Raw genomic sequence first — 129,992 nt, 5'->3', positions numbered from 1 at the left:
GACCCCCTGGTGAGGTGCCGGAGTCCTGCTTCATAAGCAAAGCTGACCCACGCAAGGCTATGGGAGTTGGCTCAGGGTCATTTGCAGCTGGCTGGATCCTGGGGAACTGGCATCTTGCTTGCTTGGACAGCAGGAAAGGAGTTACCCAGGGTTGCTACCTGGAGCACTTGTGGCTTCTGGGCAGGACCAGGTAGGCAGGGGACAAAAGTATTCCTCAGGTTTCCAGGAAAGACCCTCATAGTATCTCCCCAGTGGCTGACAATCTTCAGGGCCTGGTAACTTCTCTCCTCTGCATACCCGCTGGTACTCACCCCAACTCATTCTTTCATCAATTAGCCTTCTTCTCTTGGACTTAACATTACCTGATACTTCTGACTTGAACAACTGGGCACCATAGTGGTGTCCTTCGCTGGGTCAGAAAATACCCTCAAAAACTTTGAAGTTGTGTAGACCCTTTGACAAAGCAGCTCCACTTCTGAGAATTCATCCTGAGAACATAATACAGTCATTGACATGTGCCAAGATTTACCTATAAGAATGTGCATCACATGGGCCAGGCGCGGTGGCTCATGCCTGTAATCTCAGCACTTTGGGAGTTCAAGACCAGCCTGTCCAACATGGTAAAACCCCGTCTCTACTAAAAATACAAAAATTAGCCAGGTGTGGTGGCACATACCTGTAATCCCAGCTACTTGGGAGGCTGAGGCAGGAGAATTGCTTGAACCCAGGAGGCAGAGGTTGCAGTGAGCCAAGATGGCATCACTGCACTCCAGCCTGGGCAACAAAGCAAGGCTCTGTCTCAAAAAAAAAAACAGAGAGCCGGGCGCGGTGGCTCACACCTGTAATCCCAGCACTTTGGGAGGCCGAGGTGGGCAGATCACGAGGTCAGGAGATCAAGACCATCCTGGCTAACACGGTGAAACCCTGTCTCTACTAAAAATACAAAAAATTAGCTGGGTGTGGTGGCAGGCGCCTGTAGTCCCAGCTACTCGGGAGGCTGAGGCAGGAGAATGGCGTGGACCCGGGAGGCGGAGCTTGCAGTGAGCTGAGATCCGGCCACTGCGTTCCAGCCTGGGCGACAGAGTGAGACTCCGTCTCAAAACAACAACAACAACAACAACAATAAAACCAATAATAATAATGTCCACCCTGAGGAGTTTTTGGGAGGATTACATCTGCTTGTGTGTCTACTGGGCAGAAGTGTGTCATCATGGATGTGGCAGAAATTCAGCTGCTGGAGGATGATGGAATGTGCCTTCCATACACCATCAATTCAGGACTTCCCGCCAGAGTGTTCTGGGTCCTCAGGCTGTCTATGCCTGTTTGGGGGAGACCTCGTGGCTACGCACCCAGAGAGTCTGGGTCCTGCCTTGGCCCTGTCACTCACTGACTGCTTAAGCTCCCTGAGCCTCCGTGTCCTTATCCGTACAATGGAGTACATAATATCTACCTCGCAGAGTTGTTATGACAGTGATAATATATGTGACAGTCTTTCGAAAGGAAGTCGTTCAATAAATGATTACAATAAAAGATGTACAAAATGTGTGTTAACCCAAAACTGCAGGCTGGAGGGAAGGCATGTGGGTGAGTTTTAGGGTGCCAGTAGTCCATACCTCTCCACATAGCCTGTAAGCTCACTGTGTATTGTTCACTATCATTTCATAACCTTATGGCTCAGAAGGTCTTCCAGAATCACAGGGTCCACCCTCTCTAAGTTTTTTTTTTTCCCTCTCTAAGGGAAACTGAGGCTCAGAGAGGGCAAGTGATTTGCCTGAACTTCCAGGCCCCTTCTCTCCCACTCTGCTCCACCCTGCTTCATGTGGCCATGTTGCTTCCATAGGATGGGAAGCTCCCCGAGGGCAGGTACATGGGCTCCCATTGTCCCCTCCCAACATTCTCTGGGCACACCTTGCCCAGAGAGGACACTCTGGAATGACCTGCAGACATGCGGGATGTGATCGACCACCACTGTCACTTGCAATGTTGTGGCCATGTGGCCTTGACTCTTGAGCAGGCAGGCATGAACTCTGTAAAGTCCAGGAAACCCTGGGCCTCAGCTCCTCATCCCAGCAGGGAGGTAGGGGAGAGGGCAGGCTTCCTTCTCAGCCATCCCCTTGGACTTCTGCTATTTTTGCTGCTGGGAGGGGTAAGAAGGCTTTTGGGGCACTCCAGGAACCTGGAGGGAGCTGGGCTGAGAAGCCTGTCCTGGAGTCCCAATTATGTGCCAGGCCTCCTGGTCATCTGCTGTCCTCTAGCTGGTGACTGGCTACTGATGGCGGCTCTTGGTGGATATGGGATCTACAGACCAGCAGACTAACAGCTTTGCTCTGCTCTCTTTCTACATATATTAGAAATCTTTTATTTTTTTTAGGCGCCATGACAAACGGTGGCAGCTGCACCCAGAATAGTCTTTATTTTTAAACAAATTCACAGCTTGTTCTAGGAGCCATGTTTATTCTGGCTTTCCTCAGGGTTGGCCATTGCTGAGTATAGAGACAGTGGCCTGTTCCTGATCTCTAGACCAGGAAGGCAGGAGGTGGGAGGCCTGAAAATGGACAGAAGGTATCAAGGGTTAGGTAGGGCTCTCCGGTGAGGAATGACTGAGGCACTTGCCTCTAGCCAGGTCCTCCTTGTTTGTTTGTTTGTTTTGAGATCCAATTCTAGAGTTAGCTGGCAGAGCTGGAAAAATCCTCAGATGTCATCTATCCAACCATGCACTTTTACAAACAGGGAAACTGAGGCTCAGATGGGTGGTGACTTGCCCAAGGACCCTGCCTGTTGCTCTCCCCCTAAACATCTCAAACAGTCAGGCAAGACTACATGGTGGATGCTGGGCTGAAACTGGTTTCTTCTCCTCAAGCCCAGAGGAGTCAGGGGAAGGAAGGAAAGGAGGAAGAAGTTGTTGTTCCACCCTTCCTTCTCAACTTCACCTTGTTGAACCACCCAGAAAAGTCTCCAGCTGGAAGGAAGGAAATTCAGTCCAACCCTCTAATCATAAAGAAACAGGGGCCCAGAAGCCGGGCATGGTGGCTCATGCCTGTAATCCCAGCACTTTGGGAGGCTGAGGTGGGTGGATCACCTGATGTCAGGAGTTCAAGATCAACCTGGCCAACATCGTGAAACCCCATAGTTGGGCGTGGTGGCAGGTGCCTGTAATCCCAGCTACTTGGGGGGGCTGAGGCAGGAGAATTGCTTGAACCCAGGAGGCAGAGGTTGCCGAGATCGCACCATTGCACTCCAGCCTGGGCAACGAGAGTGAGACTCCATCTCAAAAAAGAAAAAGAAACAGGGGCTCAGAGAGACGGACTTGCCCAGGGTCACACAGGAAAACCTGGGCCAAACTCAGGCATCCTAGGGGTAGTTTTCAGTTTTCATTGTACTCTGCATAAGTCATCCTCAATGACAATGCCTTTGCTTTGTGCCTGGGGCACATGGATTGTTTGCCGGGAAATTAACTCTCTTCTGTCTCCAGAGCTCATTGTAAACAGCCCAAGGGCAGGACTGGACTTTGAATATCCTGGAGGAATGAAGGTCCAGCTTAAACTTTGCCACCCAGCTCCATGCTGGACATTGTCATATCTGCCATCATATCTAATTTAGGACTCATGAAGTGTCAGAACTGAAAGGGACCTCAAAGAACAGAAGTTCAAGTCCTATTTTCCACATAAGACCAAGGAAATGGGCAAACGACTCCTCCAACAGCAGGCCAGCACGGAGTTGTCTCCATCCCTAAGACCCAGATTTTCTTACCTCCTGTCCTGTTGTTTTTGTTTGTTTTTATTTTTTGCCTTCCCCGCAGTACCTAACATCGTGCTGGTTTCATAACTTTTCTTTCTTTCTTTTTTTTACTGAGACAATGTCTCACTCTGTTGCCCAAGTTGGAGTGCAGTGTACTGATCTTGGCCCACTGCAACCTCCGCTTCTCAGGCTCAAGCAATCCTCCTACCTCACCTTCCCAAGTAGCTGAGACCACAGGCCTGAACCATCACTCCCAGCTAATTTTTGTATTTTATTTATTTATTTATCCATTTTTTTGAGACTGAGTCTGGCTCTGTTGCCCAGGCTGGAGTGCAATGGCAGGATCTCGGCTCACCGCAACCTCTGCCTCCCGGGTTCAAGCAATTCTCCTGCCTCAGCCTCCCAAGTAGCTGGGATTACAGGCACCCGTCACCACACCTGGCTATTTTTTGTATTTTTAGTAGAGATAGGGTTTCACCCTGTTGGCCAGGCTGGTCTTGAACTCCTGACCTCAAGTGATCCACCCACCTCGGCCTCCCAAAGTGCTGGGATTACAGGCATGAGCCATCGCGCCCGGCATAATTTTCGTTTTGTGTGTTGTTTTTGAGACAGAATTTTGCTCTTGTCGCCCAGGCTGGAGTGGAATGGTGCAATCTTGGCTCACAGCAACCTCTGCCTCCCAGGTTCAAGCAACTCTCCTGCCTCAGCCTCCCGAGTAGCTGGGATTACAGGTGTGCACTGCCATGCCCAGCCATTTTTGTAATTTTATTAGAGACGGGGTTTCATCACGTTGGACAGGCTGGTCTTGAACTCCCGACCTCAGGTGATCTGCCCACCTCAGCCTCCCAAAGTGCTGGGATTATAGGTGTGAGCCACCGCGCCCAGTCAATTTGTGTGTTTTTTAGTACAGATGAGGTTTCACCATGTTGGCCAGGCTGGTCTCAAACTCCTGGCCTCTAGTGATCACTCCCCTTGGACTCCCAAAGTGTTGGGGTTACAGGTGTGAGCCTATGACTTTTTTTGTGATTCTAGATAGGAGTAGCAACTCCCAGACAGCCTAGCAGCATTGTTCAACACACCCATTCCTCTCCTTGCCCCCTTCCAAAGTCCAATCATGCTGCCATCTGGCAGGCTATCGGTTAAATACCTGGCTCTTCTCTGAGATTTATTTCCTTCTACCCAGAGGCCAAATTCACCACTGGTTCCCAGGGTCAGAAGTTCTCCAGCCAGCTTCTAGATCCCATCTGCAGGCTCACTCTACATCAAGAAACTGAGGCAGGGGTGAAGGAGACAGTCCCGTGACCCCTGTTTCCATGGTGAATGGTGCTGGCAAGGATATCTGCTTACCCTAGGGACTCACAACAAAGGACAGTTATGTTTTCTGTAGGAACTTGAGACTGCGTGAAGGCAGAATCGTCTCTATATCCCCAGCATCTCTCACAGGTACTCAAGAAACATGACAAATGCATGCTGAATTACTTAGCCCCCACTTACCTGAGAAGAGGAAATCTGAAGACTTATCAGGGCCCCATAAGGTACATTTTTGTAACTTCTGGGACATTCGGCCACTGGGATATGGACATGATAATCCCAGAGACCTCCGGAGAAGAAGGCTAAAGCTCTGGGGTTGGGAGTCCAGCTCCATCAGCCCCTGTTCCTTGTGTTAGGGAACAGAGAAACCTGGGTTTGAACCTCAGTTCTTGCTTGTAGAAACTCTGTAACTTTGGACAATTATTTATTTATTTATTTATTTATTTATTTATTATTATTTTTGAGATGAAGTCTCCCTCTGTTGCCCAGGCTGGATGCAGTGGTGCCATCTCAGCTCACTGCAACCTCTGCCTCCCAGGTTCAAGTGATTCTCCTGCCTCAGCCTCCCCAAATAGCTGGGACTACAGGTGTGTGCCACCACGCCTGGCTAATTTTTTTTTTTTTTTTAGTAGAGATGGGTTTTTGCTATGTTGGCCAGGCTGGTCTCTAACTCCTGACCTCAGGTGATCTGGACTTTAGGCAAGCAATTATTAAACTTATCTGAGCTTCTGTTTCCTCATCTGTAAAGTGGGAAGTGCCAAGCCAATGTGCTCCATGAGGCAGTTATTGACCATCGTTTGTCATATTACAGGGGAGATTCTTTTCCCATGTTCTGAGATCCCCAGAGAGAAGATTCTGGAATCTCCCAGTGTTCCCAAATCTTTACTGAGCACCTACTATGTGCGAGGTGATGTGCTAGGTGCTAGAAAGGCAAAAAGATATATGATTTTGTCTCTTTTCTCAATGGCTCATAATCCGTTTGGGGAGACAAAGCACAAGCCTTGAGAAAGCAAAATCCCAACCCAACTCATCCTAACTGCCTGAAGACGGCGAAAGGCTGTGCAAATGCAATAACAAATAGGTGATGTGTGGTAGCTCATGCCTGTAATCCCAGCACTTTGGGAGGCTGAAGTGGGCAGATCATGAGGTCAGGAGTTCAAGACCAGCCTGGCCAAGATGGTGAAAGCCTGTCTTTACTTAAAAAATACAAAAAAATTAACCGGACATGGTGGTGCATACCTGTAATCCCAGCTACTCAGGAGACTGAGGCCAGAGAATTGCTTGAACTTAGGAGGCAGAGGTTGCAGTGATCCGAGATTGCACCACAGCACTCTAGTCTGGACGACAGAGCAAGACTCTGTTTCAAACAAAACAAAACAAAACAAAACAAATAGATGATGCCATCATTACAGGAAGGAGGCAGGAGGACCCCTATCTTGGAGTGATGTGGGTGACTCCATGGGGTGCCATTTCTGCACAGAGTCCATTGTCCAGGTGGAAGGTGCTCAGCTAGATATTTTAATCTTTTCCTGAAATTGCAGCACTTTGGGAGGCCGAGGCGGGTGGATCACGAGGTCAGGACATCGAGAACATCCTGGCTAACATGATGAAACCCTGTTTCTACTAAAAATACAAAAAATTAGCCAGGTGTGATGGTGGGTGCCTGTAGTCCCAGCTACTCGGGAGGCTGAGGCAGAAGAATGGCCTGAACCCGGGAGGCGGAGCTTTCTGTGAGCCGAGATTGCGCCACTGCACTCCAGCCTGGGTGACAGAGTGAGACGCTGTCTCAAAAAAAAAAAAATATATATATATATATATGTATATATTTTAATCTTTTAACATTCACTCATTCATCTCATTCCACACATGCTCATTCTTTTTTTGTTCCAGGCACTGTACTGCCCGAAGATGTATAGTTTCTGTGTTCAAGAAGCTTATAGTTGTCTGGGTGTGGTGGCTCATGCCTGTAATCCCAGTTCTTTGAGAGGCTGAGGCCAATTTCATTATAGTTTAAAGCGGGGCGTGGTGGCTCACCCCTGTAATCCCAGCACTTTGGGAGGCTGGGGTGGGTGGATCACCTGAGGTCAGGAGTTCAAGACCAGCCTGGCCAACATGGTGAAACCCAGTCTCTACTAAAAATACAAAAATTAGCTGGGCATGGTGGCACACACCTGTAATCCCAGCTATTTTGGTGGCTGAGGCACAAGAATCACTTAAACCTGGGAGTGAGCCCCGATTGTGCCACTGCACTCCAGCCTGGGTGACAGTTCAAGACTGTCTCAAAAAATAATAATAATAATAAAGAAATTTGTAATTTAGAGGACAAGATGGACAATGAAGCATAATGCCATAAATAGATATGTATTTACACATTGTTAGCAGGGTTGATGAAAGCATATATAACAAGGGGATCTATTCTAATTAAAGAACCAAGAAAGACCTCTTTCAGTGTTATTTAAATGAGCTCTGATGGCCTGGTGCGGTGGCTCAGGCCTGTAATCCCAGCACTTTGGGAGGCTGAGGCAGGTGGATCACCTGAGGTCAGGAGTTTGAGACCAGCCTGACCAACATGGAAAAACCCCATCTCTACTAAAAATACAAAATTAGCCGGGCATGGTGGCAGGTGCCTGTAATCCCAGCTACTTGGGAGGCTGAGGGAGGAGACTCACTAAACCCAGGAGACGGATGTTGCAGTGAGCTGAGATCGTGCCATTGCACTCCAGCCTCAGCAACAAGAGTGAAACCCTGGCTCAAAAAAAAAAAAAAAAAGAAAAAAGAAAAAAAAAGCACTCTGATGAATGAGTAGGAGTTAGCCAGGTAAAGAGAAGAAGGGAGGGAGGCATTCTAGAAAGATAAAAAACAGCCTGTGCAAAGGCCCTGAAGAGCAGAGAGCACATTGTTTGAGAGAAAGTCACATGGCAGGAGTACAGAAAGCTAGCAAAGAGAGGTGACGTGGGCAGGGATCAGATCATGCAGAAATTTTGGATGTTTCTCTTTTTTTCCCCCCCCAAATATGAGGAAAGGACCAGCTGCAGTAAAAATCCCCTGGAGTGGCCAGGTGTGGTGGCTCACTCCTGTAATCCCAGCATTTTGAGAGGCTGAAATGTGTGGATCATTTGAGTCCAGGAGCATAAGACTTGCCTAGACCGGGCGCAGTGGCTCATGCCTATAATCCCAGCGCTTTGGGAGGCTGAGATGGGCGGATCACGAGGTCAGGAGTTTGAGACTAGCCTGACCAACATGGTGAAACCCCATCTCTGCTAAAACTACAAAAATTAGCCGGGCATGTTGGCCTGCACCTGTAATCCCAGCTACTCTGGAGGCTGAGGCAGGAGAATCACTTGAACCCTGGAGGCAGAGGTTGCAATGAGCCAAGGTCGCGCCACTGTACTCCAGCCTGTGTGACAGAGCGAGACTGCATCTCAAAAAAAAAAAAAAAAAAAAAAAAAGTCGTCTAGCCTGGGCAACACAGGGAAACCCCATCTCTAAAAAAAATACAAAAATTAGCTGGGCATAGTGGCGTGTAGCTGTGGTCCCAGCTACTTGGAGGCTGAGGCAGGAGGATCGCTGGAGCCTGGGAAATCGAGGCTTCAGTGAGCTGTGATGGTGCCATTGCACTCCAGCCTGGGTGACATGGCGAGACCCTGAAAAAAAAAATTAGATGGATGTAATGGCGTGCAGCTGTAGTGCTAGCTACCTGGGAGGTTGAGGTGGGAGGATCGCTTGGACTCAGAAGTTCAAGGTTATACTGAGCTATGACTGTGCCACTGCATTGTAGCCTGGGAGACACAATGAGACTCTGTCTCAAAATAAATAAATAAGACAAAAAAGTAAAGACAAACATTCTGGTATTTATTCTTTTAGACTTTTTTTTGTTTTCTTTCTTTTTTTTCTTTTTTAGACTGAGTCTCGCTCTGTCACCAGGCTGGAGTGCAGTGGTGCGATCTCGGCTCATTGCAACCTCCATCTCCTGGGTTCAAGCGATTGTCCTGCCTCAGCCTCCTGAGTAGCTGGGACCACAGGCGTGTGCCATCACGCCCGACTAATTTTTTGTATTTTTAGTAGAGATGGGGTTTCACCGTATTAGCCAAGATGGTCTCGATCTCCTGACCTCGTGATCTGCCCGCCTTGGCCTCCCAAAGTGCTGGGATTACAGGTGTGAGTCTCTCTATGTTGCCCCGGCTGGCCTTGAACTCCTAGGGTCAATGAATTCTCCCTTTTGAGCCTCCCAAGTAGGTAGGACTATAGGCATGTGCCACCATTCCACCATGCCTGGTTAGGCTTTCTTTTTTTTTTTTTGAGACAGGATCTCACTTTTTCACCCAGGCTGGAGTGCAGTGGTGTGTACTTAGCTCATCTCTCGGGCTCAAGCTATCTTCCCACCTTAGCCCCACAGCGTGAACACAGGTCTGGCCCCTGGCCAGGCTTTTTGATATACACATATACTCAGGCATATGAATCTAGTTTGTTGTTTTTATAATAATGGAACAATTCAGTAATGCTTGCTTGAGTCCTGATTTCCAAGAAAACAATATATCATGGGCATCTTTTCAGGTCGGTGTAGACCTATACAATTTTTATTCTTCTTTTTTATTTTTTATTTTTATTTTTTTTGAGACAGAGTCTCACTCTGTTGCCCAGGCTGGAGTACAGCGGCATGATCTCCCCTCACTGCAACCTCTGCCTCCCGGGTTCACGCCATTCTCTTGCCACAGCCTCCTGAGTAGCTGGGACACAGCCTCCTGAGTAGCTGGGACTACAGGCGCCCGCCACCACCCCTGTCTTTTTTTTTTTTTTTTTTTTGTATTTTTAGTAGAGACGGGTTTCACCGTGTTAGCCAGGCTGGTCTCGATCTCCTGACCTCGTGATCGGCCCACCTCGGCCTCCCAAAGTGCTAGGATTACAGGCGTGAGCCACCGCGCCTGGCCTCTTCTTTTTAAAAATAGAGACAGTGTCTTGCATGTTGCTCAGGCTGGTCTTGAACTCCTGGGCTCAAGTATTCCTCCCGCCTCAGCTTCCCAAATGCTGGGATTGATTACAGGCACGAGCCAATGAGCCTGGCCCCTATAAAACTTTTTTGTTTGCTTGTTTGTTTTGAGGCAGAGTTTCATTCTTGTTGCCCAGGCTGGAGTGCAATGGCACAATCTTGGCTCACTGCAACCTCTGCCTCCTGGGTTCAAACGATTCTACTGCCTCAGCCTCCTGAGTACAGGGGATTACAGGTGCCTGCCACCCTGTCCGGCTAATTTTTTGTATTTTTAGTAGAGACGAGGTTTTACCATATTGGCCAGGCTGGTCTTGAACTCCTGACCTCAGGTGATCCGCCTGCTTCAGCCTCCCAAAGCGCTGGGATTACGGGCATGAGCCACCAAGTCCCGTCCCCTATAAAACTTTTAATATCTGGATAATATTTTACTGAATCAATGTCTCCTGCTTGGTTTGCCAATTCCCTATTGATGGATATTTCGGTTGTTTTCAACTTTTCACATCATTACACACGATCTCATGTTCATTTTTTAACAACGTTTATTTTTTTGGAATACATTTTTGTTAGTGGAATTGCTGGGTCATTGACAAATTGTCTAGGTCTAATTCAACATGTTCATACTGTGTACCAAGGGGAGATGTGACGTGGATAGCACCAAAGTCAGGGAAGTCTTTCCGGCTCCTGGTCTGCTGGTCTGCCTTTTTGAAGGCCTTGGACTGTTACAGCCATACCCTGGCCTTTCCCAGGATTTTCTTTCCCTGGCACGGATGCAGTGTGTGCGGTCAGAGATGGCGAGTTCGAGACCTGTCCGAACCATCAATACCCAGCCAGGCCCCGCTGCAGCAGCTGCGGTGGCACACCCAGCCCCTGGGAATTCATCCCCAGGTCCCCTCCCCGACCGCGGGAGGGCGTGTTAGGGGAGCAGCTTAGGCAGGCAACGATTGCACCATCCACGGTTTGAAAAGGAAGTCCGGGAAGCGCAAAGAGAAACTTGTACAACCCAAAGGTTGAGTCCCAGCATCCACACTCGGCCCCTGCAACGACCCTTCCACTCCTACTCGCTGGGTTCCTATCCCTTCCCTTCCATCCCGTCTCAGCCCAACTCTATGCTGGGCACTGGCCCTTTAAGGAGCTGTCACGATGGCGTCGCTGGCCCCGCCCGGCGGGGAGGGCCGAGAGGCAGGGGAGGGGTTGGTGGTGGCTGCGGGGATGGGGCGGGAGGGGGGGGGGGTCTGGGTCTATTTTTAGCTTCGGGTCAGGTCACGTGACGGGAGTGACGTCTCCGAATGTTGTTGTTGGTGGCGGCGGCGAGCGGAGCCGGAGGAGCCGCCGCAAAGATGGAGGAGCCGTCGAGGAGGCGCTGCCGTCGCTGCCGCCGCCGCTGCTGCCGCCGCCGCCCGCGAAGCCGGAGCTCGAGCCGCAGCGGGTGAGCGCGCCGCCCCGGCCCAGACCCCGTCTTCCCGGCCCCCGGGACGCGAGGCGGCGCCCCCTTCGCCTTCCGTCTCTGTCCGTAGGCTCCCAGCGCGCGCGCCGAGCTCCGCGCCCCCCTTCCTTCCTCCTGGGCCCGGGTGCCAGCCGGCGCTCCCCGGGAGCGTCGCCAGCCCGGGAGCTGGGCATCGGGGTTGCTGCGCGCGCCCCTCCGTGCCCCTCCCAGACAGGGGCGCCTTCCCTGCAGGTAAGGGAGGGGCCCGCCTTCCCGCGCCCCCAAATGGCTCGGAGACCGGCCGGGGTTGTCAGATTTGCCCCTTCCCTGGCGGCGCATGTTGCGTTGCAGAGCCATTTGAGCCCTGCACCCAGATTCTGTGCAGACCCCTCTTCGCTGGACACCCCTTTCTTGGTACTCTGAGGTGAGGTGTGCTGCCCACCCACAGCGCTTCTTCCCATAGCTACGAACGCATCCTTGATTTTATGCCCTTGACTTGTGTGCATGAGGAGGGGGACTGCGGAGTCCACCTTACTTCTCTCTCTATTATTCTCACCCCGTCTCCTCTGAGGCGTTACTGCGTTTGTTTCCACCCTCTTCTCCTGTCTGACACCCTGGAGCCAGGATACGAGAGCGAGGAGATGAAATGGAGCTCTCCCCCAACCTCTTCTTGTCTGGGGTGGATGCCCCCCATTTTTCATCCCGGGTCTGTATCTCAAGGAAGCGGGAGCAGTACCAGTGTCTTGTTAACTTGGGGGAGTCACCTTCTCCACCCCACCCTTCCCTGGGGCCCTGGGGAAGATGAGAAGTGGCTGGGTGTAATTAATTAATCTGGGAGCCTGGTGGGGGCTGTTGGAGTGGAGAGGTTGGGTGCTTCCTTTGGGAGAGGAGATAACCACCTGATATCCCTGACTGATACCCCTTCTGAGATGAGGTGTGTCCCTAAAGAGGAAAGGTAACAGCTGCAGTTGCTTTTAGGAGAGTGCAAAAGGGACCCATCACTCTTGTCAGTGACTACCATGCTTTTGGGACCTGGAATTAGATTTGGAGCTTGGGTAGGTGGTGATGATTTGGTTCAGTGTCCAACTGGGAGGGGAGGATGGAGCCAGATTATGGGAACAAAAGGAGGTTGGGGGGAGGGTGAGATCCAGGAGTCTTGGTCAGAGGGACCCCTGGCCAGATTGCTTTGCAGGATTGCAGTCTGGGTCTGGGTCCTGCCTTCGGCCTCCTCTTAGGTTCGGAGGATGTAGGCAGGCAGGGATGGTCTTCAGTCTCCCAAGTCCTAGGCACCCTGAGCCGATGCTGGCTGTTGAGATGCTGGGCTGGGCTGGGCTGGCTGGGCTGGATGGTGGATGAGCCATGTTGGGGACTGCCTGCTTCTTCATTCCAGTCTTCCCTCCTTCCTCTCCCTTCCTAAACACAAAGCTTGGGGAGATCTTGGTTTGTCTCCTTCCTCTTTTCTTGACTCCTCTCTTTGCCTTCTCTTCACTTGAACTTGGATCTGGGCTTTCTTGACAATGCAGTAGGGGTCTCTCTGAGTTAGAGAAATGGGCTCCCAGCATCTCCACTCTGCCCTGGGAATGTGGGCATGCCGGAGACCAGAGAGACAGATCTCAGGTGCGGGTTACTTGGGGGCAAGGATGGAGGAAATGTTAGTTCTGTGCCAGCCTCCCCTTCTTCTCCAGTATATCCTCCTACTTTGGCTGGATCGTGTAATTTGGAGGGGGGCAGCAGTTTCACATGCCCCACCCACCCCAAGTAGCTGCAGAGACAAAGGTTTGCTTTCCCTTCTCTAGGGGTGGCATCTTAACTGTGTGTTTAGAAATGGGGCCTGGGAATGTTGTGGGGTGTCATTTGTGTTCCCGCATAGTGGGGGAGGGGAATCAGCTATAGGAGCTGGGGGTAGCGCGGTCGGTGCTGAAGTACCAGCTGCTCTTTAATAATTAATTCTTCCTACTCACATCCCTTTGAGGAGGGATGTCTGGAACACAGCATCAGGCTCAGCCAGCCTGCTAGAGGACGCACTCCTGTTGGTGGCGGTGGTGGGGGGAGGGGGAGACAGCAAGGGGGGGGTGGTTCTTGGCATTTTTGGAGCACTGTAGCTTGCTCATGAATGAAAACCTGATGCAGCCGGTGAGGGGGCCTATTGTAGCCGACTTTAGCTAATTAAACTTTCTCTGCCTTTCTTCTTCCCCATCCCACCTCACCCCAGGCCCAGCCCCAGCCCTTTCTTGAATGGGGACCCTGTCTGGTAGTGCTGGGAAGAGGGTATCATTCTGCCTGAGGTTTTAGGGCAAACAGACCCTGTCTTCTGCCCTCTGCCTCCGCCTCCTCCCTTCCTCCCCTCTCACCACCCCCCCTCTTTTTTTTTTTTTTTTTTTTTTCTAGAAATAGCAGCCTCCTCCATCTGGCTTGTGCAGATGCCTGGAGCTGCGTCTGAGCAGACAAACAGAAATGGGCCGATTGCAAAAATGAATTTGTCAGCCTGGTGCCTTTTTTCCTTCCCTGTCACCCTCCCCCTTTCCCTGGTTTGGGGCCTGGACATCTGACTCTGCCACCCTTCATGGCTCTGATCCTTCTGGGTTTCTGTTGGCATAGCTTGAGGGAGGCACTAGGCAACAGAAGCTCTCGGAGGCTGAGGAAAGTGGTAGGCTGTGGCCATGGTCAGGAAGGGTCAAGATAAGTCCCTAGTACCTTTGACCTTTGGGTGGGATGTCTTGGCTTGTAACTTTTTTTTTTTTTTTTTTGAGACGCAATTTCACTCTTATTGCCTAGGCTGGAGTGCAGTGGCGCAATCTTGGCTCACCACAACCTCTGCCTCCGGGTTCAAGTAATTCTCCTGCCTCAGCCTCCTGAGTAGCTGGGATTACAGGCATGCACCACTATGCCTGGCCAATTTTGTATTTTTTTTAGTAGAGACAGGGTTTCTCCATTTTGATCAGGCTGGTCTGGAACTCCTGACCTCAGGTGATCCGCCCGCCTTGGCCTCCCAAAGTGCTGGGATTACAGGCGTGAGCCACCGTGCCTGGCCGGTTTGTAACTTTTTGATGAGGTTGTTGAGGTAGAGTGAAACAATCTCAGACTCCCAAGACTTGGTTCACACTGCTTGACCCTGTCACCTATGACCTAGGGGGTGCCCTGGCCTGGGGCCAGAGCAGGTGTGTTGGGAGGGGGTTGCATGGTGGTACTGGAGTCCAGGTTCCAGAGAGGGTCTCCAAGGGACACCTGACTCCCCAGTAATTTTGAGGGAGTTGTTCGAGCGACAAGATCGCTACAGGGTAACATTGTGAACCTATGGCCTTTGGAGCATTGCATTGTACCATGTGCCCCTCACTTGTCTGTCCTCCTCCTCCCACCCTTTGCCAGAGTTTGGGGTTTCCGCCCTACTTCCCCAGGCTCAGCCCTGAGCTTGTAGGGTGAGATGCAGCCCGTTTCCTTCATTCATCCTAGCCCAGCTGTCTTGGCTGGATGTGGGAGGTGGTTTTGGATCCTGGAGTAGGGTAGGGGTCTGTCTGGAAGAAAGAGTTGGTGTGAGGTAGTGGGGCGGGACGCTTGGGGTGGGCAAGGGGTCTGCCTACTTATGATGTCCTGGAAGTTGGGCTGCTCCTTGGTTTGGCATCCAAGTGTTAGGTCATCTGGGACACAGCTCCTGGTCCCTGACTGCCCACTGAGACCCAACGGATTTCTCTGGCAGATGTGGGAACAAACAGCTCAGGTTTTAAACATCAGACTCCCCTTCTCCCCTTCATGCCCCACCCCAGACAAGAATCTGTGCTTGTCCCAATCAGACCGTGGACACTACTTTGTTTCTCAGGGAGGCCCAGCCTGTGGCTCTGGTTCACTTGGGAGACTTGATGGGGGTGTCGGCAGACACTCTTTACAGGTGGACAGGGGCCCAGGGATCTTGCTGAATTTTATAGGATAGGGAGGAGTAGATGTACCTAAGTCCTGAGCCCACCATGAATTCAAAGAGCTACTCCCTTCCTCTTCTGCCTCAGGGGTGAGGATCAGCGCCTTTAAGACCCAGAGAGACAGTGGGTGGCTTAGGATGATGGGGGCTGGGGGCTAAGCTTAATCTGGTTTCTGTGCCGCTTGGGGCTGTGCCCCTTCTGAGCACCTTGTTGTGGAGGTGCCTCTCAATGTGGAGATGGGCTGGGCTACTCAGGCTTCTGGGAATCGTGGGAATTTCTGAACCTGTGTTCCCCAGCCCACGGGAAAGGGTGTGAGCGGGACTGGGTGCCAGCCCTGGTGTGTGCGCAGGCCGAACTGCCTGCCCACATGGGCCCTGCCAGAGCACCAACAGCCCTACCTGCCACATTCCTGAGCTTGGCCTCAGCCCTGCCTGTGTAGCCTTTTTTGTCCTAATCCCATACCTGTGCCTGTCAGGAGCAATTTAGCCCCTTCAACTCTGCCCCCCAATCTGAGTGTACCTTTCTCCAGCCATAGAGTCCAAGCCCTATGGGCAAGAGCAGACAGCAGCAAGCCTGGGACCTCAAGGTCTCGTGTGTGCATGCGCGCGCGCGCGCGCATGTGTATTCACGTTCTTGTGTTTCTGCCATAGCTGGCTTCTGGACTCCAAATGGACCCCACCCTTGGGAATCTGATGAGAATGCAAGGCTTACTGAGAATTAATCCTGCCAGGAGGTGGGGCTGTCTAGGTTGGGCAGAGCTGATTGCTGGTTCGAGGCTTGGGGAGCAGAGTTAGGGCTTAAACTCGCAGCAGCTCACAGCCTCCTCTGATGGCTTCCTTCTACCTTGCTTTCATTGGGTATTGGAAGGCCTGCCTTCATTTGGAAGCAAATGAATGAGATCATGTCTGGGGTGGATCGTGGGCTGTTAAGGGATGGGCCAGGTGGCTGTGTGCATAGTGTCTGAGGCTTGAGGACTAACTGTGGGGGAGAGCTGGAGGAGTGGGCATGGGTTGGCAAAGCCATGGTCCTGTAATACCTCCTCCTTTACTATGCTGGCCTCAGCAGGGTTACCGCTGGGCCTTTTGTTGTTTTTGTACAAACTGGGAAAAAATTGTCCCTTGTTTTGGGTGGACTCAGCATGTCAGGCCATGGCTTGGCAGGCAGGGCACAGGCTGGATTTTATACCTCCCTGGGCCAGACCTCCTTACACAGAGCACAACCTGTACAATGTACACAAAGCCCTGGGCTTAGGCCCTGCACCTGCCAGGCCAGGGGTACTAGATTTGGAATGCAGAGGTCTCTGATTTTCTCAGTTCCTGGAAAGAGAAGCTATTGTCCTGGTCTGTTGTTGAACTGGGCGAGACCAAAACGGAAATACATCCATGTTTCCAGAGTTGGGTGGCACAAGGATCAGAAAGTCGGGAGAAGACCCCTAGAAGTCCCAGCTTAGGCTTTGGAGGCTGGGATACCAGTTTCTCCCTTAATTTCTGCCAGGGACTCTAGATCAGCCCTGCATCTCCCCACTGCTATGGACAGAGATCAGAAGCCCCCTGCACTTTCTCCTTTGGTGCACACCTAGTACCATGGCAGGCACTGTTGGGAGTCTATAGGGTCTCCCCACCTGGCAGTAGACACTCACCTGAAAAGGGATCTGTTGGGTTTGACCACCATAGCCATTTCCTATCCCTTGGGCTCTGGGAGCCTCATCAGTTAGTAAGATAAGAAACCAGGGTCTGGCCAGGCGCGGTGGCTCAAGCCTGTGATCCCAGCACTTTGGGAGGCCGAGACGGGCGGATCACGAGGTCAGGAGATTGAGACCATCCTGGCTAACCCGGTGAAACCCCATCTCTACTAAAAAATACAAAAAACTAGCCGGGTGAGGTGGCGGGCGCCTGTAGTCCCAGCTACTCGGGAGGCTGAGGCAGGAGAATGGTGTGAACCCGGGAGGCGGAGCTTGCAGTGAGCGGAGCTCCGTCTCAAAAAAAAGAAAAAAAAGAAAGAAAACCAGGGTCTATCCAGTTCTGCTGATTTCTTTTTTTTTTTTTTTTTTTGAGACGGAGTCTCGCTCTGCCGCCCAGGCTGGAGTGCAGTGGCCGGATCTCAGCTCACTGCAAGCTCCGCCTCCCGGGTTTACGCCATTCTCCGGCCTCAGCCTCCCGAGTAGCTGGGACTACAGGCACCCGCCACCACACCCGGCTAGTTTTTTTTGTATTTTTTTTTTTAGTAGAGACGGGGTTTCACTGTGTTAGCCAGGATGGTCTCGATCTCCTGACCTCGTGATCCGCCCGTCTCGGCCTCCCAAAGTGCTGGGATTACAGGCTTGAGCCACCGCGCCCGGCCTATCCAGTTCTGCTGATTTCCACTGTGGCTGTGGGCAGGTATCCCTCCCTCTCATCCCTCTCATCCCTCTCATCCCCAGGTATAAACTGACAAGCTCCAAGGTCTCCTTCGACTCTCAGATTCCTGAGTTAGGGGCCTCTAACCCTGCTCCATCTCTCCCCAGGGATGCCGTTCTGAGTGCCTGACTGCCTCGCCCCGAAGGATGGCCTCGGATGGGCATTAGAGGCACGGCGGCCCCGGGCTCCCGTCCCGTCCGTCTGTCTGTTATCGTCTGTCTCTCTTGACATCACCGCAGCTCCACCCCCTCCCGTCCCAGCCCCCAACGCCAGCTTCCTGCAGGCCCAGAGCCGGCATGAACTCTCCCAACGAGTCGGGTAAGAGCTGGGAGGTTGGAGAAGAGCACCCTGGGGTAGCTTTGGATGCAATGGGCTGTGTGGGTTTCCCTTCCAGGCCAGCTGACCTTTACTGTCTGATCTATAAGGGAATGAGGGGGTCAGGAGTGGAGAGGTATTGCAAGAAAAGGCCCATGAGGTAGACCTGGGAATTGATGGATTGATGGTCCGGCCTGGTCCTGGGAAGGCAATGGGTCCTACTCTGCCCCCCATGCTTGCCCTCTCAACTTAGGGGTATTCAGCTCTACCTCCGCCTTCCCCTGCTAGCCAAGACAGACGGGCCTGAAGGGGCAATGTGTATCCCTGAATCTCTCTCGGCAGTCTGAGACGAAGTTGGAGGAATTTCTTTACTATAGCAGAATGCCCAGCTTCCTTTTTGTGGTGGTGGCTTCTTTACTTGGTGGAATGTTTGTGTTCCACACTTTTTTCTTAGTGGAGGTTTACAAGGGCACTGGGCCTTAACCTCCGTGTATGGGTGCATGGTGTTGGGTGGGAGTGGGGTGACGTGGGTAGAGGAGTCTCGGCTCTCCTCTGAGTCCAGGTAGACTGCCTCTCTTCCTCTTGGGCCGTTCATATGATAGATTGCTAATCTGGGGTCTTTTACTCTGAGATTTCCTGTTCCTGTCTGCTTCTAGGACCCTGTCCAGTGCTGCCAGAAATAGTCTATTGGGGGGACTCCAGGCAGCTTGATGTGCAGCTGCTTCTGGATGTGTGCCTGTGAGGCTGTGTTCTAGTGGCCTGAGCTGGACCCTCAGCAGTTTCCCAGGAGGGTCGTGGGCCAGTGTGGTCAGAGTCATGGCTGTCTCCTCCTCTTTGACTGTCTCCTTCTGCAAGGTGTTAAAGGTCCATCTTGCTCAACTTTAGCCGTCCATGGCCCATAATACGCTCCATCTTTTTATGTAGGGGTGAGTGGATATTTCTCCTTTTAGAGATAGAGCAATTAGGGCCTAGGATGAATACCCATTCGCAGGATTGTACGGAAGCAGCATGAGGGAGGAATCCAGACCACCCCACATTTTCTTCCCCGTCATCCTTCCTGCAGGGTTTGCGGTTCCCCCTCAGATATTCCTGCCTCTGCCCTTGCCCTCATTCAGCCCATAGGGGCTGGACTGGGTGGGCTGCCCGGCTCTGCCTTCTTGCTTCCCCCTCTGAGACTGGGTGGCGAAGGGAAAGGAGAGGCCTGGGTCCTCATCTGTCCCTCGTGCATCTCGGTTGAACACTACCCCAGCAAGCTCAGCCATGTCGGGCAGTAGTGCCAGCTGCTTCTTTCCTCTGAGTTGTGACGGTGACCTGTCCAGGAGCCATCTCCAGTCCGTGCTTCCCGTGGGGCTGGGGTCTAACTCTTGGCCATGGGAATTGAAGCTGCCAAGAGGCATCTGTTGGTGGCTTGGAGAGGATTTTTCCCAGGTTTGGGGTTTCCTTCCCTCGCAGGGAAATGTGATAAGCAACCCAGGATAGATGAAGTTATTGGGTTACCTTTCCAGACGCTGGCGGGCTGAGTTTCCCTTGCAGCTACCTCTGCGGGAGCTGACAGGAGTGTTGGAGTTGCTGGATGTGTCCACCAGTGTAGGAGGCCAGTGGCTTAAGAGCCACTGCTGAGCCCTGGCCAGGAGGGCATCCTGAGTGGGCCAGTGGAGTGGGCCCCGCCTCCTGGCTGGCTTTCCAGCTCCCCCCAGCAGGGGGAGATGCTGTCTTCTCTGTGTTGGGGAAAGAGGGAGAAAAGGAGGGGGCCAGGGATTGGGAACCTCATTTTAGGATTGTTGAGAGGCTTTGGAGCTAGGGCAGCTGCTTAGGGATGTTTGCTTGAGGCCCTTCCTGCGGAGTGTTCCTGGGGTTCTGGGACTGGCTTTCCCAATTGTGGGGTTCCAGCTGCCCTGGGCCAGGGAGATAGCCAGCCTGCCCGCAGCTCTTTCTTTCTGAGGGGCCTAGCGTCTGCCATTCCCAGAGCTTGGGCTGGCATCTGGGCTAGGGCTGGGTTGCCCAGCGCCTGGCAGAAGCCTGGAAACCACATGCCTTGGAACTCGGCGGAAGCAAAATGAAACCACCGATTGTAGCCAGAGCACGCGGGTGTCCACTCCCCGTAGACACCCTGCAGCGAGCCCCAAGAAGGAAAGGTATGGGCCACGGGGCAGGAGATAAGAGGTGGGAAGGATGGAAATGGTTAGTCCCCAGGGTCTGCTGCAGCCCCTGAGCGCCTCCTACCTTCTCCTCACTTCCCTGAACACTTGCTCCTCTTTCCCCAGAGTACAGAACAGCAGGCTGGGTAAGGGGCAGAGCTTCTGGTTTCTCTCAAGTCCTCTCAGCGTAGGAGCTTTTCTGTTTGGCAAGTCTTCACTGAGTATCACCAACAGGCTCAGCCTGTGGAAGACAGAAGAAAACATGAGATGGGCCATCCCTGGCCCTCACAGTGAACACGTTAGCAAGAGAGACTGTTTCTGGTGAGGGGCAGCAGGTGGAGACTGTGAGTGATTTCCTTCTGGGGCCCACCAGGGAGGTGGGAGCTGATGACTTCCCTCTGGCTTGGGCTGCCTGCCAGCCTTTGACTTTATTTACCTCTTTTGCAGTCTTGGAATCACGGGTGGAGGCTATTGATGGGGTTACCTGCTTCCCTGAGACCATTCGCTGATCTCTGCTTTTTCTTCAGGCCAAAGGGGGCTTGAGGATTAAGGCTTTCTTTATTTTTCTGGAACTGATTGCTTCTGCACGTTCTCCTCAGTGGGGCTGAAAGGCTGACAGAAGTTTCCCTCAGCTCAGACTCGGCCCAGCCAGGTTGGAGGAGCCACCCAGGGGCCTGGGACCCAGGCCAGCTTTGGTTGAACCCTCTTCTCAGTGCCATTGCCCAGAAGAGCAGGCAAGAGTGAGGCCCACTGTGCAAGCCAGTCTGGGTGGCAGCGGGGCCATGGGGGAGGCGGCCAGGATCCTTCTCCCCAGTGTGAGAGGAAGACAAGCTTCAGGACAACACCTGCCTGCCTAGCACCTCCCAGAACCCTTACACTCTCTTTCCCTTTCCTAGGATGGAGGGCAGCAGCCCCCGCCAACCCCTGCTCTCTGGGTGACCAAAGAAACTGGGGCATGGGTGTAGGGTGGAGCCAGGAACCTCGGTGTCCTGCCTCCCAGCCTTGGGCTCTGCCTCTAAGCCCCCGGGGACGGCAGGCAGTGAGAAAGTGGGTCAGCCCTGGCATGGGGCTGGGGTCTAGGAAGTGGACTCCTGGCCTCCCTTCTCTACAGAGGTGTGTCCCCTGACACACCTCTGTGCTCACTGCAGAGTGGGACCTGCTTCTCCCCTCCTCTTCCCTGCTCTGTCATTCCAAAGGGATTGAAGGCTTAGAATGGAATGGCCAGAGAAGGCAGGGTCAACCCTGAGGGGAAGTAGAAGATGCCAAAGTAGGTGTTCACATTTTTTCTGAACTTGGCTTCAAATGAGAGCATTCAGCCAATACTTAGCATGGGGTCTGGCACATGGCAGCTCCCAGACCATGCTGATGGGCTCCAGCACGACTGGGCTCAAAGGGCAGGAAAGAACAGGAGGGCGGGCAGGCCTGATGTCTGGGGCTCAGGGAAGCTGGCATCTCACACTCCATCCAGGGTGCTCCTCGGCCAGCCCTTGGCTTTTTCACTGTGCACTAAGCAGACTTTGCTTTCTTTTGGTCAGGGTCCCCCATCCCCCACAGCCTTTGGGCTCAGGAAATGGAACCTGGAGCCAGGGTTAGGTGCTTTCCTCCTTCAGATTCAGAGGGCTAGGAGGTCAGAGTGCAGCCTTTGAGGGAGAGGCAGAGTGAGTCTGGGGAGGACAGTCCTGGCTCTGGGTGAAGCTCATGTACCCCATGCTTGGTGAGTGCTCCATAAGGTTTGTGGGATGATACATGGGTGTGCTGGATGGGAGAGAATGGAAAAGAGAAGTGAACTGCAAGGAGGGGGGCTAAAGCATGAAGGATTAAAGTTAGACATTAGGAGGACCTTGTATCACCTGAATCTCAGAAGAAAAAAAGACATTTGTCCCCATCCCAAACCTCCTCTCTTATTCCCTTGGAGGGTTCTGGGAATTGCACTGAGGATTTTCTGGCTGTGTCTGACACTTTGCTTCCTGTTTCTTGGAGGCTGTAATGGTGCTGGGAGCTGGCTGCCCAGCTCCCCGCTCCAGCCACCTGTCCTGGGTGTCCCTGTCCTGGGTGCTCCTATCTTTCCTAAGCAGGAAGGCCTCTTTCTTTGATGTCTGGGTGCTCCAGGTTCTGGGGGCCCTGCTTTTGAGTCCTGGTAACTGACGCCTTCCTCTTTAGAACAAGCTTCTCCACGGATCACGAGGTCAGGAGATCGAGACCATCCTGGCTAATATGGTGAAACCCCGTCTCTACTAAAAATACAAAAAACTAGCCGGGCGAGGTGGTGGGCGCCTGTAGTCCCAGCTACTCGGGAGGCTGAGGCAGGAGAATGGCGTAAACCCGGGAGGCGGAGCTTGCAGTGAGCTGAGATCCGGCCACTGCACTCCAGCCTGGGCGACAAAGCGAGACTCCGTCTCAAAAAAAAAAAAAAAAAAAAAAGAACAAGCCTCTCCTGCCACACTCTTCTATGCCTGGGGGAGGCAGAGAGAGCTGGGACAGGGCTAGCCAGCCCTTCTGGTTGCTCCTAGCGTGGGTGGGTGGAGTCCTGGGCTGGGAGGGGTTGCTGCTCCCGGCTTTCTGGGCTCCCTTTAATCTGCTGCCCATCACCCCACTGATGGAGACCTTCCCTTCCCTTCCTCTTGAGAGAGCCTGGTTGGCCAGGATGAGGTTGGGGCAAGAGGTGGTGAATGAGATCCCCAGCCATACCATGAGATGTCCACCAGCGCTAGGCCTCTGAGGGAGTACTGTTCCTTGCCCTTTTTCTAGAATCTGCCTGGCTTAGAAGCTGCAGCTCCAGACCGCTGTTTCTTTCCTGGTCCACCACTGGGTACCCTCTAGCAACATATACATCTCACTAGTCTAGGGCTTGGGAAAGCCTGCCTCTGTCTATAGGTGTGGTCCCCCTAATCCTCCCACTCCCAGCCTGAGGGCAGGAGACCCGTTTGCCATCCCTGACTGGCAGAAGCTGGCTGGGAAGTTGGCTCCAGGAGCCACAGCCACTGTGTCCTTGGTTGGCCAGCTCCTCCTGGGCTCCCAACAAGAGGGTGAGGTCATCCAGTGCAGAGGGAGGACAGGTGTCCCTGGCTGCATGCCTGGAGTGGGGGTCAAGGAGGGGGCTCCAAAATAGCAACTGTGACATCAGGAAGCGGGAGGGGGATGCAGACACAGGAATAACCAGGCTATTAAAAGGCTCTAGTGAGGTCAGGGGGCCAAGTGGGATCTTTGTACCAGTGGGAGGCACAACCTGAAGAGCAGGGGCAGGCCAGTGGTGGGGAGGGTGGGTGAGTGGCACTGGTCCTCATGGCGCATCAGCCCCAGGACCGAGGGAGCAGGGGCTGTGCTGCCAGGCCTGGGGCTGACTGATGGGGAATGGCTGGATGCTGAAAAACTCTTGACTCTCCTTAGCGAGGCTCCATCCTCAAGTCTCTTCCTACTTGAGCACAGGGGTCATTATACCGGTTAATAGAAACCCTGGGAAATGGGAGGCAGTGGAGTGTGGTGGTTAGAGCTCAGACTTGAGCCTCAGACATCCCAGCCCTGCCATGTAAGCAGCTGTATGACCTAGCATGAGTGACTTCATCTCCCTGTGCCTCAGTTTTCTCATCTGTACCTCTCTCCTAAGGTCACCACACAGAATAAATGAGATGATGTATATGATGTTCTTAGCACTGCACCTGGCACATTGCCAGGGAGGAGCTACCTGTGCTATGAGAATTGGCAGATGTTCCCTGCTCCCCTTTCCTGGACTGGGGTGAGGAAAGGGGACCAGGGGACACCTGTCTGCCCAGGAGGAGTATCCCTATAACCTAGAAAGAAGCTGAGGCTGAGCAGCCTCTGGAGGTGACACTCCAGAATGAGCGGGAGTGTTTAGGGGACTCTCTGCTGGTTGAAGGGGTGGGGAGACACCTCTCAACACTGTGGGAGGGCAGAAGTTAAGCAAACCTCCATGGGGCTATTAGAAATCCAGGGAAAGTGCCTGTCTGCCAGCCTCTCCCAGGCCCTTCTGATTCCTTTACCTGCTTTGGAAGGCAAGAAGGAAGACGGAGGCTTGAGTCTGGCTTCTTGGTCTCTATCCCCTGGCTTGCTTGCCAAGAGTAGCAGCCAGAGCCGCTCCCAGATGCCTGGGTACCCCAGCCGGCGTCCTTCCCTAGCCCAGCCTCTGGCCACCCAGCGCTGTGGCCTTGGCCCTGAGTGCAGGCCCTCCCCTGTTCCCATCCCCCTCGCCTGGCGCTTCCTCCTGGGGTAGAACCGCCTCCCCCCCCCATGGGGCCTCCTGGCAGCCGGCCCGCAGCTCCCTGAGCATGCTCCACCTATTTATAGACAAGGCCCTCCCCCAACTGCTATTTCAGTCTCCTGCCAGCTGCCGGCGGCGGCTCATTCGGGAAGGAGGAGCAGGGAGCCGGGCCCAGAGCTGTCACCCAGAGTTGGGAGGGAACACAGAGCCCGCCTGCCCGCTGAGCTCCCCTTCCTGTCCCAAGTGCTCAGCCATACCCCAGCTCCTAGGAATCAGGGAGAGGCTGGTGGTCAGATGCCCCTCTAGAGCAGAGCTGGGCCTGCACCTCTAGGGACTCCCTGCCCCTCCTGCCGCCAGGAGTGCCCAGGCCGGATGAGGCACTTCCCCACAGTGCGGGTCCCATCGGCAGTGGCCTGAGGGAACCTGCGCAGTGCGGGCTGCCGGACCACCTTCCCTTCAGCCTGCTCCCCGCCTCTGGCGGCCCCCTCCCTGGCATGCTGCTGGTGCCCAAGGCTCAGGGGCTCGTGGAGATGCTGCAGACCATCTATGAGACAGAATCCTGTTTCTCAGCAGATGGGATGTCAGGCCGGGAACCATCCTTGGAAATCCTGCCGCGGACTTCTCTGCACAGCATCCCTGTGACAGGTAAGTGCCTTGGTGTCCCTGCCTGCCCTCTGTCATCAGGCATCCTTGTCCCTGGGCTGAGCATCTGGCCCTGAGCCTTGCATAGATACAGTCCTGCATAGATCTGTCTTGAGAGTTTTGTTGAGAATACATGGGGCTGGGGGATCCCTGCTCAGAGAGGCCCCTGTCCTCCCTGCCCAGAGCCTGCTGCTCCCCTGTGCCCCGCAGCTGTACTCTGCTGCATCTCTTCCAGTCCCTTCGGTCTCTGGCAGGGTCAGCATCCGCTGCTGGGGGCTGGGGGTTACTGGAGGATCCTGGCCTAGTTGGCACTGTGGTCAGAGGGGAGGAAGTGGGTCAGTGACCCGCCTCCACGCTGCCCGCTCCCCAGGTTTGGACAAGGGAAGAAGGCATAGCTGTCTGTCCACAAGAATAAAGGTTACCCCAGCTCCTCTGTCTTGGTTCTTGGGGCTAGAGGATCGAGTACAGTGACTTCCACAAGTCCCCAGCCAGGAGTCTCCTGAGAATCAGACACTTGGGGAGGCTTGGTGCAGTTGTGATGGAGTTAGGCAGAGGCTGCCAACTCGGAAATTGAGGGGCTTGGCTGCCTTAGCCCCTAGCTGGCTCCCGATAGCGCTTTTCTCCCCAGGTCTGGGTTGATACCCATCTCATGAGGATGAAGAGGTGTTACTCTGGCTCAGATGGGCTTCAGGACCCCCTAATCCTGCCACCTTCTCAGCAGGAACTTTTTTGGCTCTTGGCTAGGGGTGGGGTCCCCCAAAGCTGGGCCACTCCTTCCCTCACTCCTGGGAACCTGTTGGCAGCATCAAGCCTTCCTGGCACAGCCTCCCCACCAGGCCGGCACCGCAAGATGCTTCCTCCAGGGAGGGGCCTGCTGGACCTATGCCTGCTCAGCCCCTCCTGGCAGTGGCTTGGCACTCAAGTGTGGGTGTCTGTGTGTGTGCATGTGAATGGGGAGTCCTTGCTTCTGGATATGTGGGTGTGCATCCCAAGCTTCACATTGGAAGGTGGGAACTGTGTGCCTCTGCAGGTGCCTGTGATTTGGCTCTGAGCTACCCAGGGATAAGGTTGCAATGGGACTTGGATGTGTCAGAGCATGAATGTTTTGGGAAGATTCAAAAAATCTTTGGAACATGGACTGTCATCTGCCCAGGCAGGGATGCCCATGCAGTGTTCTCATGTGGAGGCATGGCCCTGAAGACTAGCCCTGCAGGGTATCCATGCAGGCCCCGGGGATAGGGGCATTACCCTGGGGCCAGCCCTGTAGGCTGGGGTGGGGATGGGGGCGTAACCTTGGGGACCAGCTCTACAAGATACCCAGGTAGTCCCCTAAGGTAGGGGCATATGCCTGGGGGCCACCTACACAGGTTCCTGGGATGAGGAATAAACCCAGAGGGCTGGTTCTTATCCTGGTCTGGAGTCCACAGGTCCAACTAAAGACCCTGCCTGCTGGCCCCCAGCCCATGGCCTCTGGGACTCAAGGTGGTCTCTTGGAAGCCAGAATAATCACAGAGCATCTTCTTGGGACAGCTCCACCCTATCTGGCTTATCAGGTCCACCCATCCTGCCCTGTCCCCTCTGTTCTTTGCTACCAGCAGGAGCCAGCAGTTGGCCGGAAGTTTCCTCCCCAGCTTGTTCACTCACCTCATTTCAGATTGTACCCCAGAAACCTTGCAGGCTGGGACCCTGCTCTCTCATCTCCTCCCTAGGCCTGGCTGCCCCTGCATGGACTCCCAGGCAGCCCCTCTCTCCAGATCCCTGTCTCCCCGCTTCACCCCCAACACTGGCTGGCCTTCAGAATGGTGGCTTGGTCCATGCTGGCAGGAGGGAGGCGTGAGTCACCTCAGCGGCTCGGCTCGGGGAGAGGGCTAAGAATGTTCCCCCTGCGCAGCTCTGATGCTGTGTCTGTGACGCGGCTAGGGACAGATATAGGCCTGGAGCTTGGCTGCCTTGTTTTTTTTTTTTTTTGGACTCTGGAATGTAAATAGATGTTTCAAATAGAAACACTTTAACCTTTGGGTTAAAAAAAATCCACCCCGGATAAACACGGCCATGAGGGCCCAGGCAGCCTGGTGTTTCCCTCCCCACCCGCTTTCCCCGTCTCTTGATCGGTCTCCAGACAGGATGCAAGAGCCTATGGCTGAAAAGGCAGGTGTCCAGGGAAGCTTCTTGGGACAGTCTGAATTGTGCTGGTCTCCCAAGCCCAGGGGGTTGGAGCGAGGGTCTTTCGAGGGTGGTGCCTGCCTGGCACCTCCAGCAGCATCTTTGGAACCCTATTTTAGGGACAGCCTTTGCTCTCTGGGCTGTCTTGGTTGCTGCCATTGCCCAGCACCTAGCACAGTGCCTGGCACATGGATGAATGAATGTCGCATGGGAGGGCTGGAGTCCAGAATTGCTGGCAGGATTCCTGGGCTCTATTCTGGGGCTTGGACCTCTGGTTGAATAGAGACAGCTTTAGTGAGTCACCCCAGCGGGTGAGACAGAGCCTTAGCCTACCGAAGGACAGGGGCACTCTGCTGTTCTTGCTTGAAGAGCGGGGCAGATCTCAGCATCTGCTCTTAGCGATCACAGATCTCCCTTGATGGATGGGGTCTCTGCCTGGCCACCCTGCCATAGCCCCCCAGTACACAGTGAGCACCACCATCATCCAAGCTTGGTTCTGGCTTAGGGAGCCTGGGAGTTTGAACTCTAGTCTGGGATTCTCAAGGACACAGAGGGTGGGGAATTTTCTGCCTCCCTTATGTAGACCCTGGATTCCCCTTTGTCCTATACTGGGTGGAGCTGATGCTCAGACAATGTGCAGGCTTTATGAGACAGCATGGAGGAGGAGTCTGCTTTTCCTATGGAGGGAGGGTGTGAATCCTGCTTGTGCCAGGAAGGAATGCTGTGGACACTGGGAAGTGCCATGGGGTCCAAGTTTGGTCTTAGGGCTTTCCCTGGATATTCTTGTTTGTGCTTTTCAGACTTTCTGGGTTTGACTGTGTGTGTAGGTATGTAGTGCCAGGAGGGGAAGAAGTACAAGACTCAGGGGTGAGATGGAACTATTATAATGCACTAAGTGACAAGGCTATCAGGTACTTTCCCTACTTTTTTTTTTTTTTTTTTTTTTTTGAGATGGAGTCTCGCTGTTTTGCCCAGGCTGGAGTACAGTGATGCGATCTCGGGTTGCCACAACCTCCACCTCCTGGGTTCAAGCGATTCTCCTGCCTCAGCCTACCGAGTAGCTGGGACTGCAGGTGCACGCCACCATGCCTGGCTAATTTTTGTATTTTTAGTAGAGACAGGGTTTCACTATGTTGGCCAGGCTGGTCTCGAACTTCTGTCCTTGTGATCCGCCTGCCTCAGCCTCCCACAGTGTGGGGATTACAGACATGAGCCACCACACCTGGCCCTTGCCATATCTCTTTTAGGAAAGTATTGATAGCTGTGGTGTACAACTGAGAAGGATCAGAGAGGTTAAGGAACTTACTGGACATGGTGGCTCATACCTGTATTCCCAGCACTTTGGAAGACTGAGGGAGGAGGATCACTTAAGGCCAGGAGTTTGAGACCAGCCTGCGCAGCATAACCAGACCCTGTCTCTACAAGAAAATGTTTTAAAAAAGTTATCCAGGCATAGTGGCATGCACCTGTAGTTCTACCTACTCAGGAGGCTGAGGCAGGAGGATTGCTTGAGCCCAGAAGTTTGAGGCTGCAATGAGCCATGATCACTGCTTTCCAGCCTGGGCGCTATAACAAGACCCTATCTCTTAAAAAAAGGGAATCTGCCCAAGATCACAGAGTAAGTGAGAGCTGGAATTTGAACTCAGGTCTCTGGGTAGGACCATTGCCAATCTACATAAAAGCTGCTTTTGGCTGGGCTGGGTGGCTCACACCTGTAATCCCGGCACTTTGGGAGGCCTAGGCGGGTGGATCAGCTGAGGTCGGGAGTTCGAGACCAGCCTGACCAACATGGAGAAACCCCATCTCTACTAAAAATACAAAAAATTAGCCGGAGTGGTGGTGCATGCCTGTAATCCTAGCTACTCAGGAGGCTGAGGCAGGAGAATCGCTTGAACCTGGGAGGCAGAGGTTGTGGTGAGCTGAGATTGCGCCATTGCACTCTAGCCTGGGCAACGAGAGCGAGACTCTGCCTCAAAAAAAAAAAGCGCCAGGTGCGGTGGCTCACGCCTGTAATCCCAGCACTTTAAGAGGCTGAGGCGGGTGGATCACAAGGTCAGGAGATCGAGACCATGCTGGCTAACATGGTGAAACCCCATCTCTACTAAAAATATAAAAAATCGGCCGGGCGCGGTGGCTCAAGCCTGTAATCCCAGCACTTTGGGAGGCCGAGGCGGGTGGATCACGAGGTCAGGAGATCGAGACTATCCTGGCTAACATGGTGAAACCCCATCTCTACTAAAAATACAAAAAACTAGCCGGGCGTGGTGGGGCGCCTGTAGTCGCAGCTACTTGGGAGGCTGAGGCGGGAGAATGGCGTGAACCCGGGAGGCGGAGCTTGCAGTGAGCCGAGATCACGCCACTGCACTCCAGCCTGGGAGACACAGCGAGACTCCGTCTCAAAAAAAAAAAAAAATATATATATATATATATATATATATATATATATATATATATATATATATATATAAAATCAGCTGGTGTGGCCGGGCGCGGTGGCTCAAGCCTGTAATCCCAGCACTTTGGGAGGCCGAGACGGGCGGATCACAAGGTCACGAGATCAAGACCATCCTGGCTAACACGGTGAAACCCCATCTCTACTAAAAAATACAAAAAAAAAAAAAACTAGCCGGGCGAGGTGGCGGGCGCCTGTAGTCCCAGCTACTCGGGAGGCTGAGGCAGGAGAATGGCGTAAACCCGGGAGGCGGAGCTTGCAGTGAGCTGAGATCCGGCCACTGCACTCCAGCCTGGGCGACAGAGCCAGACTCCCTGTCAAAAAAAAAAAAAAAAAAAAAAAATCAGCTGGTGTGGTGGCAGGCGCTTGTAGTCCCAGCTACTTGGGAGGCTGAGGCAGGAGAATGGTGTGAACCCGGGAGGTGGAGCTTGCAGTGAGCAGAGATTGTGCCACTGCACTCTAGCCTGGGCGACACAGTGAGACTCTGTCTCAAAAAAAAAAAAAGCTTGTTTTGTGCAGATTTTTAAAAGGTGGCCCTTCTTCTGGGTAGATACGTCCTCATGCCAGTGTGCATGTCCTGGCGATTGGAGCTTGGGTTAGATTTCAGCCCCAACTCACCCCTTTAGATGAGAGCCCATGTGCAATATGCAACCTACACAGCCTTATGTGCTGGGCCTGTCAGTGCGCTGAGCACAGGAACCATTCTGGCCTCAGGGACCTCCTGGGGTTCTGAGAGAAGGCTTTGTTTTCTGTAAATACTGAGGACTACTTGGTCTGTGGTCTTCCTCCCTGAGGGGATTTTAGCCCAAGGAGAGAAGGGGGCTCAGGAACAAAGTTGAACACCAGCCCCCGTACAACCTCCTGTAGCCCCTCCCCCGCCTCATCCCCTCTTCTTGTTTTTGAGACCCTCAGCTGTCCCTTCCCTGCCACACAGCTGCCAGACAGGAAATCAGATTAACTGTGTCCACACACACAGCTGTAACAGCTGTTAGGTTGGCAGCAGGCAGCCTGGGGACACTGAGACAGTGGTTCTCAAACTTTTGGTTGCATCAGTATTACCAAAGGAATGTATTAAAATGCAGATTCTCAGACCTTGACACCCTCCCCCCTCCCACAAAGGTTTGGATTCCGTAGGGCAGCCCAGGAACCAATGATTTAAACTCATGTCTCAGGTGATTCTGATGCGAGTAGACTCAGCCCATCCTTGGAGTAAGAGCTGTGTGGACATGGGTCACAGGGCCCAGCAGTCAGCCAGTGGATGTCCTCAGCATCCCTGGAAGGCCTTGGTGGGTCTTGGGACTCCTGGGAGAAGGGCCTATACAGGAGGAGGGAGGCTGTCGCCCCAGAGGGAGGTGAATCCAACTCCCACCTGCCTGTTAGTTGGGAGAAAGGATGTTTCCAGCCACCAGGGAGCAGGTGTCTAAACCCCAGCGGAATGGGGGATTATGGCAAGCCGCCAGGTGGGCAGGGCACCCTGCTGGACACCCAGGGCTGTGCTGTGCTTGGGGAGTGGAGGCGGATCTGCTCTGGAGCCCCTGCCATTCTCCCCCAGGTGTGGAGCAAACAGTCCTAGCAACAGCTGCAGACTTTGAATGGTTAGTGTGCCTTTTACTTACCTGTAGCTTTGTACCCAGGTATGTGCCAGAAATGGCTGGACTGGGAAATGTGAGTCTGCTTCCCCAGAGAGCATCCCAGGATCAACTGCTAACTCTATTTGTGCCAGTGAGAGATGCTTTGTGCCCACCATCAGGGCTCTGCATCCTGAGCTTAAGGTCCTTCAGAGTCACAGTCTGCCTCAAGGTTTCTGGGGGTTCCCTGCACTTGATCCCATTCTCCCCTGCACTCCTGGGCTCTGATGTTCTGGGGACCAACCAGGTGTCCTTGTCTAGACCTCTGGATCCTTAATACAGAGTTTGACCCCTTGTTGCATCTCTCTCGTTCAGTTTGAGACCGGGCCTTAGTGTTTCCCCTTCTGTTTTTTAGTGGGGAGCAGACAGAGAGCCGGAAGAGCTGGTATTAAGCCCTGGGTCCTCCATCTCCTTTCCAGGTGACCTTGGACAAGTCTCTTCCTTCTCTGGCCTCACTTTCCTCCTCTGAAAACTGGGGGAATTGAGTTGCTGATCTTCAGGCCCTTCCTTCCCTGACACTCTAAGGGTCTCTGAGGTCAGTTTCACATTGTATCTGCTTTGTGGGAAGAGGGGCTTAGGGCCTCCCATGTCCTCAACCCAGGAGGATGTGGAATAGAACTGGGGAGAGAGGTGTCACCTGCAGTGGGGCTCAGTGACGTTAGAGCCCAGGGAAGAATTTTGGGCTGCTTGCAGCTGGGGGCCCCGAGAGCAAGGCCCAAAACTTGTGCTCATCTGTGCTAAGTAATGTTTTTGAGGGACAAAAGGGATCCCACAGCTGTGGCCTGAGCCACAGAGCACAGAGTGGCCCTTCCTGGAGGTAGTGAGGCAGGTGAGATGGCCTGGAAGTGCGGGAGTGGGAAGGAGGCAGCTCTCAGAGATTCCTCCTCTGGCACTGACACCTAGCTACTGGCTGCACCGGCTTGTGTTGTGTGTGACCCACAGAAGGGCTTTGTTTGTGACAGGACCACAGAGTGACATTCAGACAGTCTGAAATGAGTGCTAAGACTTCCCTCTGGTGGGAGTCTGAGGCTGGCACCCTTAGAATCCAGGTGGTCTGTGAAGTTGGCCCCACTTAAAAGATTTGGGAATTCTAAGTATTTCATTTTATGCGCTTTATTTTTTATTTATTTTTATTTTTATTTTTTTTGAGACAGAGTCTCACTCTGTTGCCCAGGCCGGAGTGCAGTAGTGCAGTCTCACCTCGCTGCGACCTCCGCTTCTGGGTTCAAGCAATTCTCCTGCCTCAGTCTCCCGAGTATGTGAGACCACACTGGTTAATTTTTGTATTTTTAGTAGAGATGGGGTTTCACCACATTGGCCAGGCTGGTCTTGAACTCCTGACCTCAAGTGATCCTCCTACCTCAGGGTCCCAAAGTGCTGGGATTACAGGTGTGAGCCACTGAACCTGACCGATTTTATGCACTTTAGAAACATCCTGAGAAGGCCAGGCGTGGTAGCTCATGCCTATAATCCCAGCACTTTGGGAGGCTGAGGCAGGCGGATCACCTGAGGTCACGGGTTTGAAACCAGCTTGGCCAATGTGGTGAAATCCCATCTCTACTAAAAATACAAAATTAGATGGGCGTGGTGGTGTACGCCTGTAATCCCAGCTACTTGGGAGGCTGAGGCAGGAGAATCACTTGAACTTGGGAGGCAGAGGTTGCAGTGAGCCAGGATCATGCCGTTGCACTCCTGGGCAACAAGAGCGAAACTACGTCTCAAAAAAAAAAAAAAAAAAATTCTGAGAAGTGGTCCACAGGCTTCACTAGATTGCCGAAAGAGTTCAGGACACAAGAAATACTAGGAGACGTTAATAATAGCCCTGCCTGGCACCTCTTGATCTTCCCAGGCTCTGTGCCAAGCTCCTCTGTGTACATTCTCCTGAGCCTAACTACCCTGGCAGGTGGGTGCTCTTCTGCCTCCCAGGTTATAGATGCCTGCATGGAGCGCAGGGTGGTACTCCGTGCCTTGCCCTAGGAAGGGGGGTGCCTGAATTGAACCCCCAGCGTCCTCTCACTCCAGAGCCCTTGCTCTTAACCACTATGTGATGTGTGATCACTTGTGTTACTTAAGGAATTGTGAAAATTGCTACGTGAGAGTCAGACCCAGCTTGCCTATGTGGAAATAGTATCTGAATTGTGGTAGAACCTGTTGAGCCTAAATTGGCCTCACTAGTCACACAAGAGCACAGAAATAGATCATGGGAAACTGTCCTTGGTGGGGAGGGGTCATTGGTGTCACAGCGTCATGGGCTCAGGGTGTGAAATGCTGTTCTCCGCCTCCTTCCAAACTCCCTCAGGCCAAGACAGGAACAAGAGCCTTTCCCCAATCTCCAAGAGACAGAACAAGGTAATTAGAAGCTGCTGACTCCCCAGCCTGGTGAGGGAGGTCCTGAGGGCCTGGGTGCTGGTGGGAGATTCTGCCCTCCAGGGTAGGCCAGTTACCCAGGGCTGTCTCTTAAAACAAGGGAACCTGGGCCGGGTGCAGTGGCTCACGCCTGTAATCCCAACACTTTGGGAGGCCAAGGTGGACAGATCACCTGAGGTCGGGAGATAGAGACCATCCTGGCTAACACGGTGAAACCCTGTCTCTGCTAAAAATACAAACGATTAGCCAGGTATGGTGGCATGTGCCTGTAGTCCCAGCTACTGAGGAGGCTGAGGCAGGAGAATCACTTGAACCCGGGAGGTGGAGGTTGCAGTGAGCCAAGATCACCCCACCGCACTTCAGCTTGGGCCACAGAGAGAGACTCCGTCTCAAAAAAAAAAAAGGGGGAACCTGCTCGGGCGTGGTGGATTATGCCTGTAATCCCAGCGCTTTGGGAGGCCGAGGCAGGCAGATCACGAGGTCAAGAGATCAAGACCATCCTGCCCATCATGGTGAAACCCCATCAGTACTATAAAAATATAAAAATTAGCTGGGTGTGGTGGTGCGCGCCTATAGTCCCAGCTACTCAGGAGGCTGAGGCAGGAGAATTGCTTGAACCCGGGAAGCGGAGGTTGCAGTGAGCCGAGATCGCACCACTGCACTATTCCAGCCTAGCAACAGAGCGAGACTCTGTAAAAAAAAAAAAAAAGAAAAAGGGAACCTGCACAAGGTCACAGAGTGAGAGCTGGAATTTGAACTCAGGTCTCTGGGTAGGAACATTGCTAATCCACATAAAAGCTTCTTTGTGCAGATTTTTAAAAGGTGGCCCTTCTGGGTAGATACGTCCTCATGCCAGTGTGCGTGGCCTGGCGATTGGAACTTGGGTTAGGTTTCAGCCCCAACTCACCCCTTTAGATGAGAGCCCATGTGCAATATGCAACCTACACAGCCTTATGTGCTGGGCCTGTCAGTGCGGGTCCACAGTTTGTGCTCCTAGAGCACAGGAACCATTCTGGCCTCGGGGGCTTCGTGGGGTTCTGAGAGGAGGCTTTGTTTTCTGTAAATACTGGGGACCACCTGGTCTGTGGTCTTCCTCCCTGAAGGGATTTTAGCCCAAGGAGAGAAGGGGGCTCAGGAACAAAGTTGAACACCAGCCCCGGTACAACCTCCCCTGCTCCCCTCCGCCTACCTCATCTCCTCTATTATTTTTGAGACCCTAACCTGTCCCAGGGCTGGCTTACACTGAGCACATAAGACACCCCCCACGTGGGAACCAGACCGCACACGTGTGTGTTCAGAGGGAACCTCCCTGTGCCGGGAGTCAGGACACCTGGGTTCAGATTCCTGTTTTGCTGCTGCTTAGCTGGTAGGATCATCTGCAGAGCAGCCTCTTTAAGAGGCTTGGTTTCCTCACCTGTGTCTTGAGGGTATTGAAACAGATGATCTCCAAGGTCCCTTTCACTCACTCTTCTCTTGTGAAGGCAGCTCCTCAGATCCAGGGAGTGTCTGCACGGACCTCATTTATGTCCTGTATAGACATTCCAAATGGCGTAATAATGCCCTGTGCCTTGTACCCTATGCCCCTTGGGTCCCCTCCCCTCCTCCTAGCTTTCTGGGGCTGGTGGCTCCTGGAGCAGGGCCTTTTTTTTTTTTTTTTTTTTTTGAGACGGAGTCTCGCTCTGACGCCCAGGCTGGAGTGCAGTGCAGTGCAGTGGCGTAATCTTGGCTCACTGCAAGCTCCGCCTCCTGGATTTACACCACTCTGCTGCCTCAGCCTCGCAAGTAGCTGGGACTTCAGGCGCCCGCCACCTCGCTTGGCTAATTTTTTGTATTTTTTAGCAGAGACGGGGTTTCACTGTGTTAGCCAGGATGGTCTTGATCTCCTGACCTCATGATCCGCCTGTTGCGGCCTCCCAGAGTGCTGGGATTACAGGTGTGAGCCACCGCGCCCGGCCGGAGCAGAGTCTTTTTAAAAATTAATTTTATTTTAGGCCGGGCGCGGTGGCTCACGCCTGTAATCCCAGCACTTTGGGAGGCCGAGGTGGGCAGATCACGAGGTCAGGAGATCGAGACCATCCTGACTAACATGGTGAAACCCCATCTCTACCTAAAAATACAAAAAATTAGGTGGGCATGGTGGCACGTGCCTGTAGTCCCAGCTACTCAGGAGGCTGAGGCAGGAGAATCGCTTGAACCCAGAAGGCGGAGGTTGCAGTTAGCCAAGATGGTGCCACTGCACTCCAGCCTGGTGACAGAGCAAGACTCCATCCCAAAAAAAGGAAAAAAAATTATTTATTTATTTTGAGACGGAGTCTCGCCCTGTTGTTGCCCAGGCTGGATGCAATAGCGCGATCTCGGCTCACTGCAACCTTCCCCTCCTGGGTTCAAGCGATTCTCCTGCCTCAGCTGCCCAAGTAGCTGGGATTACAGGTGTGGGCCACCATGCCCGGCTAATTTGGGTTTTTTTGTACCTTTAGTAGAGATGGGGTTTCACCATGTTGGCCAGGCTGGTCTCAAACTCCTGACCTCGTGATCTGCCCGCCTTGGCCTCTCAAAGTGCTGGGATTATAGGCATGAACCACCGCACCTGGTCTTATTTTTATATTTATTTTATGGAGCAGGGTCTTTTAGAGCCAGGTGCTAAGCCTCTTGGGTCTGCCAGGCAGGTCCACACTGTGCCAGCTGCCTCCCCCGAGGGCTTATCTAGGGGGAACTAAAGGTCCCATTTCCTTGCTGGCCAGGGTTCTTGTCACAAGGATTCTTGAGTTGGAGATGCTGTCTCTTGAGAGGGGGCTTGGACCTGGGGTGCAGCTCATGGTGTGTTCAGAGCAGGGGGAAGGCTTGGCCTTGCTCTTGGGAAGCTAGATCTGTTTTTTACTGTGAACTTTTGTTCCCAAGGCACTGCTGAAACCTGTCCCTCATGGCCCAGAGCCACTTGTCTGTTTGGAGGCAGTGTCTCTTTGCTTGGACACCATTTTTTTAGACTAAGGCTGTGCTGGCAGTAGTCTCAGGGGTTGCCCCGCGAGCACCTACATCATCTCCCCCAGAGGACCAGGCGCTCCCTCATGCTGCCTGAATCTACCCCAGAAGCCCCCACTGGGCTGATAGGGTTCCTGAAGAGGAGGCAGGCCCAGCGGGATGGGAAAGAAGTGTCACTCAGGTGGTGCACTGCCCATGGCCACTTGTGCTCATGAGCTGGGCAGGGCAGCTCCTGAGCCAGAACTTGCTATTTTCCTGGCCCCTCGCATGGCTAGAAACACGCAGGCCCAAGGCCGGGCGCAGTGGCTCACGCCTGTAATCCTGGCACTTTGGGAGGCTGAGGCGGGCGGATCACGAGGTCAGGAGATGGAGACCATCCTGGCTAACACGGTGAAACCCCGTCTCTACTAAAAATACAAAAACTTAGCCAGGCGTGATGGTGGGCGCCTGTAGTCCCATCTACTCAGTAGGCTGAGGCAGGAGAATGGCGTGAACCCAGGAGTTGGAGCTTGCAGTGAGCCAAGATTGCGCCACTGCACTCCAGCCTGGGCAACAGAGCGAGACTCTGTCTCAAAAAAAAAAAAGAAACACATAGCCTCACCTACCCAGCAACCCAGGCTGGGACTTCCCATGGAGGCAGGGTGGTCAATCCTGCAGAAAACCAGAGGTCAGGATGGTGTTGCTGCTGGTTCCTGAGGCCGCCACTCCCAGGAGAAGGAAGGTTCTCAGTCCCGGGAAAGAGGAAAGTATAGAGTCAGGTGGGGGGCCCAGGGCTTTCCCCCGGAGCCTTGCCTCTGACCTCCGCAGGAGGTGGCTTTGCTGGCCTCTTGATTCCTATCAGAGTGAGACCCTGGCAGGTGAGGGAAGGACCCAGGGCCTTGTCCTCCCCTGTGACCCTTTCCCTGGCTTTCTTTTCTTTTCCTTTTTCTTTTTTCTTTTCTTTCTTTTTGAGACAGAGTTTCACTCTTGTTGCTCAGGCTGGAGTGCAATGGCGTGATCTTGGCTCACTGCAACCTCTGCCTCCCGGGTTCAAGTGATTTTCCTGCCTCAGCCTCCCGAGTAGCTGGGATTATAGGCATGTATCACCACACCCAGCTAATTTTGTAATTTTAGTAGAGATGGGGTTTCTCCTTGTTGACCAGGCTGGTCTTGAACTCCTGACCTCAAGTGATCCACCCACCTCGGACTCCCAAAGTGCTGGGATTACAGCCACTGTGCCCGGCTCTGCCTGGCCTTTCTTTTTTTTTTTTTTTTTTTTTTTGAGACGGAGTCTCGCTCTGTCGCCCAGGCTGGAGTGCAGTGGCCGGATCTCAGCTCACTGCAAGCTCCACCTCCCGGGTTTGCGCCATTCTCCTGCCTCAGCCTCTCGAGTAGCTGGGACTACAGGCGCCCGCCACCTCACCCGGCTAGTTTTTTGTATTTTTTTTAGTAGAGACGGGGTTTCACCGCGTTAGCCAGGATGGTCACGATCTCTTGACCTCGTGATCCGCCCGTCTCGGCCTCCCAAAGTGCTGGGATTACAGGCTTGAGCCACCGCGCCCTCTGCCTAGCCTTTCACTCAGACTCTTTGCTAGCCAGAGCTCTTGGCCTGTCCTCTTAGGGAACAGTGTGCCTTTGTGTACCCTCTTTTTTTTTTTTTTTTTTTTTTTGAGATGGAGTCTCACTCTGTCACCCAGGCTACATGCCAGGCTAGAGCATAGTGGCATGATCTATACTCACTGCAACATCTGCCTCCTGGGTTCAAACAATTCTTCCTGCCTCAGCCTCATGAGTAGCTGGGATTACAGGTGCCCACTACCACACCCAACTAATTTTTGTATTTTTAGTAGAGATGGGGTTTCACCACGTTGGCCAGACTGGTCTTGAACTCCTGACCTCAGGTGATCCCGCCCACCTCAGCCTCCCAAAGTGCTGGGATTATAGGCGTGAGCCACCTCGCCCAAGCCCATCTATCCTCTTCTTTCCCCAGAGGTTCCCCAGCCTTCCTAGGTCCACCAGGAGGCGGCCAAGAGCCTCTTCCTATCATGACACACCCAGGTGCTTGGTGCTGATGGCAGCTGCTGCCACCTGCTCTGCTCATGCCAGGCTGGCAGAGGGCACAGATCCTTGAGAGAGTTCAAGGCCAGCCCGGCTCCAGGGTCTGTGCCTGGGCAGACTCTATTCATGGGGCTCCATGCCCCTCCTTTCCCTGACTCAGGCAGAGCAGCCATGGCCCCTTCCACTTTGGGTGGAGCAGGTTGCTACCTGGCAAACCCTTGGGGTGCTGCATACCACCCAGGCCCTGCAGCCCCTGCAAATTAATGTTCTGTAGTCGCCTGTGCTTCCCGTTTGCATGGGAACGAGGCGGCATGCAGAGCCCTCTGCCTGCCCTGCCACCTGCATACCAATAGTGGCTCCCACTGCAGCTCCGGGCCTAACATCTCTGCTGCTGCAGTGGCAGTGACAGTCTGGTGGGAGATACCCCTTGCCTGAGCCCATGTGCTCTCTGCAGGGCTCCTGCAAGGGAAGCCAGTACTGCTGGCGACAGTTCCAGCCCTAGGCAGGGTTATCTGCTGGGAGCCAGGAGTGCTTGGACCCCTGCCCTTCTCTGGGCAGGCGGGCTGGCATCCTCCTCCTACAACCCCGGCATTGCCGGGAGCAGCAGGTTGAAGCCCGTCCGTCGCTTGGCTGAGTGATCAGAGTGCCACGGGCCAAGCCAGCCTTGACTAAGAACAGATAACCCTCCGGCCAGCTCAGGGCCTTGCTGAACACTTCACGGGCTGGGGAGACCTGAGCTGGCTGCCATTTCCTTGCCACCATCGTGGACCGTGGCTGGCTACCTCCAGGAAGGCCGTCTGCAGTTTCCAAGGACCCTTCCGCCTGGTGCTGGGGCAGGACATGGGTTGGAAAGGAGGATGAGTATGTGTAACCCCACCCTCTGGCCACATCTGGCCACTTCTGCACATGTGACTCTGGCCTTGTGGCCACAGAGTCGTCAGTACGGCTGGCGGGAAAACCACAAAGGAATGTTCCCAGCCTTGCTTGGGGGAGAAGAGGCTGGTGGGGACTGCCACATCGTGGTGCTCACCCTTTACCTTCTCCCACCCCACCCTGCCTGCAGGGGGTTCCAGAGGCCAAACTCCAGGCATGCGGGTGGCGTGGCCTTGGCCTCCAGCAGGCCTTGCTCCTGCCTTGTTGACACCCATTCAGTGCTAGGTTCTCTGGAGAGATCCAGACCCATCTCAGCAGGTGTGGGGGCCTCTCTTAGCCTACCCTTTGCCACCTCCTACCTCCCACCTCCCTCTTTTCTCTTTAAAAATTTTTCGGCTGGGTGTGGTAGCTCACACCTGTAATCCCAGCACTTTGGGAGGCCGAGGCAGGCGGATCACCTGAGGTCAGGAGTTCGAGACCAGCCTGACGAACATGGTGAAACCCCGTTTCTACTAAAAATACAAAAATTAGCTGGGCCTGGTGGTGGGTGCCTGCCGAGGCAGGAAAATTGCTTGAAACCAGGAGACAGAGGTTGCAGTGAGCCGAGATCGTGCCATTGCACTCCTGCCTGGGTGACAAGAGCGAAACTCTTGTCTCAAAATATTAAAAAACAAAAAAACTTTTCCCCCCCCCCCTCGCCTCTTAATGCTGGGGGGTGATCTGGAGAGAGGCCAGCTCATGAGGGCAGGAGATACTGGTAGCCAGAAGGATTTGGGGGGTCCTTTCTTCCCAGGCCTGGACTGGAGTGGTCCACTTTGCCACAGGAGCATTCCCAGCCCCTCGTGACCTCTCTGGGCTGTAGCGAGGAGAGTGAGGGCTTTCTTTGGAGAAAGAAGTAGAAGAGAAACAGGAATGGGTTGGCCCTGCCTCTCTCACTTCCGCCTTCCCAGGCAGTGGTATCCTGCCTTCCCCTTCCTGGCTGGAGGCTTTGTGGGGCGTGGGCTGTGCTTGGGGCTCCCTGCTGGTGTGGTGTTTGCCCAGTTGTCCTGGCAACCACAGGGCAGTGGTGGAGAGTGACATGCAGTGACCCGAGAACCGTGTGTAGGGACAAAGAAGTGGAGACCTAGCCTTCCCATAAGCCCATTGGGACCTCAAGCCGCTCGGCCCAGTGTTCATGTGGGGCCTGGACCCAAGGTCTTGGAACCCAGCAGGTCCTCCACTGCCTTCCCCTCGCCAGCAGCCTTCCTCTCCCCAGCCAGTTCTCCCTAGGACCAGAGTTCTGAGAGATCTGCCGAAGCTCCCGCCCTCCCCCTGCCGTTACCCTTCTTCCTGTCTGATTCTCTTTCCTTTCCTGTCTCCTCCTCCCACCTCCTCCCTGCTGCCTGCCCGCCCATCCTCTCATTCCCCCTCCCCCCAGGCACAGCTGCTGTTTGGCTCACTCTATATATAGCGGCATTTTCAGGGTAATTACAATAAAACTGTTGAAAGGAGATAATCCAGCAAAGGAAGCGAGTCTGACTCCCAGCCCCCTCCTGTCCCTGGCTTGGTGCAGCCCTGCACCCGCTTTCACCAAGGCCTCCTGTTCCCACCCCACTCCCATTCCCACAGCCTCTCTCTCTCCTGCCCAGTGTGCCCCAGATAGGGATGAAGCCCCAGAAGGGGACAGAGGGTAGTGATATCCAGAAGGTCTCCACCAGCCTCTCCTGGGGTTACCAAGGGCACTGTCAGTCCTAGAACCAACCTCTGTGCCTGAGTTTCTCTTCTAGTATGAGGCTTTGCACGGGGCACGGTGTTGAGAAATAGGAGTGGGCACAGTGGTTAAAAGCTTAGGATTTGGACTTATATTCTGGTTCTTTGATCACCTGGCTGTGTCTGGTTGCTACTTAAACTTCTGTAAATCTCAGTTTCCTCATCAGTAAAATGGGGTAATAATAGCATCTAAGTCACAGGTAACCATGACATTTAAATGAGTCATTCTTGTAAAATGCCCAGAGATGTTGACTATCAATGACAATATTATGTGTTGAAGGCTGGGCAGTGGCTCACGCCTATAATCCCAGCACTTTGGGAGGCTGAGGTGGGAGGATCGCTTGAGCCTAGGAGTTTAAGGCCAGCCGGGGCAACATAGTGAGACCCTGTCTCTACTAAAGATTTAAAAATTAGCCTGGTGCATTGGCATGCTCCTGTAGTCCCAGCTACTCGGGAAGCTGAGGTGGGAGAGTTGCTTGAGGTCGAGGCTATTATGAGCCATGATCATGCCATTGCATTCCAGCCTGGGCGACAGAGCAAGACCTTGTCTCTGATATATATATATATAGGTAGAGAGATACACATACATATGTATATATACACACACACACACATAAAAGTGTTGAGTACTCACAATCTGTCAGGTACAGCTTCATGCTTATGCATATTTTCTTTTTTCTTGAGACGGAGTCTCGCTCTGTCACCTAGGCTGGAGTGCAGTGGTGCAATCTTGGCTCACTGCAACCTCCGCCTCCAGGGTTAAAGCGATTCTCCTGCCTCAGTCTCCTGAGTAGCTGGGACTACAGGCATGTGCTACCACGCCCAGCTAATTTTTTTTGTTTTTAGTAGATACAGGGTTTCACTGTGTTAGCCAGGGTGGTCTTGATCTCCTGACCTCGTGATCTGCCCGCCTCAGCCTCCCAAAGTTCTGGGATTACAGGTATGAGCCACCGTGCCCGGCCCTTTTTTTTTTTTTTTCCTCTTTTCCCTGGAGACAGTCTTGCTCTGTCACCCAGGCTAGAGTACAGTTGCATGATCTTGGCTCACTGCAACCTCCGCCTCCCGGGGTTCAAGAGATTCCCATGCCTCAGCCACCTGAGTAGCTGGGATTACAGGTGTGCACCATCATGCCCAGCTAATTTTTGTATTTTTAGTAGAGAGGGGGTTTCGCCATGTTGGCCAGGCTGGTCTTGAACTCCTTGCCTCGGGTGATCTGCCTGCCTCAGCCTCCCAAGGTAACCTGAGATTCTAGATGTGAGCCACCGTGCTTGGCCTATATTTTCCTATTGAAGTTCATGGCTTCAGCCTCATTTAATTAAGGTAAAATGTTGCATCCATGGAGCAGAGGGATTTGATTTCCCCTCTGTCTCTGATCTCTTTGGGTCTCCTAGAATCCTGCCTGGTAGCGTTTGGGCCTCAGGCACAACTGGAGTCTGGGGCTGGGCCCACTAACTCCTTCCTGTCTCTTCTGCCCACAGTGGAGGTGAAGCCGGTGCTGCCAAGAGCCATGCCCAGTTCCATGGGGGGTGGGGGTGGAGGCAGCCCCAGCCCTGTGGAGCTACGGGGTGCTCTGGTGGGCTCTGTGGATCCCACACTGCGGGAGCAGCAACTGCAGCAGGAGCTCCTGGCGCTCAAGCAGCAGCAGCAGCTGCAGAAGCAGCTCCTGTTCGCTGAGTTCCAGAAACAGCATGACCACCTGACAAGGCAGCATGAGGTCCAGCTACAGAAGCACCTCAAGGTGAGCGAGAGGGGTGCGGGGGGCCTCCCAGGCCTCCGCCCCCCGCCCCCCGCCCGGGCCTGGCTCACTCCTGCCTCCCTCCCCATGCCCCTGCAGCAGCAGCAGGAGATGCTGGCAGCCAAGCAGCAGCAGGAGATGCTGGCAGCCAAGCGGCAGCAGGAGCTGGAGCAGCAGCGGGAGCAGCAGCGGCAGGAAGAGCTGGAGAAGCAGCGGCTGGAGCAGCAGCTGCTCATCCTGCGGAACAAGGAGAAGAGCAAAGAGAGTAAGGCAGGGAGTCCTGGGACCTCCTAGGGCCCCACCCATGACGCCTGCCCCTGCCATGGTGGGGTCTGGCCCTAAGCAGCCAGGTCAGTTGTGCCCTGTCCTGCAGGTGCCATTGCCAGCACCGAGGTAAAGCTGAGGCTCCAGGAATTCCTCTTGTCGAAGTCAAAGGAGCCCACACCAGGCGGCCTCAACCATTCCCTCCCACAGCACCCCAAATGCTGGTAATGGCCCTGGGCAGGCACGGGTGGGCATAGGTGAGCTGCTCAGGGGCTGCCTGGCTATAGGATGGCAAGGGGCTTCTGCCCCGTGCCCATATATGGGCCCTGCAATCTCTCCTTAGAGACAGGACCTCCATCCCTGGTTTATTTCCTCATTCTTTCCCCGAGATCCATGTCCTCTTCCTATATACAAACGATTTTTCATAAATGTAGATTGCCAGGTGGCACAGCAGGCTGGGCGATAACTTAGATCTGCTTCCATCCCCACCCCCACCCCCAGGGGAGCCCACCATGCTTCTTTGGACCAGAGTTCCCCTCCCCAGAGCGGCCCCCCTGGGACGCCTCCCTCCTACAAACTGCCTTTGCCTGGGCCCTACGACAGTCGAGATGACTTCCCCCTCCGCAAAACAGGTAAGTGAGTCCCCCACCTGGCCTCCCAGAATATGGCTCCCGGGAGGCAGAGGTGGGCTTGTGGCAGTGTCAACCCTGACCACAGTGGGCTCGACTGCAGATGTGTGCTGCTGTGCGTGTATCTGAACCTCGGTTACCTTCTCTCCAGCCTCTGAACCCAACTTGAAAGTGCGTTCAAGGCTAAAACAGAAGGTGGCCGAGCGGAGAAGCAGTCCCCTCCTGCGTCGCAAGGATGGGACTGTTATTAGCACCTTTAAGAAAAGAGCTGTTGAGATCACAGGTGCCGGGCCTGGGGGTAAGGGCTGCTCTCATGTACTGGTTCTGAGGGTCTGGGAATCGGGGGTGGGGGATAGTTCAGAGCAGGCCCAGGTGACAGCCACTTCTCCTATAGCGTCGTCCGTGTGTAACAGCGCACCCGGCTCCGGCCCCAGCTCTCCCAACAGCTCCCACAGCACCATCGCTGAGAATGGCTTTACTGGCTCAGTCCCCAACATCCCCACCGAGGTACAGGCCTGGCTGAGGGCTGGTGGGGCGGGGACAGAGCTGCTCCTTCCCATGGAAGAAAGAGTGCAGCTCCTTCCAGTCTGTCTGCCTGAGTGCCCAGCAGAGACCTCTCTGCCCACATGAATAGGCTGGAGGGTCCTTGCTTGGACTTAGTTGCATCAAAGGGGAATTTGTCCCACAGGACTATGAAGAGCCCTGATGGCTCAGTCTCCCTCAGTGGGAGCTCAGGGTAGAGGGAACTGGGCACCATTCAGAGAACTTGGTCTTGGCCCCTGGTTGCCCTCCCTTGTTGCCTCCCTTTGCGCACTCTCATTCCTGTCTCTTCTCACTGCTCCCCAGATGCTCCCCCAGCACCGAGCCCTCCCTCTGGACAGCTCCCCCAACCAGTTCAGCCTCTACACGTCTCCTTCTCTGCCCAACATCTCCTTAGGGCTGCAGGCCACGGTCACTGTCACCAACTCACACCTCACTGTAAGTACAGGGCACATACCCCATCTTTCCTCTAGTGTTGAGGTCACAGGTCCTGCATGCCCCCAGCTGGGGTTTTCCCCTTCCAAGGCCCTAAGGGAGATCGGTTGGCCCTACCCAGAGCTGGGGGGTAGATAGTGGGTAGATGGGGATGCTGGTCCAAAGTTGGCAGGACTGAGGCTGTATAAGCCCCTCCCTTCACCCCCCAGGCCTCCCCGAAGCTGTCGACACAGCAGGAGGCCGAGAGGCAGGCCCTCCAGTCCCTGCGGCAGGGTGGCACGCTGACGGGCAAGTTCATGAGCACATCCTCTATCCCTGGCTGCCTGCTGGGCGTGGCACTGGAGGGCGACGGGAGCCCCCACGGGCATGCCTCCCTGCTGCAACATGTGCTGTTGCTGGAGCAGGCCCGGCAGCAGAGCACCCTCATTGCTGGTGAGTGGACAGGCAGCTGTGCAAGGGAGGGGGCTCAGGACCAACAGTCAGGGATACTCTCCAGCCCTGTCACAGTTCCCTTTAGCAGAATCAACAGCATCGGTGATTTCTTCCACATTCTGGAAACATGGGATACCTACAGGATGCCGGGCACTGTTCTTGACAAAATCTGCTGCCATCTTGGAGTTCACATCCCAGAGCAGTGCTGTTCAGTAGAAACAACACAATCTACGTACATAATTTCTAGCATCCACATTAAAAAATGTAAAAAGAAGCAAGTAGAGCCATACATAGTGGTTCATGCCTGTGAGCCCAGCACTTTGGAGACCAAGGCAGGTGGATCGCTTGAGGTCAGGAGCTTGAGACCAACCTGGCCAACATGGTGAAATCCCATCTCTACTAAAAATACAAAAATTAGCTGGGCATGGTGGTGGGCATCTGTAATCCCAGCTACTCAGGAGGCTGAGGCAGGAGAATCGCTGGAGGCAGGAGAATCGCTGAACCCAGGAGGTAGAGGTTGCAGTGAGCCGAGATTGCACCATTGCTCTCGAGCCTGGGCAACAGAGTGAGACTCCGTCTCAAAAAAAAAAAAAAAAAAAAAGCAAGTGGAATTAATTTCACCACATATATTTAACTCAGTATATCCAGAATATTATAATTTCTGTAATACACGTGCAGTTATTCTTCCTATTTTTAAAGTTTTGTAGAGACAGGATCTTGCTGTGTTGCCCAGGCTGGTCTTTTTTTCTTTTTTTTGAGACAGTCTCGCTCTGTCGCCCAGGCTAGAGTGCAGTGGTGCGATCTTGGCTCACTGCAACCTCCACCTCCCAGGTTCAAGCAATTCTCCTGCCTCAGCCTCCTAAGTAGCTGGGATTTTAGGCGCCTGCCACCGTACCTGGCTAATTTTTGTATTTTTAGTAGACCTGGGGTTTCACCATCTTGGCCAGGCTGGTCTCGAACTCCTGACCTCAGGCGATCTGCCTGCCTCAGCCTCCCAAAGTTCTGGGATTACAGGCGTGAGCCACTGCACCCTTTTTTTTTTTTTTGAGACAGAGTCTCACTGTGTCGCCCAGGCTAGAGTGCAGTGGCGGGATCTCTGCTCACTGCAACGTCCACCTCCTGGGTTCAAGCGGTTCTTTTGCTTCAGCCTCCTGAGTAGCTGGGACTACAGGCATGTGCCACCACACCCAGCTAATTTTTTTTTTTTTTTGAGACAAAGTTTCACTCTTATTGCCCAGGCTGGAGTTCAGTGACAAGATCTTGGCTCACTGCAATCTCTGCCTCTCAAGTTCAAGCGATTCTCCTGCCTCAGCCTCCCAAGTAGCTGGGATTACAGGTGTGTGCCCCCACGCCTGGCTAATTTTTTGTATTTTTATTAGAGACGAGGTTTCACCATGTTGGCCAGGTTGGTCTCAAACTCCTGACCTCAGGTGGTCTACCCGCCTTGGCCTCCCAAAGTGTTGGAATTACAGGCGTGAGCCACTGCGCCTGGCCTAATTTTTGTATTTTTAGTAGAGACGGGGTTTCACCATGTTGGCCAACTTGGTCATGAACTCCTGACCTCAAGTGATCCACCTGCCTCAGCCTCCCAAAGTGCTGGGATTACAGGTGTGAGCCACTGCACTCAGCTGCCCGGGTTGGTCTTGAACTCCTGGGCTCAAGCCATCCTCCCGCCTTGGCCTCTCAAAGTGCTGGAATTACAGGTGTGAGCCACTGTGCCTGGCCAATATGCAGTTACCAATGAGATACTTTGCTTTTTGTTTCATACTAAGCCTTTGAAATCTAGTGTATACTTCACACTTGTATCACATTTCAATTTAGATAGGCTGTGTTCAAGGGCTCAGTAGTCACATGTAATAGTAGCTATGGGATTGGACAGCACAGCTTTAGACAGCCCTTAAGTACCTGTTGGCACCAGAAGAGGTTCTGCTTGAAAGATACATGATCCTGGCCCCAGGGCTTCCTAGCCTGGCGGGATCCACGGGGTCCATGATCAGCGAGGCCTTGTTGCACTTAGGGAGAACAAGTCATTCATTGTTCACTCAGAGGGCTCAAGACTACTGTGTGCTCAGTTTATTCATTTAAGCAAATTGAAGGGAAAAGATGGTGAATCCAGGAAGACTTGCTGGAGGCGGTATCTTAGAGCTGTGAAACTCTTCATTCATGGGGAAGAGGGAGAATGGAGCTCAGGTTTGGGTGGAGGGTGCTCCAGGTCCCCCAGGTTTTTTCCTGAGTATGTAGGTGGTGATGTTCCAGAGGGGGTTATCGGGGGAAGATGCAGGGTCCGGGGGGGCGCAGTCAGGTGCCCTGACAATGATGCTTAGTCATCACCCCTAACTCCATAGTGCCACTCCACGGGCAGTCCCCACTAGTGACGGGTGAACGTGTGGCCACCAGCATGCGGACGGTGGGCAAGCTCCCGCGGCATCGGCCCCTGAGCCGCACTCAGTCCTCACCGCTGCCGCAGAGTCCCCAGGCCCTGCAGCAGCTGGTCATGCAACAACAGCACCAGCAGTTCCTGGAGAAGCAGAAGCAGCAGCAGCTACAGCTGGGCAAGGTGAGCCTGGAAAGGCGAATGGCCTGGGGCTGTGGTGGGGGCAAGACACAGGAGAGCACCAGGCTGGCACGTGTCCTTTCAGGCCAGACACGGTTGCTCGCGCTTGATTGGGAGGCTGAGGCAGGCAGATTGCCTCAGGTCAGGAGTTCGAGACCAGTCTGGCCAACATGGTGAAACCCTGTCTTTACTAAAAATACAAAAATTAGCCAGGCGTGGTGGCAGACACCTATAATCCCAGCTTCTCAGGAGGCTGAGGCAGGAGAATCGCTTGAACCTGGGAGATGGAGGTTACACTGAGCCCAGATCACACCGTTACACTCCAGCCTGGGTGACAAGAGTGAGACCCTCTCAAAAAAAAAACAAAAATTAGCTGGGCGTGGTGGCATGCGCCTGTAATCCCAGTCACTGGGGAGGCTGAGGCAGGAGCATCTCTTGAATCGGGAAGGCGGAGGTTAAAGTGAGCCGAGATTGCGCCACTGCATGCCAGGCTGGGCGACAGAGGGAGACTCTTTCTCAAAAAAAAAAAAAAGAAAAAAGTCCTCCTCTCAGAGGAGCCACCTTGCCTTTTTCTAACTCACATAGAAGCTCTGCCTGGAAGAAGGGAGGGAGGGAAGGATAGACTGTTCTGGGTTACAGGCTGCACAGCTGCTCCCCAACTCCCAGCTTATGTGCCCCCATATTCTGTTACCAGATCCTCACCAAGACAGGGGAGCTGCCCAGGCAGCCTACCACCCACCCTGAGGAGACAGAAGAGGAGCTGACAGAGCAGCAGGAGGCCTTGCTGGGGGAGGGAGCCCTGACCATGCCCCGGGAGGGCTCCACAGAGAGTGAGAGCACACAGGAAGACCTGGAGGAGGAGGAGGAGGAAGAGGATGGGGAGGAGGAGGAGGATTGCATCCAGGTCAAGGACGAGGAGGGCGAGAGTGGTGCTGAGGAGGGGCCCGACTCGGAGGAGCCTGGTGCTGGTTACAAAAAAGTGAGCCCTGTCTCTGGTCCCAGCCCTTAGTCACCACCCCTCTGTCCTTCCCCACCCGTGCCTTTGCCCTTGTCTTTCCCTCTCCCCCATCTGCAGTTTCCAGGCTGTGCAGGAGCAGCTTTTTGTAGAGAGCAAAAGGGGAGTGGGAAGGAGGCCAGTGGGGAGAAGGGGGAGCTGTTTGTGTTGATCTCAGAGCTGTGTCTCCTGGGCTGCCAGTTCCCTCCCTGTCTCTGTGATACTGGCCTGCCTCTCTGCATGTGTGTCTGTGTGTGTGTGCATGTGCGGGTGTGCACGTGTGCACACGTGGCCTGTGTGTATCTGCGTTTCTGCCTGCGTAGGGCCGGCTGTGCGTCGGTCCCTGTGCGTGCCTGTGCGTGTGTGTACACACACGCCCCCGCTGTTACTACTGTCTGCCTCACGCCTAGCTGGCACTCCATTCATTGCGGACACAGCCGAGCCCTCCAGGCCTGACTCATCCCGCCCCCACCCCGCCCCCGCCCCTCCCAGCCTCTTACCTCAATGCTACTCTTTGATGTGACTCATCACATCTCCCCCATCCCTCCCTGTCTCAGGAGATGTGTCTCCTGTCCCTAGAGGGAGCAAGTGGGAGGAGGTGGGGGAAGGAGGAGACTTGGAAGAAAAGGTCTGGATTGGGGCCCCTCTGGAGGCCCTGACAGGGCCTGCCCTCACCCCTGTCCTGGCTGAGTCTGACCCAGGCCCCCTCCCACTCTCCTCCCCTGCAGCTGTTCTCAGATGCCCAGCCGCTGCAGCCGCTGCAGGTGTACCAGGCGCCCCTCAGCCTGGCCACTGTGCCCCACCAGGGCCTGGGCCGCACCCAGTCCTCCCCTGCTGCCCCTGGGGGCATGAAGAGCCCCCCAGACCAGCCCGTCAAGCACCTCTTCACCACAGGTGAGCCCCCACCACTTGTTATGTCCTTCTACCAGGCACCAGAGGGCCTGTGCGTGGTGTCTGCCCCATGGGCAGGGGGAAGAGGCTGCTGGGGCCCCTTAGGCACCCTGAAAAGAGGGGACACAGGCTTTTGTTCTCTCCCAGTTCCCCAGAGCTGTTCGTGGTAGTGGCAGGGCCTTCTGCCTCAGCTGGGAGAGTGGGTAGCATCTTTCTCACCCCGCTGAGGGAAGGACTGCCCCACAGCCTGAAGTGCTGGGTAGAGAGAGCCTGCTGTCTCTATTGGGCCCTGACCTTCCACCTTCCCTTCCTTCTCCCTGTGAGGTCTGGGATGAGACCAGAGTCCTCTTCCCCATGAAGCTGCCACAGGCTGGGCTCTGCGGGGACACAGATGTGCCTGAGGGTGGGCCTGTATAACCAGTGGGGAGTAAGACATAGGGGTTTGGCAGGAGGGGGAAAGCAGGAGGTGCTATGAGAAGGGTGCAGCCAAGGAGGCACAGCTGGCAGAGATCAGACCCATGCGGGTGTCCAGGGCAGCCTTACTGGGGCTTGTGTAGCAGGGAAGCTTCTGACAGGCAGTAATGGAGCAAAGGAATTTCAGGAGGAGTCGAGAGGGGGCAAAGGCTGGAGAGGAAAAGCCAGGTGCAGTGACTCACACCTGTAATCCCAGCATTTTGGGAAGCCAAAGTGGGAGGATCACTTGAGCCCAGGAGTTTGAGACCAACGTGAGCAACATAGTGAGACCCCGTCTATTTAAAAAAAAAAAAAAATAGGCTGGACGTGGTGGCTCACGCCTATAATCCCAGCACTTTGGGAGGCTGAGGCGGGCAGATTACCTGAGGTCAGGAGTTCAAGACCAGCCTGGCCAACATGGTGAAACCCCATCTCTACTGAAAATACAAAAGTTAGCCGGGCGTGGTGGCACATGTCTGTAATCCTAGCTACTTGGGAGGCTGAGGCAGGAGAATTGCTTGAGCCCAGGAGGCAGAGGTTGCAGTGAGCCAAGATCGTGCCATTGTACCCTAGCCTGGGCGACAGAGCAAGACTCTGTCTCAAAAAAAAAAAAAAAAAAAAAAAACCAAAAAAACGCTAGATGTGGTAGCACCTATAGTCCCAGCTACTCAGAATGCTGAGGTGGGAGGATCGCTTGAGCCCAGGGTGGTGGGGGCAGTGGTTGAGGCTGCAGTGAGCCATGATAGCGCCACTGCACACTCCACTCCAGCCTGGGTGACAGAGTGAGACCCTGTTTCAAAGAAAAAAAAAAAAGCTGGAGAGGAGAGGGTGCAGGTGTGTGGGAGGGTGGCTGCAGTGGCCACGGGGAGGTGTTTGGACCTGGGGGTTGGAGAGAGCTCCATGAGCCCTGCTGAGGATCATGGTAGCCACACTGGGACCCGGGGCCCAGAGCAGTGCTGGCTGACACATAGGTCTGTGGCGCAGGTGTGGTCTACGACACGTTCATGCTGAAGCACCAGTGCATGTGCGGGAACACACACGTGCACCCTGAGCATGCTGGCCGGATCCAGAGCATCTGGTCCCGGCTGCAGGAGACAGGCCTGCTTAGCAAGTGCGAGGTAAGGGAGCCCCTCCTTCCTCTGGCCCTCAACTTAAATTCAGCCTTTGTTTCCCCATTAGAGAAGCCTCTCTTCATGCTTCTTCCTCATCCTCTCTTCAGCCCCAGACTTCGGGGCCAGTTCTCCCACCACCCCCTGTTCCATCCTTTGCAGCCTGTTTTCCCCCATGGTCCCCAGCTGAGTCAGGGAGGATCTGGGAGTAAGGTCATGACGGAGCCAGGATCTACTTTCTGAAAAGTATTTGGATCTCCTGAGGCCAGGAAGTGACTCTGTGTACCCCTGGCTATGGGGCAGAAAGGGTCTGAGAGCCAGGCGCGGTGGCTCACGCCTGTAATCCCAGCACTTTGGGAGGCCAAGGCGGGCATATCACGAGGTCAGGGGTTCGAGATCAGCCTGACCAACATGATGAAACCCCGTCTCGGCCGGGCGCGGTGGCTCAAGCCTGTAATCCCAGCACTTTGGGAGGCCGAGACGGGCAGATCACTAGGTCAGGAGATCGAGACCATCCTGGCTAACAGGGTGAAACCCCGTCTCTACTAAAAAATACAAAAAGCTAGCCGGGCGACGTGGCGGGCGCCTGTAGTCCCAGCTACTCGGGAGGCTGAGGCAGGAGAATGGCGTAAACCCGGGAGGCGGAGCTTGCAGTGAGCTGAGATCCGGCCACTGCACTCCAGCCCGGGGACAGAGCGAGACTCCGTCTCAAAAAAAAAAAAGAAACCCCGTCTCTACTAAAAATACAAAACTTAGCCGGGCGTGGTGACATGCGCCTGTAGTCCTAGCTACTCAGTAGGCTGAGACAGGAGAATCGCTTGAACCAAGGAGGTGGAAGTTGCAGTGAGCCGAGATCGTGCCACTGCACTCCAGCCTGGGCGACAGAGTGAGACTCCGTCTCAAAAAAAAAAAAAAAAAAAAAAAAAAATTCTGAGAGAGCTGCGCCTTTGTGTGACCCCTCTTACTGATCCTCCTGGCAGCGAATCCGGGGTCGCAAAGCCACGCTAGATGAGATCCAGACAGTGCACTCTGAATACCACACCCTGCTGTATGGGACCAGCCCCCTCAACCGGCAGAAGCTGGACAACAAGAAGTTGCTTGGTGAGCTGGCACATGGGCGGGCATGTCCAATGTCAGGGTGGGATGGGGGCTCTCAGGAGGACCGCCTGGCCAGGTTAGGAGGGTTGTCCCCATGGGCACAGGCAGGGCATTAGTGCTGCAGAGGTGGCACAATTACCACGTCACACACCTCCAGAGGGCGCCACTAACTTAGAGCATGCTGTGGGGCACGGTGCAGGAGGATGAAAGTGCTCGGTTGGGGGGACTGCTTTGCTCCTCCCCATCCCCCGGCCTATCATGCTCCTCTCTCCCTGCCATCTGCCCCCAGAAGTAGGGTGTTCTCAAGGACAGGGGATTGACAGCTCCCAACTGGTGTGGGCTGCAGAGGCCTGTCTCGTACTCGGGTCTGAGCCCTCATTTTTGGTGGCTAAGCCTGTAGCCGGGGCAGTTGAGGCCACTTCGTTTTTTATTTTTATTTTTATTTTTTTTGAGACAGTCTTGCTGTGTTGGCCAGGCTGGAGTGCAGTGGTGCGATCTCGGCTCACTGTGACCTCCGTCTCCCAGGCTCAAGCGACTCTCTTACCTCAGCCTCCCGAGTAGCTGGGTTTACAGGTGTGTGCCACCATGCCCAGCTAAGTTTTGTATTTTTAGTAGAGATGGGGTTTCACCATGTTGTCCAGGCTGGTCTCGAACTCCTGACCTCAGGTGATCTGCCCGAGGCCACTTCTAGAGTAGCTCTATCCCTCTTCCCTGCAGGCCCCATCAGCCAGAAGATGTATGCTGTGCTGCCTTGTGGGGGAATCGGGGTGAGTAGGGCTTGCAGCAGTGGGGGTGGGTGGGTGGCTCTCATAGCTCTGTCTCTTCCCTGACTGCCACAGTCACTGGCCCACTGTCCAGGTGCCCTCCCTGTTCTTGCCCTCCCCCTACAGGGGGCACGCTGAAACCTGCTCTCCTGCCCTGCAGGTGGACAGTGACACCGTCTGGAATGAGATGCATTCCTCCAGTGCTGTGCGCATGGCGGTGGGCTGCCTGCTGGAGCTGGCCTTCAAGGTGGCTGCAGGAGAGCTCAAGGTGAGCGTGTGCTTGTGACTTCGGTGCCCCTTGGCATGGTCCTGCTCCTCAGAGGCAGAGGACAGGGGCAGCCTTGAGATCCTTTCAGTGAGGCACTGTCCTTTGCAAGCTCAACTCTCAGGCACCAGGGTAGGAAGGAGTTATCAGCTGGGGATTCAGGTTTATGAAGGACCAACAAAAAGACACTAATGCCCAGTTGCTTTCGTGGGTGTCTCGAGGCAGAAATACTGTCTGCCTGCTCAAGCCTCATGGTTGGCATTAAGAATGGTCCATTGAGGCTGGGCACAGTGGCTCATGCCTATAATCTCAACACTTTGGGAGGCCGAGGTGGGCAGATAGCTCAAGCCCAGGAGTTCTAGACCAGCCTGGGCAACATAGTGAAATGCTGTCTCTACAAAAAATTAACCAGGAGTGGTGGCATGTGCTTGCAGTCCTAGCTACTTGGGAGACTGAGGTGGAAGGATTTTCTGAGCCTGGGAGGCCAAGGTTGTAGTGAGCCGTAATCGCACCACTGCACTCCAGCCTGGGTGACAAAGCAAGACCCTGTCTCCAAAAAAAACCATAAACAAACAAACAAACAAACAAACCCCAACAAAACTGTGCGTTGAACATATAGATCTGCTTTTCTGGTTTGTGTTCACTTCCTTGCCTGGCTTGTGCTTCTGTCCTGTGCCACCCCCTCCACGGCCTTCCTGCCTGGATCTTGTCCCTCACTTCTGCCTGGCCTGCACCTCTTCAGAATGGATTTGCCATCATCCGGCCGCCAGGACACCATGCCGAGGAATCCACAGCCATGTGAGTGCCCTAGATTCTCTGCCCTCGCCCCTTCCTGTCTCTTGCAAACGTCATGCTGAGGCTAACCTCCCGCCCTTCTCTCCCCTCCTCAGGGGATTCTGCTTCTTCAACTCTGTAGCCATCACTGCAAAACTCCTACAGCAGAAGTTGAACGTGGGCAAGGTCCTCATCGTGGACTGGGTAGGCAGTGAGCTGGTGGGGCTGGGCAGGGGCGGGTAGAGCTGGGACCAGGGTCAGCCTTCAGGAAGTCCCCTCCCCCAGCCCCACCTCCAAGCAGCCCAGTCATCCTCGTCCGGGTGCCCGGTGCGGGTGCGGAAGGAAGGGCGCTGGGGCTCCTGCTGGATGACTAATGTCACATTCCAACAGGGCGCTCTCCTCAACTATGAAAGACATTTAGCTCCTGTTCCATCTTGGCCCTCACGTTGCAGCTTCAAACAACGAAGGGGATTTCCTACCTTGAACAGTAGTGACGCCGCTGCCAGTGCTAGTAGCCGATATTTCCTCCCACCCCCTACAATTGGGAGCAGACTATATACCAGGAACCCAATGAGTACTTTATGGCCACCTCGAGTAGTAAGAACGAGGTTGTCCATTTCTGTGAATGAAGGTGTTGTTGCATGACTTACCCAAGGCCACTCAGCTGGGGATGTCGGCACTGGGTTTCAGACCAGGCCTCTTGTTCCCAGCACTCTGCTCTTGCTACCATGAGTGCTTCTCAAACCCTGTTCCTAATGGTGGAGGCAGAGGCACACGCCACTCTCTGTAAGCTGGGGAAGTAGCCAGGAGCAAGCCTCAGGAAGGACAAAATCTCTTGGAAGCCCAATTCTGGCTTAAAAATTCATGTAAATGTTGGATCCTCCTTCAGAATCTTCTGTGCTTGTGGTGGTGCATAGTGGCTGTAATCCCAGCACTTTGGGAGGCCAAGGTGGGTGAATCACTTGAGGTCAGCAGTTTGAGACCAACCTGGCCAACATGGTGAAACCCTATCTCCACGGAAAATACAAAAAAATTAGCCAGGTGTGGTGGCGGGAGCCTGTAATCCCAGCTACTGGGGAGGCTGAGGCAGGAGAACTGCTTGAACCCGGGAGGTGGAGGTTGGAATGAGCCAAGATCATGTCACTGCACTCCAGCCTCGATGACAGAGTGAGACTGTCTCAAAAAAAAAAAAGAAAGAAAGAAAAAGGCCAGATACAGTGGCTCACACCTGTAATCTCAGCATTTTGGGAGGCCATGGTGGGTGGATCATCTGAGGTCAGGAGTTTGAGACCAGCCTGGCCAACATGGTGAACCCCATCTCTACTAAAAATACAAAAAAAATTAGCCGAGCATAGTGGTGGGGTGCCTGTAATCCCAGCTACTTGGGAGGCTGAGGCAGGAGAATCGCTTGAACCTGGGAGGCAGAGGTTGCAGTGAGCCAAGATCGTGCCACTGTACTCCAGCCTGGGCAACAAAAGCGAAACTCGGTCTCAAAAAAAAAAAAGAATCTTATCTGCTTGTTTTAAATTCCCTACTAGCCTTAATGTTTTCCCACAAACTGAAGTGGAATGGGTTCTGTAGGGAGATATGCCACATTTATCCCATGGCTTTGAATATCACCTACACAGTACCACACCACAGAGGCTCAGACCTAGTTAGAGAAGTGTGGGGTGGGCAATACCATTGTGAACAGAATATGGATGCCCTGTGGCCAAGGGTGGACTCCTGGGCTCAAGCGATTCTCCCAGCCCTCAGCCTCCCAAAATGCTAGGATTACAGGCATGAGCTACAGCGCCCAGCTGACATGTGGAATTTGATCGTTGGGTCAGAGCGTGGGCCATTTTCCTGATGCTTCTACCTCCCCTCATAGGACATTCACCATGGCAATGGCACCCAGCAGGCGTTCTACAATGACCCCTCTGTGCTCTACATCTCACTGCATCGCTATGACAACGGGAACTTCTTTCCAGGCTCTGGGGCTCCTGAAGAGGTACAGCTCCTGGGCGTAAATGCAGACCCTCCTGGCCCCTCTGGGAGGTGGCACAATGGGACCTGGCGGGGAGCCACGGAGGCCCATGGTGGTGTTGGTACCTGGGGAGTCTGGGCTCCTAGTGGGAGGACCACACTGATCTGACTGCCCCTCCAGGCAGAACAGAGGTCAGTGGAGTGAGACCTGGAGGCAGGGGTGAGGGCAGGGGCAATGTTTGTTATCCCCAGGCAGTGAGAATAGCCGTCTCCCCGACTCTGGTTCCAGGTTGGTGGAGGGCCAGGTGTGGGGTACAATGTGAACGTGGCATGGACAGGAGGCGTGGACCCCCCCATTGGAGACGTGGAGTACCTTACAGCCTTCAGGTAGGGACTGAAAAGGGCCATAGGAGTCAAGGGGAGCCCCTCTGGGCCCTGCAGTGAGAGGGGCAGAAGGCACTCAGTTTAGTGTGGGTGGAGGGGGTTGTCTCTGGGAGGACAACAGTGGGGCGAGGCCTGGCCTGGCCATCTGCTGGGCTCAGCTTGGGCCATCCCTTTGCAGGACAGTGGTGATGCCCATTGCCCACGAGTTCTCACCTGACGTGGTCCTAGTCTCTGCTGGGTTTGATGCTGTTGAAGGACATCTGTCTCCTCTGGGTGGCTACTCTGTCACCGCCAGATGTAAGCCTGCTGGGGGATTGAGGGAGGAAGTGAAACAGTGAGGATATGGAGTCCAGTGGGGCATGGGGCAGGAAACAGACTGATATTGCAGGGGACGGGGAAAGCAGGGGGCAGAGCCTAGACTTGGAATTATCTTGGTAACTCCCCCAACTTGTCTTCTGCCAACCCTGGCCTTAAGGGGACAGGAAGTGGAGGTGGGGTAGCAGAGGATAGAGGATGTATCCTGCTGGAGCTGTAGAGATGGGCTTGTTGGTCCCTGGTGTTTCAGTGATGCTCCTTGTCATTGGAGTCTTTAGCCAATCTGTTAATGTTTTGACTGTGATAGGGCATTTAGTCCATTGATGCTGTATTTTATTATAGATATATTTGAGTTTATATCTCCCATCATATTTTGTGTTATTTGTCCCACCTCTTGTGTTTCTTTTTCTCTTTTTTTTTTTTTTTTTTTGAGGCGGAGTCTCACTCTGTCGCCCAGGCTGGAGTGCAATGGCATAATCTCAGCTCACCGCAACCTTTGCCTCCCGGGTTCACAGCCTCAGCCTCTTGAGTAGCTGGGATTACAGGCACATGCCACCATGCCTGGCTAATTATTGTATTTTTAGTAGAGAACAGGGTTTCACCATGTTGGTCAGGCTGGTCTCGAACTCCTGACCTTGTGATCTGCCCGCCTTGGCCTCCCAAAGTGCTAGGATTACAGGCGTGAGCCACCGCACCCGGCCTTTTTTGTCTCCTTCTCTTACTGGCTCTTGAATTGATTACCTTTCGCCATTTCTTCTTCCTCCCTTCACCCATCCCCAAAGGTTTTGGCCACTTGACCAGGCAGCTGATGACCCTGGCAGGGGGCCGGGTGGTGCTGGCCCTGGAGGGAGGCCATGACTTGACCGCCATCTGTGATGCCTCTGAGGCTTGTGTTTCGGCTCTGCTCAGTGTAGAGGTAAGGGGTGGGAAGGAGCTGGGAGGTGGCAGGCCAGAGGGCTGAGGGGCCAGCAAGGGGTCAGCCAGCACTGGTAGCCCCTTAGGAAGCTTTTCCTTGGTCCTAAGGAATAGCTAATGGCCAGGGAAGGCTTTCTGAGTATGGGTTTGTCCAAAAAGGCCATGTTTGCCCCTGTCGTGAGGGATATCTGGGGCTAAGTGGGGCAGTTAGAGGGGTATGCATGGCAACCCTACTCCCCACCCTAAACCTTCTCTTCTTTCACCTGCCAGCTGCAGCCCTTGGACGAGGCAGTCTTGCAGCAAAAGCCCAACATCAACGCAGTGGCCACGCTAGAGAAAGTCATCGAGATCCAGAGTGCGTGGGGACACGTAGAGGGGCTCAGGCTGCCAAGGGGGCACGGAGCTTGTGGGAGCACCAGGACTGGGGCTGTTCATGTGGGTGTCCTCTGCCCTCCCTGACCCCTTGCCTGTCTCTCGTCCACAGGCAAACACTGGAGCTGTGTGCAGAAGTTTGCCGCTGGTCTGGGCCGTTCCCTGCGGGAGGCCCAGGCAGGTGAGACCGAGGAGGCCGAGACTGTGAGCGCCATGGCCTTGCTGTCGGTGGGGGCTGAGCAGGCCCAGGCTGCAGCAGCCCGGGAACACAGCCCCAGGTAAGCAGCAACCCCTACCACCTCTCTGCCCTTGCCCCTGCTGGTGCGCCCCACTCAATATCCTCCCCTGTGCTTGCCCCACAGGCCGGCAGAGGAGCCCATGGAGCAGGAGCCTGCCCTGTGACACCCCGGCCCCCATCCCTCTGGGCTTCACCATTGTGATTTTGTTTATTTTTTCTATTAAAAACAAAAAGTCACACATTCAACAAGGTGTGCCGTGTGGGTCTCTCAGCCTTGCCCCTCCTGCTCCTCTACGCTGCCTCAGGCCCCCAGCCCTGTGGCCTCCACCTCAGCTCTAGAAGCCTGCGCCCTCTGCAGGGGGTGGGGTGTCTTCCCAGCCCTGTCTCACGTGTCCCTCCACCCATTTTCCTGCATTCTGTCCTTTTCCCCCTTGGAGCCTCGGTCAGCTCAAGCTGGGCACGGGGGCCCAGACAGTACTCTCCAGTTCTGGGGCCCCCCTGAGTGAGGAGGGAATAGGAAGTCGGTGCCTTGGTTTCATCTGACTTGGGGGGAAATGCCTTAATTTCACCCTCCTCCCTTCTCCAGCCTCAGGGGAGGATCTGGAGGATCCACTGCTGTCTAAGATGCAGAGTGGAGGGGAGGTGGGCACCCACCCTGTGATTCTCCACCCTTTCCCCTTTCGTCCTCACCATCTCTGCACAGACCTCTCTCTCCCTCCTTCCTCTTGGTCTCAGCACTGATGGGAGGCTGGTGCCCAAGCCGTGGCCTGCGGTCTGTGAGGAGGGCTGTCTTGCCTCACACTCCTCACAGCCTGCTTCCCCCTCCCCGGGGCTGAGAGGGTGAAAGTGTGTGGGGAAGGAGAGGACTGGTTTCCTGGGTTCTCAGAGGCCAGGAGGAGCCGCAGAACCAGGTCTGCTCTCCACCTTACTCGGATGGCCTCCCTGCCCCTCTGCTGGCACAGCCTGGGCAGGGGGAGAAGGTGGTCCCTGCAGGGGGGCTCCAGGCTGGTGAGAGCCCCTCTGCTGTCAGGACCAGATTTCCCCAGCCATCCAGCATGCTGCGGGGAGAAGGGGCAGGGGCTCACCTCCCTCCTGGGGCCTTTTTGCTTTGGAGCCTGGGGATGGTGAGAATGGAGGTTCTAGAAGGCGTAAGGCCAGAACCCAGGGATCCAGGAGTCAGCTCTCAGCTGGAGCTTCCATACCTCCTGGGCTCCCTTTGCTGACCACCAGCCCAAGGGAGCTAAGACCAGGAGGGGGCTGGGTGCTGTCCCTTCTCTTTCCCAGGAGCCCTGCCAGCAGCTGTGGGCCTATAAGGCTTCCAGGGAATGCCATCCAGCCTGTAGGAAACCAAAGATGGGAAGTGGCTCCTAGGGGGCTGACTCTTCCTTCCTTCTTCTCCCCAGTACCACATATACTTTCTCTCCTTCTATCCCCAGGGCCCCACCAATCTGTTTACATATTTATTATCCTATTGGGGGCCTAAGCAGGATTGAGGGAGCCAGGGGAGGGGCAGGAGCCCCAGCACCATCAGTTCATTGTGTGCTTGTGTGTTTGTTTTAGATCCTCCTGGGGGATGAGGATGGGGCTAGGTCCAGTGTACTAGGCCTCTCTGTGCTGAGCCCCAGGCTCCCAGCCCCTTACACACTCTCTCCCTGTGGCTGGTCTGGTTCTCATGTAAACCCACTCCTTGCTTTGTCTCCCTGGATATGGATTTCAGTTTTTTGTAACCCGTTACACTGTGTGTCCTTGTGTAAATAAACTTGTTTCTGGCAGTGCCTTCTGGGGCCAGTGTGTCTATTCTCTGGGCTCCCAAATGGAATAGAGGTTCTCATCCTCCTTCCTAGCCAAAAACACTATTTTCTCCAGTCCCTGGACTAGAAGCCAATTTAGGAAACTGGAGGTTGGGGCGCAAGATCTGACCTGTAGGTGAAAGACAGGGTTACACTGAATATAGTCACAGCATCTCATGGGACCTCTCATGTGGCCTAGCCAGTGATGAGGCAGGGGATGGACCTAGGGCTGAGAGGTCTCACCTGAGTTTACAGCCCTCTCCTTTCCTGCCTGTCTGCCCCTGGAAACAGGGCTGGAGGTGGCACAGAGACCACTGGAGCAGCCTGGCAAGGGTTCCGCTTGTGCACACACAGGCAAGGCCCGTGGAGATGTGCGCATAGGCAAGAAAGGAATCTCGAAGTATTCAAGGGCTTTATTGGGGCCGCCCTGGCTGCCCCTCACAGTGTTGCAGGAACCCGCTGGTCTTGCTGTTGCCTTTGCTCTTTGGGGGCTTGAGAGGAAAGGCAGAGGGAGGACCAGCTTCTCTGGGAGAGAGAAGGCCCATCTTTGGGACTAAGACCAGGTGGTGGGGAAGCAGATTTAGGGAGGGGAGGGCCTACTTAGGGGCTGGAAGGTGATGGGGCTGCCTCCTGGAGTGTGGTGGTCACAAAGCATTGGCTTTGTGGGAGGGAAAGGAAAGGAGGCACACAAGAAGTCAGGAAGAGTGGATGGGCGGTGCTTCCTGAGCACTGAACATGTGCACTGCCCAGGGCACAAGGGCCAGGACTAGGCATGGCCAGAGGGTATACTTGAGGAAATTGAAGATGTAGAAGAGGCTGATCTGAGGGGGGTGGCCCAGCCAGTCAAGGGGGCCCAGCAGCCCCATGGCCAGCACAAGGCAGGCTATCTTCTGGCCATTTCCCAGCTGTGCCCGACGCACCTGGGCATAGCAGGGAGAGTGCAAGGCAATGCCCAGGCCCAGGGCAGCTCCTGAGTCACGGCTCAGGGAGGCAAAGGGCCGGCTATCCATGTGTATCCACTCAGGCCGCTCACACCACTTGAAGGCTAGGCTGATGGACCTGTGGGGAAGAAGAGTCCTTGCCAGGAGAGGCTGGAACGTAGAAGGCCACTGGCTCTTCGCCTTCTGCCCTTGGGGCCCACTCCCATGTTCTGCTTTGTGCTTGTGAGGGTCTATGGGAATAGGTAATGTGTCCTTTTTTAGCTATAATGAACCAGAGACACACCAGGCTAGGTGCAGGCGAGATAGGACAGGGCCCAGCCTGCCCAGGCTTCAAAGCGAGACTTACCAAGAAAGATCCAGGCCCAGCGTAAAGAGGGTCCAATAGATGAGGCTGGTGCCTAGCATGAGGGCCAGTGCGGTCAACCCATAGAAGCTTAGCTCCCGCTCCACAGGCACCCGGGGAGTCATCAGCCAGCCCAGGACAGCGCCTAGGAGAGTGGAGTGACGGCAGCTTCAGGGAGTTTGGGGATATGACCCTCCCCACACCCACCCCCAGCTGCAGTGCAGCTTGGCAAGGGAACAAACTGAGATATAACGGGGGGCCTCTTGGCTGGGCTCTACAGAAGCTGGGAGCGATGGGAAGATCCTAGACTGAACCTCCCACTGCCAAAGGCATCCTCTCAGTCCACCCCATTGCCCCAGTTGCTCACCAGTTATTAGGCCAGCCAGCACCTGGTGAGGGAAATGTGCTAAGATGAAGATTCGCGACAAGCCAACCGCCAAAAGGAAGGTGCAATAAGCTAGGCTAGGCATCACCCTTACCCAGCGGCTAGAAAGAAGAGAGGCAAGGAGCTCAGAGCGTGTCCATACACAGCTTAGCCTGCAGCACCCAGGTACCCCATGGTTGAACCACACAACCTAGGGTCCCCAAAACTCCAGCTCCCAGACTGCATGCTGCTGGGTCTTTTAGGTACAGGGTGCCATCACCCCTGCTCCCAATGGTGGGCAATGCCAAGGGCATACCTGCGGGCCCGAGTGGCCACCTGCGAAGACAGGGCCGTCATTATGGGCCAGAGGGCTGCTCCTGTGATCATGCAGTGTCCAGAAGGGCTGCCTGCCAGTGAATCCAGAAGCTTGTGGTGAGAAGATGGAGGCAGGACCCAGGGGCCTCTGGTGATGCCTCAATAATACAGCTGTCTCTCCTGGCTGAGAAGAGAGCTTTTCCCCACCACTGATCCATAACTGGCTCTGTTCTGAGGCCTTTTTACTGCCACCTGAGGTCACTGCACTCAGGTTTCTGTCCTGGTATGCGTCTCTTGGCTGTACTCTACACAAAGTGGGCAGCTGGTACATAGCATGGGTGCCCTCCTCCCATAACTCAGCTTGGTCTCCCTGGGGTTCCTTTGTTCCCTGGGCCAGTAATTGAGAGGCTGGACCTTTGGTTGGGCCACCCAGGCTGAAAAGTACCCTGAAATGTTCACCTGAACCCTAACAACATTGGGAAAGGGAGAATGTTTGAGGCTTCCCACCTGGACCAGTCTCACAAGAAGAGGGGAACTGGTGAACCTGGGCTGGAGCCTGGCTGTAGTACCCAGACTCATGGACCCACCAAAAGGGCCTGTCTCCAAAAAGAAACCTGGAAGAGAACAGATGCAAGATGACTTTCCACATGCACACACAGCCAGGGGGGCACAAGGTGGGCAGGACACAGAGTACTCTGGAGGGCCTGAGGGGTGAAGTCAAAAAGGGACTACGATTCTGTCCATTGCTCTTAAGGTATCCATGGATACCTTGCCGTGGTTTTCTACCTTAGAACGGGAGAAAGAAAGCACACTATTTCTTTTTTTTCCTAACCCTCAGAGCCTGTGGAAACACTATTTTTAAAAACTAGCCTGGGGTCAGGTGCAGTGGCTCATGACTGTAATCCCAGTACTTTGGGAGGCCTTAGCTGGAGGATCACTTGAAGCCAGGAGTTCATGACCAGCCTGGGCAACATAGCAAGACCCAGATTCAACAAAAACAAAAAATTAGCTGGAAGTGGTGGTGCACACCTATAGTCCCAGCTACTTGGGAGGCTGGGCGGGCAGATTGCTTGAGCCCAGGAGTTCGAGAACAGCCTGGGCAACATGACAAAACCCCATCTCTACAAAAAATACAAAAATTAGCCAGGCATCTTGGGGTACGCCTATAGCCCCTGCTACTCCAGAGGCTGAAGTGGAAAGGATCACTTGAGCTGAGGAGGTTGAGGCTGCAGTGAGCTGTGATTGTGCCATTATACTCCAGCCTGGTGATGGAGTGAGATCCTGTCTCAAAAAAAGAAAAAATAAATAAAATAAAAAATAAAACTGATACAGAGGCAAGAGATTGTGGTAAGCATGTGTGTGTGCTCTGAGATACTCAGTTGTCCCACTCCACCCCCTCTCACTGCAGGGCCAGCTCTTATCATCCACAGGGAACCCAGGACCCAGCTCTCTCCCACAGGCCCTCACTAACCCTCCTGCTACCCCTGCCTCCATGTCCCCAGTTACAGCCTGAATTATCCACACCTAAATTATTTAGGTGAGCCTCTCAGGTCTGAAAATGGGAGTGGGAAATGGACAGAGAAGGCTGAGAAAGAATAAGGAGGACAAAAATATGTCAAAATCCCCTGGTCTAGTAAGTGCTTGGCTGGGCCCTGGGAACCACACAATGAAGAGGCTGCTGTGGCCAGAAAGACAAAAGATGGGATAGCAAAAGAGATGCTGGCAGGAAACCACATGCTGGGGAGGGAAACACAGAAGGCACTTGCCTCTCCCCTCTGAAAACTGAGCCTAGTATACATCAAGTGCTCACACAGAAAATGAATGGGGGTGCCAGGCGCGGTGGTTCATGCCTGTAATCCCAGCACTTTGGGAGGCAGAGGAGGGCGGATCACTTGAGGCCAGGAGTTCGAGACCAGCCTGGCCAACATGGCGAAACCCTTTCTCTACTAAAAATACAAATATTAGCTGGGTGTGGTGGTGGGCGCCTATAATCCCAGCTACATGGGAGACTGAGGCAGAAGAATCTCTTGAACCTGGGAGACAGAGGTTGCAGGGAGCCAAGATGGTGCCATCGCACTCCAGCCTGGGCAACAGAGCAAGCCTCCATCTCAAAAAGAAAAAAAAAAAAAAAAAAGAATGCCGGGTTGCTCACACCTATAATCTCAGCACTTTGGGAGGCTGAAGCGGGTGGATCACCAGAGGTCAGGAGTTTGAGACCAGCCTCGCCAACAAGGCGAAACCGCTTCTCTACTAAAAATACAAAAATTAGCTGAGTGTGGTGGCACACACCTGTAATCCCAGCTACTTGGGAGGCTGAGGTAGGAAAATGGCTTGAACCCAGGAGGTGGAGGTTGCAGTAAGACAAGATCACGCCATTGCACTCCAACCTGGGTGACAAGAGCGAAACTCTGTCTTGAAAAAAAGAAAAAGAGGCCGGGCGCGGTGGCTCAAGCCTGTAATCCCAGCACTTTGGGAGGCCGAGACAGGCGGATCACGAGGTCAGGAGATCGAGACCATCCTGGCTAACATGGTGAAACCCCGTCTCTACTAAAAATTACAAAAAACTAGCCGGGCGAGGTGGCAGGCGCCTGTAGTCCCAGCTACTCGGGAGGCTGAGGCAGGAGAATGGTGTAAACCCGGGAGGCGGAGCTTGCAGTGAGCTGAGATCCGGCCACTGCACTCCAGCCTGGGCAACAGAGCGAGACTCCGTCTCAAAAAAAAAAAAAGAAAAAGAAAATGAATAGGGACTTTGCCACTTGGGGGACATTAATAGTGTCTGAGGGAGATTGTGATCTTTGGGGGACAAGAACTAGAGGGGGAGGCTTATACAGACTTTGAGGGAGAAGAGAGCACAAAGCAAAGGGCAATTAGGCAAGAAAGAAGTGAATAGACCACTGTGGTTCCCTTTACATAAGGATGAGGCCCTTGTGGAAAAGAGTGGAAGGGAGGGGAACTCTATGTTGTTTTTCAGCAAGTCATTCGAGCTCATTGAAATACCTCCTATGAGCCTCCCTTTCTTCCCCCAGGCTGAGGATCTGGCAACAGAGGTTGAGGTGAAGGGAGGTGTGGCTGCATGCCCAGCCCCAAGGGTCACAGGGCCTCCACCCACGTTCCTGGGATCCCTAGCTTCTAAGTCTCAGTGTGAAGAGTCTACTAGTGAATGAAAGAGAAGGAAGGGAAAGTGTTCCCTGGAAAGCAGTGCTTTAGCCCAGACTTTACTGCACACGCACAGGGAATCACCTGGGAACCTTGTTAAAATGCAGATTTTGATTCTGTCATTCTGGCCCTGGGACTGAGAGTCTGCATTTCTAGTCAGTTTTCAGGTGCTGCCTGTGCCGTTGGGCATGGTCCAGGGACCACACCTTAACCTGCAAGCTGTCTGTCCGTAGCAGCTACTGTGATGCCCAGCACAAAGCATGCTTCTTAAAAATTATAGCAAATGAGTGAATAGATGAATGAAAAAGTGAGTTGAGAGGTAGGGCTCTCCACTACTTAAATCACCATAGATATCTGTTAAAATATGAATTCCCAAAAAACAAACAAACAAAAAATAAATTCCCAACCCTTTGGAGTTTCTAAATCAGAAAGTGTGAGATGAGGACGGGATATTTACATTTTAGGCACGCCTCTCAGGTGATTTTTTGATCAGACCAGTTTGAAGAACACTGGTCTAATGAGAAGGATGGGTAGACTCTGAGGTTTGAGTCCAAGCGGCACAAAGATGCTCAAAGGGAAAAAAAATCAGAGACTACAGAGTAGGGGGTGGGAAGGCCCTTGAGACAGTTGCTGAGAGAGACCAGGGCTTACACATGACTCAGGGCCCTCAGGGGTGGGGACCAGGATGCCGGAGGGCTTCTCTGTCTCACCACTTGAAGATGAGGTTGAGCCACTCGGTGATGAGGCTGATCCAGAGCACCGCGATGCCCACACGGCGGGACGCGTAGTAGGCCGCGGGGAAGTAGAACAGAAAGAGGATCTTGGGATCGCCCAGAAAGGTGACCCAGAGCCACACGTTCTCCAGCCAGGCTAGCTGGTTCTGTAGCGCCTCGGCTATCACGATGCCCGCGCCCAGCGTGGACTCCATGGCGGCCCAGCTACCGACGAGGCCAGGGCTTGCTCCAGGACGGAAGCCAAAATGTCCAGACACCGAAGCAGCGTCGGCCCGCGGCTCTCTAAAGCCCACCCCTCTGAGTCCGAGGCCCCGCCCCGCCAGCGGTCATCACCAAGCCCCGCCCCCGGACCCGCCCCCAGCAGTCCCCGGCTCCTGCAAGACCGGCCTCCAGCCGGTACTGTTTCCTCCTGCGCTCTCCTCCAGTTTTCCTTCCTACTGGGCAGCGTAGGGGACAAACCTTTGTAAAGGCGTTTCCTCAGGGCCCCACGTGGCCGCTGTTGCCGGCACGTGGGCAGCCGGCTAGCGGCGGCACCGGTGCGGTTCCGGGTCAGGGGACGGACTAGCCGGCGGGCTGCCCGCGCTCCCAGCGTCCCTGCTCTGCTGATGCGAAGGCAGATATGTAATCTCCAGGGCCAGGATTCTTTCCCGACCGGACCCCTCTTCTCCAGTACCAATACCCACCAAAAAAAAAAAAAATCAAAAAAAAAAAAAAAAAATCTGAGATCCTCTGGAGAAAAGGCTGCAGACAGCCCCTCCTCCTGGGAGCTGAAGCGGGATCCTAAATTTGGATACACACCTAATCAGTTCACCCCATACTCGCCTACCTCAAGACTCTTCCTTTCTAAATCGCCCGCTATTAATTTGGAGGCTGACAGATAAGTCTCTTGATTTTGAGGGGTCTTCCCTAAAAAGGCGAATTCTCACATATAGCGCAAAGTCACACTTCCTCCCAGTTCTTCCCTTGCTTCCCCCACCCCCATCTTCCTGCCATCCAAAACCCTGCTTAGGCAGATGAAACCAAGAGATAGTAACAGTGTTGGTATGGGAAGAGGATTGGCACACACCCGCGACAGAGTTTGAAACAGTCATCTGGAAGAACACACATAGAAAATAGAAATCTCAGCTATTCTAGGCGAGGTCCTGCCTAGAAGACTGTTGAACAGTGTCTCCTTAGTTTCTTCCTACCTCGATCAACTTTGTTCTTGAAAAGTTTTTTTTTTTGGTTTTGTTTTTTGTTTTTTGCCAGGCGCGGTGGCTCACAACTGTAATCCCAGCACTTTGGGAAGCCGAGGCGGTCAGATCACGAGGTCAGGAGTTCCAGACCAGCCTGGCCAACATAGTGAAACCCCATCTCTACTAAAAATACAAAAATTATCTGGGCGTGGTGGCATGCACCTGTAGTCCTAGCTACTAGGGAGGCTGAAGCAGGAGAATCGCTTGAACCCGGGAGGCGGCGGTTTCGGTGAGCCAAGATGGCACCACTGCACTCTAGCCTGGGCGACAGGGACAGGGCGAGACTCCATCTCAAAAAAAAAAAACAAAAAAAAGGAAAGTTTTTTTTTTTCTTTTTGAGAGGGATCTTTGTTCTTGTCTTCTATGCTGGATTACAGGCCCGCACTACTACGCCCGGCTAATTTTTTTTTTTTTTTTTTTTTGAGACGGAGTCTCACTTTGTTGCCCAGGCTGCAGTGCATTGGCAAAATCTCGGCTCACTGCAACCTCCGCCTCCCAAATTCAAGCAATTCTCCTGCCTCTGCCCTACAGTAGCTGGGATTACAGGCATGCACCACCACGTCTGGCTAATTTTTGTATTTTTAGTAAAGATGGGGTTTCACCATGTTGGCCAGGCTGGCCTCAAACTCCTAACCTTAGGTGATCCAACCACCTCAGCCTCCCAAAGTGTTGGGATTACAGGCGTGAGCCACAGTGCCCAGTTCTTTAAAAGTTTTCTAATAGGTAGATTAAAATGATAATGTAAATCTGTGTTCTCCGAAAGAGATTAATTTCACTAATTAGAAAAGTGTAGGGGGCCAGGTGCGGTGGCTCACACCTGTAATCCCAACACTTTGGGAGGCGGAGGCAGGCAGATCACTTGAGGTCAGGCGTTCCAGACCAGGTGGGTCAACATGGTGAAATCCCGCCTCTACTAAAAATACAAAAATTAAGCCGGGCACAGTGGCTCACGCCTATAATCCCACCACTTTGGGAGGCCAAGGCAGGCAGATTACAGGTTCAGGAGTTCCAGACCAGCCTGGTCAACATGGTGAAACCTCGTCTCTACTAATACAAAAAATTAGCTGGGCATGGTGGCAAGTGCCTGTAATCCCAGCTACTCGGGAGGCTGAGGCAGGAGAATCCCTTCAACCCGGGAGGCAGAGGTTGCAGTGAGCTGAGATTGAGCCATTGCACATCAGCTTCAGCAACAGAGCAAGACTCCGTCTCAAAAAACAAAACAAAAAATTAGCCGGGCGTGATGGCAGGTGCCTGTAGTCCCAGCTACTCGGGAGGCTGAGGCATGAGAATCGCTTGACCCAGGGAGGCGGAGGTTGCAGTGACCCGAGGCCGCACTACTGCACTCCACCCTGGGCGACAGAGGAAGACTCCGTCTCAAAAAAAAAAAAAAAAAAAAAAGATGCTGGGTGAGGTGGCTCACACCTGTAATCCCAGCACTTTGGGAGGCCAGGCAGGGCGGGTGGATCACCTGAGGTGGGGAGTTGGAGACCAGCCTGACCAACATGGAGAAACCCTGTCGCCACTAAAAACACAAAATTAGCTGGGTGTGGTAGCACATGCCTGTAATCCCGGCTACTCAGGAGGCTGAGGGAAGTGAATCGCTTGAGCCCGGAGGTGGAGGTTGTGGCGAGCCGAGATTTTGCCATTGCATTCTAGCCTGGGCAACAAGAGCAAAACTCCCTGTCAAAAAAAAAAAAAAAAAAAAAAAAAGGGTAAGGGAGGGAAGCTGGATATAAATCTTAGTTTATTGCCTTCGTAGTGAACAGAATTTTTATTCCTGTTACAATGATTGTACCAATACCTCCAACACCAGGAAGTTGTTTATTTTGTTTTTGTTGTTGTTGTTGTTGTTGTTGTTGTTTTTGAGACGGAGTCTTGCTCTGTCACCCAGGCTGGAGTGCAGTGGCCGGATCTCAGCTCACTGCAAGCTCTGCCTCCCGGGTTCACGCCATTCTCTTGCCTCAGCCTCCTGAGTAGCTGGGACTACAGGCACCCGCCACCACACCTGGCTAATCTTTAGTATTTTTAGTAGAGACTGGGTTTCACCATGTTAGCCAGAATGGTCCTCGTGATCTGCCCGCCTTGGCCTCCCAAAGTGCTGGGATTAGAGGTGTGAGCCACCGTGCCCAGACACCACCAGGAAGTTTTTTAATTGCCCAAGGAGAAAGCCTACATTGTTTACTGAGTCTTTGAAAGTTTGCTCTGGATCTAGCCTCAACCTTCACCAGCCTATTCCCACACTCTGCTTTGTAATATTTCTGAGCTATACATTTCTTGAAAACACTAAGTTCTCTCATCCTAGGGGTCCTGGCCCATGCAGTTCCCTCTGCCTGGAACATGGCCACTCTTTTTCCTTGCTAATCCTTCAGGTCTCAGTAGGTATTTTTCACTTCCTCCAAGAAGGCCTTTCCTAATGGCTCCTAGAAGTCTTTTATGAAAACCTATAATCATGATTCCATATAAAAAGTGGAAAACTGGAATGGCGATTATGTATGATTTGTTATGGAGGACAGGGCAAAGATGAGAGGCATGAAAATTCTGAGGCTGGCCATAATGGCTTATGCCTGTAATCCCAGCACTTTGAGAGGCCAGCCGAAGCAGGACGATTGCTTGAGCCCAGGAATTTGAGACCAGCCCGGCCAACATGGTGAAACCCCATCTCTACTAAAAGTACAAAAATTAGCCAGGCATGGTGGCTTGCGCCTGTAAACCCAGCTACTCAGGAAGCTGAGGCAGGAGAATCGCTTCAACCTGGGAGGTGCAGGTTGCAGCGAGCCGAGACAGCGTCACTGCACTCCAGTCTGCGTGACAGAGCGAGGTTCTGTCTCAAAAACAAAACACAGTAAAACAAAAAAAGTTCTCTGAAAAAGCACACTATGAAGGAGCAGAATTTTTATTCCTATTACAATGATTGTATCAATACCTCCAACACCAGGAAGTTTATGTTTCTTGGAGGGCAAGGAAGTACTTTTGAACTTTGTTCAGGTTAAGCTGCGCCAGGACTGGTCCTTTGCCTCCCTCTGGACTACAGAAAGGTCAACCTGTTTCTCATACATGAAGCGAGGATCCAAAATTTCTATAGTGGGGGTGGGTGGATTAGCGACAGCAATTGGTAGGGCTTGAAAATACATGCACATAGTCCTTTACATAAGATTAAGAAAATGACTGTTTTGTATATCAGATGGACATTAAAGGGCAGGGGTGCAAAACCCCTCCTCCAAGTTCCTCTTTGTCACTATCTGCTGCTCCTCATTCCTGCCTTTTGCCTGGCTTTCTGGGGGAGAGGGCAAAAAGGAAGAAGAGGAAGTGTCTTGACTTCTAAGAATAATGGATGACTAAAGGGGAACTACCATTTATTAAAGACCTAGTACATGCCATGCGCATATACACGTTATCGCATTTAAACCTCCTATGAGGTAGGTATTATTATCTAACACAGTATAGCAGTAAATAGCACTGTCCTTGTAAATAGGTAGACTGTTTTTGCTAGTTGTGGAACCGTGGACAAGTTTAGTCTAAAACTTAGTTTCTGTAAAAGGAGGACATTGATACCTACCTCAAAGGGCTGTTAGATGCTCAAGAAGTGACAATACAAATGCCTATGAAGAAACAGGATCAGGTAATTTGCTTACTCAAGGTCAGGTGATTTAGTAATAGGTTGACCTGGGATTCTGGTTCCGGCTTATCTCACTCCACAGCCAATGTTCTTTCCACTATCACTCTCTAGTTACAATCATCTTTTTTTTTTTTTTTTTTTTTTTGAGACGGAGTCTTGCTCTATTGCACAGGCTGGAGTGCAGTGGCACGATCTCGGCCCAGTGCAACCTCCGCCTCCCACGTTCGAGCGATCCTCCAGCCTCAGTCCTCCTAGTAGCTGGGATTACAGGCACGCGCCACCATACCCGGCTAATTTTTGTATTTTTAGTAGAGACAGGGTTTCACCATCTTGGCCAGGCTGATCTCGAACTCCTGACCTCAGGTGGTCCACCTGCCTCGGCCTTCCAAAGTGCTGGTATTACAGGCGTGAGCCACCGCTCCCGGCCGTTATAATCATCTTGTCCAAGTATTGTTAAGTCCTCTGAGGCTCTGATTCCTTATATGCAAAATGGGGTTAATATATTTTATAAAATTCATTCATTAAACTCTTGTGTGGAAGGTGTGCATATAATGGAGACTGCAGCTCTCTCCTCTTTCCCCCTTTCATTCCACGTAGGTCATTTATCCTTAACTTCTTTTTTTTTTTTTTTTTTTTTGAGACGGAGTCTCGCTCTGTCACCCAGGCTGGAGTGCAGTGGCCGGATCTCAGCTCACTGCAAGCTCCGCCTCCCGGGTTCACGCCATTCTCCTGCCTCAGCCTCCCGAGTAGCTGGGACTACAGGCGCCTGCCACCTCGCCCGGCTAAGTTTTTGTATTTTTAGTAGAGACGGGGTTTCACTGTGTTACCCAGGATGGTCTCGATCTCCTGACCTCGTGATCCGCCCGTCTCGGCCTCCCAAAGTGCTGGGATTACAGGCTTGAGCCACCGCGCCCGGCCTATCCTTAACTTCTAAAATGGACTCTACAAGCATTTAACCGAGCGGACGCAGCTACACAAATATTTTTCAGATTCCCCTTTATTTCCTCTTCTTCCCTAGTCCACCTAGGTTCCCTATCCACCCAGCGTCAGACCACGCCCCGGCGTGTGACGCAAGCACGCTCCGTGCGTCGCGTCGCGTCGCGGCGCTCACTAGGGGCCCGGCTTTCGCCCGCTGCTGCCGCCGCCGCCGCCGGCCGCGGCTGCACTCCCAAGATGGCGGCTCCTCCGGGCGAGTACTTCAGCGTTGGGAGCCAGGTGTCGTGCCGGACGTGCCAGGAGCAGCGGCTGCAGGGCGAGGTGGTAGCCTTCGACTACCAATCCAAAATGCTGGCTTTAAGTATCCTTCCCTGCGTGAAGCCCGAGTCCGGGCCGGCGTATAGGTGCGGTGGTCGGGGGGTGGGGGACGACGGCGGCGGCTGGGGCTCTCTCCGGGCCTAGGGGCGACCGGCTACCGCGGCGCCCGGGGCGCATGCGCATGGCCCTGAGTTCCCCTCCCCCTCCCGCGGGCCCTTCGGTCAGCTTTGGGGATCCTGTCTCCCCTTGCGGGAGCTGGGGCTTTACCGAGGATCAGTGGGTGGAGGAGGGCTTGACACGGGGATGGCTTTTCGGGAAGAACGTTATGAGAGGGGACACAGTGATTAGGAGAGGGGGTGGTGTTGGGAGGGGGCTGGTGGATTGGAGCCCGGATGGAAAGGAGGGGCGGGTGAAATATTATGGGGAGGGATGTTTAGGGTAAGGAACTGCTGGTAGGGCAAAGGTATAGAATTTAGGAGGGCATGTGCACTGATGGGATTTCGTCCAAGGAAGGGCGGTGGGATGGTGACCAAATTGGTCCTTGCCTGTTTTGGGGGAGAGTAAGTGCAGGGCAGAGTTTGTATCTGAACTGGGGATAGTGGCTTGTTTCGCTGATGCGTGTGTATGTGTGGTGGTGGAGGGGCTGTTCTGACTTTTAGGCTTCTCGGTCATTTGGAAATCGCTGTTTGGGGGATGTTTGCATTGGAAACCTGTTCCAGAGAGGGCTTGCCGGGGCTTATGTGGGTTGGGGATGTGTGAGTTACAGGTGAAAGAGTGAAGTTCTCATGCTGCCTTGATCAGTCCAGCACATGGAGTCCTTTTACGTAGTAGTAGCAGCCTCCCTTTTGAGAGCAGCAATGTTAAATTGATTGGAAAAGGTGGCCTGCTTCTTTGGGGTGGGAATGACTTCTGAATTACTCCAGGAAACTCAGTCTTGGAAACGAAACGCTTCTTGTTGGGATAAATGTGCCACAGCTTCCCCTTTTATGGGAGCTACAGGTGGGTTTATTGGAATCTTGAAGGAGTAATTTTTTATGGTATCTTTTTTTTTTTTTTTTAAGATGGAGTCTCGCTCTGTTCCTAGGCTGGAGTGCGGTGACGTGATCTTGGCTCACTGCAGCCTCCGACTCCCTGGTTCAAGCGATTCTCCTGCCTCAGCCTCCGGAGTAGCTGGGATTATAGGCACGCGCCACCACGCCCAGCTAATTTTTGTATCTTTTTTTTTAACAGAGACGGAGTATCACCATGTTGGGCAGGATGGTCTCGAACTCCTGACCTCGTGATCTGCCCGCCTCGGCCTCCCAAAGTGCTGGAATTACAGGCCTGAGACACCGCCCGGCTTTGTTTTTTTTTTTGTTTGAGACGGAGTTTCACTCCTGTTGCCCAGGCTGGAGTGCAGTGGCTTGATTTGGGCTCACTGCAACTTCCGCCTCCCAGGTTCAAGCGATTCTCCTGCTTCAGACTCCCTAGTAGCTGGGATTACAGGCATGCATCACCACACCCGGCTGATTTTGTATTTTTTTTTTTTTAGTAGAGACGGGGTTTCTCCATGTTAGTCAGGCTGGTCTCAGACTGCTGACCTCAGGTGATCTGCCTGCCTTGACCTCCCAGATTGCTGGGATTACAGACGTGAGCCACCGTGCCCGGCCATGGCATCTTTCAAAATGAAGTTTCCTACTGAGTCTGCTGCCTTTGAGTGGCAAGTATTTTAATTCATTTAACCACTGCTTGTAGATTTCTAGTTTAGGAAGATGTCCTTTGAAACTAATTATAGTAAGAGTAGTTGCTTTTTTTTTTTTTTTTTGAGACAGAGTCTTGCTCTGTTGCCCAGGCTGGAGTGGTGCAGTGGTGGGTGGTGCGATCTTGGCTTGCTGCAAACTCCGCCTCCCAGGTTCGTGCCATTCTCCTGCCCCAGCCTCCTGAGTAGCTGGGACTACAGGCACCCGCCACGACGCCCAGCTAATTTTTTATATTTTTAGTAGAGACAGGGTTTCACTGTGTTAGTCTGGATGGTCTCGATGTCCTGACCTCGTGATCCGCCCGCCTCGGCCTGCCAAAGTACTGGTATTACAGGCGTGAGCCACCGTGCTAACAATAGTTGCTTTTTCAAAAAATGAGAGGTTACACCTGGAAGAAATAAGACCTTTTACATTAGTGGTTTGGTTGGAAGGGTCTTGAAACTAGGAAATACTCTTTTTTTTTTTTTGGGGGGGACGGAGTCTCACTCTGTCACCTAGGCTGGAGTGCAGTGGCATGATCTCAGCTCACTGCAACCTCTGGCTCCTGTGTTCAAGTGATTCTCCTGCCTCAGGCTCCAGAGTAGCCGGGATTACAGGCATGTGCCACCACACCCGGCTAACTTTTTTTTAGTAATGACGGGATTTCGCCATGTTGGCCAGGCTGGTCTTGAACTCCTGACCTCATGTGATTCGCCTACCTCAGCCTCCCAAAGTGCTGGGATTACAGGCGTGAGCCATTGCGCCTGGCTGAATTACTCAATTTTTAGTTGACATACAGTAGGCTCTTAAATGTTTGGAGAATGAATGTGTGAATGAATGAATGGATTAACTGGCTGGATCACCTTGGGTGAATTTCCTTTCCAGTGTGTAGTTTTCTCCTTTGCAAAATGGGAAAGCTCACATCTGAAAGAGTAAAAAGAACACTGTGCAGATACAGAGTATTATAGGAAGAACAGAAAGGTCTAGCCCTTTTGTCTGACTCGTAGGTTTAAGACAAACGCATTAAATCTGTGTTATGCCTCCCCATAAAGCCAGTAGAGAGAAGGTGACAGAACTCCTTTGGAAGCTTCCAAGGATTTGGGCAGGAGGAAGGTGACAGGCAGAGATTTCCTGAGGAGAACTGTGATTCTTATAAGGCCTTCATGCTCCTGGCCTGCCTTTTACAAGCCTTGTGTGAATTGTGTTTTCTATGCCCCTTTTGGGATGTGTCAATGCCTCTGCTTGTCCTATTTTTCCTTAACTTTTTTTTTCTCACCAGAATGTCCCTCTTCCAGTGGAAAGCCCAACCATGCAGACATCTTGCTCATAAACTTACAGTATGTTTCAGAAGTGGAAATAATTAATGACCGAACAGAAACCCCTCCTCCCCTAGCTTCACTCAATGTTAGTAAGGTAAGAATTAAAGGGCAGCTCTAGCTTTCTAAAATGATGGGAAAAATTAGTCTCATTGAGTCTTGGTGATACGTTATTGTCTATTTTTCATTGTTTTTAAGGGACTTAAAATTGTTGTGATATCTTTTAAAAAATATATACGTTTAGTTTTTCTCTTTATTCCTGGATGTTGTCAGTAAATCTTAAGAAATAGCTTAACTCCCAAATAAGTTAGCTTGCTTCTGCCTTAATGAAAGAGGACTTTTTAAATCTTGTAGTTCATTATGAACTTCTGGTGGTGCTGGGGTTTGGGTGGTGGCATTGCCTATGAACGTCTTCAAATTGTGTATATGTGGATGTGTGCATACGTGAATATATGCATTTTCTGCGTGTTTTTCAGATTCTTGGAGGGTTTCATGACTTATAAAAGTTTGAAAGCCACTGTCTTAAAGGTTCTTTTTTGTCTTTATGTTTGAATTTTGAGTTCTAACAATTACATGCCTAGCATATTTTAATCTTGCACATACAATTTGATGTCTGGGAACCCTCAAGTCACTTTTGTGTGTGTATGTATGAGACAGGGTCTTGCTTTGGTTGAACTTACACACCTAGGCTCAAGTGACTCTCCTGCCTCAGCCTTCTGAGCAGCTGGGATTACATGCACGCGCCACCGCACCTGCCCAAGTGTTTTTTTTTTTTTTTGAGCCATTGCGCCCAGCCTTTTTTTTTGAGACAGAGTCTCTCTCTCTGTCGCCCAGGCTGGAGTGCAGTGACGCGATCTCAGCTCATTGTAATCTCTGCCTCCCGGGTTAAGTGATTCTCATGCCTCAGCCTCTGGAGTAGTTGGGACTACAGGTGTGCTCTACCACGCCTGGCCAAAATTTTTTTTTTTTGGAGACAGGCGCACACTGCCACACCCAGCTAATTTTTTGTATTTTAGTAGAGACGGGGTTTCACTGTGTTGCTCAGGCTGGTCTTGAACTCCTGAGCTCAGGCAATCCACTTGCCTCGGCCTCCCAAAGTGGTAAGGTTATAGGTGTGAGCCACCGCTCCTAGCTCAATTTTTGTATTATTAGTAGAGACGGGGTTTCACTGTGCTGACCAGGCTGGTCTTGAACTTCTAACCTCAAGTGATCTGCCTGCCTTGGCCTCCCAAAGTGCTGGGTTTACAGGTGTGGGCCACCATGCCTGGCTCTAAGTCACTTTTTTGACAATTCCGTTTATTTAGTCAAAATTGATGTTGATCAATAATAATGACCCAAGCCCTGTCATAACCTGTGCTGTCCCGTGTACTTGGAACATTTTTCCTTCCAGAATGACTGGAGCCTTACCACCCATCAGGACTCAGTTAAATGGCATGTCTTCCAAGAAGTCTTCTCTGATCACCCAGGCTAAAGTAACTTGCCTGCGTTATTCTCTCTCATAGTACCTTGTCCTTCACAGTTAAGGTGACCATATCATTTGTAGTCCAAGCTGAGACATTTTTGAGAGTAAAGGGGAATGCTTTTATTTTACACTGGGACAACAGGTATAGATTAGGTTACCCTACTCATAGCTTTTTTTGTAATTACATATTTGTTTGCTTGTCTAGTGTCTGTCTCACTGAACTTTATTCTGCAGAAATGGGAACCATACCTCTTTTATTTACTGTTGAATATTCAGAGGCTTGCACAGAGTATTTAGTAAATATTTGTTGAATGAATAAGTTATGCTTCCGATTTTAGTAGCAGGTGCCTTTCATTAAGTCTCTCAAATTAGTGTGGTGGAAGTTTTTCCTTCTAGAGGAATCTTGCAATAATGGGTACTGCTTTGCCTTTCTTGGGAATGTAGTGTGTTCTGTACAGTACAGCAAAGCAAGGAAACACTTAGGCAACTAAAATAATAGAGGGTAACTGAGGCTAGTGAATGTCGTTACCTCAGATCTGGAGCTCCTATCTTGTCAGATTCCAGGGAAATGCCACACGTTTTTTAGTGATGGCCAGGGACAGATTTGGAAGGCTGTTGAGTTTCATATGGGTGTTGCCTTATATGGATATCCCATTCTTTGAAGCCTATAGGTTTTTGAAACCTTGGCTTAGTAATATACCTTCTGCCAGAGTATAGGAGCTCTTTGGGTGTCTTCTGTAAGCTCATGAAATTTTAAAAGACTTGAGAAATAATTTATTCCTAGTTTTTTTTTGAGATGGAGTTTTGCTCTTGTTGCCCAGGCTGGAGTGCGATGGCGCAATCTCGGCTCACGGCAACCTCCGCCTGCCGGGTACAAGTGATCCTCCTGCCTCAGCCTCCCCAGTAGCTGAGATTACAGGCATGCACAACCACACCCAGCTAATTTTGTATTTTTAGTAGAGACAGGGTTTCTCCATGTTGGTCAAGCTGGTCTCAAACTCCCGACCTCAGGTGATCTGCCGCCTCAGCCTTCCAAAGTGCTGGGATTACAGGTGTGAGCCACTGCACCTAGCCTTATTCCTAGTATATTGAAGAACCAGATAGGCTCTGAGTTATTTTTTGGTGTTTATAGGGTATGAGAAATCTGTCACTAGATCTTTAGTGAGTAGTAAAGATGTGAAAGAGAGATGATTTTCTGAAGTTAGAAAGTTGGCTCTTGTGACCAAACAAGTGCCACCATTTAGAGGGGGTGGGGTGGTGTGGGTGGGACTGTTAAGTAGGAGCTGTTAAGAAGCAGTTCTCTTCTTATATTTGACCTCAGATAGAAATAGCTCTGGTTAGTGTGGATTATCTTTGCCTTTAGGGTTTTGCTTTTTGCCGGTCAGTTTTCCTTGTTTACTAGCATTGTGGTAAACTAGCTGATTACCCACTCTTTGAGGAAAACAGCAGAAAGTAATAGCTTGGGGAACACCAGAAATCTTTACTTTTCTTACTCTGTGGCCTGCTTGCCAAATCTTGAAAAAGGTTTGCTGGGAAGAGGAGTCAGAAACTTAAAAACTAAAATTAGGTTGGAGGGTTATCTTTGGATTTCGTTTATTCATTCTTCCATTTGCAGAGATGTTTATGAGTAAGCTATATTGGCTTTCCCTTGAAACCAACCTTTTAGGATGCTTTGCGATTCCTCTTTGGAGACGGACTTAGAATTAGAGAGAACCTGTTGGGCTATTGCTGAAGATAACAGCTATTTTGGGCAGCTATTAATATATTACATGAATGCCGTGAAAAGTTCGTCTCATTTTTAACAGCATGGACTTGAGTTTTCTTAAGCTGGAGGATCATTTAGGCATGTGGAAGGGAACTAACGTACCCTGGGATGTCTGGAAGAAAACTTGAAATTTCAGATGCTTGCAGTCTGGAGAAGCACTACTTATCTACTCTAACTTTAGTCAAAGGTATCATCACATGTTGGCTCATCTTGCTGACATAGTAAGTTATCTGCTTAATTAAACCTGTTGATATGTACCAGTTATTTGTTGACTCTGACCTAGCAGGAAATGGAAGAGAACGGCTTATACAGGAAATACTTAATAGCTCAACTAGGAAAGGTATAAACTAGAAACTTCTTGGAAATTGACCTGTTTTGCTTTCGAATGATAGTTCACTTCAGGCTAAGAAGTCTTATTTCTTGTTTTTTTTTTTTTTTGAAATGGAGTCTCGCTCTGTCGCCCAGGCTGAAGTGCAGTGGCGGGATCTTGGCTCACTGCAAGCTTCGCCTCCCGGGTTTATGCCATTCTCCTGCCTCAGCCTCCCGAGCAGCTGGCACTACAGGTGCCCGCCACCTTGCCTGGCTAGTTTTTTGTATTTTTTAGTAGAGACGGGGTTTCACCGTGTTAGCCAGGATGGTCTCGATCTCCTGACCTCGTGATCCGCCCGTCTTAGCCTCCCAAAGTGCTGGGATTACAGGCTTGAGCCACCGCGCCTGGCCAAAGTCTTATTTCTATCTCCAGCAGTAGCATGTAAGAGGAAGCTTGGGAGAGGACAGTAGGGTTGCAGTAGGGGGAATTCTTTTTTTTTTTTTTTTTTTTGAGACGGAGTCTCGCTCTGTCGCCCAGGCTGGAGTACAGTGGCCGGATCTCAGCTCGCTGCAAGCTCCGCCTCCCGGGTTTACGCCATTCTTCTGCCTCAGCCTCCGGAATAGCTGGGACTACAGGCGCCCGCCACCTCGCCCGGCTAGTTTTTTGTATTTTTTAGTAGAGACGGGGTTTCACCATGTTAGCCAGGATGGTCTCGATCTCCTGACCTCGTGATCCACCCGTCTCGGCCTCCCAAAGTGCTGGAATTACAGGCTTGAGCCACCGCGCCCGGCCAGGGAATTCTTTTTTTTTGAGACAGGGTCTCAGTCTATTGCCCGGGCTGGAGTGAAGTGGCGTGATCTCGGCTCATTGCAACCTCCGATCCCTGGGTTCATGCGGTTCTTCTGCCTCAGCCTCCTGAGTAGCTGGGATTAAAAGCGCCCGCTGCCACCATGCCTGGTTAATTTTTGTATTTTTAGTAGAGACTGGGTTTTGCCATGTTGACCAGGCTGGCCTCGAACTCCTGACCTCAGATAATCCACCTGCCTCGGCCTCCTAAAGTGTTAGGATTACAGGCGTGAGCCCCTGCACCTGGCCAAGTCCCCTGTTTTTCTGTTACTTTGTGCTTGGCCCAAGGAACTCAATTTGGCGACATGAAGTACCCTAAATAATGTATAATGCTAAGTTATGTTTCGCGCGCGCGGGTGTGTGTGTGTGTGTGTGTATATATGTGTTGTTTTTTAGAGATACAGTCTCGTTCTGTTGACCAGGCTAGAGTGCAGTGGCATGATCATAACTCACTGCATCTTCGAACTCCTGGGCTCATAGGCTCAAGTGATCCGCCCACCTCAGCTTCCTGAGTAGCTGGGACTACAAGCTCCCATCACCACACCTGGGTACCTGTTTCGGTTTTTTTTTAGCTAGTCTCGCACTGTGCCCAGGCTGGAGCGCAATGATGCAATCATAGCTCACTGCAGCCTCAACCTCCAGGGCTCGCCCAAGTGATCCTTCCACCTCGCCTCCCAAGTAACTGGGACTACAGGCACACACCACCACACCTGGCTAATTTTTTTTTCTTTTTCAAGATGGAGTCTCACCCTGTTGCCCAGGCCGGAGTGCAATGGTGCCGTGATTTCAGCTCACTGCAACCTCTTCCTCCTAGGTTCAAGCAATTCTCCTGTCTCAGTCTTCCAAGTAGCTGGGATTACAGGTGTGCGCCACCATGCCTGGCTAATTTTTTGTATCTTTAGTAGAGATGGAGTTTCACCTTGTTGACCAGGCTGATCTCGAACTCCTGACCTTGTGATCTGCCCACCTCGGCGTCCCAAAGTGCTGGGTTTACAGGCATGAGCCACTGCACCTGGCCTAATTTTTTTTTTTTTTGTAGAGACGGGGTCTTACTATGTGGCTCAGGATGGTCTCTAACTCCTGGGCTCAAGCAATCCTCCTTCCTTGACTTCTCAAAGTAGTGAAATTACAGGTATGAGCCACTGGCCCAGCCCCTAGGTAACGTTTCTAAGTAAAGAAAAACATCTATATTGTGTGGTCAGGGGTGGGGTAGTCTAGTAGAAACGACTTAGGAATGAACCAAGTAGATTAGTCTTTAAAGTCATTAGACTTGCCAGATGTTAGTTAATGTCTCCCAGGTTTTTTTATTGTAGCTAACTAATGCTCATTGAATTATGGGATGAGATAAGGCAGGGGAAGGAGGACAGTGTGACAAAGGGCCCATAGAATATTTATGCCATTACATTAGGCTCTCACTTAACGTCGTTGATAGGTTCTTGGAAACTTCGACTTTATGTATTATTATTATTATTATTTTTATTTATTTTTTTTGAGACAGAGTTTTGCTCTGTCTCCCAGGCTGCAGTGCAGTAGCACTATCTCGTCTTACTGCAACCTCTTCCTCCCGGGTTCAAGCATTTCTCTGCCTTAGCCTCCAGTGTAGCTGGGATTCCAGGCACCTGCCACCACACCTGGCTAATTTTTGTATTTTTAGTAGAGACAGGGTTTCACCATCTTGACCAGGGTGGTCTTGAACTCCTGACCTTGTGATCCACCTGCCTTGGCCTCCCAAAGTGCTGGGATTACAGGTGTGAGCCACTGCGCCCGACACATTATTATTATTTTTTTTAAGACGGAGTCTCCCCAGCACTTTGGGAGGCCGAGACGGGCGGATCACGAGGTCAGGAGATCGAGACCATCCTGGCTAACACGGTGAAACCCCGTCTCTACTAAAAAATACAAAAAACTAGCTGGGCGAGGTGGCGGGCGCCTGTAGTCCCAGCTACTCGGGAGGCTGAGGCAGGAGAATGGCGTAAACCTGGGAGGTGGAGCTTGCAGTGAGCTGAGATCCGGCCACTGCACTCCAGCCTGGGCGACACAGCAAGACTCCGTCTCAAAAAAAAAAAAAAAAAAAAAAAAAAAAGACGGAGTCTCGGCCGGATGCGGTTGGTTCACGCCTGTAATCCCAACACTTTGGGAGGCCAAGGCGGGCGGATCACGAGGTCGGGAGATTGAGACCATCCTGGCTAACATGGTGAAACCCTGTCTCTACTAAAAATACAAAAAATTAGCCGGGTGTGGTGGCAGGCGCCTGTAGTCGAAGCTACTTGGGAGGCTGAGGCAGGAGAATGGCGTGAACTTGGGAGGTGGAGCTTGTAGTGAGCCGAGTTCGCGCCACTGCAATCCAGCCTGGGCGACAGAGCGAGACTCCGTCTCAGAAAAAAAAAAAGACAGAGTCTTATTAGCCGGGCATGGTGGCTCGCGCCTGTATTCCTAGAACTTTGGGAGACCAAGGCGGGCGAATTGCCTGAGCTCAGGAGTTCGACACCAGCCTGGGCAACATGGGGAAACCCTGTCTCTACTAAAATACAAAAAAAAAAAAAAAAAAATTAGCTGGGCATGGCAGCATGCACCTGTAGTCCCAGCCACTCAGGAGGCTGAGGGAGGAGAATTGCTTGAATCCGGGAGGTGGAGATTGCAGTGAGCCAAGATAGTGCCACTGCATTCCAGCCTGGCGACAGAGCGAGACTCTGTCTCAAAAAAAAAAAAAAAAAAAGAGTCTCACTGTGTTGCCCAGGCTGGAGTACTATGGGGCAATCTCAGCTCACTGCAACCTCCGCTTCCTGTGCTTAAGCAGTTCTCCTGTCTCAGCCTCCCGAGTAGCTGGGAGTACAGGTGTGCCCCACCACGTCTGGCTTATTTTTTTATTTTTTTGAGACAGAGTTTCACTCTTGCTGCCCAGTCTAGAGTACAATGGCACGATTTCGGCTCACCGCAACCTCCACCTCCCGGGTTCAAGCGATTCTCCTGCCTCAGCCTCCAAAGTACCTGGGATTACAGGCATGCACCACCACACCTGGCTAATTTTGTATTTTTAGTAACAACAGGGTTTCTCCATGTTGGTCAGACTGGTCTTGAACTCCCGACCTCAGGTGATTCGTGCATCTCAGCCTCCCAAAGTGCTAGGATTATAGGTGTGAGCCACTGCACCAGGCTGTTTTTTTTTTCTTTTTTCTTTTTTTTTTTTCTGTTTTTGGAGACAGAGTTTTCCTTTGTCACCAAGGCTGGAGTGCAGTGATGAAATCTCAGCTTACTGCAACCTCCACCTCCTGAGTTCAAGCAGTTCTTCTGCCTCAGCCTCCTGAGTAGCTGGGACCACAGGTGCACGCCACCATGCCTGGCTAATTTTTGTATTTTCAGTAGAGACGGGCTTTTACCATATTGGCCAGGCTGGTCTCAAACTCCTGACCTCGTGATCTGCCTACCTTGGCCTCCCAAAGTGCTAAAATTACAGGCGTGAGCCACCGCGCCCAGCCAATTTTTTGTGTTTTTTTTTTTTTTTTTTTTTTTTGAGACGGAGTCTCGCTGTGTCGCCCAGGCTGGGGTGCAGTGGCACGATCTCGGCTCACTGCAAGCTCTGCCTCCTGGGTTCACGCCATTCTCCTGCCTCAGCCTCCGAGTAGCTGGGACTACAGGCGCCCGCCACCACGCCCGGCTAGTTTTTTGTATTTTTAGTAGAGACGGGGTTTCACCATGTTAGCCAGGGATGGTCTCGATCTCCTGACCTCGTGATCCACCCGCCTCGGCCTCCCAAAGTGCTGGGATTACAGGCTTGAGCCACCACGCCCGGCCTATTTTTTGTGTTTTTTGTAGAAACGGGGTTTCACCATGTTGGCCAGGCTGTCTTCGAACTCCTGACCTCAAGTGATCCACGTACCTCTGTCTCCCAAAGTGCTGGGATTACAGGCATGAGCCACTGCGCCCCGCCCCCCCAACATTTTTTCTTCCCTCATCAGTGTTGTAAGAAAATGATGTTGAATGGCCAGGCACAGTGACTCATGCCTGTAATCCCAGCACTTTGGGACGCTGAGACCGCAGATCACGAGGTCGGGAGATTGAGGCCATCCTGGCTAACATGGTGAAACCCCATCTCTACTAAAAATACCAAAAAAAAAAAAAAAATAGCTGTGCATGGGTGGTACGTATGGCCTGTAGTCCCAGCTACTCGGGAGGCTGAGGCGGGAGAATGGTGTAAAAGTCGGGAGGCGGAGCTTGCAGTGAGCCAATATTGCGCCACTGCACTCCAGCCTGGGAGACAGCGAGACTCCATCTCAAAAAAAAAAAAGAAAGAAAGAAAATGATGTTGAATGAAATGACATTGTTTGAGGATCTGGTATATTTTGTCAGTATTCCCTAGCTTTGCATCTGACATTCAGAGATTGGAACTTGCCAGCCAAAGACTGGGGAAAATCAGAATTATACTGGATACCGTTAATATGTAATATCATTAAAAGATGTTTTAAGAGACCTCTGGTGACACCAGAATTAACATTTATTTCCAAGGCGTCGTTATCAAGTGGCATAGTTAGTTGAACACTTGCCTGAGACCTGGAGGTTAGGTTGAGTAGTCACAGAACTGAAGTGTCTGTGCTTTCCACCACTGAGTCACTTAGGAAGGGACTTGTTGACACAGCCAAGCCCAATGGATGTATTCATTTGTTTAGATGAATACATGCAATGTATCAAATGATAAAGTCTTTTTTTTTTTTTTGAGATGGAGTTTCGCTCTTGTTGCCCAGGCTGGAATGCAGTGGCATGATCTTGGCTCACCGTAACCTCTGCCTCCTGGATTCAAGTGATTCTCTCCTGCCCCAGCCACTCGAGTAGCTGGGATTACAGGCATGCGCCACCACGCCTGGCTAATTTTGTATTTTTAGTAGAGACCGGGTTTCTCCATGTTGGTCAGGCTGGTCTCAAATTCCTGACCTCAGGTTATCCGCCTGCCTAGGCCTCCCAAAGTGTGGGATTACAGGCGTGAGCCACCGTGCCCAGTGATATGTTAAGTCTTATTACTTTGATGAGTTGGAGAATACTTTTCTAGAGTAGCTGTTAGAGGAAAGGGATGGTCAGTAGGAAAAGAGACAAAGCATGGAAAATAGAAATACACAGGTAATACAGAGTTTGGGCAGTCACCTCCCTTACCAAACCAACGACTGATCTGTTAGCTTCTTTTATCCATTTATTATCCATTGATTCATTATTAACAAATAGAAAGTGATCAGATGGAACCAGGAAGAAGAGATTCAAAGGACTTATCCTTGGCTCCCAGTAATAAATTAGTTTGCTGCCATTGAATTAAAATGGTTATCTGGAGATAGATCTGGGAATAGAGGGGCCTGGTAAAGCTGTGGACAAGTCACAAGGTTCACTTTTTTTTATTATTTTTTTTGAGACAGAGTCTTCCTCTGTTGCTCAGGCTGGAGTGCAGTGACGTGATCATAGTTCACTGCAGCCTCAACCTCCCAATCTCAAGCAGTCCTTCTCCTTACCCTCTTGAGTAACCGGGACTACAGGTGTGTGCCACTGCATCCAGCTAATTAAAAAAAAAAAAATTTTTAGGCCGGGCGCGGTGGCTCAAGCCTGTAATCCCAGCACTTTGGGAGGCCGAGACGGGTGGATCACGAGGTCAGGAGATCGAGACCATCCTGGCTAACACGGTGAAACCCCGTCTCTACTAAAAAATACGAAAAACTAGCCGGGTGAGGTGGCGGGCGCCTGTAGTCCCAGCTACTCGGGAGGCTGAGGCAGGAGAATGGCGGGAACCCGGGAGGCGGAGCTTGCAGTGAGCTGAGATCCGGCCACAGCACTCCAGCCTGGGCGACAGAGCGAGACTCCGTCTCAAAAAAAAAAAAAAAAAAAAAAAAAAAAAATTTTTTTTGTTTGGGGGGACTAGAGACATGGTCTCGCTCTGTTGCCCATGCTGGTCTCAAACTCCTGGCCTCAAGTGTTCCTCCCACCTCAGCCTCCCAAAGTGGTGGGATTATGGGAGTAAGCTACTGCGCCCAGCCAGAGTTCACTTTTTTTTTTTTTTTAAAGACGGAGTTTTTTTACTCTTGTTCCCCAGACTGGGGAACCTCCGCCTCCCGAGTGGCTGGGATTGCTGCCTCAGCCTCCTGAGTAGCTGGGATTATAGGCATGCGCCACCACACCCAGCTAATTTTTTTTTTTTTTTTTTTTGTATTTTTAGTAGAGACGGGGTTTCTCCGTGTTGGTCAGGCTGATCTCAAACTCCTGACCTCAGGTGATCTGCCCACCTCAGCCTCCCAAAGTGCTGGGATTATAGGCATGAGCCACCACGCCCTACCCAGGGTACCTTTAGGTATCATGTCACATTGAGGGAAGAATTTGTTTGTATTTTGAATTCTACCAGTTTCACAGCTAAAATTCAGTATAACCCTGTGGCTTTCTGGTGATTTGAGGGTTAAACCCAAGTATCAGTAAATTCCTGGGGTTGATGTGATAATTATTGCATTGTGGCCTATGTTTGCAGACATAGCCTATTAGCAGGGCTCTTGGTTATATCTATCTATTTATATATATTTTTGAGACAGGGTCTTACTCTGTCACCCAGGCTAGAGTGCAGTGGTATGATCTCTGCCCCCTGCAACCTCCAACTCCTGTGCTAAAGTAATTCTGCCTCAGCCTCCTGAGTAGCTGGGACTACAGGCACATGCCACCATGCCTGGCTAATTTTTATTTATTTATTTTTATTTTTTTATTTTTTATTTTTTGGTATTTTTGGTAGAGACGGGGCTTCACCATGTTGCCTAGGCTGGTCTTGAACTCCTGAGCTCAGATGATCCACCCTCCTCAGCTTCCGAAAGTGCTTGTATTACAGGCATGAGCCACTGCGCCTGGCCCTTGGTAACATCTTGACCCTAATGTGTTGAGGTGTGAACATGTCCAGTAAAGTCAGAGATGGCCTGGCCAGCCTATGTTTAGCTAGGTGTATTTTAGTAGGAAGTAGAAGGTATGTGAATGTGGGAAGGAAGAACCACTTGTCTGAGGCAAGCAAATTTTTGCTACAGATAGTTTTTCTGGCTTCTAGAGGCTATAACCTCATGATTAACTGGGTTAGAAAATGTTTCTGGCTGAGTGCAGTGGCTCACACCTGTAATCCCAGCACTTTGGGAGGCCGAGGCGGGCACATCACAAGGTCAGGAGTTTGAGACCAGTCTGGCCAATATGGTGAAAATACTAAAAATAGAAAAGTACTCTACTAAAAATAGAAAAATTAGCCAGGCATAGTGTCACACGCCTATAGTCCCAGCTACTCAGGAGGCTGAGGCAGGAGAATCACTTGAACCCGGAGGCAGAGGTTGCAGTGAGCTGAGATTGCACCACTGCACTCCAGCCTGGGCGACAGTGAGACTCTGTCTGAAAATTAAAGAAGGAAAAAGAAAAAGAAAATGTTGCCAAGGCCACAGTCCCTGATGAGTCCACGGGTAAAACTTGCACCTGGCTTTGAGCAGGCAGCTGTTTCATCATAGAAGTGTCATGAAGATACAGGTGGGAGATGGAGAGGAAGAGCCTCAGAAAGGTGGAACAATTCATTGCCATTTAAAACATCACTGACTTGCTGGGTGTGGTGACTCATACCTGTAGTCCCAGCGCTATGGGAGGTTGAGGTGGGTAGATTGCTTGAGGCCAGGAGGTCAAAACCAGCTTGGGCAACATAGACCCTGTCTGTACAAAAAATACAAAATTAGCCAGGCGTAATGGTATGCCTGTGGTCCCAGCTACTTTGGAGACTGAGGTGGGAGGATCACTTGAACCTGGGGAGGTCAAGACTTCAGTGAGCTGCAATCATGTCACTGCACTCCAGCCTGGGTGACAGAGTGAGACCCTGTCTAAAAACAAGAACAACAAAACCCACTGGCTTTTTGAAGTCAGATTCAGTGGCATTCAATCTTTGGGGTCAACCTCACAGAATCATGATGGGGGTACAGTGCTGCAGGGTAGAACTCGTGACTCGGTTCAGGTTATAGTGCATGACAGTCTGCTGACACAGTGGGGCTCTTGTTAAGCCAAGAGTTTAGTTCCCAAGGGGACCTTCTTGGCCTCATAAGACATGGAAGTGGGGAGTAGGAGAATTGTTGTCCTCCCGAAAAGATAAATTGCTGAGCCCAGGTGAGTCTGGCAGAGTTGTGCCATAGGTGTGTTGTTGTAGCCACCTCTGCACCCTACCCTTGACGTGGAGACAGTTCAAAATAAGGACATTAGGGTGGGTCAGTGGTCGTATTTGCTCCAGTATTAAGGGAAGGGTATTCTAACGAAAACTTTTTCTGGCAGAGAACAGGCTTGGGGTGGGGTAGGGGAACCAAACAAGTGATAGAGTCAAATTCTGGCAATGGAATTTTAAGACTAGCTCAGGTAAATATCAGAAACTACCCTGGAGACTGAAGCAAATTCTACTTGAGCTGGAAATTAAAGGGTCTACACATTATGCTAAAAGTATGGTGGAGTAAGATATAGGGAGTTTGAAGAACAGCTATGTTTTTCCAACTGTGCTGTTAATGAATGTGTGACCTCTCATTAGTCCCTTAACCTCTGGGAACTGTTTTATGATCGGTCCTCTGAATCTTTGATAGTCATTGTTTCTTCTCCTTTTTTCTGCCTTCCCTCTTGCATTCTCTCCCTTCAAGGTGCTGGGAAATGCCAGGATGATTAAGACACTGCTCTTGCCCTCCAGAGTCTCACATTTGTTGGGAGTGGTGAGGGACAGCAGCATCTAATTCAGTGATAACAATATGGTGAGACCCGCTCTGCACTAGTGGTCATATGTGCAAGGTACATGAGAGCATAGAGCAGGGAAGAACAAACTTTTTCTATAAAGGGCCAGATAGTAAATCTTTTAGGCTGTGTTGGCCACATGGTCTTGGTCACATCTACTTGACCTTGCCTTTGTAGCAAAGCAGCCCTAGACAACATGTAAACAAGTGGGCATAGCTGTGTTCCAATAAAACTTATCTAAGACAAGTGGTTGGCTGAATTTGCCCACAGGAGGCAGTTTGCCAACCTTTGGTATAGAGTAGTGAGCATTTTAGGGAAGACACTTCAGATGTGACAATGGAGGAGGGGCTTGAAAAATAAATGGCAATGATTCAGAGAAAGGGAAGGAAAAGGAAGGGATCAAGCTGATTTGGAAGGCTCAGTTTATCCACCTCTGCAATTTAGAACCTGATGCTTTTCTGTTGAGCTGAACTGGAGGTTGTTCTTAAAAAGGAGGGAAGAGACTATTGAAGAACAGTATTTATTTTTCAGACAGCATGTAGCATGTTGTTTATTTATATTTTTAAGACAGAGTTTCGCTCTTGTGGCCCAGGCCGGAGTGGTGATTTATTTATTTATATATATATTTTTAAGATAGAGTTTGGGCCTTGTCACCTAGGCTGAAGTTCAATGGCATGGTCTCAGCTCATTGCAACCTCCACCTCCTGGCTTCAAGTGATTCTCCTGCCTCAGCCTCCCAAGTAGCTGGGATTATAGGTACCCACCACCCCACCTGGCTAATTTTTGTAATTTTAGTAAAGATGGGGTTTCATCATATTGGTCAGGCTGGTCTCGAACTCCAGACCTCACATGATCCACCCGCCTCAGCCTCCAAAAGTGCTGGGATTACAAGTGTGAGCCACCACACCTGGCCTGTTTTTTTTTTATTTTAAAGACAAGGCCTCGCTCTGTTGTCCAGGCTAGTGTGCAGTGGTTCGAACATGGCTTGCAGCAGCCTTGACATCCTGGGCTCAAGCGATCCTCCCACTTCAGCCTTTCAAGTAGCTGAGACTACAGGTGCATGCCACCACACCTGGCTGATTTTTTAAAAATTTTATTTTTTGGCAGAGAGAGGGTCTCACTGTGTTGCCCAGACTGGGTTCAGTTTTTTTTTCTTTTTAAATTTAGAGACAGGGACCTGCTCTGTTGCCCAGACTGGGATGCAGTGACATGATCATAGCTCACTGCAGCCTTGACCTCCTCAGCTCCAGTGTGCACGACTGTGCCTGACTAACTTAAACTTTTTTTTTTTTTTGAGACAGAGTCTGGCTCTGTCGCCCCGGCTGGAGTGCAGTGGCCGAATCTCAGCTCACTGCAAGCTCCGCCTCCCGGGTTTACGCCAGCCATTCTCCTGCCTCAGCCTCCCGAGTAGCTGGGACTACAGGCGCCAGCCACCTCGCCCGGCTAGTTTTTTGTATTTTTTAGTAGAGACGGGGTTTCACCGTGTTAGCCAGGATGGTCTCGATCTCCTGACCTCGTGATCTGCCCGTCTCAGCCTCCCAAAGTGCTGGGATTACAGGCTTGAGCCACTGCGCCCGGCGGGCTAATTTAAACTTTTAAAATTTTTTCTAAGATGGAGTCTTTCTCTGTCACCCGGGCTGGAGTGCAGTAGCATCATCTTGGCTCATTGCTACCTCTGCCTCCCCGGTTCAAAAATTCTCTTGCCTCAGCCTCCCAGGTAGCTGGGATTACAGGCACATACCACCATATCCAGCTGATTTTTGTATTTTTAGTAGAGATGGGGTTTTGTTGGCCAGGCTGGTCTTGAACTCCTGACCTCAAGTGATCCACCCGCCTCGGCCTCTCAAAGTGCTGGGATTATAAGCGTGAACCACTGTGCCTGTCCTAAAATTTTTTTGGTAGAGTCAGGGGCCTTGCTATGTTGCCCAGTCTGGTCTTGCAGCCCTGGACTCAAGCCATCCTCCTGTCTTGGCCTCCTCAAGTGTTAGAGTTACAGGTATGAGCCACTAATCCTGGCCTGATTCAGTATTTTGATTCATTGTTATTTATTTACTCTTATGTATTCTAGGACATAACTTCAAGTAGAGCACTGTATTTTTTTAGTTCTTAACTGTCCAATTTGTAGGGAACAGTATATGTTTTTTCCCGAGACAGGGTCTTACTCTGTCACTCAGATTGGAGTGCAGTGGTGCAATCTCACCTCACTGCCACCTCCTCCTCCTAGGCGCAAGCTAGGCTCCCGAGTAGCTGGGACCAGAGGAACACGCCACCACACCCAGCTAATTTTTTTTTTTTTTTTTTTGAGACGAAGTCTCGCTCTGTTGCCAGGCTGGAGCGCAGTGGCACGATCTTGGCCCACTGCACCCTCCGCCTCCTACGTTCAAGCAATTCTCCTGCCTCAGCAGTAGCTAGGACTATAGATGCCTGCCACTATGCCTGGCTAATTTTTTTTTTTTTTTTTTTTGAGACAGAATCTTGCTCTGTCGCCCAGGCTGGAGTGTGGTGGCCGGATCTCAGCTCACTGCAAGCTCCGCCTCCGGGGTTTACACCATTCTCCTGCCTCAGCCTCCCGAGTAGTTGGGACTACAGGCGTCCGCCACCTTGCCCGGCTAGTTTTTTGTATTTTTTAGTAGAGATAGGTCTAGATTAGATTAGCCAGGATGGTCTCGATCTCCTGACCTTGTGATCCACCCGTCTCGGCTTTCCAAAGTGCTGGGATTACAGGCTTGAGCCACCGCGCCCAGCCACTTTTTGTATTTTTAGTAGAGATGGGGCTTCACCATATTGGCCAGGCTGGTCTTGAACTCCTGACCTTGTGATCTGCCCTCCTCTGCCTCCCAAAGTGCTGGGATTACAGGCGTGAGCCACCGCTCCTAGCCAATTTTTGTATTTTTAGTGGAGGGGGGGTTTCACCATGTTGGCCACGATGGTCTTGATCTCTTGATCTCATGATCCGCCCGCCTCAGCCTTCCAAAATGTTGGGATTTCAAGTGTGAGCCACTATGCCCAGCCCCACAGCTAATTTGTTAAAAACATTTTTGTAGAGATGGGGTTTTGCCATGTTGCCCAGGCTGGTCTCAAACCCCTGAGCTCAAAGTATCCACCCGCCTGTCTCCCAAAGTGCTGGAATTACGGGTGTGAGCTACCACGCCTATCCAGAAACAGTATTTTATTGGAAATGTTCAGGCACATTCGGTGCAGTGTCTCATGCCTGTAATTCCAACACTTTGGGAGGCTGAGGTGGGCAGATCACTTGAGGTCAGGAGTTCGAGACTAGCTTGGCCAACAGGGTGAAACCCCATCTCTTCTCAAAATACAAAAATTAGCTGGGTGTTGTGGCACGTGCCTGTAATTCCAGCTACTCTGGAGGCTGAGGCAGGAGAATCACTTGAACCCAGGAGGTGGAGGTTACAGTGAACCTAGATCACGCCACTGAACTCCAGCCTGAGTAACAGAGCGAGACTCTATCTCAAAAAAAATAGAAAAAAGAAAAAAGAAATATTCAGGCACAAACTTTCAGCTAGGAACAGTTGAGCTGGGGATGCTGATATTTGCAAGATATATTTTTGAGAGCCTGTTTGTTGCTAGCTAAGAATGAAGGCTTTGGCCGGGTGCGGTGGCTCACACCTGTAACCCCAACACTTTGGGAGGCCGAGGCGGGTGGATTACCTGAGGTCAGGAGTTTGAGACCAGCCTGGCAAACCCCCGTCTGGGGGCAGAACCCCGTCTGTACTAAAAAAAAAAAAATACAAAATTAGCTGGGCATGGTGTCACATGTCTGTAATCACAGCTACTTGGGAGGCTGAGGCAGGAGAATTGCTTGCTTGAACCTGGGAGGTGGAGGTTGCCGTGAGCTGAGATCATGCCATTCCAGCCTGGGCAACAAGAGAGAAACTCCATCTCAAAAAAATAAAAAGAATGAAGACTTTCCAAAAGCCTACCCCAGATTCGAAACATAGGGAACATGCAAGGGCCCTTACGATGACAGTTGTTCTTAGCCACTCTGGTCTGCCATCCCTTGACAGGCTTGAAGGCATCACCAACAGTTCCGGGTAGCAGCTGCAGTGTTTCCTAAGCCCTCTGTGAGGGCAGCTGGTTGGAAGACCCAAATACACAGAGAAGACAAACTGAGAGTGGCTCATTGGAGTCAGTAGGTCACACCCAGCAGGCTCCTCTCTGGCTTCTCTGCTTCCCTTGTTGTATCAGCTGTCTCAGCCTGTTAAATACTTGTAGTAGGAATCCCTCTGGATTCCCCACAGCACCTGTGCCTTCCTGGTCTGGGCATGTGGAAATAAGATGGCCCAGGTGATGACTAAATAACAAGATGAAGTGCATGTTGCTTGGATTTTGTTCTTTTGGCTCCTCCCTTTTCCTTCCATGTCACTGTGTGCAGACGAGATGTGTGTCCTTGGTGTTCATTAAATCACTCACTTGCGGGACGCAGTGGCTCATGCCTTTAATCCCAGCACTTTGGGAGGCTGAGGCGGGGGGATTGCTGGAGGCCAGAAGTTCAAGACCAGCCTGGGCAATATAGCAAGACCCTGTCTCTACAAAAATAAAAAAAAAGTAGCTGGGTGTGGTGGCACACGCCTATAGTCTCAGCTACTCAGTAGGCTGAGGTGGGAAGATCGCTTGAGCCCAGGAGTATGTGACTGCATTGCGCTAGGATCGTGCCACTGCACTCAAGCCTGGGCAGAAGAGTGAGACCCTGTCTCTTAAAAACAAAGAAACAAGGCTGGGCGCGGTGGCTCACGCCTGTAATCCCAGCATTTTGGGAGGCTGAGGTGGGCGGATCACGAGGTCAGAAGATCGAGACCATCCTGGCTAACAAGGTGAAACCCCGTCTCTACTAAAAATACAAAAAAATTAGCCAGGCATGGTGGTGGGCGCCTGTAGTCCCAGCTACTTGGGAGGCTGAGGCAGGAGAATGGTGTGAACCCGGGAGGTGGAGCTTGCAGTGAGCCGAGATCGCACCACTGCACTCCAGCCTGGGCGACAGAGCGAGACTCCGTCTCAAAAAACAAACAAACAAACACAAAAATAAGGGTTACCCAGCATCAGGCATGATTTGAAGCCCTTTTTTTTTTTTTTTTTTTTTTTTTGTTTTAAGACAGAGTGTCTGTCACACAGGCTGGAATGCAGTGGCGCAAGCTCAACTCACCGCAGCTTCCATCTCCCGGGTTCAAGCGATTCTCCTGCTTCAGCCTCCTAAATAGCTGGGACTACAGGTGTGCACTACCACGCCAGGCGCTTATTTTTGTATTTTCAGTAGAGATAGGGTTTCACAGTGTTGGCCAGGCTGGTCTGAACTCAAGTGATCTTCCTGCCTTGGCCTCCCAAAGTGCCGGGATTATAGGCATGAGCCATCGCGCCCAGCCTAGAAGCCTTTTAATATTGATGTGCTTTGGTATTGAATGCATATACTTTTCTCCTTTGCCCACATCAAGGTGCTATATTTAAAACGGGCACAGGAGGAAGCACTGGTTAGTATACAAGGACTGTGTTTTCACTGGGAATCATGCCGAATGAAAGGAGAGCCAGGTAAGCACAGGTTGTCATGTGCAGTGATTTCAAGAGTAAGCCATATGCACATTAGTAACAAATATTTGTAGGTTTATGCTTCTTGGTTTGCCTGAACCCAGGCTGTTCTTAAACTTGGTACTTTTTATTCTTTGAGATGCTAACCAGTTAGTGCTCCTAACTGATTGATAGTGAGGCCAGCAGCTATCGTGTTTGCATTGAAAATGAGTGTAGTATGGGTGATAGTCATGGGCTTTTTATGGTAAACTTTTTTTTTTTTTTTTTTTGAGACAGTCTCTCTATCACCCAGGCTAGATTGCAGTGGCACAAGCTCGGCTAACTGAAACCTCTGCCTCCTGGGTTCAAGCAATTCCTCTGCCTCAGCCTCCCAAGTAGATGGGACTACAGGCACATGTCACCATGCCTGGCTGATTTTTGTAATTTTTGTAGAGATGGGGTTTCGCCATGTTGACCAGGTTGGTCTCGAACTCCTGGGCTCAAGTGATCTGCCTGCCTTGGCCTCCCAAAGTTCTGGGATTATAGGCATGAGCCACTGTCCTTGGCCTGGAAAAAATTTTTCTATGTTTTGCTGCATAAAGAAAATGAAAAGCCGGGCACGGTGGCTCACGCCTGTAATCCCAGCACTTTGGGAGGCCAAGACGGGCAGATCACGAGGTCAGGAGATCAAGACAATCCTGGCTAACACGGTGAAACCCTGTCTCTACTAAAAAATACAAAAAAACTAGCCGGGCGAGGTGGCTGGCGCCTGTAGTCCCAGCTACTCGGGAGGCTGAGGCAGGAGAATGGCATAAACCCGGGAGGCGGAGCTTGCAGTGAGCTGAGATCCGGCCACTGCACTCCAGCCTGGGCAACAGAGCGAGACTCCGTCTCAAAAAAAAAAAAAAAAAAAAAGAAAAGACAAGCCATAGACTGGGAGAAATAATTTGCAAAACATATACCTTATGGAGCACTTGTGTCTAGAATATATAAAGAACTGTTTTTATTTGTGTGTGTGTGTGTGTGTGTATTTAATACAGACACTGTCTCACTATGTTATCTACACCGGTCTCAAACCCCTGGCTCAAGTGATCTGCCTTCCTCAGCCTCCCAAAGTGCTAGGATTATAGGTGTGAGTGACCACGCCCAGCCAAGAACTCTTAATAAGGCAAGCTGGGCATGGTGGTTTGTGCCTGTAATTCCAGCACTTTGGGAGGCTGAGGTGGGAGGATGATATGAGATCAGGAGTTTGAGACCAGCCTGGGGAACATAGGGAGACCCCATCACTACATAAAATGATAAAACAAAAAACCTTCCAGGCATGGTGGTCCTTGCTTGTGGTTCCAGTTGCTCGGGAGGCTGAGGTGGGAGCATTGCGTTAGCCAAGGAGGTCAAGGCTGCAGTGAGCCATGATTGTGACAGTACACTCCAGCCTGGGCAACAGAGCAAGACCTATCTCAAAAAAGAAAATAGGCCAGGAGCGGTGGCTCAAGCCTGTAATCCCAGCACTTTGGGAGGCCGAGACGGGTGGATCACGAGGTCAGGAGATCGAGACCATCCTGGCTAACATGATGACACCCCGTCTCTACTAAAAAAATACAAAAACTAGCCGGGCGAGGTGGCGGGCGCCTGTAGTCCCAGCTACTCGGGAGGCTGAGGCAGGAGAATGGCGTAAACCCGGGAGGCGGAGCTTGCAGTGAGCTGAGATCCGGCCACTGCACCCCAGCCTGGGCGACGGAGTGAGACTCTGTCTCAAAAAAAAAAAAAAGAAAATAATAATAATGATAGTAAGACAGTCCAGGCTGGGCATGGTGGCTCATGCCTGTAATCCCAGCACTTTGGGAGGCCGAGGCAGGTGAATCACCTGAGGTCGGGAGTTGGAGACCAGCCTGACCAACATGGTGAAACCCACTCTCTAGTAAAAATACAAAAATTAGCTGGGCGTGGTGGCAGGGGCCTGTAGTCCTAGCTACTCGGGAGGCTGAGGCAGGAGAATTGCTTGAACCTGGGAGGCAGAGGATGCACTGGGCCAAGATGGCGCCACTGCACTCCAGTCTGGGTGACAGAGCGAGACTCCATCCCTTTTTTTTTTTTTTTTTTTTTTTTTTTGAGACGGAGTCTTGCTCTGTCGCCCAGGCTGGGGTGCAGTGGCCGGATCTCAGCTCACTGCAAGCTCCACCTCCCGGGTTTACGCCATTCTCCTGCCTCAGCCTCCTGAGTAGCTGGGACTACAGGCGCCCGCCATCTCGCCCGGCTAGTTTTTTGTATTTTTTAGTAGAGATGGGGTTTCACCGTGTTAGCCAGGATGGTCTCGATCTCCTGACCTCGTGATCCACCCGTCTCGGCCTCCCAAAGTGCTGGGATTACAGGCTTGAGCCACCGCGCCCGGCGAGACTCCATCTCAAAAAAAAAAGCCAGTCCAATTAAAAACTGGGCAAAAGCTTTGAATATTGTGTCAGAAAAGATGCAGTAAATACAAATAAGCACATAAGATGCTTGATATCAGTAGACATAAAGGAAGTACATGTGAAAACTACAGTGTGAAACTGCTACACTTCTGCTAAAATGGCTGAGATCAGAAAGGCTAACAGTACCCAGTATTGGTGAGTAGGTGGCAGATTTAGAACTATCAAACATTAGGGCTGGGCGCTGTGGCTCATGCCTGTAATCCCAGCACTTTGGGAGATTGAGGCGGGCAGATCATGAGGTCAGGAGTTCAAGACCAGCCTGGCTGACATAGTGAAACCCCATCTCTACTAAAAATACAAAAAATTAGCCAGGCATGGTAACGGGCGCCTGTAATCCCAGCTACTCGAGAGGCTGAGGCAGGAGAAACGCTTGAACCCTGGAGGCGGAGGTTGCAGTGAGCCAAGATCTCACCATTGCACTCCAGCCCGGGCGACAGTGAGAGAGACCGTCAATAAAAACCAAAAAACTATCAAACATTACTGGTGACAATGTAAAATGTTACAATCACTGTAGAAAACAATTTGACAGTTCCTTTTTTTTTTTTTTTTGAGACAGAATCTGGCTCTGTTCCCCAGGCTGGAGTGCAGTGGCGGGATCTCGGCTCACTGCAAGCTTGCCTTCTGGGTTCACGCCATTCTCCTGCCTCAGCCTCCCCAGTAGCTGGGACTACAGGTGGCCGTCACCACGCCTGACTGATTTTTTGCATTTTTAGTAGAGACGGGGTTTCACTGTGTTAACCAGGATGGTCTCGATCTCCTAACCTTGTGATCCACTTGCCTCAGCCTCCCAAAGTGCTGGGATTACAGGTGTGAGCCACTGCCTTTTGTTTTGTTTTTGAGGAAACTTTAATTGAGGAAGACAATTACTTTAAAAATTAAACATTTACCATATGACCCAGAAATTCTACTCTTAGGTATCTACCCAACAAAAGTAAAAACATGTCCACACACACAGACTTCTTACTTTTAAAAAGTAAAATGTTTTTACTTTTACATGCACAAAGACTTGTGTGTGATTGCTGCCAAAAACTGGAAACAGCCGGCTAGGGTGGCTCATGCCTGTAATCCCAGCACCTTAGGAGGCCAAGGTGGGTGGATCGTTTGAGCTCAGGAGTTCAAGACCATCCTGGGCAACATGGTTAAACTCTATCTCTACAAAAAAATACTAAAACTTAGCCAGGCGTGGTGGTGTGCATCTGTGGTCCCAGTTAACTTGGGAAGCTGAGGTGGGAGGTTTGCCTGAGCCCAGTGGGTAGAGGTTGCAGTGAGCTGTGTGTCATTGCATTCCGGCCTGGGTGATAGAGTGAGACTCTGTTTCAGAAAACACAAAAAACAAAACTGGAAACAATTCAGATTTTGATCAATTGTCCATCAACTAGTGAATGAATATATAAAAGATAGAACTAGGCTGGGCGCGGTGGCTCAAGCCTGTAATCCCAGCACTTTGGGAGGCCAAGACGGGTGGATCACGAGGTCAGGAGATCAAGACCATCCTGGCTAACACGGTGAAACCCCATCTCTACTAAAAAAATACAAAAAAATAGCCGGGCGAGGTGGTGGGCGCCTGTAGTCCCAGCTACTTGGGAGGCTGAGGCAGGAGAATGGCGTGAACCTGGGAGGCGGAGCTTGCAGTGAGCTGAGATCCGGCCACTGCACTCCAGCCTGGGCGACAGAGCGAGACTCCGTCTCAAAAAAAAAAAAAAAAAAAAAAAGATAGAACTGTATCCTCATAGTGGAATGCTACCTAGCAATTTATAAAACTATTGGTATATGAAACAAAATGGATGAACCTCAGAAATATGCTGAGTGAAAGAAGCCAGAGACATAAGTCAACATATTGTATGATTCCATTTATATGAGATATCTGGGGCCGGGGGCGGTGGCTCAAGCCTGTAATCCCAGCTCTTTGGGAGGCCGAGACGGGCGGATCACGAGATCAGGAGATCGAGACCATCCTGGCGAACACCGTGAAACCCCGTCTCTACTAAAAAATACAAAAAACTAGCCGGCCGAGGTGGCGGGCGCCTGTAGTCCCAGCTACTCGGAGGCTGAGGCAGGAGAATGGCGTAAACCTGGGAGGCGGAGCTTGCAGTGGGCTGAGATCCGGCCACTGCACTCCAGCCTGGGCTACAGAGCTAGACTCCGTCTCAAAAAAAAAGGAAAAAAAAAAAAAAAAAAAAAAAGATATCTGGTAAAGGAAAAACTATAGAAATCAACATATTGTATGGTTCAATTTATATGAAATATCTAGTAAAGGAAAAACTGTAGAAATAGATTTAAGGCCAGGCGTGGTGGCTCACTCTTGTAATCCCAGCACTTTGGGAGGCCGAGGCGGGCAGATCATGAGGTCAGGAGTTGGAGACCAGCCTGGCCAACATGGTGAAACCCTGTCTCTACTAAAAATACAAAAATTAGCCAGGCGTGGTGCTGAGCACCTGTAATCCCAGCTACTTGGGAGGCTGAGGCGTGAGAATCGCTTGAACCTGGGAGGCGGAGGTTGCAGTGAGCCAATACTGCACCACTGCACTCTAGCCTGGGTGACAGAGCAAGACTTCGTCTCAAAAAAAAGAAAGATTTTAAAAAGTAATCTTGGTGGCCCTCCCAAGCCTAAAAGGCACATTCTACACTTTCTCTACTGAGGGCAGCTTTTATTGGTTCTCTCCAGTGGTTTGACAAAAACCATAAACTTACTAACTTGGAATAATTGGGCCATTTATAGGTATATAGTCATTTGCAAAAATATGTGGGAAAGTTTAGATTTGTATGGTAGCTAAATTGAGGGTAGAGTGATCATCATTTGCTTTACAAAAGAAGGCATATTCATGTTCTGTATGAGTTTTCATAACTAAAAAAAGGACAAGGTAATCTTCCTCTCCCCACCCCCAATTTCTTTTATTGACAGTGGTCTCCCCCATTGATGGGGACTCCTAATTGATGGGGTCCTCTCTAGGAGATTTTATCACATTTGTACAGCTTCCTGATAAAAGCAGATCCCTGTAGCTCAGTCTAGATCCTTAAAGCATTACTATAGGTTGGGGATATTGGGGGCAAACTGAAAATACGTAGTCAGCTTACAGTCATTTCTGCTGACTTTTCCAAGTGCCCCCTTACATCATTTAGCATTTGGGATCTGTTTGCTTTAGGATTGAAATGGAGAATTGTCTAATCCATTCTCCTTTGCTTTTGGAGCGTTTAGGGGAGATTGCACTTGCACAACTGGTATTTTGGCGGGGGTAGGGGGTGTATTTTGAAATCGTTCTATAACCAGTGTGTCATTGTTACTCAGCCTGTCTAAAGAATCACTTCTGGCTGAGATTTATATCCATTTTATTTTCTCTCTGGCAAAAATTCAAGTGGCTCTTCATCCAGCTTTTTTTCCTCCCCTTCTCTAGCTTAATTTGTCAGTTCCATTCTTAAACATTCTACATAGATGCCTGGTTTCCTGAGCCAACTCTTTTCTCTTACTAAATGGGGTGATGTTATGTTTTTAAGCTACTATGTAGGTGACAAAGACATTTTACTCTTTGAGCATTCAGACTATCTAGTCAACACAAGCTTTATAGAAGCAGCTTTCTCTGACCCAGCATTCGGAGATGATTTTGATTTTCAGGAATAAATGTTTTTAAAGGGGATTGAGGTTTCAAAGTGAGATCCTCCAGTCTGCTTGTAAGGTAAATGCCTGCCTGACCACTAGATGCTTCCCAGGAGCTCTGCCACCCTCCAGTTTTTCCTTCTTTCCTTGAAGATTTTTTTTTTTTTTTTTAATAGAGACAGGGTCCCACTATGTTGCCCAGGCTGGTCTGTAACTACTTGGCTTAAGTGATCCTCCCACCTCAGCCTCCCAAAATTCTGGGATTACAGGCGTGAGCCACAGTGCTGGCCGAGTTCAGATTTTCTTAAGGCATTGTTTGGAAAGCAAGATTCCAGGAAACTCCTTCTTAGGTTGCAGTGAGCTGAGAGCGCACCACTGTACTAGCATGGGCCACAGAGCAAGACTCCGTCTCAAAAAAAAAAAAAAAAAGGAAACTTCTCCTTGTTACCAGGGTTTTTTTGGTGCTTGAGTAAGCGTTGCTTGTTGCTGCTTAAAATACATCATCAGCAGCTCTCTTTCCATAGAAACTACATAGAAGCTACAAGGCTTTCTTGCTACAGTTGGGATTGCCACTGCTTCAAATGCTGTCAGCCTGTGTGTTTATTTGTCTGTAAAGTTATAGCCTGGTGGGGCCAGAATGGCAGCCAGTCTTGAAAGATTATATATATATTGCTGCTGTATTTGTTTCTCTCCACGTCCTAGAGATCCTGTGAAAAAGGAGCTCTGGCTTCAGATCACTGCAGAGTTTTGCCATCTTCCCTCTCTTACCCAGGGAGGCTGAAATGACAGCATGAGCTGGCCTTCTGTGCTCACACCCGCTCCTCCTTCCTAAGACAGTCTTTGAAACTTGCAAGGACAAGAATACCCAGTGCCACATGGCAGTCGAAGGCCTCCTTTTTTTTTCATAGTCAAACTTAAGCCTTGACAAAGTGCTTAATTTTATAAACAAAGAATTAGACACTTGGTTTACTTCCCCTGCTATAAAACTATGCTTGGAGCTGGGCGCAGTGGCTCACGCCTGTAATACCAGCACTTTGGGAGGCTGAGGCGGGTGGATCACTGAGGTCAGGAGTTGGAGATCAGCCTGGCCAACATGGTGAAACCCTGTCTCTACTAAAAATACAAAAAAATGGCCGGGCATGGTGGCTCATGCCTGTAATCCCAGCACTTTGGGAGGCCGAGGTGGATGGATCACGAGGTTAGGAGATCGAGACCATCCTGGCTAACATAGTGAAGCCCCATCTCTACTAAAAAAATACAAAAAAATGTAGCCAGGCATGGTGGCAGGCACCTGTAGTCCCAGCTGCTCGGGAGGCTGAGGCAGGAGAATGACGTGAACCCAGAGGCGGAGCTTGCAGTGAGCAGAGCTTGCGCCACTGCACTCCAGCCTGGGCGACAGAGCAAGACTCCGTCTAAAAAAAAAAAAAATAGCTGGGAGGGGGTGGTGTGCGCCTGTAATCCCAGCTACTCAGGAGGCTGAGACAGGAGAATCCCTTGAACCTGGGAGGCGGAGGTTGCAGTGAGCTGAGATCACGCCGTTGTACTCCAGCCTGGGCAACAAGAGCGAAACTCAATCTCAAGAAAAAAAAGCTATGCTTGGTTTATGGTTTGATGGATCACTGTAAAAGCAGAATATAAATGTTTGAAGATTCCAAGCATCAAGGTACTTTTGGAACATGCTGTAGGTATGGTCCCCCCCGCTTTTTTTTTTTTTTGAGACGGTGTCTTGCTCTGTCGCCCAGGCTGGAGTGCAGTGGCGTGATCTCGGCTCACTGCAGTCTCCTTCTCCCGGGTTCAAGCGATTCTCCTGTCTCAGCCTCCCGAGTAGATTGGATTAAAGGCACGCACCACCACACCCATCTAATCTTTGTATTTTTAGTAGACACAGGGTTTCACCATGTTGACCAGGTTGGTCTCGAACTCCTGACCTCAGGTGATCCGTCCGCCTTGGCATCTCAAAGTGCTGGGATTACAGGCATAAGCTACCGCGCCCGGCCAGTGCCTCTTCTTATTTAAGGAACTGATGTTTGAGGACAAATTGTGTGTTTTTGTGTGTGTTTGCACATGTGCTGCAGCATTGTTAGACTCAGCTGTTTATGTTCATGGGTCTGAAAAGTCTCCAGATTATTTGTTGGACTTTTAAGATGCATTGTTTACTTTTGTTTTAACTACCTTGTCTGGCACATTTGTTTTGTCTTACACTCAAACAAATTTGTGCCTCTGCAATCTCTAGCATCCAGTAGTGTGGGGTGGGGATCAGAAATGTGCTGGAGAGGTGATAGGGATTGACAGGGTAGAATTTACTAGATTGTAGTAGACTACCAGATTTTACTAGATTTTCTTTTGATCAGTTTGTGGATTGTTCCACCAGAGGGCAGTGAAGGAACAGAGATGACGTAGAATTCAGACTCTTCCTTTTTCTTTTTTTTTTTTCTTTTTCTTTTTTTTTTTTTTTTTGAGACGGAGTCTCGCTCTGTTGCCCAGGCTGGAGTGCAATGGCCGGATCTCAGCTCACTGCAAGCCCCGCCTCCCGGGTTCACGCCATTCTCCTGCCTCAGCCTCCCGAGTAGCTGGGAGTACAGGCGCCCGCCACCTCGCCCGGCTAATTTTTTTTGTATTTTAGTAGAGACGGGGTTTCACCGTGTTAGCCAGGATGGTCTCGATCTCCTGAACTCGTGATCCACCCGTCTCGGCCTCCCAAAGTTCTGGGATTACAGGCTTGAGCCACCGCGCCTGGCCAAGACTCTTCCTTTTTCTCAAAAACGGGACAGGGTTGCCTTTAGCTGAAGCAAAGGTGGACAGCGTTTATGGTTAGATTTACTTGAATCCTGGCTCCTTATGTGAGCACAGATAATGTCCTGTAAGAGTTTTTAGAGGCTCAAATTGTGGTCTGTGAAGGTGTAGTATGTATGAATTTTTAAACTGGAGGCTGTAGCACAACAGCTCATAAACATTCCTTATTTTCTTTTTTTTTTTTTTTTTTTTTTTTTTTTGAGACGGAGTCTCGGTCTGTCGCCCAGGCTGGAGTGCAGTGGCCGGATCTCAGCTCACTGCAAGCTCCGCCTCCCGGGTTCATGCCATTCTCCTGCCTCAGCCTCCCGAGTAGCTGGGACTACAGGCGCCCGCCGCCTCGCCCGGCTAGTTTTTTGTATTTTTTAGTAGAGACGGGGTTTCACTGGGTTAGCCAGGATGGTCTCGATCTCCTGACCTCGTGATCCGCCGGTCTCGGCCTCCCAAAGTGCTGGGATTACAGGCTTGAGCCACCGCGCCCGGCCACATTCCTTATTTTCATCTTGAAATGGAAATTGCACGTGTGTGTGTGTGTGTGTGTGTGTGTTGTGTATATGTATATATATATATATATTTTTTTTTAAGAGACAGAGTCTCGCTGCTTTGCCCAGGCTGGAGTACTGTAGCATGACCTCAGCTCACTGCAACGTCTGCCTGCTGGGTTCAAGTGATTCTGCTGCCTCAGCCTTCTGAGTAGCTGAGATTAAAGGCGTGCACCACCATGCCCGGCTAATTTTTGTAATTTTAGTAGAGATGGAGTTTCACCATGTTGGCCAGCCTGGTCTCGAACTCCCAACCTCAGTGATACAGCCAGTTAAAAGTGTGTGTGTGTGTGTGTGTGTGTGTGAATATATATATGTATTTTTTTTTTTTTTTTGAGACGGAGTCTTGCTCTGTTACCCAGGCTAGAGTGCAGTGGCACAATCTCGGCTCCCTGCAACCATCTCCTCCTGGGTTCAAGCAGTTCTCTGCCTCAGCCTCCCAAGTAGCTGGAATTATAGGAGCCCCCCACCACGCCTGGCTAATTTTTTTTTTTTTTTGTATTTTTAATAGAAACGGTTTCAACCATCTTGGCCAGGCTGGTCTTGAGCTCCTGACCATGTGATCCACCTGCCTCGGCCTCCCAAAGTGCTTGGATTACAAGCACGAGCCACCACCCCTGGTCGGAAATGTATATAGTTTTAAATCTCTGACCGTCATTTGCCATCACATAGTCCCCCAGCCACACTCTATAATTTTAAAAGTGCTTTATTTTCTTCCTAGTGCTTATCACTGTCTGAAATTACCTTGTTTTCAGTTACTTTTTTATAGTTTGTCTCCCCCACCCACTTCAGGCTGTATTTAGCCTAGCATAGTGAATGTCTGGCACATGGTAGGTATGCAGTAAGTATTAGAAGGAAGGAAGGAACATTTTCTTGGAATACCGGTAACTGTTCAGGTATGTTGTGGGTTTTTAAAATTTGTTTCACTTTTCATTTCTGAGAAAACAGAAATCTGTCCAAACCAGTCTTTCCTGGCCTCCTTTCTTCAGCTTAGGTCCTGACTGTTGGGAAGAATGAAGATGAATCCTATTCTGAGTCTCTTTCCTCTCTTCCACCCTAGCTTGCCAGCAAAGCACGGACAGAGAAGGAGGAGAAGCTGAGCCAGGCCTATGCAATCAGTGCTGGTGTCTCTCTAGAGGGCCAGCAGCTCTTCCAGACCATTCACAAGACGTGAGTTGGGGGATCGGAGAGGTCTTTTGTCCTGGGGTAATGCTACCTGGTTGTGCTGTCTGGTGGCAGGCTTTTGGGTGGTTGTCTCCTAAAAGTCTGCTGGGGAAGCTGGTAGGGTATTGGCAAAATGCCGGCATCCAGAGCTGCAGGTACTATAGCCCCCTTTCCACACAGAAAAATAGTGTAATCACAGACAAGTTGTCTTCTCTGGTCTTCAGTTTCTTGTCTGTAAAACTTAGTTTTGGATTATATCACTTTTCCCAATGTAGATTGGGATGAACACGGAGTTAGAGCAGGTCACCTTCTTACCACCTCTTAAAAGACATTTTGTTGGTCAGGTGTAGTGGCTCACGCCTGTAATCCCAGCACTTTGGGAGGCTGAGGCGACAAATCACCTGAGGTCGGGAGTTCCAGAGCAGCCTGACCAACATGGTGAAACCCCCATCTCTACTAAACATACAAAATTAGCCAGGCGTGGTGGTGCATGCCTGTAATCCCAGCTACTCGGGAGGCTGAGGCAGGAGATTTGCTTGAACCCTAGAGGTGGAGGTTGCAATGAGCCAAGATCGTGCCACTGCACTCCAGCCTGGGCAACAAGAGCAAAACTCTGTCTCAAAAAAAAAAAAAAAAGACATTTTGTCACAGCAGAAGTCATTTGACTCTCCACTAGCTTCCCTAGCTGCTGAAAAACTGGAACATTTGACACCCCTCTCCACCCCCGCTCCCCACCCCACACTGCCTTCTGTTACTCTGTTTAACCACCCTGGATCTGGTGCACAGATGGCAGCTGGCATCAGAGCTGTTTGAGGCCGTGGTGTGAGTATCTGAACATTTACAGGTATGTGAAGGAACTCTCAGTTGCATCAGCTGCCCTGGGGCTTCCCAAGTGTGAACTGGAATGGGTTTTCCCAGTCTGGCAAGTGCCCAACTGTCTGATAATTGAGAAGAGCCAGTCTGAAGAGCAGCTCCCATTATGGGTGACAGGGTCAGAGAAGATGGGGAGTTTGTTCTCTTTTTTTTTTTTTTTTTTGGAGTCAGAGTCTCACTCTGTCGCCAGGCTGGAGTCCAGTGGTTCAATCTTGGCTCACTGCAATCTCTGCCTCCCAAGTTCAAGCAGTTCTCCTGCTTTACCCTCCCGAGTAAGTGGGACTACAGGCGTGCAGCCTCACGCACAGCTAATTTTTGTATTTTTAGTAGAGACAGCGTTTCATCATGTTGGCCAGGATGGTCTCGATCTTCTGACCTCATGGTCCGCCCTCTTTGGCCTCCCAAAGTGCTGGGATTACAGGCGTGAGCCACCCGCCCGGCCTCTCTTTTTTTTTGATACAGGGTCTCACTTTTATCGCCTAGGTTGAAGTGCAGTGGTGCAATTTTAGCTTACTGTAGCCTCGATCTCCCCGGCTCAGGTGATTCTCCCACCTCAGCCTCTGGAGTAACTGGGACTACAGACACATGCCACCACTACTGGCTAATTTTTTGTATGTATTTTTAGTAGAGATGAGTTTTTGCCATGTTGCCCAGGCTGGTCTCCAACTCCTGGACTCAAGCAGTCTACCCGCCTCAGCCTCCCAAAGCGCTGAGATTACAGGTGTGAGCCACCACGCCCAGCCTGTTCTCCTGTCTTTCTAAAGGTGGTGTTTCTCCCTAGGCCAATGGTTGGCAAACTATGCCAGCACACCAGATCTGCTCCTCTGTTTTACCTATTGTCCATGGCTACTTTTGCACAACTGTGGCAGAACTCAGTGCTAGTTGTAACAGACGATATGGCCTGCAAAGCCTAAAATGTTTGTTAAGAGATCCTTTTTTTTTTTTGAGGCGGAGTCTCGCTCTGTCGCCCAGGCTGGAGTGCAGTGGCGCGATCTCGGCTCACTGCAAGCTCCGCCTCCCGGGTTCCCGCCATTCTCCTGCCTCAGCCTCCCGAGTAGCTGGGACTACAGGCGCCGCCACCACGCCCGGCTAATTTTTTTGTATTTTTAGTGGAGACGGGGTTTCATTGTGTTAGCCAGGATGGTCTCGATCTCCTGACCTCGTGATCCGCCCGTCTCGGCCTCCCAAAGTGCTGGGATTACAGGCTTGAGCCACCGCGCCCGGCCAAGAGATCCTTAAGAGAAAAAGTTTGCCAGCCTCTGCCCTAGGCTACTATCTTAGTTTGGATTCTTGAGGCTACCATCACATTTTTATGACTCTCCAGGTCTCTGATGCTTCAGAGTAACAATTTCTGGGCTCTCCCAAGAATAAATGTGCATGAGTTTCATTGCTTTTCTAGCCAGTGGCACCCAAGGAATGTTTCTTGGCTACTATATGGGCTGCTGGTGTCTAGTTGTTGGCTGAGTGGTGAGCTGGGAACTTGGGATCAGCCGTCTGGAGTTATTTATTCATCAGACAGGAGATGTGGGATGCCCCCAAGAGGTTACATTTCGCCTGCTGTCTTCTCCTTCCAGCATTAAAGACTGTAAATGGCAAGAAAAAAACATCGTAGTCATGGAAGAAGTTGTTATTACACCCCCATATCAAGTGGAAAACTGTAAAGGCAAAGAGGGGAGTGCACTGAGCCATGTACGCAAAATAGTAAGTAAAGGAGCCTTGAAACTTTAGGGGAGAGAGGATGGTTCCTCGGGCCTTCAGTCTTTAGCACCAGAGCAGGACATTGTGCTACAGTCTCTGCCTCCTGTAGCATCACTGTCTGGCCTCCCTGCACTGTGGGGCTCTGCAGCTGTGGCTTGGCTACTCCTGTGGGAATGGAACCACTGGGTGATATGGAGTGAAGTGAGTGGGTGACCCTATGTCCTTTGCTGGCTTTTTGGAATTAGCAAGGCTGTTCCGTGGTGTTGGGCCCTAGCAGTTTCTCTCATCCCATATTGAGTTTTTCTTTTTTAGAGACAGAGTCTCGCTCTGTCGCCCACGCTGGAGTGCAGTGGCGCGATCTCGGCTCACTGCAAGTTCCGCCTCCCGGGTTCAAGCGATTCTCCTGCCTCAGCCTCCCGAGTACCTGGGACTGCAGGCATATTCTACCACACCCGGCTAGAGATGGGGTTTCACCATGTTGGCCAGGCTGGTCTCGAACTCCTGACCTGAAGTGATCTACCCACCTCGGCCTCCCAAAGTGCTGGGATTGCAGGTATGAGCCACCATGCCTGGCCCCATACTGGGTTTTTCTTAGCTGCAGATACCCTTCTAGAAAGATCTGGTTGGTATAAATCAGTTGCTGATGGTGTCTCTGGCCCTGCATATGTCATCGGACTTAGCATTTGTTAAAACAAACTTACAAAACACTCCTGCTTTTTTTTTTTTTCTCTGAGGAACATTGAGAGACCAACATTATAGATGTAGGAGGTATGATAAGACTGTAATCCCCCCACCAGCTTTTCATTTTGTACTTGTGTATAGCAGAGAGTAGGAGTTTAGGTCATGATTATCTCCCCTCATTGTATTTTATAGTTTAGTTTGTAGATTCACCTTCTTCTAGCCAATCTTAGTGGAAACTGCAAAAAAAATGTAGCTGCAGCAGGAGGCCCTGGCCTACCTTGTGGTTGGGAAGGCCAATAGACAGCAAGGGCAAAGGTGCCTGGATAGTACATGGGCTGGACAGCCAGGATGGGGCTGTGGAAACCTGGGTTGGATTGTTCGGGAGACCTTTCTTGCCCATCTCCTTTATTGACCTGTGTTGCCTGGTCTTTTTCAGGTTGAAAAACATTTTAGAGACGTGGAAAGCCAAAAGATACTGCAACGTTCACAAGCCCAGCAACCACAGAAGGAGGCTGCCCTGTCATCCTGAGTCCGTACACATGGAGGACTCTTCCAGCATCCAGCCAAGGAGGCGCTGGTGGTGGCTTCAGCGGAGGCAGGCCGGGGGAGGGAAGGGATCCTATATGTCCTGTTGGCTCTTAACAAAGGGTCAGCATTTCCAAATCTTAGACTTGAACAAACAAAACACCCAACAAAAAAGAACAAGAGAATAATTTAAAAGTTGAATCATTACTTGACTAACAGACTTCGGTCCACCATGTCCTTTTCACAGCCCTCTTCTGGAACAGTCACCTTGTTAATTTTATTTTTGAAAATTCTTTTCCCACTCTGCCCTTTTACTTCCAACTTTCTTTCCTAGTCTGTTCCTGCCATTCTGTTTTTATAAGTGGCTACACTTGCCTTCTGAATGATTGAAAGAAACTTTTACATCTTTTCTTCCAAAATAAAAGTAACAAGCTGACTGTGATTCTTAAGTTGAGACCAGAGCAGCAAAGGTCTCACTTTAAATTTTTCTTTGTTTTCTTTTCCTTTTTTTTTTTCCTTTTTTTTTTTTTTTTTTTTTTTTTGCACAGGGCATGGCTTGAATTAGTTTTATTTTTCTTAACTTTAAATATATATATGAAAATATATATTAAAATGTTCTCTAAATATTTTCTGCTTCTTGCAGGTCTCTTTTTACTAGATCATGGCTATTCTTCCCACCTCATCCCTCTGAAAATAAAAATGTATTGCCCTCCCCACCGTCCGTAGCCAGGCCACTAACTTGACTTGGTGCAAGAGATTCTTGCTGTGAACTTTGTAGAGCCAGTGTGCAGATAGAATTTGGCTTTGAGGGTTCCTGATGGCTTTTCAGTCTTTAACTGTGTGTGTACCAGTCTCACATTTGGCCCAAACCTCAGGATTCTCCCTCTGCCTGTCTTACTTCATGGTACTAGAAGAACTTCCTCGCCACTCTCCACATGAGAGAGTCAGCTGCCCTTTCTCCTGTGCCTCTGCAGGAAGAACTCTTTTGCATGGCACATCTCAGCTCCTCTTTGAGGGATCGTTTTCTTTGATAAGAAACCTGGAGTCCATTTACTCTGACCTCTCTTTAAATCTATATCCAGAGCCACAACCCAGGAAAAAGCTTGGGTGACCCGTAATTTCTCTTCTCCTGCTATCCTCTTGCTCTTATGCCCCACCCCAACTCACCTTAAATTTTACAAGCTTGTGACAGTTTGTATGTGCTCAGCCAATGAGCAGAAAACCTGGAAAGAATTTCTGGACTTTAGCCCACCAGTTTGTCTGGTTGACTAACCTGCTGAGAGCTAAAATTGGCACCCATTGCCCTGTGCCTTCAGGCAGTCTCATGGGGCAGAGCATGCCACCATCCGAATATCAGGCACTGAGTGGAATGTGGGTGAAGCTCACATGACTGGCTAGAGCTTTGGGGGTGGGGTGGGGGTTAACTACTATTTTTTTGGCCATGATCTCTTTCCCCTTCCTTTTTTTTTAATTAAATAAATGGATCAAAATTAAATAATTCAAGCCCTGCCTTCAAAATGAATTTTTTTTTTTTTTAGTATTATTTAGCAAAAACAATAAAACCCAAATTTTTTTAACCATCACTCATGTCTCGGGTTTGTGCGTCCTTTAGAGGCCCCAGGGGAGAGGATCCAAAGTACCCCTAAGACGGGATGTCTGTCTGGTTTGACCTTTCCCTTTAGAGTCTCTTCTTCCTACTATTTAACCTCTCTTTTCACCCCCAAGGACTCATCCAGAAATATAGTGCAGGGTGTATTTTAAGAAGGGGGTCCAGGGTTTGGAGTGGTGTGTAGGTGGAGTGTGGGGAAAAGGCTATAGTCACATACATAGAACCATTTGTTACAGGACTGTTTGGAGGCACAAATGGTCGGCGAGCTGAGAAGTAAACTCAGATCCACCTGCCTCTGGTCAGAACTTGATTTAAAGAACTGAGCCTTTGGCCGGGCCCGGTGGCTCACGCCTGTAATCCCAGCACTTTGGGAGGCCGAGGCGGGCGGATCTCGAGGTCAGGAGATCGAGACCATCCTGGCTACCACGATGAAACCCCGTCTCTACTAAAAATACAAAAAATTAGCCGGACGTGATGGCGGGCGCCTGTAGTCCCAACTACTTGGGAGGCTGAGGCAGGAGAATGGCGTGAACCCGGGAGGCGGAGCTTGCAGTGAGTGAGATAGCGCCACTGCACTCCAGCCTTGGCGACAGAGCGAGACTCCGTCTCCAAAAAAAAAAAAACAGCCTTTAATTTAGCCTAAATGGGAATGTAGACTTAGAGAAGGTGAGAAAGGGAGAAGGGAAGAGACCTTGTAAGATCTAGAAAGCCTAAGAGATATGATGAAAGGAGTGGAGGTGATTAATTAGTGGGAAACAGCAAGCCTGGGAGGAAGCTCTTCATTGTGTGTCCCACATCTTCCTGTCCCCACTACTAGTCTTAATTCTGTAAATGGGGGGAAGTGAGTATCAACTGGGTTTGGCAGGAAGCACTTTTAACTCCTAAGTTTTAGTTGCTAAAATAATGTGGAGCTTTAAGCAGTTCAAGAGGTGGAGTTAGTGTCGTTGGAAAGGCAGGCAGTGAGTTATGGAAAACAGAACAAGGACTTTGATAACTTCATTCCTCATGTTGTTCCTGGATAAGTCATTTCATCTTTCTTAGCCTTAAATTTCCCAACTGTAAATGTGGAAATAATATCCATCTCCTAGGATTGGTATGAAGGGTTAATAAGATATTTTAAAAGCCTAATACTTAGAAAGTGCTCTGTAAATGTTAGTATAAATGTTAGCTTGATCCTTGGATAGTTAAATCTGGAGGTGAGATTGGAGTATATGATTTCCAGAAGTGCCATGTTTGCTTTCGGAGCCTTAGTTTATGCCAGGTGCAATGGCTCACACCTGTAGTCCCAGCACTTTGCGAGGCCGAGGCAGGAGCTCAAGACCATTCTGGGTGGCATAGTGAGACCCCCGTCTCTACAAAAAATAAGTTAAAAAAAATTAGACAGATGCCATGGTACATGCCTGTAGTCCCAGCTACTTGGGAGAGTGAGGTGGGAGGATCACTTGAGCCAGGGAAGTTGAGGCTGCAGTGAGCTGTGATTGTACCAGTGCACTCCAGGATGCACTCCAACCTGGTGACAGCAAGATGCTGTCTCTTTAAAAAAAAAAAACAAAAAAAAAAAACTGTGTTTAGATGGCATTTTAAGGGAGGCTAATAAGTAAAGCACTTGGGCAGATCTGGTTCAGGCAGGGGTAGGGGTCTCAGAGCCCTGCCCTCGGTCTCACAGATCTCACCCCTTAACCCTTCCTTGGAGTGCCTAAGGAATGCTTTTGATTATAATTTTTTTGTTTGAGATGGAGTTTTGCTCTTGTTGCCCAGGCTGGAGTGCAATGGCGCGATCTCGGCTCACTGTAGCCTCCGCCTCCTGGGTTCAGCTGATTCTCCTGCCTCAGCTGCACGAGTAGCTGGGATTACAGGCACGTGCCACCATGCCTGGCTAATTTTGTATTTTTAGTAGAGACTGGGTTTCTCCATGTTGGTCAGGCTGGTCTTGAACTCCCGATCTCAAGTGATCCACCCTTCTCGGTCTCCCATAGTGCTGGGATTACAGGCATGAGTCACCACACCCGGCCTTGATTATAATTTTCAAAACTTTTTCAGAATAGAGAATGAGTTCCACTGAGGCCAAGTGACTTGTCTAGAGTGCCCCACCTGCCTGTGGTAGCTGAGCTGGAAGAAAGCCCGAGGCTTTATCCACTCATGGGTTCCTAATGCTGGGACTTCCCAAACTGATGGCATGTGTACTGCTCATTTTGTTTGCCAGAATGAGGCTGGAACACAGGAGACTAGTGAGAATGGCAGAAATTGCCACCTAGATTGAAAGGATACTGAACCACAGAAGAGCGTGGTACAGAGAGCTTACATGTATGATGCAGCATGGACAGTTTTGCAGTGTCTCCTTGGCTTTGTTTTGGGGTATTCTCCTTTATCCCCAAATACACACACACTCACACACCTTTACACCCAGCACCTGATAATCTCACCACCACCACGCACACACCTTTGGAGTTACTGCTATTTAGAGCATCCAATTATTGTGGTATAAACAGCCTTACCACAGTGAGTTGATAACTGAATCAGTGCCATTCAAGTCTGAGCAGCTCATTGCTGATTTCTGTTTGGTGCTTTGAAAATTTGAAAATTGCTCAAGCACTTCAATATGAGTTCAGTGGCTGCAGCCTGTTAACTACTGGTTGAGGAGGGTAAAGGCTAAGAATGTGTGTCTCATAATCTGTTCTCCTGTGAGACATACTGGTAAAGGAAATAGGGGCATTTCATTCATACACAGATCGAGTGTGCTTGGTATGGCAGCTATAGCATGGAGGGTACTGTGGTGAGAATGTGTAGTACCGGAAGCTGAAATGTACAGGATGAGTGGTAAGGACAGTGGCAGAAGTGGGAGTGTGGGAGAGAGCTGGTTGCCTGGTTGGAGGATGTTAGATTTGCATGGTAGGTTTGCTTTCCTATCACTGCTGGAGGCCGTCAGTGCCAGAGAATTCCTCTTTAAGAAACTTGGATTTGGCTGGGTACAGTGGCTCACGCCTGTAATCCCAGCACTTTGGGAGGCCAAGGTGGCCAGATCACGAGGTCAGGAGATCCAGACCATCCTGGCTAACATGGTGAAACCCTGTCTCTACTAAAAATACAAAAATATTAGCTGGGCATGGTGGTGGGTGCCTGTAGTCCCAGTTACTTGGGAGGCTGAGGCAGGAGAATGGTGTGAACCCAGGAGGTAGACCTTACAGTGAGCAGAGATCGCACCATTGCACTCCAGCCTGGGCGACAGAGCCAGACTCTGCCTCAGGAAAAAAAAAAAAAAAGAAAAGAAACTTGGAATCATCTGCACATACTGCCTAAAGTTTAGGGGTTTAACATAATCAGATAAACAGTATGAAGTATCTGAGAAAGATGCTCTTCAGCTGCTATCCACTGGTGATATCCTGTGGCTATCCACTGCTGCTATCCACTGGTGATACACTGTGTGGCTGTAATAGTTTCAAAACAAATTTGTTATTTTATGTTATAAAAACCTCACACAGCCAGGCACAGTGGCTCACGCCTGTAATCTCAACACTTTGGGAGGCCAAGGCGAGTGGGATCACTTGAGGTCAGGAGTTCAAGACCAGTCTGGCCAATGTGGTGAAACTCCATCTCTACTAAAAGTATAAAAATGAGCTGGGCGTGGTGGTGTGCACCTGTGGTCCCAGCTACTTGGGAGGTTGAGGCAGGAGGATTGCTTGAACCCAAGAAGTGGAGGTTGCAGTGAGCTGAGATCGCACCACTGCACTTCAGCCTGGTGACAGAGCAAGAAAACTCTGTCTCAAAAACAAAAAAACGACCTTACATGGCTCATTACAGAAAAACTAGAAGACAAAGCAGACATTTTCATCTACCACCCTCTAAAACATTGTTAACATCTTTTTTATCCTTTCACATTCTTTCCTATACAAATGATATTTTCTAGATTTTTAGACACCTTTCCTTGCCCCTTGTGTTTCTGAAAGTGCAGTGCATGATGTCAAAAGAAACTTGCCAACTGGTTCCAGACCACAAAGTTAAGTCAGCAGTATACTCCAATTTATTAGCATCTTAGAATTGATATATATAAAAGGCAAGGGACTAGATGATCTCTAAGATTACTTCCAACCTCGGTGATCTCTTCTCTATCTTGCTCTACAGTGCCCTGCTTCAGGGCCACCCATGAAGCCATTCTTTTTTTTTTTTTTTTCTTTTTTTTTTTTGAGACGGAGTCATGCTCTGTCGCCCAGGCTGGAGTGCAGTGGCCGGATCTCAGCTCACTGCAAGCTCCGCCTCCCGGGTTCACGCCATTCTCCTGCCTCAGCCTCCCAAATAGCTGGGACTACAGGCGCCCGCCACTTCGCCCAGCTAGTTTTTTGTATTTTTTAGTAGAGACGGGGTTTCACCGTGTTAGCCAGGATGGTCTCGATCTCCTGACCTCGTGATCCGCCCGTCTCGGCCTCCCAAAGTGCTGGGATTACAGGGTTGAGCCACCGCGCCCGGCCAAAGCCATTCTTGACAACTGGAATGGAAACTGATTCCTTCAATAATTTGTTTCTGTCGCTCATATCATGTGGCATGTATGGGTTGCCTTTTGGGTATTTGTTTAGGTTTGTCTTTAATGGTCTATTGGGGTGTCTTGAGGCTCCAAGACAGGGAAAGTTATTCACTCACTCATTTGGGTATTTGCTAGCACCCAGTTGTTGAGACAGAGCGGAAAATAGAGTTTTTAAAGTCATCAGCATAATAACTGGATATGTTGCCTGAGTCAATATATGAAAAGTGATCCAGGAGTAGGTTTTGAGGAAAGCTTGGAGTTCAAGTTTGGAAAGAGAACAAAGGACCAATAAAGGATACAGGGGAAGATAGATGCACCTGGTTCCAGACTGGAAAGCAGCAGGAATCTACCTCGGGTTTCTCTAGAGCAGACTCTGGCAGCTGGGACCAAGTCTGGTCAGACTGTAGTCCCCCTTCCTATCTGGCCTCTCCCATTTTCCTACAATTTCCAGTTTCGTTGAAAAGTCTAAATTGGAGCTAAGTTTCTTTTTTTTTTTTTTTTTTTGAGACGGAGTCTCGCTCTGTCACCCGGGCTGGAGTGCAGTGGCCGGATCTCAGCTCACTACAAGCTCCACCTCCCGGGTTTACGCCATTCTCCTGCCTCAGCCTCCCGAGTAGCTGGGACTACAGGCGCCCGCCAACTCACCCGGCTAGTTTTTTGTATTTTTTAGTAGAGACGGGGTTTCACTGTGTTAGCCAGGATGGTCTCGATCTCCTGACCTCGTGATCCACCCGTCTCGGCCTCCCAAAGTGCTGGGATTACAGGCTTGAGCCACCGCGCCCGGCCGGAGCTAAGTTTCTTAATTTGCTGGGTAAGGTGAGGCTAAGGCATATTTCCAGTGACTAATCAACTAACCTCTTCTTTTTCTTTGGTCCTCTGTTGGGGACTCCTGCAGTGTTAGACAAGAACTTCTTGCAGGTCTTTTCGTGGAGGGACTAGCAAGTGGTGGTTTTTTTTTTTTTACTAATCTGACTCCTTTTACTCTGGTCTGTCTCCTAGCTTAAAGTTGTTGCTTATGTTTACTGGAGGGAGGGGCATGTATCTCTCTAGAGAGAATATTTATAGATGACCACTGAGATGTGATTTCAGCTGAAATCTGAAGAACAGGGTGCTAGCCAAGAGTGTTCAGATAGAGGGAACAGCAGGTGCTAAAGTCAGGTGGACAAGAGCTTGGGATGTTCAGGAACTGACAGAAGACAGGCGGTTGAAGCCTGCTGAGCAGGACGATAGAGAAGTAGGTGGAGCCAGGTGGTGCAGGACCTTACAGTTATCCTAGAGACTGGGTTCTTTGGGACCATGGGCAGCCACGGGACTTGGTCTGATATCAGACAGTGGCAGCAGAAGCAAGGAGGCTGCTGGGTTAGGGGTTGGCACAGCAGTCTGGGTGGGACATGGTGGCAGAGAATCGGTTTCAGAGTTGACGGGACTTGATGCGCTGAATGTGAGGGCAAGGTGGTGAGGGACAGAGAGGAATGAAGGATGCCTTCTAGGTAGGTGGCAAACAATGGGAGAGGAAGAAGTTTGTGGAAGACTCTGGAATTTTTGAATTGCCATTTTGTCTTGCCCAGGAAACATTGAAGAGCAGATGGCAAATGGGCAACTGGATAACAAGCCTGGGCTTAGAGAAGCATGGGATGGAGTTAGACATTCAGTGACTGTCACGTCACCTGTGAACTCTGAGAAGACAAGAGGTTGGGATCTCTGGCCACAGTGGGTAGATTTGCATCAGATAGGAGGGGCCCTTCTTCCCTGACAGGGCAGTGCTAGGAGGTGAGTCTATAGATCTGTCAGGGAGGTAAGGGTAAGTGACTTCTTTTCTGGTGGCCCAGTTAACCTGAAGGGGGAATAGGGTAAGACTGTTGAGTGCCCTTTTAGAGATGTGTCCTCATGAATTTTGGGGGTAAACAGGCATCCATTGTGTGCCTCTGCCAATCATGTTGAGTGACCTTAGTGCAGACACAGAGAAGGTGAATAGTTGGGTACAGCCAGGTTGAGAGATGTGTCCAGTCTGTACTGTGGAGGGAGAGGGGAGTTGAACTGAGGATATTTATGAAAGGGAGTGAGTATAATTTGGGACCCTTCACTCTGTCACCAGGTTGCAGTGCAGTGGCATGATTACGGCTCACTGCAACCTCTGCCTTCACTCTTGTAAGTGTGTGCTGTCATCATGTACACTTCAGTTTTGTTCAGATGAGACTTTTCTGAAAGTGTCCTGCTGTTGCCCTTACGTACTGGCTCCAGGCAGGACATGTAGCCATGTAACTCAGCAGTCAGTGTGTCGACGGTGCAAACACAGGATGCTTCCCATGCTGGGGCTGGTATTGGAAGTTTAGAACAAATTTCCTAGCACTTAGTGATGCCAGAGATCTTAAGAGTTTATACAGTATAGTCCCGCCTCCCACTTTACATATCCCCTTTATAGCGTCCTCAGCAGACTGCCCCTACTTGAACTTCCATTGATGGGGTACTCATTACTCAAGGAGGCAACATGTGGCAGCTGTCCGTGCCCTTCTTGTCCTCCAGTGGCGGCTCACCGTTAGAACTAAGGCTAATGCTCAGGTGTCCTGCATGGTAGTCCCTCTTTCAGGGGTTTTTCTTTTGCTGGCAGCCCCTGGGTGAGGGGCACGGGCATTGCTAAATCAGCAAATGTGACTCAGAACTATCTTCTCCAGTCAGATGGCTTTTGAAGGAAGCTTTCCTAGTTCTTGAGTGTGGTCCCAGCACTGGACATGGTCTGTTAGCACACTGGGACCTTTTCCTGCAACCATTTACTGCGATGTTGGACACTATAGCAACTAGCTCCTTTTGGCAGATACATCACACTGTTGATTCAGTTTGATGTGATCAGCACAATCTGCCCAGACTTCTTCACAGAAGTATTATGCCAAGTCTTCTCCAGCTTGTTTAAGTAGATTTTAGATTCCTAAATACTGAATTTTACATTTATTGCTGTTAATTTTTTTTTTTTCTGAGATGGAGTATCACTCTGTCACACAAGCTGGAGTGCACTGGTGCAATCTTAGCTCACTGCAACCTCCGCCTCCTGGGTTCAAGCGATTCTCCTGCTCAGCCTCCCGAGTAGCTGGAATTACAGGCATGCGCCACCACACCTGTCTAATTTTTGTGTTTTTCAGTAAAGACAGGGTTTCGCCATGTTGGCCAGGCTGGTCTCAAACTCCTGACCTCAAGTGATCCACCCACCTCGGCCTCCCAAAGTGCTGGGATTACAGGTGTGAGCCACCGTGCCCAGCCTGTTATTAAATATTTTTAACCAACAATTTTAACCTGAAAAGAGCTTTAAAAAAAATCTTGATTCTATACCGCAATACACTAGTTGTCCATCCCAATGTTGTGTTATTTTTAATTTTGATAAACTGTCTTCTGTGTTTTCATCTTATCCAAAGGGATATCCTGAGAGATTTTAATAACATCCAGATTTACGATAGACATCTGGTAGCCCTATCAAAAAAGGAAATAAAGTCGTTTGAGTAAAATTTATTTATTTGTTTATTTATTTATTTATTTATTTTTTGAGACAGAGTCTCGCCCTGTTGCCCAGGCTGGAGTGCAGTGGCCGGATCTCAGCTCACTGCAAGCTCCACCTCCCGGGTTTACGCCATTCTCCTGCCTCAGCCTCCCGAGTAGCTGGGACTACAGGTGCCCGCCACCTTGCCCAGCTAGTTTTTTTTGGTATTTTTTTAGTAGAGACGGGGTTTCACCGTGTTAGCCAGGATGGTCTCAATCTCCTGACCTCGTGATCTGCCCGTCTCGGCCTCCCAAAGTGCTGGGATTACAGGCTTGAGCCACCGCGCCCGGCTTATTTATTTTTGAGATGGAGTCTTGCTCTGTTGCCCAGGCTGGAGTGCAGTGGTGTTATCTCGGCTCACTGCAACCTCTGCCTCCCGGGTTCAAGCGATTCTTCTGCCTCAGCCTCCCAAGTAGCTGGGACTACAGGCACCCGCCACCATGCCCGGCTAATTTTTTTTGTATTTTTAGTAGAGACGGTGTTTCACCATGTTAGCCAGGATGGTCTTGATCTCCTGACCTTGTGATCCATCTTCCTCGGCCTCCCAAAGTGCTGGGATTTCAGGCATGAGCCACTGTGCCCGGCCTTATTTATTTTTTTTGAGACAGAGGCTTGCTCTGTCACCAGGCTGCAGTGCGGTGGCATGATTATGGCCTACTGCAACCTCTGCCTCCCAGGTTCAAGCAATTCTGCGGCCTTAGCCTCCCAAGTAGCTGGGACTACAGGTGCACACCGCCGCACCTGGCTAATTTTTTTTTTTTTTTTTTGTATTTTAGTAGAGGCAGGGTTTCACCATGTTGCCCAGGCTGGTCTTGAACTCCTGAACTCAGGCAGTCTGCCCGCCTCGGCCTCCTAAAGTGCTAGAATTACAGGCGTGAGCCACCGCTCCCGCTCCTGGCTGTAAAACTTATTTTTAGTGAACTCATGTGGGCACCTAGTGGTCCTCATGTTTTAGGAAATTGCTCAGACATAATATGTTAAATGAGCCTGTTTTGAGTTTTGTGAACTATTATGTGACTTGAAAATTGGAAATTTTGGCCTGGCGCAGTGGCTCACACCTGTAATCCCAGCACTTTGGGAAGCCGAGGCAGGCAGATCACGAGATCATGAGATCAAAACCATCCTGGCTAACACGGTGAAACCTTGTCTCTACTAAAAATACAAAAAAATTAGCAGGGCGTGGTGGTGGGTGCCTGTAGTACCAGCTACTCGGGAGACTGAGGCAGGAGAATGGTGTGAACCTGGGAGGTGGAGCTTGCAGTGAGCGGAGATGGCGCCACTGCACTCCAGCCTGGGCGACAGAGCGAGACTCCGTCTAAAAAAAAAAAAAAAAAGAAAATTGGAAATTTCACTGAGCCCAAAGCTCTAGCAACCATCTGTTGGCAATGTTTTCTTTTCTTTTTTTTTTTTTTTTTTGAGACGGAGTCTTGCTCTGTCGCCCAGGCTGGAGTGCAGTGGCCGGATCTCAGCTCACTGCAAGCTCCGCCTCCCGGGTTTACGCCATTATCCTGCCTCAGCCTCCCGAGTAGCTGGGACTACAGGTGCCCGCCACCTCGCCCGGCTAGTTTTTTGTATTTTTTAGTAGAGACAGGGTTTCACCGTGTTAGCCAGGATGGTCTCGATCTCCTGACCTCGTGATCCGCCCGTCTCGGCCTCCCAAAGTGCTGGGATTACAGGCGTGAGCCACCGCGCCCGGCCGGCAATGTTTTCTTACAGATTATTGACAATGGTTCCTCAAGTTTTTTCCAGTATAATCTGCTTATACCAGATCATCTGAACTAATTCCGAGGGGCTTGAGATTAACCAGAGACTCAGACTCATGCCCTAGGTTGATAATAGGTCTGCTACTCTTCCCATTATAGGCATAATCTATGTTATTCACCCCTTTGCTCTTGTCTAGTAGATCTTGACTTTTTTTTTTTTTTAAAAGACAAAGTCTCCCTCTGTCATCCAGGCTGGAGTGCTGTGGCGTGATCACAGCTTACTGCAGCCTCAACCTCTTGGGCTCAAGCAATCCTTCCACCCCACCTTCCTGAGTAGCCGGGATTACAGGCGCATGCAACCATGCCCAGCTAATTTTTTTTTTTTGTATTTTTAGTAGAGACAGGGTTTCACCATGTTGGTCAGGCTGGTCTTGAACTCCTGATCTTGTGATCTGCTCGCCTCGGCCTCCCAAAATGCTGGGATTACAAGTGTGAGCCACCATGCCTGGAAATTTTTGGTATTTTATGTAGAGAGGGGGTTTCACCATGTTGCTCAGGAATTCATGACCAGCCTGGGCGACCTAGTGAGACCTCGTTTCTACAAAAAAAATTATTATTTTTTTGAGACAGAGTCTCGCTCTGTCGCCCAGGCTGGAGTGCAGTGACATGATCTCAGCTCACTGCAGCCTCTACCTCCTGGGTTGAGGTGATTCTCCTGCCTCAGCCTCCCCAGTAGCTGGGACTACAGGCGCACACCACCACACCTGGCTAATTTGTATTTTAGAGACAGCGTTTCACCATGTTAGCCAGGCTGGTCTTGAACTTCTGACCTCAGGTGGTCTGCCCACCTTGGCTTCCCAAGGTGCTTGGATTACAGGCATGAGCCACCACGCTCTGCCAAGCATGACTAGATTCTGTCAGGCCTGAGTTACGTCAGATTTTACTTCTGCCCCTAACTAGCAGTATGACTTGGAAACTTAACTGGCTTTGTCACACATTGGTTTCCTCGTCAGTAAAATTAGAGTCCCTGGTTGGGCACAGTGGCTCACGCCTGTAAATCCTAGCACTTTGGGAGGCTGAGGTGGGAGGATCAGTTGAGTCCAGGAATTCAAGAGCAGCCTGGGCAACACAGCAAAACCCCATCTCTACAAAAAATACAAAAATTAGCTGGGCTTGCTGGCACATACCTGTAGTCCCAGCTACTCAGGAGGCTGAGGTGGGAGGATCACCTGAGCCTGGGAGGTTGAGACTGTGGTGACCTGTGATTGCACCACTGCACTTCAGCCTAGGGACAGAGTGAGATCTTGTCTCAAAAAAAAAAAAAAAAAAAAAAAGAGTTCCTTTCCTCAGTTGAGGATTAAATGAAGCCTTTAATGAGATGCCTGGCCCTTCTGTGTGGCCATTACTATTCTCTTAAGAGTTCACTGGGCAGGGCTAGTGAGCACACTGGGAAACCTGGACAGGAGGTTTGGGCTCCTAGAGCAAGGCAGAGGTACTAGGCACAAATACTGTGTTCTGGGAGATGCTGGGCACAACTCAAATGCCAGGATGAAGTGTTTTGACCTTTGGCCTAGTGAGAAGAAAAAGCATTCCCTTCCTTTATGCCTAGACAAGACCTGGGTGAATTATAGATGATGGCAGATTTCTCAGGCAGGCAGTATAGAATGAAGGAGGAGACACCTGACTCCTACCCGAACTGAGGGAGGGCCCTTGGGCCTCAAGCTGCCATTCTCACAATACAGAGCAGGTTGTGGGTCTCCAGAAGGAAGTGAGGAAAGAGGCTGGGGGCGAGCCCTGCTTCCCTGGATGCAAGGCCATAAGGTGGGGATTTCCTAAGCCTGTCCCACATGCTCACCCCTGGGACTGTGGCTTCCCTGAGAGCTGGTCCTGCTGCTGCTCACAAGGGCAAGACTTTGGCAGGAGGCCAGACAGGCAGGCAACTAGAGCCCAGATTCTTTCCACTGCCATTTCTGGGCTGGGGCTGCACTCAGGTGCACTCGGGTGCAGGTGCTGCCAGGAACACAGGTGAGTGCATTGGACTTTCACGGCCTGAGGCCCTATCCTCAGTGCGTAGACAGGGCCAGGATCTTGTTGATGCTCTGACCTCTGGCAGAACGGGAGCTCCAGAAATGTTGGCTGCTTGAGAGCAATTGAATGCATGTTTGGGGGCCGGGGAAGGCAGAGTTTCTCCTGGGTCCCTCTAGACAGTCAGTGAGAAGCCTGTACTCTCAGGGATCATTGCTGTAGTTACGAGATAAGCTTCTCTAAACATGCAGAGCAGTAGTAACTATGAGGAGGCACAGTCTCTCCTGACCGTGACTCTGGCTGTTGGTGTGGCTTTGCTGCAGCTGCCGTGTGCCACTGATGACCCTGCTCCTCTTCCTTCAGGAAAGTGGGAGAGAACAGCCTGAGTGGGGGTGAAAGTCAGTGAGCTGCAGTGTGGGATGGGAGGAAGGAGGTACAGAGGATTACAGGCCATCTTCCCTGATTGCTCCTCATCCAGCAGGAAGAAGGAATGAGAGGTGGTTAAGGGAGGAGGATCCGAATGCTGGGGTCGCAGGCCAAGAGGACTCTTGCCAGAAGCTTAGGTCACACTTAAAATCATGGGAGATAGAGACAGGGTGTCTTTGAGACGATGTTTGGGCACCCAGCAAATGGTGAGACCCCTGAATGGCATCTACTTGTGTTTTTCTCCCCTAGCATCATTGTGCTTGCCAGGGTCCCAGGCAGAGGAGTGAGGCCTGAAGGTCTCAGCAGCCATGAGTGCTTGATGCCATCCTCATCCCAGCCCTTCATGGAGCAAGGACGGGGTGGGTGTGGCCACACCTCCCTCACGATGGCTATAGTCATAGTGGTGGCATCAGTGTTTCTCACGAGTCTGGCGGCAGCATGCCCAATACCATGCACCTGCCCTATCTCAGGCAGCGTGGTGGACTGTGGGGGCCTCCACCTGCTCTGTCTCCCTTCCAGGCTGCCTGATGGAGTGGCTTCTGGAGCTGAGCCACAATAATCTCAGCCATCTGCCGGTTGGCACCTTCCAGGGCCTTTGGGGACTGCGGGTGTTGCTGCTTTCTCACAATATCCTGCGGGATCTGTCTGGTGGGGCCCTAGGGGGCCTGAGTTTCCTGGAGCAGCTGGACCTCAGCCACAACCAGCTGGCCTATCTGCCCCCAGACTTCTCGGCTACCCTGGGCTCTCTGCTCCGCCTGGACCTCTCTCACAACCTACTCACTTCCCTGGACCCCAGCAGCCTGTGGCGCCTGGGGAGCCTGGAGCAGCTCGACCTGAGCCACAACCAGCTGGCTGAACTGATCGCAGGGGTCTTTGGGGGCCTCTTCCGCCTACACTGGCTCTCCCTGGCTGGGAACCAGCTGCAGCGGGTGGAGGGTGCTGCCCTGGCGGTTATGCCAGGCTTGGAAGTCCTATCTCTAGCTGGGAATGACATCAGTGAGCTGGAGGCCGAGGCGTTTGCAACCTTAGGGGTACTGGGCCTTCTCTCCCTCGTGGGGAACCGACTGCAGCACCTGGAGTTCAAGGCAGTGGCAGGCATCCGGACAGCAGGCACGCGGCTGCTGTTGGCCGATAACCCCTGGACATGTGACTGTGACCTGCAGCGAGCCTTCGGAAAGCTGGGTCACCTGCGGCACTTGCGTGTGGTAGACCTGGGCAACCTGACCTGCGCTGGGCCTGAAAGGCTGTCAGGAGCAGTGCTGAGTGGTGTGGAGGCCCAGCTTTGCCTGGCTGAGACTGCCACTGTGCTGGGCATCACGGGCGCTGTGCTGCTCACGGTGGCTGTGGCTGTGTTGATGGCTAAGCACAAGCGCAGGCAGGGCCCGGAAGAAGCCGGGGAGCTGGGGAGCTTTCTGGAGAGGTGAGGGGTGCTGCAGAGCAAGGTCAAGGCAGCTGGAGGAGGGAGAGCAGAGGAAGGTGTGAGAGAGGAAAAGGGAAGTTCCTCAGAAGTCTGTGGAGCTCAATTGTCTGTGGAAAAGTTGAGGAAACACTTTTCCTCAGTTGTCTGAGGAAAAGTTAAATATTAAATTTGAACTCAGTTGAACATGGACACAAACAATGGTCACGGAATGGGCTGTGTGAGCCCCTTGAGGCATTCATCCAGCACTGTTTCGGAGAAATCTCTATTTCAATCTATTCCTATATGTTAGTTATTGAAAAACAATAGACACTCGCAAAAACGACTTGACCTTTTTGTGTTCCTTGAGCCTGGTCACAAAGGGCCCTCGTGACTGGAGCTCATGCCAAACAACTCGTTACAAAAAGAGCGAGGGTCCCAGACTGTGCCAAATCTTCATGAGACCTCTCCTCGTCTGTGCACGGACGAGTGGCTGACTCTGGAGCCCAGGCCATTGCTTCCCAGACTGGTGGTGAATCCTCCGTAGTCTGGTGAGTGTAAATGTATGTATCTCTTTTCCCTTCTCCCCTTCCCATTGCAATTTGCTTATTGTATCATTTGCTTATTATATTAATTTGCTTATGTCATTCGCTGATTATATCTGCATTGCCATTTACATTGGATAAAGCTAGTTTACCCTTAAAGGTATTGTGTGTGTGTGCCTTTTCTTCTCCCCTCGTGCATCTCTCACACGGAACATTTTTGGTGTCACGAACAGAATCTGAAAGAAACTGCAAGGACCGGGCTGGGAGCTCAGAGACTTCCCATATCCAGGGATGGGAACTCCCCCAGTTCTTCCCTGTGGCCATTGAGTTGTCCAAGGGAATTGGCCTTTGTGAAAATTGGGAATCTAAATTAGTGCAATTTGAACCTTTGTGCGTGAAGTGCTTCAGGGAATCCCAGTTGGTAAAAGGGACGCTGAGGGAATTTCCCTGCGTGGATGGTGCTTGCTTACTGCTTATAAGTTAATGTGCCAAGATAGGGACTAGCTGCTATAGGAGAAATGTAAGCTGGAAAAGGAAAATGCTAATCTGACTTCCAGACTGGTCTTGGCCCAATGCCAGGCCTATGTCTTCACTGATCAGGCTCAAAGCTATCAGCCTATTGATGAAAAAAGCATCTGTCTGAGTGGCCCAGTCAGTGTAAAACTGAAGCAGTCAGCCAGGGTTTGGAGCAGGTAAAAACCCAGCTCCTATCTCAAGGATGGAAAATTAATCCTAGTAAAATTCAAGGACCTGCACAAACTGTAAAATTCCTTGGCATCCTATGGAATAAGGGAAATAATCAATTTTACCAAAGGCTAAGGCTAGAATACTAGAATTTGCAACCCCTACTACTAAAAAGGAAGCCCAGAAATTGGCTTGTTTGGATTCTGGAAATGTCATATTCCCCATTTGGGTAACATTTTACAACCCCTGCATGCAGTCCTTAGAAAACGCTATGACTTTCACTGGGGAGAGAAAGAGACCATGGCTTTAGAACAAGCTAAACAAGCAGTGAAACTGGCACTAGATCTATGGCCCATACGGGATGGCCCAGTAGAACTGCAAGTAACTGTCCTAAATCAACATGCTAATTGGAGCCTTAGGCAGAAACAAGATGGGAAGATGGTATCTTTGGAGTTTTGGACCCGGAAGCTGCCAGAGTCCAGCAAAGCTTATACCCCTTTCAAGAGGCAATTGTTAGCTTGCTGTTAGGCTTTGCTGGAAACGGAGCACCTCTGCTTCAACCATGATGTCTTTATGATTATGACTTGGGTCATGAGTTTTCCCAAAACTCACCGGTTCTGATGAAGGAAGCTCTGCTGGGAGCAGCCAGCTGGCTGAATTGGTAGCCGTCCTCGAAGCTCTTCAGGAGGAGGCCAGAGGGATTTGTCACTTGTATACCAACTTTTGGTCAGTAGCAAACAGTCTCACTACTAGGATGCCCCAATGGCAACGAAACAAATGGTTAATTGGGAATAAAGAGGTTTGGGGAAAACAATACTGTGAAGATACCTGAATCCTGGAGCACACTACCATTATCACTGTTTGCCATGTTGGTGCTCATGCGTCTCTGCTTTCTCTTGACAGACTATTCAATCAGCAGGCAGATCAATAGGCCAAAATTTCCACCATAATTGCAAACTTGAATGCGGATGAATGGATTACAGCACGGTCAAGCCTTGCAATGAGAGGCATAGTAATGTATGGTGGTATAATTGATAGTGATTACTGGGGAGAGTCAAAGGTCATTTTATACAATACCACTCCAGATTCTTTTGCTATAAAACCGCAGATGCGGGTTGCTCAATTGTTAGTGGTACCTTGTCAACAATTAACCCCCGAGGAAATTTCTGCCCCAACAGAAACAACATATAGAACGGAGACTTCAGGTCCACCAGAGTGGGCAACTTAAATCCTGGAGCCAAAATATGGGTACAATGTCCATCAGATCCTGCCCCTAAGACTGGTGACCTTGTAGCTATTGGAGCCGAATATGAAGGCATAGTACAATTTCCTAAAGATGAAAAACCATATCATGTTCCCCTCCATTTTTGTTATTACAGAGAATAGCCTGTCTGCTAGTAATCAGCACCTGGGTCACCATGGCTGAGGCTGAGAATGAGTTCATCAACTGGGTAGCCACTGCCGCAACAGAAGCCAACTGCAGTCAGTGCTGGCTATGTGTCGGGTTGCCAGAGGCTGCTGGGAATGGGCTACCTTGGAGGATTGTCCCTGCTAACATTTCTGAATGGATATGCCAATACCAATGGGAGTGGGGTAACACTTGGTTTGGTTTTGTTTTGTTTTGCTTTTTTGAGCCGAAGCCTCTCTCTGCCGCCCAGGCTGCAGTGAGGTGGCACGATCTTGGCTCAGTGCAACCTCCGCCTCCTGGGTTCAAGTGATTCTCCTGCCTCAGCCTCCCAAGTAGCTGGGACTATAGGCACACACCGCCACGCCCAGCTAACTTTTTGTATTTTCAGTACAGACGGGGTTTCACCGTGTTGCCCAGGCTGGTGTCAAACTCCTGAACTCAGGTGATCCGCCGGCCTCGGCCTCCCAAAGTGCTAGGATTGTAGGCATGAGCCACCGCGCCCGGCCCGGGATAACACTTGTAATCCAACCTGGACTTCTTTTAACCAAACAGTCCATTTTCGCCCAAGCCCAAACAAAACACAGCACCTTTGTTACTTAAATTACACATTACAGCGATACAATTATAGTAGAACTCTTCCTGTTCCCTGGGGGGCCCTCTAGGTATGTGAATCCTACAGGTGGTGATACCTGCCCCCACATTGGATGGGGAAACACACTTGTGGGTGGTCATTAATTCCATTCACCATCCGGGATAATATTCCCCTCCCCAGTAATCTAGATGCTTACAAACATTGCTGGTTACGAATGCGCCGGACTCTGTGGTGACGGTACCCTATCACAGTATTCTCCCCTGCCGCCGGTACAACCCTGCTTCAGCAACAAATTAAAATATTCAGCTTACATGTAGAAAAAGCTCTTAATGATAGTAGCATGGAACTTATGTTGTTATCAGATAAATGTGCTCAGCTGTGTACTGTCGTGTTGCAAAGTCAAATGGCATCAGGTTTGCTTACCGCAGCCCAAGGAAAGGTTTGCCCCTTACCGCGTACTGAATGTTATGTGTACATCCCTGAAATTCTCAAAATATGACTCTCCTTGCAAAGCCATGGGGGGTGTGGGTTTTATTTATTATGCTTTTTTTTTTTTTGAGATGGGATCTCGCTCTGCCACCCAGGCTGGAGTGCAGTGGCATGATCTTGGCTCACTGCAACCTCTGCCTCCGAGATTTACGCCATTCTCCTGCCTCAGCTTCCTAAGTAGTTTGGACTACAGGCGCATACCACCACGCCCAGCTAATTTTTTGTACTTTTAGTAGAGATGGGGTTTTGCCGTGTTAGCCAGGATGGTCTTGATCTCCTGACGTTGTGATCTGCCCACCTCGGTCTCCCAAAGTGCTGGGATTACAGGCGTAAGCCACTGCGCCTGGCTAATTATGCTTTTCATTCTCCTGTGCTTACCCTGTATCTGTAATCTGTACCAACTGTGCCTTCCCTATGTATCCCTAGGAGTATTTTCCTATAATTGAGTATCAAATTGAGGCCGAATGTGGAGGAAAAGTTAAATATTAAATTTGAACTCAGTTGAACATGGACACAAACAATGGTCACCAAGTCCCGGAACGGGTTGTGTGAGCTCCTCGAGGCATTCATCCAGCGCTGTTTCGGAGAAATCTCTATTTCAATCTATTCCGATATGTCAGTTATTGAAAAACAACAGACAATCACAAAAACAAGTTGATCTTTTTATGTTCCTTGAGCCTGGTCACAAAGGGCCCTCGTGCCTGGACCTCATGCCAAACAACCCATTACAAAAGAGCTAGGGTCCTAGACTGTGCTGAAGCTTCATGAGACCTCTCCTCGTCTGTGCACGGATGAGTGGCCGACTCGAGGTCATTCACTTCCCAGTCTGGTAGCGAATCCTCCATAGTCTGGTGAGTGTAACTATATATATATCTGTTTTCCCTTCTCCCCTTCCCACTGCAACTTGCTTATTATATCATTTGCTTACTATATCTGCATTGACATTTATGTGGGATAAAGCTTCTTTACCCTTAAAGGTATTGTATGTGTGCCTTTTCTTCTCCCCATGTGTCTCCCGCACAGAACACCAGGCAGGGGTAGGAGTAACTGAGGGTGGGGGGACCACAGGAACAAATGGCTGTGTTAATTTCTCAGGGGCCAGGCCACCCACCCATCCCCCTCTTCTGGCCTGATAGGATGCCAGCATCTGTCCCAGCCCTAGAAATGAGGATTTGGCCCCAGGTCCTTCCCTTCTCAGTATCCCTCTGGAAAAAGGAAAGAGCAGGAAAAGGTAGAGAGGGACTTCAGCCCAGAGAAGGGGCGCAGTGGGTAACAAGGCAAGCTTCCTCAATCCAATCTTCCCCTCCCCCTCACACAAATCCCTGGCCACTGCTGCTGGAGACTTGATTGGAAACTGCTTGCTAAGGTTATGATGGGAGGGTGGGGCATTGTGCCTATAGGGACAACCCAGGCAGACTCCTAGGACTATTTTATGGCATGTTGTACACATCCTGTACTGGTCCTCCTCAACACTTTAGGGCTGTACACCTCGGCCATCTGAAACACGGAGAGGTGAGGAGACTGGAAGAATAAAACCAATTAGAAAGTTGATTCTGTACTATGTGCCTGTATTGTGGTAAAGGAAATTTGTTTTGTATGGTTGTCACTGGTGGGCAGAGACAGACAAAATTACCTTTAACTCAGACTTTTTCTCATTCCCCTTGCCTAGAGACCTCCTCACCCTCCAACATACATGTATACAATCTCATTCCCTAGGTCTTTGCATCTATGTATTCCTCTCTCGTGTTCTTTTACTTTTTAGAGATGGGGTCTTGCTTTGTCACCCAGGGTGGAGTGCAATAGTGCACTCATAGCTCACTGCAGCCTCAAATTCCTCGAGGAATCCTCTTGCCTCAGCCTCCTGAGTAGCTGGATTACAGATGAGAGCCACCGTGCTTGGCTTCTCATGGTCTTTCTGATTTACCCAGACCTTATCCTAGTGACTGTGTTTATTTATGAGACAGAGTCTTGCTCTGTCATCCAGGCTGGAGTGCAGTGGTACGAACTCGACTCACTGCAACCACCTTCTCCCGGGCTCAAGCGATCCTCCTCTCAGCCTCCTGAATAGCTGGGATCACAGGCTCCCGCCACCACGCCCAGCTAATTTTTAGTAGAGATGGGGTTTTGCCATGTTGGCCAGGCTTGTCTCGAACTCCTGGCCTCAAGTGATCCACCCGTGCCTCTGCCTCCCAAAGTTCTGGGATTATAGGTGTGAGCCACCATGCCAGACCCTAGTGACTGATTTAAAATGAAATGTGAAAAGAGGTTTTATTGTCCACCTGGCTGGTTGGGGATTTTTTTTTTTTTTTTTTGAGACAGAGTTTCACTCTTGTTGCCCAGAATGGAGTGGAATGGCGCGAATTTGGCTCACTCCAACCTCCGCCTCCTGGATTCAATCAATTCTCCTGCCTCTCAGCCTCCCAAGTAGATTACACGTACCTCCCACCATGCCTAGCTTTTTTTTTTTTTTGAGATGGAATCTCACCTTGTTGCCCAGGCTGGAATGCAGTAGCACAATCTCAGCTCACTGCAACCTCTGCCTCCTGGGTTCAAGCGATTCTCCTGCCTCAGCCTCCTGAGTAGCTGGGATTACAGGCATGCGCCACCGCACCTGGCTTTTTTTTTTTTTTTTTTTTTTTAAGATGAGTCTCACTCTGTCGCCCAGGCTGTAGTGCAGTGGCACGATCTTGGCTCACTGCAAGTTCCGCCTCCCTGCCTATTCACCTGCCTCAGCCTCCCAAGTAGCTGGGACTACAGGCACCTGCCACCAAGCCCGGCTAATTTTTTTGTATTTTTAGTACAGATGGGGTTTCACCATGTTAGCCAGGATGGTCTCGATCTCCTGACCTCATGATCCTCACCTCCCAAAGTGCT

The 129,992-nt window shown here is 51.1% G+C and overlaps 4 protein-coding genes and 1 pseudogene across 15 annotated transcripts; 4 read left to right on the top strand and 1 right to left on the bottom strand.

The window, feature by feature from the left end:
* Positions 1-11,307: 11,307 nt before the first annotated feature.
* Positions 11,308-60,228, top strand: LOC105469256 (histone deacetylase 5). 11 transcript variants are annotated; one of them, XM_071083229.1, is made up of 28 exons: positions 18,097-20,216; positions 20,346-20,540; positions 25,006-25,080; positions 33,620-33,669; positions 42,804-43,063; positions 43,160-43,325; positions 43,434-43,548; positions 43,826-43,956; positions 44,105-44,251; positions 44,348-44,460; positions 44,800-44,931; positions 45,138-45,360; positions 47,706-47,917; positions 48,609-48,893; positions 49,637-49,802; positions 51,237-51,370; positions 52,342-52,462; positions 53,177-53,226; positions 53,384-53,491; positions 54,231-54,286; positions 54,379-54,466; positions 56,133-56,252; positions 56,517-56,614; positions 56,790-56,908; positions 57,709-57,842; positions 58,112-58,196; positions 58,326-58,491; positions 58,576-60,228. In XM_071083229.1, exons 2-28 carry the CDS (start codon positions 20,482-20,484, stop codon positions 58,613-58,615), a joined length of 3,453 nt encoding a protein of 1,150 aa, XP_070939330.1. In that variant the 5' UTR covers positions 18,097-20,216; positions 20,346-20,481; the 3' UTR covers positions 58,616-60,228. The 11 variants fall into 11 exon arrangements, with proteins under 11 accessions (XP_011718450.1, XP_011718435.1, XP_011718457.1 ...); XM_011720148.2 differs by lacking the exons at positions 18,097-20,216; positions 20,346-20,540; positions 33,620-33,669 and adding exons at positions 11,308-11,462; positions 17,874-18,084 and having other exon boundaries at positions 25,009-25,080; XM_011720133.2 differs by lacking the exons at positions 18,097-20,216; positions 20,346-20,540; positions 33,620-33,669 and adding exons at positions 11,308-11,462; positions 17,874-18,084.
* Positions 60,229-60,639: 411 nt separating this feature from the next.
* Positions 60,640-66,533, bottom strand: LOC105469320 (glucose-6-phosphatase catalytic subunit 3). 2 transcript variants are annotated; one of them, XM_011720236.2, is made up of 6 exons: positions 66,071-66,533; positions 62,712-62,818; positions 62,206-62,296; positions 61,893-62,011; positions 61,529-61,670; positions 60,640-61,300 (listed from the first exon to the last, which is right to left on the bottom strand). In XM_011720236.2, the coding sequence occupies exons 1-6, from the start codon at positions 66,286-66,288 to the stop codon at positions 60,937-60,939; spliced, it is 1,041 nt and encodes a 346-aa protein (XP_011718538.1). In that variant the 5' UTR covers positions 66,289-66,533; the 3' UTR covers positions 60,640-60,936. The 2 variants fall into 2 exon arrangements, with proteins under 2 accessions (XP_011718538.1, XP_024644669.1); XM_024788901.2 differs by lacking the exon at positions 61,893-62,011 and having other exon boundaries at positions 66,071-66,413.
* A 5,438-nt stretch (positions 66,534-71,971) lies between these two features.
* LOC105469326 (LSM12 homolog) lies at positions 71,972-109,782 on the top strand. Its single transcript, XM_011720250.2, has 5 exons — positions 71,972-72,242; positions 75,197-75,330; positions 104,319-104,428; positions 106,870-106,996; positions 108,111-109,782. Exons 1-5 carry the CDS (start codon positions 72,119-72,121, stop codon positions 108,201-108,203), a joined length of 588 nt encoding a protein of 195 aa, XP_011718552.1. The 5' UTR covers positions 71,972-72,118; the 3' UTR covers positions 108,204-109,782.
* A 9,473-nt stretch (positions 109,783-119,255) lies between these two features.
* Positions 119,256-125,065, top strand: LOC105469331 (phospholipase A2 inhibitor-like). Its single transcript, XM_011720264.3, has 2 exons — positions 119,256-121,578; positions 122,254-125,065. The coding sequence occupies exon 2, from the start codon at positions 122,532-122,534 to the stop codon at positions 123,426-123,428; it is 897 nt and encodes a 298-aa protein (XP_011718566.2). The 5' UTR covers positions 119,256-121,578; positions 122,254-122,531; the 3' UTR covers positions 123,429-125,065.
* Positions 121,770-121,969, top strand: LOC112424634 (small nucleolar RNA U3; annotated as a pseudogene).
* Positions 125,066-129,992: the final 4,927 nt, after the last annotated feature.

Source organism: Macaca nemestrina, chromosome 17 (genome assembly GCF_043159975.1).
Source record: "Macaca nemestrina isolate mMacNem1 chromosome 17, mMacNem.hap1, whole genome shotgun sequence".
Classification (NCBI taxonomy): domain Eukaryota; kingdom Metazoa; phylum Chordata; class Mammalia; order Primates; family Cercopithecidae; genus Macaca; species Macaca nemestrina.
This window is presented reverse-complemented; position numbering and strand designations above follow the sequence as displayed.

What these genes read in the sequence shown, in the direction of transcription:
- LOC105469256 (XM_011720093.3), top strand. Translation starts at nt 20,254, where the DNA reads ATGGAAATGGTTAGTCCCCAGGGTCTGCTGCAGCCCCTGAGCGCCTCC. An exon ending in CTGGTGCTGGTTACAAAAAA is followed by an intron (nt 48,894 to 49,636) that starts GTGAGCCCTGTC and finishes CCTCCCCTGCAG; the next exon opens with CTGTTCTCAGATGCCCAGCC. An exon ending in CTACTCTGTCACCGCCAGAT is followed by an intron (nt 56,909 to 57,708) that starts GTAAGCCTGCTG and finishes CCATCCCCAAAG; the next exon opens with GTTTTGGCCACTTGACCAGG.
- LOC105469320 (XM_011720236.2), bottom strand. Translation starts at nt 66,288, where the DNA reads ATGGAGTCCACGCTGGGCGCGGGCATCGTGATAGCCGAGGCGCTACAG. An exon ending in CTCAACCTCATCTTCAAGTG is followed by an intron (nt 62,819 to 66,070) that starts GTGAGACAGAGA and finishes GTTCTCTTCCAG; the next exon opens with GTTTCTTTTTGGAGACAGGC. An exon ending in CTGGGCCTGGATCTTTCTTG is followed by an intron (nt 61,301 to 61,528) that starts GTAAGTCTCGCT and finishes TCTTCCCCACAG; the next exon opens with GTCCATCAGCCTAGCCTTCA.
- LOC105469326 (XM_011720250.2), top strand. Translation starts at nt 72,119, where the DNA reads ATGGCGGCTCCTCCGGGCGAGTACTTCAGCGTTGGGAGCCAGGTGTCG. An exon ending in CTTCACTCAATGTTAGTAAG is followed by an intron (nt 75,331 to 104,318) that starts GTAAGAATTAAA and finishes CTTCCACCCTAG; the next exon opens with CTTGCCAGCAAAGCACGGAC. An exon ending in TGAGCCATGTACGCAAAATA is followed by an intron (nt 106,997 to 108,110) that starts GTAAGTAAAGGA and finishes GGTCTTTTTCAG; the next exon opens with GTTGAAAAACATTTTAGAGA.
- LOC105469331 (XM_011720264.3), top strand. Translation starts at nt 122,532, where the DNA reads ATGGAGTGGCTTCTGGAGCTGAGCCACAATAATCTCAGCCATCTGCCG.